Below are 130,282 nucleotides of genomic sequence, written 5' to 3' on the forward strand. Positions count from 1 at the left end.
CAGTGATAAAAACTAAATTTGCAATAATTGTCAAGAAAGTGAAAATTACAAGACGACCCAGATTGCGAAAGATCAGACATGAGACCTATATCAGAAGGGCCTGCACTGAGACCAGAGGACGCCGGCCTTATCCTTGGGGTGGGCCAGGGGTTGTGATCGACAATGGACTCAGAGATTCCTCTGTTCAGACCACCGGGGACTTCACCAAAAAGACAGACACATCCAAGGTCAGTAACGAGACCAGAGATGCATCCACCGAGACAAGAGGACGCCGGCCTTATCCTTGGAGTGGGCCCGTGGTTGTGATGGACAATGACTCAGAGATTCCTCTGTCCAGACCACCGGGCACTTCACCAAAAAGACAGACACATCCAAGGTCAGCATTGAGACCAGAGATGCATCCACCGAGACAAGAGGACGCCGGCCTTTTCCTTGGAGTGGGCCCGTGGTTTTGATCGACAATGGACTCAGAGATTCCTCTGTTCAGACCACCGAGGACTTTACCAAGAAAACAAACTCATCTAAGGTCAGCACTGAGACAAGAGATGCATCCACCGAGACCAGAGGATCCCAGCCTCATCCTTGGAGTGGGCCAGTGGTTGTGGCAGAAGGTCACGGGACAGACCCAGTGGCCATGGATTGACTGACTGAGATGTAATAGTCTCACACATGCACACACGCATGCATATGCAAACTCGCATACACGGAGATTTACACTTTAAATGCTATGTATGCCACCCTCCAGGATCTCTCCATCCATGTTATAATGTTGTTTTCAATCACCATTGTACCGAAATTAAACATTTAAACATATTTCCCGAATTTTTCCTGTCTTGTTTGTAATTGCTCAGAGTTTCGTGTCTTGATTTAATACTTGTTTCGTCTTTCAATCGAGACAAAGAATCTGTGCGATAATCCCACAATGCAGTGCACCCCATTGTATCAGAAAGAGGCGACAGTGAGCGAGAAAAAACATGAATTGTCTCCATGGAATCCATCTTTCCTCAGCAACGTCCAAATCAACCAACACAACATGGCAAGCAGTTAGGTCTAATGCTGCATGTATGTGAATCGTGCATAGAAACTCACAGATTCATTGACACACACACACCCACTGGGGAAATACACCGCGTGAAATATCTCCTCCAAAGTTATTTTACTGACGTCAGGATCCACCTAAAGTCAAGCGATTTCCCAAGGATTTTTATTATTGTAACCTCACTGAAAAAACGTGGTTGTCTCTGATGGTGGCATGCTGACCATGTGTAAAAAAAATTATAATCGGATTCACATTTTCAACCTAATAATTTTGGAGATATTATAAAAGGTAGCATAACAGTTTTAACAAGATTCCGTCAATTTAACCAGTTACGGCCAAGTTTGTCGAAATTCCCACAATTACTACTCAACTTTTTACGTGATAATAATGAACATAAAATGTACACCTGTTATTGTACTACATTATAACATCAAATTATCAGTTTTAATGGTATGCAGTCAATTGTAATTGCATTGAAATAATATGTAAGAGGAGCGCACCAGCACTGTGACATCACATCACGTGACATGACAATGACATCACAGTTACGTCACAGACGTTACTGTGCCATCATTGTGACGTCACATTGACGTCACGCCAGCCCTCAGGCTATAAAAGCCTAAGCACTCTCAAACTGTCAGCAGTGTCGACTCGTCGCAGGAGACAAAGCATCGTGCACCAGGCCAATTTAATATTGGAGCTTGTGTAAAGAATTTGAAAAAATGGCAATGCTTGCTTTGAATTTTTTTATATTTCTCATACTTTTCATCAGTCAATACGAGAATATGCTGCAATTCTCTGGCCATGTAGCGAGTTTTGCGATAATTGCTATGAGCGAGGCCTACATCAAAGATGCAACTGCAGTGTTTGAGTTGATAAAAGAGACTTGGAAAGGTGTTGGGCATGCAATGGCATATCACGGGATCATGAAAACTGCGCATTTATGGTGGACCATTTTCCATAAAATATCCATCTTCATGTCTGCTATTCATGTCATCCTCATCATCTTCCACATGTGGATGATAAAACATCAACAGAAAGCAGTGATAAAAACTAAATATGCAATAATTGTCAAGAAAGTGAAAATGACAAGACGACCCAGATTCCGAAAGGTCAGACATGAGACCTATATCAGAAGGGCCTGCACTGAGACCAGAGGACGCCGGCCTTATCCTTGGGGTGGGCCAGTGGTTGTGATCGACAATGGACTCAGAGATTCCTCTGTTCAGACCACCGGGGACTTCACCAAAAAGACAGACACATCCAAGGTCAGTAATGAGACCAGAGATTCATCCACCGAGACAAGAGGACGCCGGCCTTATCCTTTGAGTGGGCCCGTGGTTGTGATGGACAATGGACTCAGAGATTCCTCTGTCCAGACCACCGGGCACTTCACCAAAAAGACAGACACATCCAAGGTCAGCATTGAGACCAGAGATGCATCCACCGAGACAAGAGGACGCCGGCCTTATCCTTGGAGTGGGCCCGTGGTTGTGATCGACAATGGACTCAGAGATTCCTCTGTTCAGACCACCGAGGACTTTACCAAGAAAACAAACTCATCTAAGGTCAGCACTGAGACAAGAGATGCATCCACCGCGACCAGAGGATCCCAGCCTCATCCTTGGAGTGGGCCAGTGGTTGTGGCAGAAGGTCACGGGACAGACCCAGGGGCCATGGATTGACTGACTGAGATGTAATAGTCTCACACATGCACACAGGCATGCATATGCAAACTCGCATACACGGAGGTTTACATTTTAAATACTATGTATGTGACCCTCCAGGATCTCTCCATCCATGTTATAATGTTGTTTTCAATCACCATTGTACCGATATTCAAGATTAAAACATATTTCCCGAATTTTTCCTGTCTTGTTTGTAATTGCTCAGAGTTTCGTGTCTTGATTGAATACTTATTTCATCTTTCAATCGAGACAAATAATTGGTGCGATAATCTCACAATGCAGTGCACCCCATTGTATCAGAAAGAGGCGACAGTGAGCGAGAAAAAAAATATATTAATTGTCTCCATGGAATCCACCTTTCCTCAGCAACGTCCAAATCAACCAACATGCATGTTTGTGAATCGTGCATAGAAACTGACAGATTCATTGACACACACACACATCCACAGGGAAAATACACCGCGTGAAATATTTCCTCCAAAGATATTTAACTGAACTGCAGGATCCACATCAAGATTAAAGTATGCCTATAGTCAACGTATTATAGATTATTAGCGGTAAGTGCCCGGCGTTGCCTGGGCGAAAAAGACAGACACACACATCGACTTACACACAGACATCGACCCACACACATAGAAGCACATCGACTTACACGCACACACACATATGGACTCACACAGACAGACATCGACTTTAGACACACACACATGGAGTTAGACACACACATCGACTCACACACATACATAGACTTACACACACATATCGACTCACACACAGACATATGTAGAGGAGTAGAGGAGAGTAGTGGCGTCGTGTGCGCTGTCCGGTGCGATGGCGTCACGGGACGTGGGGTCACGCGCGCTGGACAGTGCACATGACGACACAGCTCCTCTAGGTTAAAAGGGGGACCCCTTGACGTAAGCGGGGTCGTAGCTGGAGTCAAGGGCCGAGAGAGGGTGAAACGGGGAGCCAGGGTCAAGAGGGTATGGACAGGGGAGATAGCACAGCGCCAGGGCTGGACGCGGCTGTGCTTCTCGGTCGGCCGTGTTGGATGATCCCACGGCCGGCGCAGAGGAGACAGCACAGGGCAGCCGGCTGTGTTGGGACCCAGTGGGAGCTAGCCCCGGATCCCTTTTTCTTTTACCCTTTCGATTGTCTTGTGTAGCCATTTAATAAACGGCGAAATCCCTTAACCTCACCTCCGTCTCTGAGTGAGTCGTCGCCAGCTCCTCAATAACTGGTGTCAGAAGGAGGTTCGTGAAGGACACTGCTGGGGATTGGAGCCAGTCGCCCTCCAGCAACAACGGAGGGAAGAGAAGCGACGCTGACAACGAGCTTAGAACCGGGTGGCTAAAACGCAGAAAGTCGGCACAGCGAGGAGCACAGTTCGTGCATCTGACAGTCATCTCATTCAACCCAGGGCACCTGAGTCTGTTCCGTGACCTTGGCACTTCATCTAGCCTTTAAGTACACCTAGCATGGCACATGCGCCCTGGTGAGAGTCACCGCCACTTGTGGTGAACGTCGGTTCAATGTTTAGGTGGGGAGTGGTGGCGCAGCGGTTTGTAGCGCACTGCACTACAAACCCGACGACCCGAGTTCGATTCTCGCTCACGACCAATATCAGTAGAAGCGAATATTTGAAGCGTTCCTAGGGTCTCCCTTAGGTCGACTCAGCCTCAATTGAGTACCTAGTGCATTGCCACTAGGGTGACAAAGGTGTCCGGGCGTGGTGTTGGCCACCCCACCTCCTTTGTGCGCCGTGCCGGCCTTCATAGGCGCGTGCTCGCGAACAGCACTTGCCCCAACAGCCTGTCAAGGCTATACAGGGGGAACTTTGCGTCTCTCTGTATATTTTACACATTTCTGGTGAACCCTGCCCACGCTTTTCTCGGTGTGTTTCCTGATCGACCTTGCCTGCCCATAATAGTTTTACGAACACCCTCAACTTGAGCCCTGCAGGTCGTTCAATGTAGCCCAAGTTACGCGAAGCTCCGAGTTGCGCCCATCTGCCGTAAATTCTTAGGTAGCACCATTATCTTGTTCACGCACATTCAACGGGATGTGTGGGAGTGTTGACCGAGTACATGAAGTGTAATAAACGTATTTGTGCGCAGGAGCGGTGGCGCAGTGGTTAGCGCACTGCGCTACGAGCCCGGCGACCCGAGTTTGATTCCCTCTCACGGACAACACCAGTATCGATTATCTGAACTGGTCCTTGGGCCTCCTCTAGGTCGACTCAGCCTCAAATGAGTTATCTGGTGCCGTGTGTAAAATCATCGCTACTGGGGAGGCAAAGGCATCCCCCGTGGTGCTCACCCACCCACCCTCTCGTGTGCCGTGCGGCCTTTATAAATGCTTCTCGCTAACAGCACTTGGCCCAACAGGCTGGGTAAGGCTATACGGGGGATCTTTGTCTTTCCAGTGGCGCGCTGCGCCACGAGCCTGGACACCTGAGTTCGATTCCCGCTCACGGCCAACACCAGTGGAGAAGCGCCATTGAGAAGCGCCATTGCCCAAAACTTTTCTTATTCTGTATATGAATTCCCTTTTAGGGTGAAGTTGATGAACGTGTTTGAGTTTATTCTAATTACATCCAACCGGTAGCTGCTGCCAGGCAGACCTACATTCACTGTTTGTTCACAAGCTTCCGTTCGCCGACGCACCTTTGAAAGCCCTTGAGCGCTGGTGGTGTGATACGTGAGCAGATTCCCCCTCCCCCCCACCACCATGTATAAGTGGTGAGGTCACCATAGCAGCTAAATAACATGGGTGTGTGGTTACAGCAGGTAAACAGTCACACCCCAGAGGTGAGCACACCACATCGCATGCACCTGCAGCCCATAAGGAAACCCCGAGCATCGCACAGGGATGGGTTTCGCTCGGTGATATACAATTTTTTACCGAGTCTTAAGCCACGTTCGCCATAATAAAACCCCGAACGTCACACGAGAGGGTGAATTTGAGTCGGTAAAAATGGACGGCGTCATTGTGGAAAGGTGCAGTCGATGAAAAAGATCTTCATAGATCATCAGACTCTTCCAGTATGAATAAATATTCAGATTCTGTATGAATGTTGAACTTTTTGTCGCACACCGTACATGGCCAACCGCGCTAATCGGAGGTGCGGGGGAAGGACAACAAACTAAACAAAAACACGCAATTATAAAAAAAAATTCGGTTTTTTTACCCTTTCGATTGGAAACATTCGCCAAATGAAAATTAACCGAAAGTTGAAAAGGGCACAACAGAGGCATCGAGAGATGCATGCTGGGAATTACATTTCGGAGAAGAAACATGGATTAAAGAGCAAGTGCAAATTCGAGATGTCATTTTGACAGGTCAGAAGAGTGAGTGTACTTTGGCAAGACACGTCGCTCGAAGGGATGACAGCCTTTAATCGATATTAATGACACTGTCACCCAAAGAAGAGAACACACCCAAGAAGGCATCCACCGTAGAGATGGAATGATGAGATCAGCTCGTGCGCAAGAGCGAGATGGGTTGTTGCATGGCTTGCAGTGGAGGGGGGGTATCATCCAGAAGTTGATCAATCAAGGCTGATGATTTTGATCTGTGGAAAAAAATCACTCAGAAAGTGGTCAAAACTTCTTCTGAATATCCATACGTATACGTGTGTTATGGGTTTACTTGAGAGACACACAAATTCAGGAGGCAACACGTTCATTCTACGACCACAACGGGGTAACTACATAACCAGTAACCACAGCTGGATAACTACATAACCGGTAACCACCACGGGGTCCTATATAAACGGGTCAGGTGAGGAGAAAACGTAGCACGGCGGGTTCCGTTGAAACAGACAGCCCTGATGGGACCCCGGGACCTCCCTTTTATGCCCCCCAGCGTGGTCTGGCTCCGCCCTCGATCACGCCCCCTTCTGGAACTTCCCAGAAGATTCTGGGCCATACACCACGTGTCCCTTCTGTCACCTTTGGCCCACATCCTTACCCTGTCCTATCACGTGCCCTTGCCAGCCAATCGGGCTACTGCATCCTCAAATGCCTCCTACTCTGCCAGCCCCCAGAACCATGCTCCCCTAGAGACCTCTTCCATGACATCGTGTACTTTGCTGGCAAATAAGGCTACTACACACGCAATTCATTTCTCTGTCGGTAAGTGAATAGCGGTAGCGCCGTAATGACCCATTATATGTCACTAAACGTGCATGAAACACCTAAAAGTGGTCTCCTGGGATTGCTACATTTGTCGAATTCAATGCAATTATCCACGGATAGAAAAGAGTTGTCCAGAAGTGTCATCATATTCATCGTATCTGTACGTATGCATGTTGAACTTCTTCGCACCATGCTTAGCCAAACGTGCTCATCGGAGGTGCGAGCGACGCAGTAGGCCAAATGCCCTTAAGAGCCATTGTCCCGAACGTTTCCAGAGCCCGCAGACTACTGTCAACCCTTGAAACACATTTTTACAAACCGCCAAGCAGCAATTACATATGTTTTTTTTTATTACACCTGCCCCAAATCGGAGTGTGTGCGGTGCACGGGTTAGGAACGAACCACGGCTTTATAGGCGGGCCTTCTATAAGCCTATCTCATGGAGGCCCCTTCCGCCAAACAATGGTGCTAGCCAGCCATTGCAGGGCTGAACCTTTATTTTTTTGTAAGATATTATTTGCATGGATGAATGTGAACTCGGTGACAAGATCCACCAATAGAGACCCCCCCAATTTAATTCAAAATAAGTATAGTTTCACCAAATTTACTTTTTGATTGCTAGCTGTGTCCACGATATGCAAACACCTTTTCTCTGATATTGTTCGTCAGGCAAAGATATCTTCCTAGGTAAAACATCAAAATTAATGAAAATAAAATAAAATAAAAACAAAAATCACGACGTTTCGGAGGCAACACAAGTCTCCGTCATCAGGTGGGACCGTCACAGCCAGATTAGCTGCATCAAGTGAGGCAATGATTCAAGATGTAATCCCTTAAAAGCGAGTTGAGGGGGGAGGAGAGGGAGGGGGGAGCTCATCAGAATATGGTAGCCAATGAATGGAACGTATCGGGAGGGAGGGGGTCGGGGCCAAAAGGGTGGGCGACGGCGTGGAAGCGATTGTGCTCAAGCGACAAACTACTGCACACGCCAACACAATGGACAGAGAGGGGGAGGGGAGGTCTGATACACATGATAGACAAAAGAACGAAAATGCCCATGTTTATACCAATGCTGGCTGAACAATGAAGAGAGTACTGTTAAAAAATAACTGGGGATGTTAACACTCAGTAAAGTAAAGTAAAATAGTGCCTGTCAGATAAGATGGTCCAAAAAATTGTAATTAAGTCTTTTTTGCGTGGTTGATAACATCTTCTTAGGTTTTTTCGGTAAAGTCACGTAGAAAGTAAAATAAAATAAAAACAAAAATCACGACGTTTCGGAGGCAACACAAGTCTCCGTCATCAGGTGGGACCGTCACAGCCAGATTAGCTGTATCAAGTGAGGCAATGATTCAAGATGTAATCCCTTAAAAGCGAGTTGAGGGGGGAGGGAGAGGGAGGGGGGAGCTCATCAGACTATGGTAGCCAATGAAAGGAACGTATCGGGAGGGAGGGGGGGCGAGGCCAAAAGGGGTGGGCGATGGACGTGGAAGCGCTTGTGCGCAAGCGGCCAATTACTGCACACGCCAACACAATGGAGCGATTGTGCGCAAGCGGCCAGCCACTGCACCCGCCAACACAATTGATAACATCTTTCAAATGATTACTAAGTTTGTACCCATCATCACGGTTGAAATTATGTCTGTGTTTGTATATTTGTATGGCTTCGTGTACAAACCTTTGATGGTAGCCGGGAGGTTTGCAGAGAACCTTGGTCTCGGAAAAGACAATTTCATGAGAGCCCACCGAGTTGTAGCAATGATCGGCAACGGCAGAAGAATCAGTTCTGCCGTGTTTCAGATCTGACTTGTGCTCGCGGACACGATCAGAAACATGACGTTTCGTTTCTCCAATGTAGCAATCACCACAAATGCAACTCAATTTGTAGACTCCAGGATACTGTAAGTCAGGAACGACATCCTTCACAGATGGAATCAGATCACGGATTTTATGCACTGTACTGAATCGGACTTGGATCTTATGTTTGTTTAGAATTTTGGAGATCTTTTTGGTCACGCCAGCTATGTATGGTAACGTGATGGTTTTGGTCGGAGTTTCATGTGGCTGTTTCTGTGTGGTGGGAGAGACAGCTTGGCGGATAGTACTGTGTGGTGGGAGAGACAGCTTGGCGGATAGTACGGATAGTACGGTTAGAGTATCCGTTCATCCTGGCTACCATCAAAGGTTTGTACACGAAGCCATTCAAATATACAAACACAGACATAATTTCAACCGTGATGATGGGTACAAACTTAGTAATCATTGGAAAGATGTTATCAACCACGCAAAAAAGACTTAATTACAATTTTTTGGACCATCTTATCTGACAGGCACTATTTTACTTTACTTTACCGAGTGTTAACATCCCCAGTTATTTTTAACAGTACTCTCTTCATTGTTCAGCCAGCATTGGTATAAACATGGGCATTTTCGTTCTTTTGTCTATCATGTGTATCAGACCTCCCCTCCCCCTCTCTGTCCATTGTGTTGGCGTGTGCAGTAGTTTGTCGCTTGCGCACAATCGCTTCCACGCCGTCGCCCACCCTTTTGGCCCCGCCCCCCCTCCCTCCCGATACGTTCCATTCATTGGCTACCATATTCTGATGAGCTCCCCCCTCCCTCTCCTCCCCCCTCAACTCGCTTTTAAGGGATTACATTTTGAATCATTGCCTCACTTGATGCAGCTAATCTGGCTGTGACGGTCCCACCTGATGACGGAGACTTGTGTTGCCTCCGAAACGTCGTGATTTTTGTTTTTATTTTATTTTCATTAATTTTGATGTTTTACCTACGTGACTTTACCGAAAAAACCTAAGAATATGATTCCTTGCAGTCACGAAAGCTTCAAATCTAGAATTAATATCTTCCTAGCCTGGTGCGCAGGGTCATGGGTTCGATCCCGATCGTGAAGGTGCCTGTTGTATATTTGTAGTCTGCATGTTCTACACATGGTGGTCGCGTGGGTTTTTCTCCGGGTCCTCCTGTTTTTGCCCTCCACCAGTCAACGTGCCGATGACTGGTACCGGCCTTGTCAAGATCGGCTTCTGTGGAGGAGGCTTGGGAATGGCGCTACTGTGCAGTTGAAGGCAGCCGCACTTCACCAACAACAGAAGGCAGAGAGGAACGACGCTCACAACGAGTTGGCACAGTGAGGAGCACAGGTGGTGCATCTGTCAGTCAACTCAGTTTATTACTCATAGCACCCGGGTCTATTCTGTGATCTCCCGCCAGCGAGCCTTCAACATTTCACGTGGCCTTAAGGTGCACTGAGCTTAACACAAGCGCCGTGCGTTCAAAGTATTTGGCTGCGATACATTTCCACGTGATAAGCCACTTCGTTGAGCTATAATTTGTGGGCTATTCCTGGTAAGATAAAACATAGTTTCAAGAGTTTTAGTTTAAGTTTAGTGTCTTGCTGAAAGCCCACTCATTTGTCTTAGCTGTTAATATAACGACTCTAATCTGTATTCTTTTTTCTCTGATTAACGTGTTTTATTTCTGCATCTCAAATTAATTCCAAGCTTCTTTGCGCACTTTGAAGCCTATGTTCCATATTTACGCAATTATTAATGTGTTCTTCTCTAAACACTCGAGCACTCATGGACTCTATTATCATAATAACACGGCCATCGTTACATCCAAAGCCTTCCCCACACTGTCTATTTAACTATTTAACTTATTTTTGTTTACGAGGTAAGGCCCACTGAGCTATATAGCTTTTTTTCAGAAACAACATGGCCACAAATAATTGCTCAAAGAAGTGGCTTATCATGTGAAAAATTATGGCAGCCAAATATTCTTCACGCATGTTGGTTCTATATGCGCAGGGAAAAAACCTGAAAAACCCGGAGAAAAATCCACGCGACCACAAGGAGAGAGAGACATGCAAACTCCACATCTCCAGGTGTCAGGGTCGTGGTCGAACCCATGGCCTCCTGTATACCAGGCGTGGCAGCTCACCATCCGAACGCCCCCAATAATGGGGGGGGGGGGGTTGTCTGACCATACTTCACCACGCTGGTCATTACAGATTGGTGAACGAGGGAGTGGGGGTGAAAACCTCAGGACCAGTTCAGATATTTCTTGCCAATAATGTTTTGCCATGGCTGGTGATCAACGTTGAGAATCTACGATGCACAGGTCTATAAAACTATGCTGTATCAGCACTGCATACCTGCCGACTCCCACGCGGTTATGTCACTGACAGCCACCAAATCATTCAGCCCACGTCTCTGTGTTTTTTCACCAGGCGAGATTCCACTGCGCTGCACATCTCGTATGATCGCCACCATTGTGTTGGCCAGAAGTCAAATTGCGGCTACGAAATGCCTCATAACAGGGCTACGTTTCGGGCAATGGACCTTCTAGACAGTACATAGACATGCCAGAGAGGTAGAGTGGATAAGAGTTGGAGACAGCGCATGATTGACAGTGTGGGGAGACCTTCACAGAGCGGTGGACTGACAAGGAACTGGATGTATATCATTGGCATGAGCAAGTAATGCTGTTGGGTGTTCAACTATTTTTACAAGCAGCATTCCAACCTTCAAACGCGATTGTCAAATGAGATACACGTGTCACAGCAACCGGTTTCCAAGCACGTTGCTTCACAAAAAAAATCTCCGTATGATCTCATGAGATTGAAGTGATCGGTCCTGTTTCTGTCTCTCGGTCTATTTGTCGGTGTCCCCTCTTTTTTCCTGTTCGCGCAGAACAATGTAAAACCGGCTCTGCACAATGCCGTGTGCCATGAAAAAATTCCACCTCTTTGGTGAACTGTGGGCTCCGCGGTGGTGAGATGTTAACTACCTCGCCTGCTATTCAGGAGGTCATGGGCTCAGTCCCGAACCTGACGCATGTAGTATATTTGGAGTTTGCGTGTCTCTCTCCCCGTGGTCGCGTGGATTTTTCTCCGGGTCCTCCGGTTGGTCCCTCCACATTTATAAACACGCGTTTAGAGTATTAGGCTGCTATAACAATGTCCAAGTGATAAGCCACTTACTTCTTTGGGACATAATTTGTGAACCGACTGCTCATCTCTCTCGTGATGTCAAGGGCCCGTGGTAATGCAGGTGAGACTCAAGTGAATTGGTTGTCAATTGTTGACTAATGGCGTTGAGTTGCATTAAGTGTGTGTGTGATGATCATTGCTAGCATCATAATTATCATCACTTTCATCACCATGGTCATCATCAATGTCATGATTTTTGTACCATCGTTGTCATGATTATCACAATCATCATCGTTAGTATCATACTCAATGTCATCATGGTGCTCTTCATCATCACTGTCTTCATAATAATCATCATGATCATTCTCTTGATCGATTCACTGGGTTTACAATTCTGGCTGCCACTTCTCTCAACCGTCTGTGGTGGTGGCGGCGATACAGGACAGGGGATCTTTGTCTTTGTGTGCACACTGCGCTACGAACCCATATGCCTGGGTTTGATTCCCCATCATGGTTACGATCGGTGGCAAGAGGTATCTGAACCTGTCCTGGGCCTCTCCTAGGTCAACTTAGCCTTAAACGACTATCGAGTGCAATATGTAAAAAAATAACAGCACTCTGGAAAACAAGTGGTGGAACATTCTGCTGGCTATATCACTCCCTCGTGCGCTGTGCCGGCCTTAATAGGTGCTCGCTAACAGGACTTGCGCCAACAATGTGTACGGCGATACCAGCGGGGTCTTTGTGTGTGCACGCGGTGTGCAATGGAATTGCGCGTATATCATTGAAAAAGGTTACTCTAAGCTCAATGGGATTTTACCAGAAATTAAACTGACTGAATATGCGTGCGCGTATTTGTAGACGTATGCGCTATGTATGCATATCCATGAAATGTCAAATAATACTTGAGTGAATTCATGCGCACGTCCTAATTTGCACATCATATCGTGCCTGTTGGTGTGCAGTGTGATTATCCATATCTTCTGAGTTCTTATTATGCAAAATATATATGTGTGTGTGTGTTCGAGTGGGAAGCAGTAGTGGAGCAATTATCGCACTCTGCCCGTTGAATCCGGCCAGACGAGTTCAATTCCCGCTTATGACCAATAACCGTGGGGAAAATTTAAACCGGTATTGGGCCTCCCCTAGGTCGACTTACCCTCAAATGAGTACCTGGTGAGGTGTGTAGAAATTGCTACTGGGGAGACAAAGGCGGTCGGGCGTGGTGCTGGCCCCCCGCTCCCTCGTGTGCCGTTCTGGCCTACATAGGTGCCCGCTAACAGCACTTGCCCCGACAGTCTGTTTCGGCTAAACGGGGGATCTTTGTCTTTGTATCGTAGCAGTGGGCCTTACCATCAGCCCCACATAAACAAAGCACCTGCCTGGGTATTTTATGTCATCAAATGCTCCCTTCCCTCAACTCCCCGTGAGTGATGGGGCAGCTGTGGAGAGAGTGGAGAAGTCTCCGTACTTGGGCAGCGTGTTCATGACCAGCCGAATTCTCACTCCGAATCAGTGGAGCGGCATTATCGTTCCATCGAGCTGCATAACGCTGTGCGGAAGCTTCCCAGCCTGTCGCTTCCATGCAAAGCTCCGGGTCTTCTCGACCACAGTTATAGCTTGCGAAACGTGGAGTCCTCTAAAATAGCATCTGCGTCGGTTTGAAACACTCTAGCCAGCCTGCCGATGATCCATCCTGCCTATGATGCATCCTGGGTTTAACCAGACTGGATTGTGTGAGGAGTAGTACACTAGTCCTTGAAAGATCTGGACACTGTCCCAACAGTGAATTCCTCCGGCAAGCGAGGCTGCGTTGGCTGGGTCAGGTAGCCTACATGCCGAGCTGATGTAGTACAGGAAGATATGGAGCTGATCGGACTTGCCGATGACTGGTACCGGCTTTGTCAAGATCGGCCTCTGTGGAGGAGGCTTGGGAATGACGCTACTTTGGCAGTTGAAGGCAGTCGCACTTGAACAACAGCGGAGAGCAGAGAGGAACGACGCTCACAACGAGTTGGCACAGTGATTGAGCACAGGTGGTGCATCTGTCCGTCAACTCAGTTTACTGCCCATAGCACCCGGGTCTAGTCTGTGATCTCCCGCCAGCGAGCCGTCAACATTTCACGTGGCCTTAATGTGCACTGAGCTTGACACAAGCGCCGTGCGTTCAGAGTATGCGGCTGCTTGAAATGGCCACGTGATTAGCCACTTCGTTGAGCTATCAGCTAGTCGTCAAGGCCGCTTCTAAAAAAGGGCTTTAGCTGGTAACAGGAAAAAATATACTCGAAGTAAAAATGTAGTTTATATTTATATACTACAACTATTAGTTCTGAACAGCAGTTGTTGCATCGCTGTATCACAGTTACAGAACGTAGATGTTGTGAACGTGTGCGTTTGCGTGTCGATGGTGAGCGTTACTTTGTGCGTGAGAATGTGCACATGCTGTGCATGCAGTGTACACTATACTCTTGTAAGCTGTTAATACGTCTTTTTTATTGTGTGCGTGTATTATGAGTATTTAATCATGCTAGTGTTGTCAATGTGTGTTCATGAGATGACACGTGTGGACCGTACCATATTGCAATTATTCGTGTCTTAACACCCTTGTGTGTGTGCTCGCCAACAGCACCTTGCCCCAACAGTCTGTTAAGGCTACACGGGGGATCTTTGTCCTAGTGTGTGTGACCTGGGTTCGATACCCGGTCATGTTCGACTCAGCCTGAGCTGGGCTGCTGGTGTGGCGTCTGTAAATATCAGCACTGGGGAGAGACACGGGCGCCTAGACGAGGGATATGTGACGGGACAGAGTGTGCATTGCACGCGAATAGCCTGATGTGTGCACGCGCGTGCGTGTTACTTTATTCCACCAGGGCTGACTCATGGTTTCATCTGCCAAGTTGTTTGGGCGTTTCCCCAAGCGTGCGTGTGTGCTGGAGGAATCACACACACACAGCCCTCGCTCGCCCCATCTCTTGCTAACACCCCCCCCCCCCCAAAGACACAGGTTCCCCCGCATAACATTAACAGACTGTTGGGTCGAGTGCTGTTAGCGAGTAGCAGCACACGTGAAGGCCGGCACGGGCACACGAGGGAGTGGGTGACCAGCACCACGCCCGAGCGCCTTTGTCTCCCCAGTAGCGATGCTTACTACATCGCAGCAGGTACTCATTTGAGGCTGAGTCGACTTGGGGAGGGGGGAGAGGGGAGGGGGTCCATGACCGGTTCAGATAATAATCGTCACCGGTGTTGGCCGTGAGCGCAAATCGAACTCGGGTCGCCGGGTTCGCAGCGCAGCGTCGCGCTAAACCGCTGAGCCCCCCCAAACCCCCCCCCCCAATCCACCCACCCCCCACCACCACCACTCCCCCCCCCCCAATCTACCCACCCACTACCACTCCCCACCCAATTCCACCCACCCACCACCACTCCCCACCCAAATCCACCCACCCACCACAACATCATCGTCATCCCTTCCAACCACACCCAGGGCAGGCTTGCCCCCCCCCACCACCCCGTGCCCCACCCTAACCCGAACCCTCCCTGGATCCCTCCTCCCCCACGCTCGAATGATCTCCCAGCACCACCCCCCACCACCCCCCCCCCAACACGTTCCCATGTCATCTGGCAGCAGCGGCTCGGCTCTCGCTCAGACGCCCACCGCCCACGACTCGACGAGGAGGGAGGACGACAGCCGTGGCCGTGAGAGAGCAGCTCCGCTGCTTGCTTCGCCGTTCGCGCTCGGCAGGGACAGGCGCGGTGGTAGGTGCGTGACTGTTACTTCAACGTGGTGCCGTGCGCTGGGTGTGTTCTAGATGTCTTGTGACCCCCCCCCCCCCCATTTAATTATCTAAAACTTGATTTTTGTTTCAAGTAAGGTTTATTTAAAACAGGCATGAATATGCAAAGGGGTATGGAGAAATATTTTTAGGGGTTAATTAATTGGGGGGGGGGGGGGTCACAAGACATCTGGACCAAGCCTGTACATTCAGAATGTTGGATTGTTATGAAGCAAAAGTGGGGAGGGCGTCTTCGCAACAACAACAAAACAAGCAGCTTAAACTGTTTAAAATGTTGTTTTTGTTCAACGTTTACAGCTGGTGTATATTCGTTAGTTTTTTTTCTTCAACAAATGTAAAATGTTGTTGTACCTGCGGTTGGGGCTTTGAATGAATGCGACGTGTCATTGTTTGACTTGAGGCGTTCATATTCCTTGCACGCAGAGTCGCGGAGTGGTTCTTTAAAACCATCGCCTGCGTTGCAGCGCAGTGGCTCGTGCGCATTGTCTGCGTGTGTTGGTTGTTTGACAGTCCTCGTTTAGCGTTCATTTTTTTGTTTAAACATCGCTCTTTTATCTTCTTGGTTCTTTCGGTAAAGTCACGTATAAGGGAAATAATAAAATAATAAAAATAAAACATAATAAAATAATTCACGTAGAAGAGAAATAATAAAATATTACAAATAAAACATAATAAAATAATTCTCAATAATTCTGAGAATTATTTTATTATGTTGAATTTGTATTATTCTATTATTTCCCTTCTACCTGACTTTACCGAAAGAACCAAGAAGATGAATCCCTGCAGTCACGAAAGCTTTAAATCGACATCGCTCTTTCACTCACGATGCCCACACATGTGCCCGCGAGATTCCGTCACAGTTGTGACCGGCAACCCACGCAGGTCTCAATGCTTTCACGACGTTCCCAGCGTTGTACTTTTGTGTTCTGCGCATTCAGGGGCGCCGCGGATGGCGAGATGTGAACTACCTCGCCTGGTATACAGCAGGTCGTGGGTTCGATCCCGACCCCGACGCCTGTTGTATATTTGGAGTTTGCATATTCTGCCCGTGGTCGCGTGGATTTGTCTCCGCAGTTAGACTCAACGTCACGCGTTCAGAGTATTTGGCTGCTACTATACATTTCCACACGATAAGTCACTTTGTTGAGCTATCATTTGTGGCCAGCTCGCTTCTGATAAAGAGCTATATATCTCGGTGGGCCTTACCTGGTTCAATAAAACAAAAGAAAACGTTTCGTTTAGTCTATCATGTTTATGTACAAAGGACTACACGCATTGCAGTATGTTAAACGTTTTATTTAATCGTCGTCATATTTCATGAATTATTCATCTACCAGCCGAGTGAACAAAGCTTGGGTCCACGTTAGCATGTGGTAGGAACCGTTGGGCAAACGTTGTTGGTCCAAGGTTCCACGTCTTTACTGGGAGTGCATTGACTGTCTCTCAACGGTCCTGCGATGAAAAGTGGAGAAGATGCGTGCGTGTGCAATGGGATAGCTCTGAATCACGTGCGTACGTACGCTGGGACTTCTGTTCACGCCGTACGTGTAACCAGCCGTGCTAAGGACAACGAACTAAACACACACACACAAAAACTGTTCTATGGTGAGAACTTAGGAGATCGAAGTTGTAATGGATGAGAGTTAACACATGTCTTGCATTGAGCAAGGTTGTTATGTGTGTACGTTGTGTCGAACTTATTTCGCACCGTACGCAAGGAACTAACAAAAAAACGCACGCTCAATGATGCACTGAATAATACTGCGGTTGCAGTAAGACGTTTGCAAAATGGGTGATGGGAAATATCGTGTGCAAACACATCCCTTGAACACTTATTTCAATACAGCGGTTCATAGGCAGTAAAAGATTGCAAGTGAGCCCACGCGTTGTTGAGCAGTTGGTGTTGTTTCATGTGTGCTGGCCATGCCGAGTCAGTGGTGAACATTCCACGTTTCTATGGTGGGATCCAGACCTCCCTGCAGCACAAGAGTTGACAATTTACCACCGAGTGGTTCAGGCGTACCTGGCGGTGTTCCATTTACCAGTCTTCCCCGAGGGACTGATGTGCACAGTCCACCCTGTCTTGGACTAGAACTTGTGTGTTTAATCCAACTTTATCACACAGCGTGCGTCGATCAAGTAATTTGTTTTATTATTAAACGCCAACATAGTTTGCCAGCGCTTTTCTCCATCAAGAGCCCGAAGCCAGCAGTGGTAATTCCACGTTCTCGAGAAGTGGGGCCTAGTTCCAGCCTTAAGTTGATCTTCTTTCGTACGGTAGATTCAGAGCAACAGCTACAATGTCACAGCCTTAAGTGATGACTTTCCACAAAACGAATCTCATTTAACCGAAGCCCCCCCCCCCTCTTCCCCTCCCGTGGGAAACGAAGGAGTGCTTGAAGCTCACCGTGGGATTTAAACTTCACGGCCGAGCGTTCTTACACACAGCGGCAGACATCGCCCGCGCCAAATTCTTCTATTATTAGATAAGTGCACAGAGTCAGGAGTTTCAAAATACGCGTCATGTTTCCGTACACTGTATTTATTTTTAATTTAGTTTTCTCGTAATGGTGTACGGGTGCTCTTATTTTCTCGACGAAATGGATACCGCAGTTGATTTTTGTTTCCATCCACCCCTTTAGACATTTCGGTTGTTTATGCCCTCTTGTGCGTGCGTGTTTTTCTCCAGAAGCGCCTGCAATCCTCCCACGCGCAAATCACTACTCATCGCTAGGATTCGCCAGCGCAGGACAGGGCATTTATTTATGGAGTTATGATCGCACTTTTCCACGTATCTCTGTGGACATGATGGGGTGGGAGAAAGGAGGGGGCCGGGGGCGAGCAGTTGCGTAGGAGTTTGTGCATTGCGCTCAGATCCCCCCAGCGTCCTGAACTTTTTGGTCTGGGCACGGCTTTCATCAGTGGCGAGCGATATCCTTCACCAACTCGCACCGACCAGCGTGGTGAAATGTGGACAAACAGCCAACATGTCCTGCGTGCACTACATGAGGAGGCCTTCATCAAGCAGTGAATTGACACATGGGCCGTTCAATTACCATTTATTGTTATTCTTGACAATAGGTCACGCGGTATTCACATCCACCGAACACACAGTTTCCGAGTAGCCCTTTTGCCCGTACGTCTCGTGAACGTTAAAGACTAATACATTACTTGTGCACGGCACACCGGGCAGACATGCCGATTGGCGCCACGGACGTTGCTATTTCGGCCACGGTCGAGAGGTTTCTCAAAATATTCCCCGTCTACTATTTCTCCCACGACGAATGTGAACCCGCTCACGCCGCTCCAGTGTCGTCTTGCGGCCAACCGCAAACCATAAACAAATGGGTCCTTGCGCGCACGTGCTTGCGAGATCTGGGCGGCGATGACGCAGGTGATCTGCCCCGTTTAAAACAACAACAACAACAAAAGAGCCTCAAGTGAATGAACGTTGCCGGAAAAATGTGGGGAAACGTTCGGCGTCCACTCTTGGACATCGTGCCAACCTGTGTTTTGATTGTTGGTGTCGTCGGTGTTTCATCGCGGTGAACACGGTTGTGATTTGACGTCAAGCAGTGTCGGTTTCAGCCAGAGACGCGGACACGATTTGGTCACGGGTGGCGTCTTCCAAGGCTCTTTCAGCAACACGTTTGTCGCGTGGTGGGCTTTTTTTACACAAACACGTCGTCATTTATAATTATCAGCATACTTTAGGTAGTAATAATAATAGATTATTCTTCTTGGTTCTTTCGGTAAAGTCACGTAGAAGGGAAGTAATAAAATAATACAAATGAAACATTATTATATTATATTATTATATTATATTATTATATTATATTATTTTATTTCATTATGTTTTATTTTTATTATTTTATTACTTCCCTTCTACGTGACTTTACCGAAAGAACCAAGAAGATGAATCCCTGTAGTCACGAAAGCTTTAAATCGAAAAATAATAGATTACATTTTTAAAGTGCCTTTCTGCAACGTACTCACTCATGGCGTCTGAGTACGTTGCATTTGGTCTCATTTTCCAGTACCCGACTAAAGTTTTCCAATTGGTGTAAATGATAATGTATGACTTAAAAAGCAAAACGTTTTTTTTTATGGATGTATGCATGTTGAACTTCTTTCTCGCCGTACGTAGTCAACCGTGCTAATCGGAGGTGCGGGAATGAATGCGCTTAAATATATACGCACTATCGTGTATAATCACATTCAGTTTCAAAAAAAAATTGCAAGATTTTGTGAAAGTACTGTATGAGCTGAATCGTGAATGGCGTACTCAATTGCCTGTAAAAATCCCACGATAATCTTGAGGAGAATGGCCCGTTGTGCATCAAGGGTTAAGTGGCAGTTTGCCACGCACCAAAAATACAAAAAAACCTCATCGGATAAAATTTGCTTTTGCCAATTATTTGGCGTTAGAGTAACTCAGTAGCTGCTACGATGGAAACTGTTGACTGCTGCATACGGGATACCACATAAATATTCATAATAATTGCCAGCATGTGCTGCTACATCAATAAGAATACAACTGTAAACACAAAAGTGTCTTCTTTCATCGTACAAATATATAATTGACTGCAGAATACAACGTTTTGTCCATTAGCCGATGGGTATTCCGATCCAACGTTTTCCGAACAGCACTTGTTTAAAGAGGCAAACTCTGGGTTGGTTTCGGATTTAAGGGTCTCGTCAGCAGTGTGAAAGCGTGTTCCCTGTCGCAAACTACTGAAAGCGGAATGTTGCCAAACGAACCTCAAAAATTTCGATTTAAAGCTTTCGTGACTGCAGGGATTCATATTCTTGGTTCTTTCGGTAAAGTCACGTAGAAGGAAAATAAAATAATAAAAATAAAACATAATAAAATAATTCTCACGACATTTCGGCCACAACGCAAGCAGCCGTCTTCAGGTGGAGAACAGGTCTGTCGAGAAGGCAGACTTTACCGAAAGAACCAAGAAGATGAACCTCAAAAAGTAACTAAATATACTTCCTAAAGTCGTTAAATATGTCACTACGCAGTGCACCAACTATTAAACGTAGGTAGTTGATACACGACCCTAACCGCGAACCTGGCACCGCTTCAAATTGTGCTCCTCGTCCCAGAGAGTGTCTAGGCTTGTCGCGAGCAGCTTTGACGAAAAGCTGTCGCTAAGAAAGCCCGACAAATTCACGAGCACTGACGACAAAAATTACTGAGTTGGCAACCCCGCTCGTGCCTGTTACATAAACATTGGCGTTATCGCCAAGGTGGGGGCCGGGGGTCGTTCAGTGCAGCGACGCATTGGTAGGATGTTGCGGTGTATGATGGGTAACAAAGTCACGAATTAATGAGAAGATTAGAAATCTGTCCCAGCACCGAAAAAAATGGAAATCTTTAAAAACACGTTCCTTCGGAGTGGGCAGGTAGGAACTTGGTTGGACAGCGCATTCGTGCACGACAGACAAATATGCACGACAGACAGACAAATAATCCCTGGTGGGCAGTGTGGAACCTGTTGTCCCTACCTGTATCTATATCCCTACCACACGTGCGTGATCTGCCGATCAACTTACCACGGAGAAAACTATTGCTGGGTGGACAGAGGCGGGAAGGTTTAAGAAACCTGCATCGTCGCTTCGACTTCCCCGCCAGGAGATGGAATGCAAGGAACGGGCACTGACCATTCACACCTCGGTAGCATCCTGCTAAAACTACCGACGGATGCGTTGAGTTGTTTCCGCTAAAACGACAGTAAGTGTATTCCAAGAAAAAAAAAATGTGTTATGCTCGGTAGACTGCCGTCTGCTTATGCAAGAGTGAGTGAGCAAGTATGGAACACGGACAGTGCCCGTCTGAGGAAGACGACTTAACTCTGCAACAGTGCTGTACGTATTTGACTGGACAAAGAGGCCCCTTTGGAAAATGAGCCGTGAGCAGCTTAATGGGCTTGCTGCGTGAGAATACACCTGAAGCACAGAGCCGCCTTTGTGCGCCAAATGCATGCAGGCCAATAGTTCTGTTCCGTACGAATGCTGTATGTTCCAAGAATCATGAAGGGCTAAATATAAGGGATACTTTTGCCGTGTTGCATAGTAATGCGATAACATCTTTCTTTAACTTCCAATGATGGTTGTATGTAGATAACAGAACAGAATCTGACACGTAGAAGCATTCGGAACCTTACGGAACATTTGATTTGGTTCCGCCAGTTTCAGAAGTTCCGATTAGCACGGTTGGCTACGTACGGTGCAAAAGAAGTTCAACGTACACACACACATTCCTTTGCGTTCTCTTTCATGTCGAAGTCTCCATAATGCGCTTTAAATGACAAACAGACTGACTTTAAGTACGGTATGCCCGTGCTATTCGCAGACGAAACTCGGCCCATGTGCGGCTATCTATACATCTACTCACCGCGTGCGAAGGTTGAATCAAATTTTTTTTATTAGTCTTAACAAGTAAACCCGTAAAAACAAAGTTTTTCACTATAAATCCTTTATATGCGTGGCAGCGAACTTAATATAAAGGATTTAAAAATATATTCGCCTGTGGAGGACGCGGGGATCGATCCCGCGACCTTTGGCATGGGAAGCGAAGGCGCTACCAACTGCGCTACTCCGCCACGGCCTGTGGAGGGGTTACGCTCTGGGCTCTTATACTGTGACGTTCAGCCAAAGCGATGAATGAGTTATATTTGAATATATGTAAAATATATTTTTTTTTGCCTAAAAAGTGTAAAATTTTGGAAAATTTTTTCACGAACATGAATTATCTGTCACAACGAGTCTGTGTGGAAAATATCAGCTCGATTGGATCACGGGAAGTGGGTTAAAAAACGAGCGAAAGATTTGCACGGTCCTAAGCAAGCAAGCAAGCACGCAAGCAAGCATGCACGCAAGCAAGCAAGCACGCAAGCAAGCAAGCAAGCGAACTTAATATAAAGGATTTAAAAATAGCCACCGTCACGGGAGAACGTTTTAATTCAATATAAAGCACAACGTCAGTTTTTTTTCCCCCCTCTCGTTTACAATTTCTTTATTTTTCAAAATCCAGATGTGTTTATTTTCTGTTAAACTTTTTTTGTCTAACGAGGGTTACTTGCTTCCCAAGTTTAAATGTAAATATTTAGCACTCTTCATCGTGCCCTAGATGTTAACTTGTGACAGCCTTGTGGCCCATCGCGATACAAATGTTACGACCGCGTGTTTAAATGACGAAAAATAATAACGTGCAGCCCTTTTGCCAATCCACTGCTGGATGAAGGCCTCTCCGTGCCGTCAGCGTGGATTGGTGAAGGAGAGGTTCTAAGATGGGTTTCCTGTATCACTGGACAAAGCTGTAATTTTATCCGTGGGCAGCAATCAAACTCAGTGGTAACATTCATTGATATCTCCAATGCTGCTGATGTCCTTAACTGAAAGTTTTCTACAACCATTCCACGGCATAACGATCGGCCATCGAGCGCTTTCGGATGCGTTTCTGCGGCCGTCTGGAACGCTCCTCCTTCCGATGTTAGGAAGCCACTGGAGCTATGCACTTTGAAATTGTCTATATTGAAAACTCATTTCATTAGAACTGCTTTTTGTGTTTCGTTTGTTGTCCTTCCCCCCGCACCTCCCATTAGCGCGATTGGCTACGTACTGTGCAAAAGAAGTTCAACGTGCATACAACGTCATTGTCACAAGAGGCTGGGGAAGCACTTTAGCAGCAGGGACGTCTGAATATGACGAACTATGACAGCGTAATCAGTCCCATATAATTTAGCAGCGTATAATCATATATCATTTCCAAGCACTCCACGGTCTCGTATTTAACATCTTGTCAAAGTAGAACTGCATCTTTCGTGCAAAAACAGGATAGGTGAGGTTGAATTCCTCTCTGTGGCTACCACCACCACACATCAGGGACAAGCCACACCCAGCACAACCCAGCCACAGGAGCATTTCTCATTGTGATCGTGGCAACCGCCCTTGCTGCGTCATTGCGTACGAATAACCAGCGGAGTGAACTGTTTATTGCCCAGTGTCCACACCGTGTTGGCCGCGCCGTGCCCGTCAGCCCACGCAAGGCCCCGGTGTTGAGCACGCACGCAGGTTGTACTTCACAGCCCTGTGCTGCTCCACTGCTGGATGAAAGTCTCACCCGGCAATGTCAGTCGCGGGGGTTGTTTGACCATAATTTTAGATTTGAAGCTTTCGTGACTGCAAGGATTCAGATTCTTAGGTTTTTTCGGTAAAGTCACGTAGGTAAAAAATTAAAATTAATAAAAGTAAAATAAAATAAAAATCACGACGTTTCGGAGGCAACACAAGCTTCTTTTATGAATTTTATTAATTACAATTTTAATTTTTTACCTACGTGACTTTACCGAAAAAACCTAAGAATATGAATTGTTTGACCATACTTCACCCCACGCTGGTCCAGTGCGGATTGGTGAAGAGACGGGGGGGGGGGGAGGGCTGGTGGTGGCTCGTCCCGATTTAGGAATCTCAAACTCAGGTGGCCGGTTCCTAGCGCAGTGCGCGAACCATTTGGTGCCACCGCTCCACCCCACGTATGTTCACACGTGCTTATTTCTCACTACGTACCTTTTGGAAACGCATATGACGGGCGCAGCCTAGAACGTCCCATTTGGGTGGCAAACTCTCTTTACATTTTTTGGAGGTGGCCTTCCTTTAAGCCTCCTCAGCCGTCAACAACCACTGACCAGCAGCATTCCGTCGCCGGCCCGCTGGGTGTGGTGCTGCCCTCATCAATCTGCGCCGTGCGGGGCGTTAAAAATATATTTTCCCCCAACAAAATAACCAGACTACCATGGGGACCATTGTCTTCACGCACACACGCAGTCGACACGGCGTGCGTTGCAGCACAACGCCCGCACGTATGTACACGTATGCACGTTGAACTTCTTCCGCACCGTACGTAGCCTACTGCACTAATCGGAGGCGTGCATGTCGGAACCATGGCGTATCCGCCCCCTGACCGATTAACCGAGAAAAAAAACCCAACGCGGTATTTGTGCACGGCGGTGTAACTGTCTTTTATTGTTTTAGAAACGTTCGCTGATCAGGCATTTTCGCACGGTGGTAATGTGTTCTCAATCTCGAATGTACATTCGCTTACTTCAGATAAACGGTCCATATTCTTGGTTCTTTCGGTAAAGTGACTTTACCGAAAGAACCATGAATATGAATCCCTGCAGTCACGAAAGGTTTAAATCGAAAAATAAACGGTCCAGTAAAATTTTTTGCCACTGTTGTTGTGTTGTCTTCTGGGTATACTGGCTCTATCATAGGAACGTGGAATATATGCCCCAAGCCCAGGGCCGCCAAGTCAAAATTAGCACTACCCGCATGCTTGTCGCAGCATGAAGACACGTTACATTTCAGATACATTCCCTGTGAGGGTGGGTGTCATCGTTATTGGATAAAGTTCTCGAAAAGGTTCAGCGTCAAATACTGAAAGCATATTTCTCTACTCAAAGAGCTAATAACACAAAACACACGAGGCTTGAGACATCACACAGCTGCGTGGGGCACACCCGAGAGACAAAATATAACAATTCAGCACAAGCGGCGTGGCTTTACATCTGCCGGAATATTCTTGTAAACGATCACAATCCCAGAGCGCCAATTTATTTGGCCACGGCTATGTTTCTATATGCTTGCATAGTCTAAACCAGCGGTTCGTAACCTTTACTGCAGCCTTGCACCCCTTTGGTTTTCAATCGTAAAAAAAAAAATGTATAATGTTAATACATACATCGATTTTATTAAACAAACTGGTTGTACTTATGTGTCCGTACTTAATTTGTGTTTCGATGATTTACCTTCTGAAGAAAATCCGATGTCTCTTGCACTGCCAGAAAGGGCATCTCGCACGCCCAGGGGGGGCCTGCACCCCAGGTTAAGAACCCCAGGTCTCAAATATTAGCACACTGGGCTTGCAATCTCCGAGGTCGCAAGTTTATTAAATTCCCCCCACCCACGGCCCTATCCACCCAGCAGCAGGAGCAGCTGTATAAATGTATACACCAGAGTCAGTCAATCGGCAGGCTGTGTTTGGTCGGGTAAAGTGTGGGTATATGTCTGGCCGGTTGTGGACAAATAGGCCAAATACCCTCTTGAGAACTTCCCCCTCCTCCTTTAGTTGGAGGCCCTTCCGCCAGCGGTAGCGTGAGCCGAGCAATTGCAGGGTCTGCGCCTTTTAGCTTTCATCTCAAGAACAAGAGCGACCGCTGTATGCACAGATACACGTAGCTTGCTGAAGCTCATTCTCCTTGGTGAAGACGCGCGTGCACTTAAACGGAGGGACCTTCACAAGCCGGAGCACATCCCGGCAGATTCCAAAACAACAGGGCTCTGCCTTTATATGGCTGCTGCTGCTCACAAATGCAAAGCAGCCAACATTGTTCAAGCTACGCGGCTTCTAAGAGTCTGAAATCCTTGGCAGTAACATTGGCGTCCTTTTTAATGTTAATTACAAAAGCTCGGAGATCTTTTTTGTTGTTTACTTCATCTCAGATCACAGCTCAAGATGAGATCACGTTCAGTTGGTCGTCACAAGTGGTTCATTATTGGCTTTTGACCAAAAGCACAAGCCTGCAGCATTGTCGTTCGTCAATGTTGTTGGTACTGGATTAAACAGAATCAGAATATGTATTTAAACTGGAGGAATCCAATAAGCTATACGGCTCTTTAATATAGAAGTCCAGCAGGGGCAGGTCAACAAACAATACAAAAACACGATAGCAGTACAAAGTATAGGAATTGTAAGCAAATCAGAAACAAAAATACAAATGAAGCTCAACTATTTTGTATTTTATCAGGTGAAGCCCACTGAGCTGCATCGCTTCTTTTTCAGAAGCAACCTGGCGACAACATGATAACTCAACGAAGCGGCTTCTCATCGCGTTGAAATTCATAGCGGCCAAACAATGACACGTACAAGCACGTATTATGTATGCAAAAATAGCCGGCCAGTGTTTCGGGGCGATTGCCGTCCTTCAGTTGAATTCGACTGGGTAATTGCGACGGAATTTTACGAATTTGTGCCTTCGAACGACCGGTCTGCAGAGGGACGGCATCATCTGGTATTTCACTCCGGCGTTGCGATTCAAGGGGTCACACTTCGATTCCAGAAATAGATTCTCCTTTTTGTTTGCACCGTGTTGAGCGTAGTGGCCTCTCATGACCTACATGTGTCACGTGAACCGATATTGCTTGATAGTATTAATTGCGAATTAACAATTGATATTAGTGCATTCATCGATGCGTCGTTATAACGCTAACAGGCAGGAAAGAGACAATTAGTCCACGCCGTTTTATGTGACGAACGATGTACCGGTTAGCGAACAAATATTTTCAAAGAATAGTGATAAAAAATATTTTTTTGCTCCAAATATTTTTTATTAAGGCACAATGTCATGTTACTGCTGATGATGTTGAATCTCCTAAACACATCTGCCAACTCTTGCGAGTTTCACAAAGCTCCTGTCTTGCCCAATCCTTCCTTGAGTTCGTTCAAACCCACTTCCCAGTCTTCCACTCACTCTTGTCCCTTCTCAAATGCCATTTAACGATAACAAATCCTTCCGATCTCATTGCGTGCCAGAGGAGAGCTGTATTGCTTGTGATCCAGCTTCTGAAGGCTCCACCTCACTGGGCCCACCGTTCTCAGAAAATAGTTGTTTGCGATATTTTTTTTTCTGTCTGTCCATGAGAGCCTCACAATTCTCCCCATCAATCACTTCCCTGTCCTCTTCGGCCGTTATCAAGATTCCATTACTCAGCGTGCACCTCTCCGACACACGTGGCAAGGTGCAGCGCACATAGCAGTTCACTCTTGATACGAACAAAAATATTCAAAAATCTCGATTTAAAGCTTTCCTGACTGCAGGGATTCATATTATTGGTTCTTTCGGTAAAGTCACGTAGAAGGGAAATAATAAAATAATACAAATAAAACAATAAAATTCTCACACTGTGGTTTTCACACCTGATGATGATTGATTGTGTTGCAATCGAAACGTCGTGAGAATTTTATTGTTTTATTTTTATTCTTTTATTATTTCCCTTCTACGTGACTTTACCAAAAGAACCAAGGAAATATTCAAAAATCGTTCAGCCCTCGATCAGTGCCCTGCCGGATGAAGGCCTCCCCCCACGCTGTCAGTCGTGGGGAGTTTAATGGACCCACTTAAGTCAGGATTGGTGGGCACTCTTCCAAAGTCAGGGCCAGTGGTGGGATCTGGGGGGGGTCATGTGACCACCCACTTTTCCATTGCCCTTGCATTTTGAGGTTGCTATTATTAGAGGCAGACCTTGAAAGCCAGGCTTCTGGGTGCCCTACCCTCAAAGGTTTTTCTCCACAGCCACTCTTTTGTTTACCAAAACCGTGGGCTACCCTCATGGAATTCTTCAGCCCCCCACCCCCACCGTGAGCCCTCCCTTGGTTTTGTTAATCCCTGGATACTTTCCTTGCAGCCGCCGATCTGACAAAAAAAAATGCAGGTCCTTTTTTCGCGCAGTTCCCCTCCTCGACAATGTCCGAACAACTCCCCTACACACCAGAACTGTTTCGAGAGCCCGTAACCAACGCTCTCTTCTGTGGCTTCAGATGTTTTCTGGAGGCGGCCGTGTGTTAAATCTGTGGTGAAGTATTTTTTTAGTGCGGTGATTTTACCGCGTGAAGCTTGCTGGATGTTTCATTTTTTTTTACTCTCCGCGTGCCTGCGTTTATACACAAACAGCTCTCATCCCACTTGATCTGCAGCCAATTTCAAGCAAATCTAAAAATGCATCGCTCAAAGCTTAGTGAATCACTAACGCTGCCACGTTTGCTATCATCATAATAATGATTTCAAGCCCTCTCTCAATCCGCTGTTGGATTATGGCCTCCAACACGTCATGCGCGTCAAGGAAGATGTTTGACCATACTTCACCGCACCGGTCATATATAGAGGGTTAGCGAAGGGGTTGGGTGAATTTCCCAGGACCGGTTCAGATGTCACTCACCGATGTGTGTACCGTATGTTGAACTTCTCTCGCACCGTACGTAGCCAACCGTGCTAATCGGACGTACGGAGGTGTGTGTCGCGTGTATTTTTCTCCGGGTCCACCGTTTTTTCCCCCTCCACAAGTTATTTCCAGCACTTCGCGGACGGGCATCATTGCTGCTAGAAATCAAAGCTAATTGAGCAATTTAGCTGCTGATGGGAAGTAATGCCAGTGAGTCTTCCGCGCGGTGCACACACACACACACAGAGACAGCTTCCCAATGGGCTGCCTGCACTTATAGAAATATTCGCCATCTGAGATGGGTACACGAGCAAGGAAATGAAAAATGAAAAATTCTTCGAAAAAAATAATTCTGCTACGAGCGTTCTTTCATTCCCAGGTGGTTTTTGTTTAAGCCAAAATGGAGGCGCAGGGTCTCAAGCAAATTACATTTAACGCACACATTCCATCTTCAGGGCAGGGTATTGTATGTATGGCATGGCCCGATCAGTTGGAATATAAATCCAACGCTAAAGTGTTTCCCCTGCTAAGGTCCGTGTTCAGCAGTGTCCCATTGCTGCTCAGCCCGATTGATGACAATTCTAGAATTCCTATGGCAGAGAACAATGCGCCCCAAACACAACGACCCACTGCTGCTGTCGCATTTCAGTGCACTCACGAAACGGTACCCAACGCACCAACCCAAGGAGACGATCGGATTCGCTTAACCCTTGACCTTGACGCGAACCGACAACGTAACAATACCGAGGCAGCCGCACAACCGACTGTTGGTCTCACATTTGTTTACGCTCAAACTCATCAGCAAAACGCAATGTTAGTTCACAGAGTGACAACCCTCTTAGTCAAATGTCCTGGGTAGCTTAGATCAAGTTCAGTGGCGTTGAGCGTTTGGCATGGGGCTCTTGCGCAAGGAATTAAATTGGGCCGCCTGTCCCGATTCCCCCCCCCCACCTCGTATCTCGGCATCTCGTTGGCCCCTCTGGCCTGTGGGCCCCGGAGCGGTTGCCACACCTGCACGCCACCTGGTAGCGACGCCACAAGGCAAGCTGCGTGAAAAGCAATCGAGGGCACGGGAATAGGAGGTGGAGGGTTGGGGGTGACTAACGGCGATGACAGATCGTAGGCGAGAGAAAGAGGGGGGGGGGGGTGCAAAGGTGGCATCGCACAAAAAAAAAGCGCGGAGGGTGGCAGGCGCTTCGTGACATGTCTCTCTCGGTGCCATTGTGAGAGCCCCGACTGGGGCAATTAAAATAATTGAGGGCTAAAATAACCTGCGTGTACCTACAACGAGCATAATAGACGGGCGGTCATAATCCGCTGAGTCGAGGCAAAGGGGCCAGAGACACAGGGCGTAATGAGACTTTACACTTTGAATGGAAAGAGAGCCATTGTGCCATTGTGTGAGTTGGGATCACGGGGAAGGGGATGTCCTCCTCTGACCCAGTTTGCCTCCTGCAAACTTAAGTAACATCATGGGACCTCTTTTGCCAGTACCAAAATATACTAATAGGGTTTTTCCCCTTTTTTTTCTGGCAACAAAATTGACACCTTTTGCAAGGAATCATGCTTACATTAACCACAATACTTGCAGTTAAATGCAAACAAAAAACTGCATTTGACTGCAAGTATTGTGGTTAATGTAAGCATGATTCCTTGCAAAAGGTGTCAATTTTGTTGCCAGAAAAAAAAGGGGAAAACCCCTATTAGTAAACTTAAGTAAGTTAAAGAAGGGAGAAATGTCTTATTTTAAGAACACTCCGTCCATTAATGTCCCATTTCTATCGGCGGGTGTAGAGACGCGTGGATTTGTCCGGTGAAAGCGATTTTGTTATTTTCCCTCGTTGTTTGCAGCAAAACTTCTCAAATCCTTTCCCTTCCCCATCACTAACTCTGTCCCTCCTGCAAACGTCCCTCCTTATTCATCATTCACCAGCCACTGTCACTTTGCATCATTGTTCATTTCACGCACCGTCATCATGTTCATCGTGCATCACCATCCTTCTCATCAACTCAACTATTCTCATCACACTATTCTGCTGCACAAATAGCTGATTCTTCGTTCAGCTCCCTGTTGGCAAAGGTGCGAAATGAATTAAAATAAGATCCGATGGATTCGTCAGACAAAAGCGATTCTGCTGTTCGTGGTGCACGCGAACAACAACTAACAGCCCACCGACATCCTCTGGACATGACCGTCCATCCCTCCGTCCCTCCAGCCAGCCAGAACAAGTTTTTCGATAATATAGTATGATGTAGTATTATACAATAGTGTGATAGCGTGTCCATAGGGGGCTTGACATCATCACCGTGCATGAACCCGGCTCAACTGTGTGGGATGCGGGTGACATCAACACCACGCACACGCGAATGGCCACTCGCTAGCCAGGAATCCAGACAGGATTCCAGTCAGCAAAACTGTTTTTGTTTCCTCTACTTTAGCATGAGTATGATGAGTCCGTGCAAATTGTTGCGTCAGCTAGAGGCACTAATATCCACCGCAATGTTTGCAATTTTTTTTTAATTAACTGTTTATAAGAATCATGACCCCGAATAAATGTTTGTACGCACAATTCGATGCAAGTATCACGAGGGTGATAACAAATGTGAACCGATGAATCGATACATCGGCACATGCCTGACAACTCTGCGGCACTGCACAACCGACTGAACGATCCTGGCTGTCGGTCGAATGCGGTGTCCATTTATTTCACTCTCAACTGCGATCGCACAGTCACCAAACACAACATCGGGTCACGGAGTGGCAACGCTCTTTAAAATGACCCTGGGTAGATTTGTTTAAGCTCGGCGGTGTTAGTGTGGGTGGGCATGGGTCCTGGCGCACGCAATGGCATGGGGCACTCCCCTGCCCTGTTCCCCACCCCTCTTCCCTCTTCATACTTTGTTGCCTGACCTCCTCTGACCCCTCACGACTTGGCTATGTTCTCATGGTTTAAGGTCACCTGCAGCGTACTCAGATGTGGCCACATTTACATTCTTCATAACATAATAACACCGTCGTTTTTTCTCGGTTTGTTTTGGTTTTATGCATTAATATGTGATCATCCGTAGTGTATATCGCGTGCGTGCGTGTGTGTGGGTGCAATGTGACCCCCGTGTGTGTGTGTGTGTGCACAGATGCTCGTGTGCGCGTGTGAATCGTCATTATATATTTTTTTACAAGTGCTCAATATCAATATTCTCTACGCCGCACTAGAATAGACAGTGTCGTCCTCTATGACAGATCCCATTTCAGTATAACAACAACAATGTTATTCTTACCGTACTTGAATTATCATTATAATTCGCGCGCGGTTAGATCATCGCTTGCTGGCTGTATGCGCGCTTTGGGTTTGGAAAAAGAACTAACACAGAATGGCAATGGGTAGGCGTCTCTTGGCAATTATATCTTGATATACATACCAGCAGATGAATTGCACATACCAGCGCAACTTGGCACACCATGTACTATAATCTGCACTGGGTGGATGGGTGTACCCTCCTCCCAGTTAGAATAAAGTTAAGTTTTAGCAGGTAATGTGTGTCGCATGAGATCACGAGAGATTCGACAACTATGCGCCCTGCATTGATGTGATGCCGCATTCCATGGCATTTCAGTAGAGAATACATGTACGGCGGTGGCATGTGGGCAAGGCAAACAAGATGCAGGTCCAAAATACAGAAACACAGTCAAATGTCATAAGCCATTCATTGACATCTGGGTCAGCAGTGTTCGGGTTTAGAAGGCAGAATTAAGCTAGCAGTGGATAGAGCAGTGCTCAGCTTGTGTACATGCTGGAGTAGCCATCCAGCATGTACGTAACGTCCTCCATCGCATCACCAAGACTTACAGACTCACATGGAGATCCACAGACTTACATGGAGACTCACATACTTACACAGAGACTCACAGACTCACGTGGAGACCCACAGACTTACACAGACTCACAGACTCACATGTAGACCCACATACTCACATAGAGACCCACAGACTTACATGGAGACCCACAGACTTACACAGAGACCCACAGACTCACATGTAGACTCACATACTCACATAGAGACCCACAGACTCACACAGAGACTCACGTAGATACCCACAGACTCACATGGAGGCCCACAGACTCACACGGAGACCCACAGACTCACATGGAGGCCCACAGACTCACATGGAGGCCCACAGACTCACACGGAGACCCACATACTCACATGGAGACCCACAGACTCACATAGAGACCCATAGATATGACCAGCAAGGAAACAGCACCAATCCATCATGTGGGCAGCATCCTCCTCCACCCCAGCACAGTTGCACGATGGGCTGTCCCGGTAATAACAACTCAATGTGTCTCTCCCACCAGAATTGTGCCGGGAGATCGTCAGAGAAGGCTATGGCGTCCGGGAACCCTTGAATTCAGAGTCTTGGAATCCTCTCTGCTGCACGGTCAGTGTGAATGTACGCTGGGGATGCCCCACAAGCTCCACCTCCCCTTTGTGTTGTTCATATCTTGTTATTGAAGAGACGCACAATGTTCGGCAATTCATCCGTTCAACTCGGCCTTCGACCTCTGCCGTGCACTGCTCTTGCACCGATGCCAAACCAATCCCAGCATTTCATCGCAGAATAACTATTGACCCATCGGATTAAAAATGCTGCCCATATAAGCCTTGGTTCACAGAGCTATCTACAACTGCCTCTTGTAGGCACTTCTTTACCCTTGTTCAATAAGCGACCTGGCCACAAATGATAGCTCACTGAAGTGGTTTAAAACATTTACAGCTGCCAAACACTCTGAGCGCACGTTCATTTTAAATGTGGAGGGAAATAACCCGGGGGAGAAAAAAGTCCACGTGACCACGTTGAGAAAGACGCGCAAACTCTAAATTATACAGGCGTCAATGTCGGCATCGAACCCACGAGCTCCTCTATGTACCGGGTGTGGTAGTTAACATCTCTCCAACTTGGCGGGTGGCTTTTGGCGCATAATCTCATCTCACTTCGACCAACGCCACCCCAAACAACTGGGTTACAGCCGCTGGCCACCACCACACCCACAGCGACAGTCAATTGCCATTGTTGTACCCTGTCAGGATATTGTTATCATTATAAACGCCAGCCACCATTATTGATATGCATGGCCAGAAATGTAAGTGGGATGATAACACGTGAAGCCGTCAGTGCCAGTCCCTCATTGCATACATGTGTAATGCGGGCGTAAAGGGCTTGGCGGATGTGACGTCATGTGGGGAGGAGTCAGGGTCACGTGAGAGGGAGATGGTATAGCGGTGAGACAGGAAGAGATCGGGGCAGTCGGGCGAGGGAAGAGTGGAGACCGCGTTGGGTGGTCGCCGTGCCCTCAGCCTGGTGGCTGAGGGGCTCGGTGACAGCGCCAACCAGCGGGATGGAAGAGAGTTGGTTGGAGACTGGACGAGGGTGAGGCCACGGAGGGCAGAAGCTGGGAGCAGCGACAGCAGCCGGAGAGGCTGCGTGTGGGAGACAGCAGCGAGGCTGCTAGGGGCTACAGCAGCCGGGGGCTGCAGATCAAGAGGGCTACGGGAGCGACAGCAGCCGGAGGGGCTGCGTGTGGGAGACAGCAGCGAGGCTGCTAAGGAGCTACGGGAGCGACGGAGACCAACAGCGGGGCTGTTGGCGGTGACGGGAGCGACAGCGAAGTCGGCACCGTGTGGAAGGAGCCAGATAAAGGACAGCCATGTGGGAAACAGAAACGAACCCGAATAAAGGACACCAGACCAGATACTGTGGTCGAGTCCATTTATTACACATGCACGTGCAAAAACAAAAAAAGACAAAGATCTCCCGTATAGCCTCCATAGACTGATAGGAGGCAAGTGCTGTTCAATAGCACATATTTTTACCGGCACGGTACCCGAGGGGGTGGGTGCGGTGTGGCCAGCACCACATCCGAGCCACCTTTGTCTTGCTCAGAGTGCTGGTGTTGACACACACTGCAACAGGCACTCGTTTAAGTCAACTACGGGGAGGCCCAGGACGGGGTTCAGGTATTCACCACTGGTGTGGCGGTGACTAGGAGATTGAACTCGGGTCGCTGGGTGTGCATTGCAGTGCAGTGTACTGCATTGCAACTGGCTATGTGCGCATGAAAATAATAATAACCCATCAGCTACTGGCCAATAGCAATCGTTAAAAATACAAATAGAATCGTGACAAACTGTAAATGAGAACGTCATGTAAGACCTATTAGAGTATTCCCTAATTACTAATTCAACATGTTACAAAGAAATTGCATCGTATCATTTAATTACATTTCTGAAAATGGATTTTCGCAGGAAAATTGGACGAACATTTTTTTGGGCCAAAAACAAAATGGAGTCATTTAATATGCAACTGAAAAACGACGAAACGCAGCAGAAGCCTCATTTTGACAAACGTACGAGGCCACTGTCACCAGCGCTGCCATACAGGTGTAGGGCTGTTACGGGAGGGCTGTAAGTGCATACGATCCAATGGGTAACAAACACAGTGGGCGGAGTTACGGGAGTACACGGGGGGGGTGCCCGCAGCGACGTCCGCATCAGGCAGCCTGGGGGGTTGTGATCCTGTTGGGGGGTATAAAGGGGGAGGACAAAGAGAGCTCGGGGCTCAGTCTGGGAACGAAGGAGGAAGAGTGAAGATCCTCTAGCTAGAGCCCTGGACTCCCCTCGACGCCGCCCTTGTCAGGGCTGCAGAGGAGCGAGCCAGAGGCGTGGTTCCGTGAACCAGGGTTAGACCCTGGGACTCCGGAGACCGTAGCCCGACTCACCAGTGTCGGGCCAGTTAGCCTCCCCTAGCTCGTTAGAGGAGGACTTGGGGATAGGTGAGATTAGCTAGGGGGTATCCCCAGTTATCCGGGTGAGGGGGCCGCTACCCCCTCTAGTGTTGTCCTGTACCGATAAGCTGAAAATAAATATACGTGTGCCTCAACCTGGGTGTCCAGCGTCTTCACCGGTACTTCATCTGGTGTCAGAAGTACTACGGACATGGAAACACGTCAGACAGCTCGAGCCAGAGTACCGGAGGAGGACACTGCTGAAGTCGTTGAGCCCGAGGCGGCTCACCAAGACATGGCGCAGCCGGGGGCCGACGCCTTCCTACCGGGGCATCGGCATGAAGAGGGGCCGCAGCCAGACGCGCTACGGCTGGCTCACGAGAGACTGGCGGAGCTACTGTACGCCGCTGCCGCCACGCTGGAAAACATCACGCGGCTGGGGGCTGGTGGTCCACCACGGGGCGAGGGGAGTCGTCAACCTGAGCGCCTTCCCGCCATTTCTGAAAACTCAAACTTTGAATTTCCCGCCATCGTCACGGCAGCTGCGGAGGGCGTGGCCGGGCTCAACCTTGGGTCCGACACCGCTCTCGCTGGGACAGCTGCGTCATCTCCAGCGGAGGGAGCGTCATCACATCCGCGACAGGCGATTCCATCTGCCATTCGCGCCGACGCACAGCCGAGTCCCGGGGATAGCAGCCTACAGACGTCCAAGGCGAACGCTGCGCTACAACAACGGCTGCCTCCGCTGAAAGAATTTGTTGGTGCAGAGGGCGACTGGGGCGGCTTCCAGCGACGCTTCATCGCCCACCAAGAAATGGCAAGGTGGTCCGACGATGAAGCCCTCTGCGCGCTGCCGGCGCTCCTCGACGCAGACGCGCTCGCCGCCCTCACATCGGCGCCGAAAGAGAAGCGGTCTACTCTGCCGAAAGCACTACAGCTGCTGGCCGGGGTCTATGGACCTTCAGCGGAATGCAGAGAGCGGTTCTACGAGCGCAAGCGGGGTGAGAAGGAGTCGCCCCTGGCATACAGGACGAGCCTCCTAGCGCTGGCTAAGACGGCTTTTCCCCGTATGGACGACGATGGCGTGGACGCGATGGTCACGGAGAAAATACTCCTCCTGGCAGACGACCTGGACATCGCTGTCGTCGCACAGGAGGACGCCGAGATGACCTCTCTTCAGGCGGCGCGCCTCCTTCACGCCAACCTTCTGTCCCTGCGGCGGAAAGCCAGCAGGGCATCGGCAGGGCGTGCGGTGGCTGCAGCCACCCTTCCGACGGAGGAGCTCTTCGCCGTCGACCATCGACGGCAACAGGCGCAAGAAGTACGGTCGGCCCGGGACGGGTCAAGCCGTTTCAACCGCCCGTCGTCTCCACCGGGGCTCCCGCGGTGTTTCAACTGCGGCGTCCGGGGCCACGTCGCCTCGGGGTGCCGCTCTCCTCGACAGCGCGGGACGACGGCTCGACGGGACGCCGGGCCTCCTCCTCCCAAGCTCCAGCAACATGACCCGGCGAGTCGCGGCACCACACATGTTTGGCCAAAGCACCTACCCGTTGCACGCTCTCGCACCACAACAAACGGGGGGCCGATGTCGCGTTGCGTGGGGCCAACGCGGATCACTGCGGGGACTCAAATCGAGCCCAAACAGTGGTCCGTGTTGGCCCATCGCGTGGTAGCCGCGTCGTCAGGGTCGTCGGCCGTAGTCGGACACATTGACGGGGTAGAAGTACGCATCTTGGTCGATACGGGGGCATCGGCGACAATCATTTCGGAATTAATTTACAATATTCTGCCCGTACAAAGCCGGCCTTTACTGCCGGTTAACGTCCCATTCTATGCCGCTAACGGGGGCTCTCTCGGCATCATGGGACAGATTCGAGCGCAAATTTCTATTGGGGACATCAAATTGTCGGGGCCGATTTTCGTTTCCTCCTCGCTGGCGGTTCCGTGCCTGCTGGGGACGGATTTCTTAGGTAAAATGCCCATTCGTATTTTGATCGACCAAGGATGCATTGAGCTTCCATCGGGGCGGCGCATGGCGTTCCTGCCATCCCCTGCGGCGGCTCGGTCGGCGTTCGCGACGGTACCGGCGTTCGTCGTTGAAACTGTTCGTGTGCCGCCGGGAGCTCAAATGCTAGTGCCTCTCAAACTTCGTAAGCCCTTCGCTAAGGGCATAGGGGATCAGGGTGTTTTGCTGGGACCGTCTAGGGCCGGGGTTAATGGGCCTCATTTGATTCCGGCCCAGACCGTCGTAAGAGGGGACGGGGACCCTTTCATCGCGGTCCTAAATGTGGGATCGCAGACGGTGGTGGTTCCTCAAGGGACGGTGCTCGCTCACGCGACGCCAGTGCCCTGCGAGGAACCTGTCGCGAACCACGTTGGCACTGCTTCCCGGATGCTCCCACATTCGGACAGCGATGAAGGGTGGATCGACGCGCTTTGTGCGGGATCGACGGACCTGACAAATTCAGAGCGCCAACAGCTTAGAACGCTACTGAGGGAATTTTCCGACGTTTTCAGTCGTGATAAATATGATTTGGGTTGCACTCACCTGCTGCGTCACCATATTGACACGGGTGACAGCGCGCCAATTCGCCAAAATCCGTTTCGGTTAAGTCCCGCCGAAAAGGACCATGTCAAATCGGCTGTTGATGACATGTTAGCCGCCGACATCATTTCTCCCTCCACCAGCCCGTGGGGAGCGCCGATCGTCCTGGTTAAAAAGCAGGACGGCTCGTTGCGGTTTTGCGTGGATTTTCGGCGCCTTAATAAAATTTCGGTTGCCGACGCATACCCGCTCCCACGGATGGACGAATCGCTGGACGCTTTGGCGGGAGCGCGATTCTTCTCCACACTAGATTTACTTTCGGGATTCTGGCAGCTTCCTCTGGACGATGATTCTAAACCTAAAACTGCTTTCCGTACACCGCACGGCCTGTTCCAATTCAACCGGTTGCCGATGGGCTTACACTCAGCGCCGGCAACTTTCCAGCGATTGATGGAATTGGTTTTGGCTGGATTGCAATGGGAATCGTGCCTGATTTATTTGGATGACGTTATTGTCTTTGGTAAAACTTTTGATGAACATCTCCAGAGGTTGCGGGCGGTTTTCCTAAAGATGCGGGCTGCTAATTTGAAATTTAAGCCCCAAAAATGCCATTTGTTACGCGAGTCGGTGCGTTATTTAGGGCACATCGTAGGGCGCTCGGGTATTGCTACCGATCCCGCCAAAACGCAGTGTGTCAGCTCCTGGCCGACTCCCACCTCGGTGGGAGAGGTCAGGAGTTTTATTGGCTTCGCATCATATTACCGACGCTTCGTCGCTAATTTTGCAACAATTGCCAAACCCCTACACGCGTTAACTTCTAAAGGGGTTCGGTTCCACTGGGGTCAGGATGAGGAAGCTGCTTTCTGCTCCCTTCGGGACGCGCTGGTGAAGGCTCCTCCCTTGATTTACCCAGATTTTTCGAGGCCGTTTTTGCTCGACACCGACGCGAGCAACACGGGTATTGGAGGCGTGCTTTCCCAGGTGGTTGACGGCGTGGAACGGGTGGTCGCGTACGGCAGTCGGGTGTTGTCTCCAACGGAGCAAAGATATTGTGTCACCCGTAGGGAACTGTTGGCAATTGTCTATTTCATCCAACAGTATCGCCCATATCTGTACGGTCGGCATTTCACCGTCCGCACAGATCATGCGGCACTGCAGTACGCCCTGAAGGTTCAACAGCCATCGGGACAATTGTCCCGATGGCTGGAGGTCCTCCAGGATTTCAGTTTTGAAACCACTTATCGTAAGGGCGTTCGCCACACCAACGCTGACGCTCTGTCACGGATGCCAACCGCCTCCGAATGCGCATGTCTCCTGGGGTCGGGGCGTTGCAAGCCAGTGGGGGACGTGATGGTTCCGGTCCTGGCGGCGGCCGCCGACGATGAAACGGTAGTCCCCATTGATATCGCCGAACAGGGGAGAGATTCCCTGCTTGGATTGCCCGTTGATGAATGGGGGCGCCTCCAGTTGGAGGATGCCTCCCTCCTCGCGTTGCGTCGTCGCGCCGGGGAGAGGGGGCGTGTGACGGGTCATGCCGACGCATGGGAAACCCATGCGGGCTTGCTTATGCATTGGGACGGGAAATCCCAGCGTCACCGGCTGGTGGTCCCTTCTGGCCTACGAGGTAAGGTGGTGTGGGCTGCTCATGAGCGCCTCCTCCACCTAGGTACCCAGAAAACACTCGCCTTGCTTCAGCTGAATTTTTTTTGGCCGGGTATGACAAGGGATGTCGCTGATCTGTTGGCGGCATGCCCTCAGTGTGCGCAGCGCAAACCACCGGCACGGGAGTCGAACCCGCCCTTACAATCCATCCAGGTCTCCAGAATAAATGAACTGGTCGCACTGGATATTCTGGGGCCATTCCCCGCCACCTCCAGGGGAAATAAATATTTGCTTACTGGGGTCGAATATTTTACGCGCTGGCCTATGGCCTGGCCCCTGGCGAATCAGTCGGCAGCAGCCATCGTCGACGCCTTTGTCCAAGGTTATGTCATGGACAAAGGTGCCCCGGAGCGGTTGTTGACCGACCAGGGTAGAAATTTTTCGGGGAAACTCCTAAAACAAGTCTGTGATCTCCTGGGAACGAAAAAAATTCGAACCTCCCCCTATCACCCGCAAACGGACGGGATGGTCGAGCGTCTGCATCGCACCATCACGTCTATGTTGTCGCAGCAAGTTTCGGACTCACAGGCTGATTGGGACTTACAAATTCAAGGGGTTCTAGCGGCATACAGATTGGCTCCCCATGCTGCGACGGGGTTTTCACCTTTCTTTCTTATGTATGGCCGCGAACCCGACCCACCTGTTCGGGCACAGTTGCAGATCCCCGTGCCGCTGGGCAAATCTAAATTGGACGATCACGTTAAATTTAACCTTGACAAACTGACTGAGGCGCGGGATGCGGCGAGGCTAAATTCTGACAGGCGTCAGAAGGCGAACGAGCGCCTCAGACTGGCTCGCGCGCACGTGCTGCAGTGGAAGCCGGGGGACAGGGCATGGCTGCACTGTCCCCAGGTACCACTCGCGACCTCCTCTAAACTCGTACGCCCGTGGCGGGGCCCCGTCGAGGTTATTGAGGTTTTGAGGCCTCAGTGCGTTCGAATCCAATGGGGGAGGCGCCGGTGGTTTGTACACCCCTCTAGGCTGAAGCCGTTTGTTGCGGTGCGGGGGCCCACGCCACGCACGCGAGGCCAAGCATGTGGGGGGTCGACCGACTCGGAGGGTCCGTCGCTGCTCTCGCCTGATGTGTTGCCGGCTGTCCCACCCACAGGTGCACCGGGAATGACGGGCTCACGCCCTGGAACCCCCACAGGTGATGCCGACAGTCGCGCGACTTCAATCGCGACCTCACCTCGCATGGGACAGCCGCCACCGGATGGTCCGCCGTCCGGGGTTGCCCCGTGTGACGGGCCTGCGGCAAGGACGCGCGCTAAAATGCGCAGACTCTTATAATATACAGCAGGAAGAAAAAGAAAAAAATTTATTTTCCTTCACGTGTCATGGTTACTGTATGCTGCGTCGGTGGTGTGCTCCTTGCACACTGAGTGTGTTGTGTTGTGTGGGCGCGGTGTGTGTGTTGTGGGTGCGTTGTGTGTCGTGGGTGTGCTGTGTGTGATGGGGGAGTTCCTGGCTAGTTGTACATACGTGCTTACGGATTTCGTATTTATGCGGGGGGGGGGTGCGTCGGACATTCCCTTCGGGGGTATGGTTGTTGTTCTTGTTGTTGTTCTTCTATTTGCATTTTGTTGAAAAAAATGAGGCACACACGGGGTCGAGGGGTAATTGTTCCTTTATTTGGAATTGTTGCAGCCGGGACGGCTGCGAGCTGTAATGGGGGGGGTGATGTAGGGCTGTTACGGGAGGGCTGTAAGTGCATACGATCCAATGGGTAACAAACACAGTGGGCGGAGTTACGGGAGTACACGGGGGGGGTGCCCGCAGCGACGTCCGCATCAGGCAGCCTGGGGGGTTGTGATCCTGTTGGGGGGTATAAAGGGGGAGGACAAAGAGAGCTCGGGGCTCAGTCTGGGAACGAAGGAGGAAGAGTGAAGATCCTCTAGCTAGAGCCCTGGACTCCCCTCGACGCCGCCCTTGTCAGGGCTGCAGAGGAGCGAGCCAGAGGCGTGGTTCCGTGAACCAGGGTTAGACCCTGGGACTCCGGAGACCGTAGCCCGACTCACCAGTGTCGGGCCAGTTAGCCTCCCCTAGCTCGTTAGAGGAGGACTTGGGGATAGGTGAGATTAGCTAGGGGGTATCCCCAGTTATCCGGGTGAGGGGGCCGCTACCCCCTCTAGTGTTGTCCTGTACCGATAAGCTGAAAATAAATATACGTGTGCCTCAACCTGGGTGTCCAGCGTCTTCACCGGTACTTCACAGGCAAGGCGACATCGGCGGACAGATCGAATAAACGCATTAAATCTCGTGCACAATGGAACTTTTTACTTGCTTCGACAATATACATCAAACGCATCCAACGCGTTCTATGGTTTAAAGCGTTGTCGTGTACGTGTGCACATTGAACTTCTTTCGCACCGTACATAGCCAACCGTGCTCATCGGTGGCTCTCAAACCAAACGCACAACTGAGCGCGTCGCTATTTACTTCGCTGAACGACGAAATGGTTCAAATGTGAATCACCGAGATGGATGGGCAAGTTATTATTGCTACACGTCTATTTCCCAACGACGTGAATGTGGACACGCGCTCGGACATCTAATTTGGAACAATGTTGCAAGTTACATGCAAACATTGCTGACAAAAGGCTTTGAATAGCCCACCTTGGCCTAATTTTAGGCTATTCTTTCATTTGAAGCACCCTCTCTATAATCTATATGATTGGCGAATTACGTCCTTGCGTCTGTCCTGTCAGCAGTATCAGTAGTTGAAATGGGCACACCGCAGCTGTATCGGCAGGTCGTGTGTGGTGGGGTAAAATGTGGGTACTCCCACCACTGCCAAGACTTATGACCAGTATGGAAGAGTAGGCCAACGTGCGCTCAAGTGGAGGCTATCGATAACTCCCTCGAGTGGAGGCCCTTACACGAGCAGCGGCGTTGGGAATTGCAAGGCTGTGCATTTACCATTACCATACATTCTGACGTACCTATACACCATGACTGTGATAACTAGTCGGGACAGAATGATTCACGATGAATTTTTAAATCCTTTATATTAAGTTCACTTGCTTGCTTGCTTGCGCACTTACGACCGTGCAAATTTTTCGGTCGTTTTTTAACCCACTTCCCGTGATCCAATCGAGCTGACATTTTGCACACAGACTCGTTGTGCGTGACAATTTATTTTCGTGAAATTTTTTTTCCAAAATTTTACACTTCTTAGGAAAAAATAAATTATATTTAATTACCAATTGCTTAATGGTGGCAGGCAATCATCTGACCCATAGGTGGCAGCCATCTCAAGCCAGAGGACGAGAGGACTCTAGCCGCCACACATATAAAGGATTTATAGTGAAAAACTTTGTTTTTACGGGTTAATTTTTTATTCTCAAGCTCACGGGACAGGTATGAAATCGCGTGTGCAAAGATCGGTGTTGTTCTTTTGATACTGGCGGCCCCTGACGCGCAGCCCCCCACAAAACACAACAACAACACGTGACAACACCTCCCATCATCATCGCGCTGTCAAACCCCCAATCGTTACAAATGTGCTGCGGCCCTCACACTGATGATGCCTTATCGGCGAAAGTGAAGAACTCCGTCATACGTGACGAGTTCGCATGGCCCCTGCAGCCACTAGAGGCCGTTATAGTCACCAGAATGTAAAAAAAGAAAAAGTACTTTATCTGTTTTGGAAAATAATCGCATTCTTGAATTGCATTCATTCCTTGAATTGTGAGGGGTGGTGGGCGGTGATTTGTGACACGTATAGTAGCCCAAACAAGGGGTACATTGGCAGTCCTGCAATTTCTACTTCACGCCACTGTTGACAGGAAGGTTCTCCACTCGACGTAGCAGCTACGGAGACTCCTCGCCCCCCCTAAAGGCTATTTGGCCTACTCTTACACGCTGGCCAGATGTCTTCCATAACAAGTATTCATTTTTCTATTGTGAAACAAACTGGTTTACATTGCTTACATTTTACACTCGTGTATTCCAACCCCGATTGGAACTCTATATTTTTTTCAAATGATCCCTTGGTCGGCTTTTGTCACACGCCCGTTATCGCACACGACCTTACCACGCTGCATCCGTGCTCGTGAAGCCGAAAAAAGGTAAACAATTTAAATAAATAACCAACACAGGCCGCGGCTCATGAATTTGCCATGCAATTGCGTACATCGCTTTTTTTCCAAACATTTAAAATTTAAAACGTTTTCATTTTGCTGCGCGGCCGTGGGATGGGCGGCATCCCATCAGCAAATGCGAACTCCTTTGATGAGGATGTGCGACATCTTGAAGCCGCGGGCATTTTTTCTTTTGTTCGTTTTGTTGTTGTTGCTGCTGCTGCTATTGAGAGAACCTCTCACGTGTGTGTCCCCCCACCTCGCACGTGGGGGTCAGTCGCGAGAAGGCGACGTTGCATTTTTGGGCGGAGACGGAAGGGTTGGGAGATCGGACACATTTGCAGAACTCCCGAAGCCCCAGAGCTGCAACGTAGCCAGACGATGGCAATGAAGCAGAAAAAAAACATTGTATCCATCTGTGAGGGACGCTTGAGTGTTATCCTCACACCAGGGACGTGCGGTCAGGTGGGGGCAGGGGAGGCAGAGCCTCACCTGCCATACTCCAATGAAAATAGCTGTTACGAAAAGTAAAAAAATAATAATCAAATGAAATAAATATTAAGATTTTTCCACTGATCTGTGTTATAAATGTAATTTCTGTACGATTCCAATAATTTTTATAGTCAAAATCGCCAAATTTGCGGAGCTCCGCTGCAAATACAGGAAGAGACGAGAGGTGAGGCAGCGGCGAGCTCAGCCTCCCCTCTGATTGCGCAACCCCTCAGTAACCGGATGGAGCGCGGGCAATAAGCGCGTGCCTGTTACTATCTCAGTATGTCACCAATGTAATGTTTGTAGACCCCATCATTACATGTCCTCGCCTTCCATACTCCAGGTAACTTATCTCACGTATGTGTATAAAGATATTTGGGCTCGCTGGTCTCGTCATGAAACTGCAATGAAAAAGCACCAGGGGAGGCAGCTATCACATCTGCCTCACTGGGGGGGACGTGTCTAACACGCCCCCCTCAGTGAGGACACGCCCCCTCAGTGAGACCACGCTCCCTCAGTGAGGCCACGCCCCCTCAGTGAGGACACGCCACCCTCAGTGTGTGAATCTGGCTCTAACAATAGCCAGTGCCTCCCCAGCCATTGACCTCACCGCACGTCACTGCCTCACATATGTGGACATTTTTGTCGATACACTGGTTTCCTCGCACAAGCCAAAACACTCATTTTATTGCATCCCGGGATATTTTTATAATTATCAGTATTGTTGAACGACGGCCTCCCCACGCTGTCAGCAGCAGTGATTGTTTGAGCATACTTCACCACGTTGGTCAGTGCGAGTTGGCAACGGTATGGGATGATCCAGGTCCAGTACTGTATCACTCAACACTGATGCCAGCTACGACAGGGCATCATCACACTTAGGTCGCCAAACTTCAAAGCACCATTCCACCACCACTCTTCCAAATTTTTCGTCTATTAAAAATTCTACCATTTATATATTCTACTTTTTTTTCAGCACGGTCCTGCTAACTTTCGCAGCAGGGAGCAAATATTGCTTTGTGTGTGCCCAATCACCATGGGTAATTTGCGGGGCCATGTTTCAGATATAGGCAAACTTTGACTGCGCTGCCAGCACGCGTGGCCTCTCCTCTGTTGTCGAATAAATTATCGGGATATTACCACCCAGTGTGAAGCGGATGGTATTGTATTCTTATGGTACTGGTAGGAACATCCTGGTTACACCAGCCCACAGGGGATTATTGTATCCGTCCATCGTGCATCCAAAAATGGGAGGGGTGGGGCTGGGTGGAGAGGGGAGGGTGGGGAGGGGCTGGGTGGGGAGGGGAGGGTGGGGAGGGGCCGAGTGGGAGGGGTGGGGCTGGGTGGGGAGGGGCTGGTCACCCCGTAGTGCCCTTATAAAACTCAACGTTTAACCTACTCACGCCGGCTTGTGCCCGCCCTCACATTCGACCATATTTGCGGAATACACCACGCCGCCGTTGACCCTGGCCATTGACCGAGCAACCCAACGTTCCTACCAACTCCCTCCGCAGGAATGTGTCTAATAGACCTGCATGTCGTTTCAACCCGGGCGACTGCCAGGGTCAAACCGCGAACCTCTGCAATGGGCAGCCAAACGCTCATCTGCTCGACCGCCGGTCACATTTACGTGACGCATACATTTAATGTCACGGTCAGTTTATTGAGACAACACTGAATGCACAGCCGTGAGCCACTTAAGAAATGCTATTTGTGACCAGGGTGGGTTTCTGAGAACATTTTGCGCTGACAGTGTTGGAGTGTTTGGCTTCGGGTGAGAATGTGTATGTGTTTCAATCACACAGTGAGGGCCCGCCTTACAACACAATTACCATTTTACACCTGTGTCTACATGAGCAAGACGTAGGAGGAGTGGTGAAATAGTGGTTAGCACACACACAGCATGAAGTACGAAGGCCTTTCTGTGTTTACATGCAGTACATTTGCTGATAGCATCTCGATCAGGCGCGCTACGTCCACTTGGGCCGTTGGGGTGCCACCCCACCAAGCCGATGGAGATGAGAAAAAACATTTCTAATAAAAAATACTTTTCGATTTAAAGCTTTCGTGACTGCAGGGATTCATCTTCTTGGTTCTTTCGGTAAAGTCACGTAGAAGGGAAATAATAAAATAAAACAAATTAAACAATAAAATACAATTCTCACACGTTTCGGCCACAACGCAAGCAGCCGTCCTTAGGTGAAGAACAAGTCTGTCGGAAAGACAGCGTCTGAATGAACACCACCAAGCTTGGCAGCGTATATTTAAGTTGAGTTAGAGGAGGAAGGGCGCCTTGACAAGCTTGGTGGTGTTCATTCAGACGCTGTCTTTCCGATAGACCTGTTATTCACCTGCGGACGAGAATTGTATTTTATTATGTTTTATTTTTATTATTTTATTATTTCCCTTCTACGTGACTTTACCGAAAGAACCAAGAAGAAAATACTTTTCTATAAAATCTTTGTTGTGTTTAAAAAAAAAGAAATATTCTTTCAAAGTGAATTGCCATATTATGAACCGCTGCAGCACCACAGTCTGACTTGTGCCTCGGGGCAGTCTCAAGGGAGCTGTGAAGGCATCCGAGTGAGAGATGTCCATTTCGTTCCTTGCGACGAGCTTCTCGTGTTGTAGCCACGCCGTTTGAGACCCATTCAGGGCGGTGAAAAGGCGCCCGTGGCTGTGATGAGAGACGACGTCACGACGCGAGGTCGCACTGTACAAATATGGCAGGTGACGGCCTACACGCCCTAGGCTTTTGGCAGTGTCAAAGTGGTTGTGTGGTGTGGACGTGAGGGTCATGGGGACAGCATTTGAGTGCTTTGTTGTTTTGTTTCGTGTTGTTTATGAATGCCCATCGTTGGTAGATAAGACAGTTTTAGCACTTTCATGGGAAGGCCAATAACGTGACGAGGTTTTTCTGAATTAGAACACCATGTTTTCAGCGGTCACTCACAACAGCCCCACCTAGTGGACATGTCACGAGCCGCCACTGATAGAATCATGTGCCGAAGCGACCCCACCGTGGTGGCGAGATGTTAACTACCTCGCCTGGTAGACAGGCGGTCATGGGTTGGAACCCACCCCTGACGCCTGTATATTTGATTATGCGTGTCTCTCTCCCCGTGATGGCGTGGATTTTTCTCCAGGTCCTCCGGTTTTTCCCTCCACATTTAAAAACAGGCGTTTGGAGTATTTGGCTGCTATTTATTTCCACACGATGATAAGCCACTTCATTGTGAGCTATCGTTTGTGGCCAGGTCGCTTCTGAAAAAGAGCTCTATACCTCAGTAGGCCATACCTGGTAAATAAGAAAGTAGTTTTTAGTTGGAGTTTATCGGGTCCACCACATCATCCCGCAATAAGCCGAGTTTTCCTGGAGTTGGGACTAAAAGTCTCCCTCAAGGGACAACCGGGCTCCGTATCAATTATGGGAATTGGAACAGTTTCCTTAATTTACCAGTACATTTGAAAGGGAAGTAAGATTACCTTCAATTCAACAAATAAAACACGCAGAAAACATTATCAACAAAACAATACAAAACTGATCCCTGATAAAAAACCAGTGGCATGACAATATTGAACATTTACTTCCAAAAATATCTATCTCGCTCTTTTCTTTGAAAAGGTACACTTCACACATCTTCACGGTCATTATTTGTTGTTGCTGTTTCCATAAAACGGCGTGGTGCAACGATTAAGCGAGAACCAAAAGGTGACATTTAAAAAATGTACACAAAAAACCTCCACTCGCCCGCTTGCTTACAAGACACTCCATGATGTTTAAAGGCGCAAAATGGCATTGACCCCGACAAAAGGTCCATTGTGCCGGCACATGTCAGATGAGCACGGAGAGGCTTCTGCGCCAGCTAATCTGCAATACGAACCGAAGGTTTGCAGGTGCTAAACTCCGCTAAATAATTAACGTCTGCGACGCTGCCACATGGAAAAACCGCCGCCGCATTTATGAATTAAGTTGTTCGTGTAGCTCCCCGACACGTTTTTGAAGTTTCAATGCACACGCTGGGAGCCTGTTCAGGAAGTTGTCATCAGTGGCGCGTGATATTTGAACCGGTCCTGGGCCTTACCTAGATCGTCTCAGCAGTGAATGAGTACACGGTGCAGTGTGTAAACATCAGCACTGCGGACATGAAGGCGGCTGGGGTGTGCTGTTAGCCACCCACCCCCTCGTGTGCTGATCTGGCACTTAATAGGTGCTCACTCGCAGCACTTGCTCCAACAATCTGTTAAAGGCTATACAATATTGGGGGATCTTTATCTTTTGCTATGTATCCAATTACCCGAGTTCGATTCCCAGTCATGGCTAGCATCAGTGTTGGGGCGATATCTGAACCTGGTTCCCAGGCCTCCCGTAGTTTTGCTCAGCCTGAAGTAAAGGAGCTCCAGATATGTGGAGCGGTACAACCCGCGAAAGCAACCATCGCCGAGCTCTAGAGCACATTAGAAATTCCTCGTGGTTATTATTAATAGTAGTCACACCAAAGTGCCTGTGGCTCATACGGCCACACGATAAAGGGGTTGGGTCGTGACAACTGTAAGATCACCGGATCGTCTCACCCAACTGGATTTTCATGGGGGTTTGCTCATGGGTGTGTGGGTTCATGGCATTATATGAATGGAATCTATGACAAAAAAGCCTTGTGGCCGCGCACACCCCTCGCAAAGGAATTTCTGCAAGAGGGAGCTGGTTTTGCCAGTTGAGATGATTTCAGCTGGTGAAAGATCATGCAGTCATATGTACATTCCACGCAACAACAATGATATTTGTATGTGTACGAATATGCATGGGGATGTAAGCATGTGTTCAAATGTATATCTTTATGGTGGCGGGATGTTATCTACCTCACCTGGTATACATGAGGTTGTGGGTTTGATCCCGGTGCTAATGCCTGCTGTATATTCGGAGTTTGCATGTTCTCCCCGTGGTCGCGTGGATTTTTCTCCGTGTCCTTCGTTGCTTCCCGACATATTTAGAATCAACGTGCGTTTAGAGTATTTGGCTCCTGCTATGAATCTCCACACGATAAGCCACAATTTCTGAATTGTTGCCAGGTCGCTTCTGTAAAAGAGCTAATAGCTCAGTGGGCCTTACATGCCAAAATAAAAATAAAAATTTAGTTTGCGTCGGGGATCCGTTCCTGAAACGCGCGACGACAAATATCTAAACGACATAAATCAGAGCGATTTGCAGCGAAGGTGGTGGAGGCGAAGGCTGAGAGGCGGTGGATAACGAGAAAGGACGGATGGCGATGCTGTCAGCGACGTAAGCGTGGGGTTTAGGCGACGCACATCGGGTAGCGGTGTTAATAATAAAGTGACGACGGGAGACGTAAATCGGGGTATGACTGTATTTAGCTATTTCCGTCACGCTACCGCTGGTTGCAGGCCTTTCCGTGCCGTGCGAGTTCTGGGGTTTTTTTAGACCATACTTCACCCTGGCTCCCCCCCCCCCCCTTAACCAGTATATATATATAAGGTCGGGTCTTTTGGGACTTCTCTCTTTACTTGATACAGCAATTGTGCTGTGAGGGTTCCACCTGAAGACGGAGACTTGTGTTGCCTCCGAAACGTCGTGATTTATTATTTTGTTATATTTCTATTATTACTTTAATTAATTTTTATTTTATTTTTACCTACGTGACTTTACCGAAAAAACCTAACAGTATACTTCACCACGTTGGGTTGGTTGAAGGTAGGGGCGGGGGAGCAAAAACGTGAAAGCATACCAACCAGGACTGTCCAACAATAGCTGGTATGCTGCACTGCCCTCTGCTGCTCCTCCCAGCGTGCAACATATTCATGTAAGCGGTTAAATATTTACGTTTGCATTTTCACCAAAAACACTTTTTTTTTAATTAAAATAAATATCTTGACTACCATAAGTGTGGCGTACAAGTTGACAGAAGTACTCACGCAGTCGGCTGCATCGTCGATAACAGAAGATGTACGGACGGTGAAGCCTTAAGTGCTCAACAGAACGGTGCGTGCGTGTTTTTTAAATGAATTGCACGATAGCCCCCCGCCGTGTGTACAAGTGTAGCGTGTACACGGACCAGTGCACATAGTTAGCCTTTCGTTTTGCAGTTTTTTTATCGAAAACAATGCCGCTTGCTCGCACGGGCGGCTTTTGATGTTTTCAACCGAGAGACCTCTGAAACACTCGGGGTTCTCGGAGTGATCTCTCTTCTATCCTACACCTGAGCCTGCTGTTACTGGCCCAGCTGGTGGGGGGGGGGGGATAAAAGCTGGGGGGGAGCCACGCAGGTGACACACACCTGCATCGAGAAGCACTAGCGAGATGTTTTCTGCCTCGCCTGGTATGCAGGAGGTCGCGGGTTCGATTGCGACCCTTGACGCCTGTTTTATGTTTGGAGTTTGCGTGTCTCTCTCAAACCGTGGTCGTGTGGATTTTTCTCCGGGTCCTCCGGTATTTCCCTCCACATTGAGAAACATGCGCTTTGAGTATTTGACTGCTATAAATTTCCACATCATAAGCCACTTGTATGCGTATGTGTATGTTGAACTTTTTTTGCACCATACGTAGCCAATCCTGATAATTAGAGGTGCGGGGGGAGAGACAACAAACTAAACACAGAAAAGCAGTTCGAAAGAAATGAGTTTTAAATCTAGATTTGATCGTGCATAGCTCCAGTGGCTTCCTAATATGGGAAGGAAGAGAGCGTTGCAGATGGCTGCAGAAACGCATCTGACAGCACTTTATTGAGCTATCATCTGTGATAGCCAGGTTGCTACAGAAAGAGGGCTACATAGCTGAGTGGGCCTTACCAGAGTGAAATAAAAAAAATATTCGATAGTTTAGTAGTAGAGCATGGCTACTATTTTCGAAAAGCACACAATCGTGGTGATGACCGTATACATATATTATATATACAGTGTATGTGAATAAAACAATTGTACCCCATACAATAATCCACGTTTGTTTTTGGGGATTGGCCACTCAGGAGTCGTGAAGCAACTGGCTCCTGAATTTTTGCGAACGCCGCAATTTATTTTCCGCCAACATTTTAAGTTTATTACCGCTGTGCGTCAAAAATTTGAGGATCCGCGAAAAGCAAACCCCACGTGGACGCCAATTATTTTTATAGTTTCACCGTAGAGACAAAATTACACGTCGCTTTAAAATACCTGTACGATAATAAATGCCGTCACCTCCGATTAGCACAGTCGGCTACGTACAGTGCGAAAAAAGTTCAACATACATACAGTGGCTATGTCCATATTTGAAAGCTAGATGTTACAAAATATTACTTGAATGTGTATTTCAGCATTAGGTGCGCACATCTGATTTAATAAATGTCACCCTACTAATCGTTGTCATTGTCTCCTTTTCAAACAGGTAAACTTCAGTCGACCATGAGCTCCGTTTGAATAACGGCGACGTGAGAAAACCAAGCGACAACAGGCCATACTCGAGAGGTGGGCGGGCGTGAAACGTTTGAAGGCACGCAACTGAACATTTCAGAAATACACACGCACACAAGACAAAGAGAGAACTGAGAGAGGCTCACGGCGAGGAGGCGTGAAACGTGTACGCCTGCCGTCAAAAGAAGCCAGCATGGAGGAACACAGCGTGGTCCTGGACAAGAGCCAGGGGCTCACATCCGACGACTTCTCTATCGAGGACCGCGGACAGGATGGCATCTTCATCAAGGATGTGCAGAAGGACTCTCTGCGGCAGCACTTGCAAGTCAACGAAGGTGAGCCGGGAAGGTTCCACGTCCCACCGAGAAGCCAGCTGTTTCCAGAGTGATATTTTTTGCTGGCGCTATGGCAAGGTGGGGTGGAGGGGGTGGCGGGTGGAGGGGGGCGTTTTGTGCTTGGCTTATGGAGAGCGCCATCACCTCTCTCTCTCTCTGTGTCACTTCTCACCAACAAGAGTCATGGAACAGTAAATTGAAGCTCATCATTCGGGCACAATTTTTGTGGCACAGGCTTTGAATGTTTATTTTACTATTTTCAAATCAGATATCTAAGAGTTTCTGCTTTAGAGGCAGGCGCGTTCCTTTGTGCATCAGTGCACATCTGTGTTCTCACAGTGTTTTTCGAGATATAATTGTATTGTTCTCATCTCCTTGGCGCTCTCCATCGACATCAGTCATTTGAACTTGTAATGAAAGTACAAGGACTTATTTATTGATTGACATATATGTTGTTGTTATTATTATGAATAGATGGAAACACATATTACAAACAAGGGTTAAATCTAACCAACTGGGTCAATGCTTATTCCCAGATGGCCCCACCCTCCACATGTCAGTTTTGGCCCCTCCCTCTGATGGCCCTGGCCCCTCCCCCCCAATTTGCCCCGCCCCCTCCAACATCAATTTCAGTCTCGTGGTTGGGCCACAGGCTCCTAGGTCCTGGCAGTCGGAGTGAGCCTTCCCGACTGTCCTACAAAAATAAAACTCAAGCGCCTGCTGAGACTGACGCGAGATTGTCGTAGACCAGGGTCGCGTTCGTTAGGGTGCAGCGCTCAGCGTTTAAATCGTCCACCAGGCAGCAGGCTACTAAGAGCAATTAGCATGATAAAAAATGTGCAGGCAACATTAAATCAACAAAGATATTGCCCTCCCTCTCTCCCTTGTGCATGCAGGAGACCAGATTGTGTCGGCGACCATTTACTTCAAGGACATGAAGAGGGAGGACGCCATGAGGCTCCTGCAGATGTCAGACAAGTACAAGACGGGCCTGCGGCTGCGCCGAGGGTCTGTGGACGGCCTGCTGGCCGACCCCTACGACACCGACATCTACACGCCAACCTTGCGGTCCCCAGACTACAGCTTCCAAGGTCCAAACCTGGGCATGGTAGGAATCACGAACGCAAGTGCGAATGAGCGGGCAGACATTGACCCCCCACCCCCCACAAATCGTGGAAAAGTGACTTACCATGAAAAGATTATGCTGCAAAATTAATACCATTTAAGTAACAGGCCCAAGCCAAAATCTTACCCTTGACACCAGCCCATTATTATTCCCTTCATACAATAATGCAATAATTTAGCTAAAGTCTTCGGAAAGTGCTCACGGCCACAAATTGAGACCACAGAAACTTAGTTACGCTCATGAATGATTCTATATATAGATATATTAGTTGGAAACATTGAAATACCTACCCATTGTTGGCAGAGCTGGCCTTTCCTTCAATCTCTGCCAATGTGCCCTGTGTTATGTGCTGAATGTAGAGTGAAACAACTGACCAGTGCTACAAAAGAATCTTCAACAAGAAGATCAAGCCGCGGCTTTCTGCCTCTGCGGAGACTCTGGATATTACAACAGACCAGTATGAGGTGACTATGTATTCTTATTTAGTCCTCTACAAAATAGCAAGTCTTTGGCTAAAACTCCTTCTAGATTTGAAGCTTTTGTGACTGCAAGGATTCATACTCTTAGTTCTTTTGGTAAAGTCACGTAGGTAAAAAATGAAATTAAAATTAATAAAAATAAAACAATAAAATCACGACGTTTCGGAGGCAACACAAGTCTCCGTCATCAGGTGCATCCACAGTGACTTGCGCACAAACACGTCCACGCCCACGCTCACGAGTACCCCCGTGCCCTCTTTTAGCCCCCCTTCCCGATACGTTCCATTCATTGGCTACCACATTCTGATAAGCTCCTCCTCCTCTCCTCCCCCCTTAACTGGTATTTAAGAGCTTGCATCTTGAATCCATCCCTCACTTGATGCAGCAAATCTGGCTGTGACGGTCCCACCTGATGACGGAGACTTGTGTTGCCTCCGAAATGTCGTGATTTTATTGTTTTATTTTTATTAATTTTAATTTCATTTTTTACCTACGTGACTTTACCGAAAGAACTAAGAGTATAAAACTCCTTCCCCACCTTGTCTGAACGTGAGCTGTCTTCTTCATTTTACTTCATACCATTTATTTGTTTCTGCCTTTTGGCCTCTTTCTCTGATATCCATCGTTTTCAATACTTCCTTCGTCAAACTTTAGCTCCCAGAATGTGTCCAATTCTAATTAGATTTCTGTCCTAATGAAGTTTCTCTAGAAACTTCCACGTTACTCTTCATCTCCGTCCACATGATTTACTGCGTTCCATGCCACAACCCTCATTTCAAGATTGTACAGGCATCTAGTGTCTTTCTTTCCCAGTCCCAGTTTCTGCTGCATGCAACACTACACGCCACATGCTAGCATCATCACTCACTTCTTCAACTCTCTGCTAAGTCGCCGCGGTGGTAACTACCTCGCCTGGTATACAGGGGGTCATGGATGTTATCCCAACCCTGGCGCCTGCTGTATACTTGAAGTTCGCATGTTTTCCCTATGGTCGCATGGATTTTTCTCCAGGTCCCTCCAGTTTTTCCCTCCACATTTTGAAAGATGCGTTAAGAGTATTTGGCTACTATAAATTTCCACATGATAAGCCACTTCGTTCGGCTATCATTTGTGGCCAGGTCGCGTCTGAAAAAGAGCTCTATAGCTCAGTAGGCCTTACCTGGTAAAATAAATATAAAGTGTAATGGTTTCAATTGTCTTGTTAGCAGAATTCTAACACTTGTGAGACAATGTCATAAATAGGGCTGTCCATGGTGTAGGACAATCAGTTTTAAGGACAATGCATACATAATCAGAGTATTTTTGTTTGCATGTTTTGCCACACGTATGTGTGGTTGATGCAGACTTGGTGCCTTGCAATAGGTATCTATTTGGTGTTTAAACATCTTAAGACCTGTTTTAATGCCAGAAAGGAGAAAGCCTATTCCTATGTTTTCATAATTTTGATACTGGCAAAAGGTCCCATAGATATAGTATTCTTCTCTTGCTCAATTCCGCTTTCTCCATGACTATTATGGCTCTAATGTCATTCGAGTATCTGCCATCGTCTGTCAGAATGTTTCCCAGATAAGTACATTGCCCCACTTGTCCTAGCCGCTGTCCGTCCACGCAGCATTAACCCTGTGTTCACCGTTACGCGTTATTTTTCATACATTTTCTTTCTGTACCGTGCAATAAGGTTAATTATTTTAAAGCTGACCGTTGTTACAGCCCCCAGAAATGTGACTACACATGTCATGTAATTAAATTGTGCAGAGTAGTAATAGGTTTTTACCGTTTCAACTGGTACAAAAACTGACACCTTTATACAAGGCATCATGTTTGCAATAACCACAACACAAGCAGTCAAAATGCAAACAAAAAGAAACAACTCTGATAATGATATACACTGTCCTTGAAGTTGATTGGTCCACACCCGAGACAGCTTTTCTTAGAGCCTAGTCTCCATTGGTGTTGGACCAGATGACGCCAAAAGGCATACGATTCAAAAACAGTGCACTATCAGAGTATTGAGAGCTCGGGGTAAGCAACCTATTACTTTATTTTGCCACTGGTAAAAGAGATGTCTCATAGTGTAAATGCTTACTCCGAGCTCTCAATACTCTGATAGTGCGCTGTCTTTGAGTTGTGCGCCTTTTGGCGTCATCTGGTCCAACATCAATGGAGACTAAGCTCTAAGAAAAGCTGTCTCGGGTGTGGACCAATCAACTTCAAGGACAGTGCATATCATTATCAGAGTTGTTTCTTTTTGTTTGCATTTTGACTGCTTGTGTTGTGGTTATTGCAAACATGATGCCTTGTATAAAGGTGTCAGTTTTTGTACCAGTTGAAAGGGTAAAAACCTATTAATATATTTTGCCACTGGTAAAGGAGATGTCTCATTGTGCAGAGTAGTTTTTCAGCAATTCATATTTGCAAGAAAAAAAATGCAATTTGCTTAAAGTGTAAAAAAACTAATTATAAAGTTAACAATCCTTCAAGAGCAATATTTAGTATTTAGTTTTTCCTTTACATTTTTTGGGAAATATATATGGCTGGATATCAAATAATATTCTTACGTGGAGGGGAGACTGAGATTTTGTTGCTTGTATTGTTTAAAACACTATTGTTAAACATTGATAACATTTAATCTGTACATGACCCCATATAAGCAATCATAAACAGAGTGACTTTATACATATATTTGTGCACTCAAAAACACCCACGATTATAGACACTTCGGTATTTACATATGCTTGCTTGTGTATCACTTGTTTTTATTAATTTAACCTATGTTTAAAATGCACTTTATACTCTTGTTAAAGCGTAAACTGTTTTGTTTTTTGTTTCAGATGGAGGCTCCGGAAGGAAATTACTCAACTTCGCTCTATTTCAAAGGTCCACAGGCACCAAGAAAACGTGGAGAATTTGACGCAACACTTCCAAGCTTTGGGAGCGCCAGTGTTTCTGGTGATGCCACAGGAGACCTCAGAGTGAAGCCAAAGGCGACAAGTTATACACTTGGGCCACATGAAATTACATTCGAAGGGTCAGAGGGTAAATTCAGATCACCCAGTGTTGGTTTATCTGGACCAAATGTTAAGGGTCCCAATATTGACATCAATAATCCTCGTATGAAAAATGAAGGAACATACTCAACAATTGGATTACCGAAAATGACATTACCAAAATTTGGGTTGTCAGGGTCACAAAAGGTTCAGATGCCACACATTGATTTCAAAGCACCAAAGGGAAATGTAAATGTTCCTGCACGAAGAATTGAAGGTCCAGACTTTGATATCAAAGGACCAAACGTTGGATTGGACATTGATGCACCGAATATTGATGTTAACGCCCCCGAAGCAAAATTAAAAAAACCCAAACTAACGATGCCTAAATTTAGTTTGTCTGGATCCAAGGTACATGGACCAGATGTTGACGTTGATCTAAAATCACCAAAGGGAAATGTTAATCTGTCTGCTCCGAAGGTAGGGGGAAAGGTTAGTGGGCCTGACTTGGATCTTGATGGCCCTGAAGGAAGTATTAAAGGGACAAAATTGAAAATGCCCAAGTTCAGTTTGTCTGGACCAAAAGTTTCTGGACCAGATCTTGATGTAGACCTCAAAAAGCCAAAGGCAAAAGGAGATATAAATATATCAGCACCTAACATTGCGGGAGGCATCAAAGCACCAAAACTGAATGCTGATTTGGAAGCCCCAGACATTCGAATAAAAGGCCCCAAAGGCAAGATGAATATGCCAGAATTAAATACGCCTTCATTTGGTATGTCAAAGCCAAAACTATCAGGGCCAGAGGGTGATTTTGATGTAAATCTACCAGATGCTAATTTAGATATATCTTCACCAAACTTTGGAGGAAAAATAAAATCACCGAAAGTTGATCTTAAAGCCCCAAAGATGGGATTGGATGTTGATGCACCTGACATTGATATTCACAGTCCTGATGCAAAATTAAAAAAACCGAAATTTTCCATGCCAAAGTTTGGAATGTCCGGTCCGAAGATTCATGGCCCAAACGTAGATGTTGACCTTAAAGCACCGAAGGGAGATCTCGATATTTCTGCCCCAAATATTGGTGGAAATTTTAGTGGACCTAACATTGACCTTGATGGACCAGGAGGGAACATCAAAGGTCCTCACTTAAAAATGCCAAAATTCAATGTGGCTGGGCCAAAATTGTCTGGGCCAGATCTTGATGCAAACCTTAACATGCCAAAGCTGAAAGGAGGCCTAGATATTTCTGCACCACACATTCAAGGAGATCTCAAAGCTCCAAAACTCAATGCCAATTTGGATGCCCCTGACATTGATCTTAAAGGACCAAAAGGCAAGTTTAACATGCCAGATTTAAAAATGCCTTCTTTTGGTATGTCAAAGCCAAAGATATCAGGTCCAGATGGTGATTTTGATGTAAATCTTCCAGATGCAGATTTAAACATTTCAGGACCAAGATTGGGTGGTGGCATTAAAGCTCCAAAATTCAATGCCGATTTGGATGCTCCTGACATTGATCTCAAAGGTCCAAAAGGCAAGTTTAACATGCCAGATATGAAGATGCCTTCTTTTGGTATGTCAAAGCCAAAGATATCAGGTCCAGATGGTGATTTTGATGTGAATCTTCCAGATGCAGATTTGAATATATCTGGGCCCAAATTGGGGGGAGGTATAAAAAAACCAAAGGTTGATCTCAAAGCTCCGAATATTGGATTAGATGTTGATGCACCGGATATCGACTTTCATGGTCCTGATTTAAAGTTGAAAAAGCCAACGTTTTCAATGCCCAAGATGTCTGGTCCAAAACTTAATGCCCCAGATCTGGATGTGGACCTTAAAGCACCAAAGGGAGATTTCGATATTTCTGCTCCAAATATTGGTGGAAATTTAAGTGGACCTAACATTGACCTTGATGGACCAGGAGGGAGCATCAAAGGTCCTCACTTCAAAATGCCTAAATTCAATCTGTCTGGTCCAAAAGTGTCTGGGCCAGATCTTGATGCAAACCTTAAAATGCCAAAGATGAAGGGAGGCCTAGATATATCTGCACCACACATTGAAGGGGATTTCAAAGGTCCAAAACTAAATGCGGATTTAGATGCCCCTGACATTGATCTCAAAGGTCCCAAAGGCAAGTTTAACATGCCAGATTTAAAGATGCCTTCGTTTGGTATGTCAAAGCCAAAGATATCAGGTCCAGATGGTGACTTTGATGTAAATCTTCCAGATGCAGATTTTAATATATCAGGGCCCAAACTTGGGGGAGGTATCAAAAAACCAAAGGTTGATCTGAAGGCTCCGAATATTGGATTTGACATGAATGCACCAGATATCGACCTTCATGGTCCTGATTTAAAGTTGAAGAAGCCAACGTTTTCAATGCCCAAGATGTCTGGTCCAAAACTTAATGCCCCAGATCTGGATGTGGACCTTAAAGCACCACAGGGAGATTTCGATATTTCTGCTCCAAATATTGGTGGAAATGTTAGTGGACCCAACATTGACCTTGATGGACCAGGAGGAAGCATCAAAGGACCTCACTTAAAAATGCCTAAATTCAATCTGTCTGGGCCAAAGTTATCTGGTCCAGACCTTGATGCAAACCTGAAAATGCCAAAAATGAAGGGAGGCCTAGATATATCTGCACCACATTTTGAAGGAGATCTCAAGGCGCCAAAATTCAATGCCGATTTGGATGCTCCTGACATTGATCTCAAAGGTCCAAAAGGCAAGTTTAACATGCCAGATTTGAAGATGCCTTCTTTTGGTATGTCAAAGCCAAAGATATCAGGTCCAGATGGTGACTTTGATGTAAATCTTCCAGATGCAGATTTTAACATTTCAGGACCAAAATTGGGTGGAGGCATTAAAGCTCCAAAATTCAATGCTGATTTAGATGCCCCTGACATTGATCTCAAAGGTCCAAAAGGCAAGTTTAACATGCCAGATTTAAAGATGCCTTCTTTTGGTATGTCAAAGCCAAAAATTTCAGGTCCAGATGGTGATTTTGATGTAAATCTTCCAGATGCAGATTTAAATATTTCAGGACCAAAATTGGGTGGAGGCATTAAAGCTCCAAAATTAAATGCCAATTTGGATGCTCCTGACATTGATCTTAAAGGTCCAAAAGGAAAGTTTAACATGCCAGATATGAAGATGCCTTCTTTTGGTATGTCAAAGCCAAAGATATCAGGTCCAGATGGTGATTTTGATGTGAATCTTCCAGATGCAGATTTGAATATATCTGGGCCCAAACTGGGGGGAGGTATCAAAAAACCAAAGGTTGATCTCAAAGCTCCGAATTTTGGATTAGATGTTGATGCACCGGATATAGACTTTCATGGTCCTGATTTAAAGTTGAAAAAGCCAACGTTTTCAATGCCCAAGATTTCTGGTCCAAAACTTAATGCCCCAGATCTGGATGTGGACCTTAAAGCACCAAAGGGAGATTTCGATATTTCTGCTCCAAATATAGGTGGAAAATTTAGTGCACCTAACATTGACCTTGATGGACCAGGAGGGAGCATCAAAGGTCCTCACTTAAAAATGCCTAAATTCAATGTCTCTGGGCCAAAGTTATCTGGCCCAGACCTTGATGCAAACCTTAAAATGCCAAAGATGAAAGGAGGCCTAGATATATCTGCACCACACTTTGAAGGAGATCTCAAGGCTCCAAAACTAAATGCGGATTTAGATGCCCCTGACATTGATCTCAAAGGTCCCAAAGGAAAGTTTAACATGCCAGATTTAAAGATGCCTTCGTTTGGTATGTCAAAGCCAAATATATCAGGTCCAGATGGTGACTTTGATGTGAATCTTCCAGATGCAGATTTAAACATTTCAGGACCAAAATTGGGTGGAGGCATTAAAGCTCCAAAATTCAATGCTGATTTAGATGCCGCTGACATTGATCTCAAAGGTCCAAAAGGCAAGTTTAACATGCCAGATTTAAAGATGCCTTCGTTTGGTATGTCAAAGCCAAAGATATCAGGTCCAGATGGTGACTTTGATGTGAATCTTCCAGATGCAGATTTAAACATTTCAGGACCAAAATTGGGTGGAGGCATTAAAGCTCCAAAATTCAATGCTGATTTAGATGCCCCTGACATTGATCTCAAAGGTCCAAAAGGCAAGTTTAACATGCCAGGTTTGAAGATGCCTTCTTTTGGTATGTCAAAGCCAAAAATTTCAGGTCCAGATGGTGATTTTGATGTGAATCTTCCAGATGCAGATTTAAACATTTCAGGACCAAAATTGGGTGGAGACATTAAAGCTCCAAAATTCAATGCCGATTTAGATGCCCCTGACATTGATCTCAAAGGTCCAAAAGGCAAGTTTAACATGCCAGATTTGAAGATGCCTTCTTTTGGTATGTCAAAGCCAAAGATATCAGGTCCAGATGGTGACTTTGATGTGAATCTTCCAGACGCAGATTTAAATATATCTGGGCCCAAACTGGGGGGAGGTATCAAAACACCAAAGATTGATCTCAAGGCTCCAAATATTGATCTTGAAGGTCCAGATATAAATTTAAAGAAACCCAAGTTTTCAATGCCCAAGATCTCTGGTCCCAAACTGCATGCTCCAAATCTTGACTTTGACCTCAAAGCACCTAAAGGAGATATTGATTTTTCTGCTCCAAATCTAGGTGGAAAAATTAGTGGACCTAACATTGACCTTGATGCACCAGGAGGGAACATCAAAGGACCTCACTTAAAAATGCCTAAATTCAATCTGTCTGGGCCAAAGTTATCTGGCCCAGACCTTGATGCAAACCTTAAAATGCCAAAAATGAAGGGAGGCCTAGATATATCTGCACCACATTTTGAAGGAGATCTCAAGGCTCCAAAATTCAATGCCGAATTGGATGCTCCTGACATTGATCTCAAAGGTCCAAAAGGCAAGTTTAACATGCCAGATTTAAAGATGCCTTCTTTTGGTATGTCAAAGCCAAAAATTTCAGGTCCAGATGGTGATTTTGATGTAAATCTTCCAGATGCAGATTTAAACATTTCAGGACCAAAATTGGGTGGAGGCATTAAAGCTCCAAAATTCAATGCCGATTTGAATGCTCCTGACATTGATCTCAAAGGTCCAAAAGGCAAGTTTAACATGCCAGATTTGAAGATGCCTTCTTTTGGTATGTCAAAGCCAAAGATTTCAGGTCCAGATGGTGATTTTGATTTGAATCTTCCAGATGCAGATTTGAATATATCTGGGCCCAAACTGGGGGGAGGTATCAAAACACCAAAGGTTGATCTCAAGGCTCCGAAAATTGATCTTGAAGGTCCAGATATAAATTTAAAGAAACCCAAGTTTTCAATGCCCAAGATCTCTGGTCCCAAACTGCATGCCCCAAATCTTGACGTTGACCTCAAAGCGCCTAAAGGAGATATTGACATTTCTGCTCCAAACATAGGTGGAAAAATTAGTGGACCTAATATTGACCTTGATGCACCAGGAGGGAACATCAAAGGACCTCACTTAAAAATGCCTAAATTCAATATGTCAGGACCAAAATTATCTGGCCCAAATCTTGATGTGGATCTTAAAATGCCAAAGATGAAAGGGGGCCTAGATATTTCTGCACCACATATTGAAGGAGATCTCAAAGCACCAAAATTAAATGCTGATCTGGATGCTCCAGATATCGATATAAAAGGTCATAAAGGCAAGTTTCATATGCCTTCTTTTGGTATATCAAAGCCAAAAATTTCAGGTCCAGATGGTGATTTTGATGTAAATCTTCCAGATGCAGATTTAAACATTTCAGGACCAAAATTGGGTGGAGGCATTAAAGCTCCAAAATTCAATGCCAATTTGGATGCTCCTGACATTGATCTCAAAGGTCCAAAAGGCAAGTTTAACATGCCAGATGTGAAGATGCCTTCTTTTGGTATGTCAAAGCCAAAGATTTCAGGTCCAGATGGTGATATTGATGTAAATCTTCCAGATGCAGATTTGAATATATCTGGACCCAAACTGGGGGGAGGTATCAAAACACCAAAGATTGATCTCAAGGCTCCCAATATTGATCTTGAAGGTCCAGATATAAATTTAAAGAAACCAAAGTTTTCAATGCCCAAGATCTCTGGTCCCAAACTGCATGCCCCAAATCTTGACGTTGACCTCAAAGCGCCCAAAGGCGATATTGACATTTCTGCTCCAAACATAGGTGGAAAACTTAGTGGACCTAACATTGACCTTGATGCACCAGGAGGAAACATCAAAGGACCTCACTTAAAAATGCCTAAATTCAATATGTCTGGGCCAAAATTATCTGGGCCAGATATAGATCTTAAAATGCCAAAGATGAAAGGAGGGCTAGATCTTTCTGCACCACATATTGATGCAAACCTCAAAGCACCAAAACTGAATGCTGATTTGGAAGCTCCAGATATTGATGTCAAAGGTCCAAAGGGCAAGTTTCACATGCCTTCTTTTGGTATATCAAAGCCAAAGATATCAGGGCCAGATGGTGATTTTGATGGTAATCTACCAGACGCTGATTTTAACCTATCTGGTCCAAAGATAGGAGGAGGAATTGACATGCCAAAAGTGGACCTTAAAGGACCAAATGTTGGAATTAAACAACCAAGAGTCAACATTGATAGTCCTAATCTGTCATTAGAAGGGCCTGATATTAAAACTAAGTCACCAAAATTCAAATTGCCAAAGTTTGGTACTGCTGGTAAGAAAATATCTGTTCCAGATCTTAATGTTGATCTGAACACACCTAATATTAAAGGAGCAGCAAGTATTCCTGATGTGAACATTGAAGGGGGTTTGAAGACACCTAAAACTCCTGCACTTGATATTAATATGGAGTCTCCAAACATCGATATTACTGGTCATGGCGGAACATTGAAAAAATCCAAATTTAAGTTTCCCAAAGTTGGTTTCTCAGGATCAAGAGCAAAACTTCCCACAGCAGACTTGGACATACCTAATCCTAATTTGGATATGAAAATGCCTAATATGAAAGGAAATATTGACCTGAAGTCTCCGAATGTTGATTTTAAGGCCCCAGACATTGGATTGGATGCCAATGCACCAGACTTTGACATTCAAGGTCCGGATCTAAAATTAAAAAAACCTAAAATGTCCATGCCAAAGTTTGGAATCTCTGGACCAAAGCTTCATGGCCCAGATGTTGATGTGGACCTGAAAGCACCAAAAGGAAATTTCGATGTTTCAACTCCAAAAATTCGTGGAAAACTTAGTGGACCTAACCTTGACTTTGATGGACCAGAAGGAGGTATTAAAGGACCTAACATAAAAATGCCAACATTCAATATGTCTGGGCCAAAATTATCTGGACCAGATCTTGATGCAAATCTGAAAATGCCAAAGGTGAAAGGTGGCCTCGATATATCTGGACCGCACTTTGAAGGAGACCTCAAAGCACCAAAGGTCAATGCCAATTTCGATGCCCCTGATGTTGATCTCAAAGGTCCAAAAGGCAAGTTTCACATGCCTTCTTTCGGTATTTCAAAGCCAAAGTTATCAGGCCCAGATGGTGATTTTGATGTGGATCTTCCCGATGCAGATTTAAACATTTCTGGCCCAAAACTGGGAGGAGGCATGAAAGCACCAAAGGTCAATGCCAATTTGGATGCCCCTGATGTTGATCTCAAAGGACCAAAAGGCAAGTTTCACATGCCTTCTTTCGGTATTTCAAAGCCAAAGATATCAGGCCCAGATGGTGATTTTGATGTGGATCTTCCCGATGCAGATTTAAACATTTCTGGCCCAAAACTGGGAGGAGGCATGAAAGCACCAAAGGTCAATGCCAATTTGGATGCTCCTGATGTTGATCTCAAAGGTCCAAAAGGCAAGTTTCACATGCCTTCTTTCGGTATTTCAAAGCCAAAGATATCAGGCCCAGATGGTGATTTTGATGTGGATCTTCCCGATGCAGATTTAAACATTTCTGGCCCAAAACTGGGAGGAGGCATGAAAGCACCAAAGGTCAATGCCAATTTCGATGCCCCTGATGTTGATCTCAAAGGACCAAAAGGCAAGTTTCACATGCCTTCTTTTGGTATGTCAAAGCCAAAGATATCAGGCCCAGATGGTGATTTTGATGTGGATCTTCCCGATGCAGATTTAAATATATCGGGGCCAAAACTGGGAGGAGGCATGAAAGCTCCAAAAGTCAATGCCAATTTGGATACCCCTGACGTTCATCTTAAAGGTCCAAATATTGGTGGTAATATTAGTGGACCTAATATTGACTTTGATGGACCAGGAGGGAAGATGAAAGTACCTCATTTAAAGATGCCCAAATTTAACGTGTCTTTACCGAAAGCATCTGGACCAGATTTCGATGCTGATTTTGATGCTGAATCCCCAAACGTTAATCTCAAAGGTCCAAAAGTTAAAACTAACATGCCAAACTTAAAGACGCCTTCTTTTGATGCAGATGTGAATGTACCAAATATGGGAGGACGTTTGAATTATTCCGGACCAAATATGGAAGGTGATTTGCATGCACCAGATATTAATTTCAGAGCACCAAAAGGAAGTATTGACCTTGATACTGACCTCGATGTTAAAGGACCAAAGGGTCACTTTAAGGGCCCCGACATGAAAACACCTAACTTTGGTTTTTCTGGACCTAAAATCAGAACTCCTGAAGCAAATATTGATCTAGATGTTTCTTCTCCACGAGTAAAGGGAAATTACTCTTCCCCAGGTGTGAATATTAGTGACTTGTCTTTGAAATCACCAAACGTCCAATCAGGATTTTCATCAAAAGGCTCTTATACCCTTGGGGGACATGGTGCTGAAATTTCTGGTGATCCAAAATTACATGGACGTTCTGGCACTCTTGACTTTCATGTGCAAGATGATGAAGCAGACCTTGCTGGCAAGAAGAGTAAGTCTAAGTTCAAACTCCCAGGGTTTTCTCTGGGTCCCTCAAAGAAGAAAGGGTTCGCAAACATTTCTGGGGATGCTGACGCATCTGGCAATCTCAAACTCAGCTCCCCTGACTTGCGAATGTCCTCTGGCTCACAAGAGGATCTGGACACGGGAACTGGAATTAAGATCGGACTACCAAAAATTGGCTTTTCATAACTTTGAAGGCACAATACTGAATACTGTAAATAAAACCAAATACTTGGATTGGTCATCCTTCTTTGATATCTTTTTCATACACTTTTTTTTATACAGTAGTTTTCACATGGCATTTGAAATTATCATGCCTGACGCACCTGATCTATTAACTTGTTTTGTCACAAGTCAAGGCCCACACCAAATGAATAGTCGATTAATTTATCTGACATGTGTTCAAGAAATAAAGTAAGTTAACATATTTGAAGGTGAAAATATTTAAGATTTCTTGTTTCATAATGCTCGTAACTAATTGTTAACCATTTTTGTATTTTATTTTAACATTAATGAGCTTCCGCATCTTCTGTATTCAAACTTTTGTGAGAATCAAATGTGTCATTTAGCACGTGATGTTAGACCCCCTCAACATTGCCAATCTGTCAGATAACAATAATTGGTGGATTTTATTTCAAAAGCACATCCAATAACTGCAATTAAAAGAAAAAAAAGTAACAAAGCAAAGAAATTTGTAATATATGTAGACCCCAAAATAATGATCAAAACCGTCTCTTGGTGTAAGTGTCCTATGGACCTATCGTACATCTACAGAAACATCCAATGTACTATCCGTAACCATATTTTGTAACGAAGTAAAATACATATAATGACGTATACTTGTGTGACCACCACTGTGGCAGAGTTGTATATATAAATTGCTATTTTATTTTGGTGTACTAATCCATGATTATACACATCACAGTTATAATGTGTATATGACAAAGTTACGTTTGACGCAATACTGTACAGTAACCATCGCATATCTGACTCGCTCGGGCCTAAGGTACAGGTGGATAATGTCAAAAAGTCAGATATGTAAACATCTATAGAAAATTACATCTACACCACCATGCACAAAAGACTGCGACTGAGTGGTTGCAGTTAATATGTAGGGTCGGAAATGTGACAGTCGGACATGGGACGTAATGTACTTGTTTATTTGAACAAACATCCAACCCTCCCCCCTTTGCAGCCCATGTGCTTTGGAAAAACACAACCATCTTTCGACTATCTAAACTGCATTTTTATTTAAAAACAAATTAGCTGCTTAGCACTCAAAGGCTGGTTACAAGTGAAAATGTAATGCATGTTAGAATAGATTCTTTATTTTTGGTACTGTTGATGAGTTTTACCGTTTCATATGTTTGTATATAAAGCTAAGGCAGCAGTTTTCACGTTTATTTTGATCATTAGGCACTGTGTGTGGTCACTGAAACTTGAGATTTTACACTTGTTGAAACACTTGTCAGAAATATATTTTTTAAAACCCAAGCAGAATTTCTCCACTTCCATACTGATCTAGCTGTATCAAAAATGCATTTTTACAAATCTGGTGTACTTTAATGGTTCGATATTCATGTGCAGAAATTGACATGATCATATTGTGTGGATATTGGGAGTATAAATGTTAAAGCAAATGTACTGTATCAGCAATGGTGCACAACATTTGTGCATATTTATACATCAGAAAAGTGCATTTTTAGGCTTGCAAAATCTACCACTTTACCTGCATTTATTAACCTGGAATACACGAGTTACAATTCAATTTATTGAAATGTTCCATTTTCATGAACATACACAAATGCCATACCAATATAGGATAATAGCCATGGAATTAACGCAATATCACTTCAATCGTGGACCTCCCTTCTGGATCTGTCGTCAATAAGGTGCCTTCTTTTTGATTGCACTGCGTGGTGGTGTTTAATGTTTGTACTACGTTCTCTCAAAATAAGCATTTCTGTATTGGTACAACGAGAGTACTGTCCCAATAAACACGAAACACTGGGCCAACGTTGGATTGTGGTTGAAACCGTCGTTCCAATGTTGCTTCAACGTCGCCCCAACGTCTCTCCAACGTTGTTCAAAGTTCCATGTTTATTGGGTACTACTTTATTGCAGAGTATCACTGAAGTGGACGTACAATTAACCATATTTTAGTTGCTTTGCATAGAGCACACGATTATGTTAGAGTTTTGCTGACACATTGTATATTTTATAACATGTTTAATTACGCACTTTTAATATGCATTTAGGCTTATTGGAAAAATGTTTGTGCCTGCTTTTAAAGTATTATTTTCAGTCATTTAATTGTAATTGTGTTTTAACAGAATGTTCACCTGGTTGTTTGCGTACCATACTAGTATGCCATTATGTACTATATTTTGGTGTCTAGCACAGTTAATAGCATATATTTTTATTGCAGCAGAGGGAAGTTAATATCACAAACATAGTTGGGATGAGGCAGAGGAATGGCAGGAATAGTTTTTTGCGTGAGAAAAATAAAATGGGTGCCTTGTAAAATGTGTAAATACAGATAAATGACAATACCTGTCTTTATATGGATTTAAACAATAAATACTTAATTCCTAATGTGTGTGTTATAATGTAATGTTTTGTTTGCGTATGGGGTGAATGAGAAAATGCACCAAGGATGACCACGACAGAGAATGGCATGATGAGATCAGTACATGTGCAAGAATTTGGGATAGAATGTAGCATTTAATATCGAAACAATTATGGGTAAGGGAAAATGTCACCAAGTTGATGCTTCTCTAACCGTAGTGTTTTCATCGCCGGACATTTTAACGGATAATTCCCACTGTTGGAGACAGTGTCCCATTGAGCCATCAGGTCTCTTTTAATAGTTAACCACCTCTACGGGGAGGGTTTCCACACAACTATTAAAGGAGACCTGATGGCTAATTTGGACACTGTCTCTCTACAGGAAAGCCACCCATTTTTTTTTATTTTTTCTATCTACGTGGCTTTACCGAAAAACCCAAAGAATATACATGAGTGTTTTTTATTTATTTTTGTTTGATCATTTTTATTCACTTTGTTTTTATTTTTGCTATCTACGTGACTTTGCCGAAAGAACAAAAGAATATGAATTCCTGCAGTCACGAAAGTTTAAAGTCAAAATGTATACTTTTTACTGTCACTGTATACAGTAATTGTTAAAACATCATGATGCGTAATAATTGTTTCTGGTCTAGGGATGTCATTTATTACACCCTGATGCGAATTTGTTATACAGCGGGGCCTTCTTTCAGACCCATACTTGACACTGGCTGCCGATCATGACAGCAACCACACGCCAACGTTAGGCCAACGTTAGAGTGTTTGCTGGGTGAGTGGTGTGGGGCTTTATGCATCATTGCATATGTCTGCAATGGATGATGATGGTGAGAGTGATTGAAATTATGATAGTCATGATGGTGGTTGATCGTGGTCATTTTTGTGTGTTTAGTTTGTTGTCCTTCCCCCGCACGGTTGGCTACGTACGGTGCCGGTGCTATGCCTGGATGAATCATATATATTTGACATAATATACAATTATATACAATTCCACAGTGCGTGATCCAATCTTGATTCAATCATGGGTGCTTCCCACGTGAGCAAAACATCCATTCGTTTAAATGCCGTTCTAACAGGGACACTGGCAGGGATCATTTTTGTTTAGTGAAATTAATATTTTTTTAAAAATCCTTTATATTAAGTTCACTTGCTTGCTTGCTTGCTTACGACCGTGCAAATCTTTCGGTCGTTTTAACCCACTTCCCGTGATCCAATCGAGCTGACATTTTGCACACAGACTCGTTGTGCGTGACAATGTATTTTCGTGAAAAAATTTTTCCTAAATTTTACACTTTTAGGAAAAAAAAAAATATATTTAATTACCAATTGCTTAATGGTGGCAGCCATTCATCTGACCCATAGGTGGCAGCCATCTCAAGCCAGAGGACGAGAGGACTCTAGCCGCCACGCATATAAAGGATTTATAGTGAAAAACTTTGTTTTTACGGGTTCATTTTTATTCTGTTGGTAATCTAACCAAGCTACGCTTCGGCTATGGCTTAGCTAAGCATCGCTGATTTGTAGCCAGAGAGAGCCAGCGTAGCCACTAAAATACCATTGCAGGTGTCTATGTTGTACAGAGTTAGCCTCATAACTGTAATCTACTTTGTCTTATGGTTGTTATTGTTTGACTTGCATCCCACTGGGATTTTTGCACACAGCGTTGAAATACGGTGTTTTTTTCTGGACGACTTTGCTGTTTTTTTCCAGGATTTTTCTGTTGCGTGTAGTCACTTTAAGATGTTTTTTGTTCGTGTTTTGTTTTGTTGCGATTGCACCCGAGTCAAGAGCCGCAGGGCTCACGGGGTCATACCTAAACAATGAAACTGAAATAATAAATGAAACTGCATGTCTGGCATGACATTCGCCCAATTCCACCCATGGCGTTCAGGCTAGAAGGGACGCTGTCTTTCCGACAGACCTGTTCTTCACCTGAGGACGGCTGCTTGCGTTGTGGCCGAAACGTCGTGAAAATTATTTTATTATGTTTTATTTTTATTATTTTATCATTTCCCTTCTACGTGACTTTACCGAAAGAACCAAGAAGATGAATCCCTGCAGTCACGAAAGCTTTAAATCGAAATTTAAGGGAAGGCTCGTTCAGTGAGAGCTGCCGCGTGGAAAACGTAGAAATGTTTCAAGTGTGCCGTCGTTAATCTCGCCACCACCCAACGCAGTCAACAAAACAATGCCAATTGGCGACGATTTCAGCACATCGGTGTGTTGGAGAGTAAATCCACAACGTATATTTACGCGATCTAACCCCCCAAAAAAGCCTCTTATGGATGATATTGGTCGCGAAAGCCTACGTGTTAAAATCCACAACGGTTACAAATCGAGTATGACGTTTCGCTGGTGATTACAACCAACCGTCTTACCCCAAAAATCGATATTTTTTTTAAATAACAAAAACGAAGCGGTGAAAACTACAACATTTGTTGCTCCGCGCGTGGGCGCAGACAGAAGTCGCCGCGCAGAGGCTGCCGGGACGACGCCAACCGCCGCCATTTTTTAAAACGGTCGGGGCCGTTCCAGCGAAGCGGGAGGTCGCTTTCAGCTTTGCTGACGGTAAAGTAGAAAGTTTAATGTTTAAAGTTTAATGGTTAATTCTTCTTAAACTCGAGTCTTAAACGTTTCGTGAAGGATGTTTTCGCAGCGGCTAGGTCCGCGAGGAATGGGAGCACGAAGCGATGTTGTGAGTGGTGTGTTGTTGTGTGGTGTGTTGTGTTGTGTTGTTGTGTGGTGTGTTGTGTTGTTGTGTGTGGTGTTATGGTGTTGTGTGTGTTGTGTGTGGTTGTTGTTGTGTATGTAGTGTGTTGTGAGTGGTGTGTTGTTGTGTGGTGTGTTGTGTTGTTGTGTGTGGTGTTATGGTGTTGTGTGTGTTGTGTGTGGTTGTTGTTGTGTATGTAGTGTGTTGTGAGTGGTGTGTTGTTGTGTGGTGTGTTGTGTTGTTGTGTGTGGTGTTATGGTGTTGTGTGTGTTGTGTGTGGTTGTTGTGTATGTAGTGTGTTGTGAGTGGTGTGTTGTTGTGTTGTTGTGTGTGGTGTTATGGTGTTGTGTGTGTTGTGTGTGGTTGTTGTTGTGTATGTAGTGTGTTGTGAGTGGTGTGTTGTTGTGTGGTGTGTTGTGTTGTTGTGTGTGGTGTTATGGTGTTGTGTGTGTTGTGTGTGGTTGTTGTTGTGTATGTAGTGTGTTGTGAGTGGTGTGTTGTTGTGTGGTGTGTTGTTGTGTGTGGTGTTATGGTGTTGTGTGTGTTGTGTGTGGTTGTTGTTGTGTATGTAGTGTGTTGTGAGTGGTGTGTTGTTGTGTATGTGGTGTTGTGGACCCCCCTAGTGGAGCATCTTCGCCGGTTGGAAACATTTAGGCTGGCCTGCCTACGATCCATCCTGGGTTTAACCAGGCTGGATTGTGTGAGGAGCTCACAAGTCCTTGAAAGATCTGGGCAAAGTCCCATCGGTGAGCTCCTCCGGCAGGCAAGGCTGCGTTGGCTGGGTCATGTAGCCCGCATGCCCAGCCACCGCATGCCGAAACAGCTTTTGTTCGGCCGGATCGAGGGGGCTAAACGGGCGCGGCACGGGCTAGAAAAGAGATGGAGTGATGTGGTACAGGAGGACGTGGAGCTGAGTGGACTTGCCGATGACTGGTACCAGCGGTGTCAAGATCGGCCTCAGTGGAGGAGGCTCGTGAAGGACGCTACTGGGCAGTTGGAGGCAGTCGCCCTCCAACAACAACGGAGGGCGGAGGAGCGACGCTCGCAACAACGAGCGGAGCGCCGGGTGGCTAAAGCACAGCAAGTTGGTACAGTAGGGGGCACAGGTGGTGCATCAGCCAGTCATCTCGGTCATCTCGGTCAGTCGACCCGTGGCACCTGGTGGGTCTGCCCCGTGACCTCCTGCCAGCGGGCGTTCGACACTTCACGCGGCCTCAAGGTCTGGCACAAGCGTCGTGGTGACGTCACCGCCACTTAGTGGCGAATGGCGGTTGTTGTTGTGTGTTGTGGTGTTATGGTGTTGTGTGTGTGGTGTGTTGTTGTGTATGTGTTGTTGTGTATGTGGTGTGTTGTGTTATGGTGTTGTGTGTGGGGTGGTGTGTTGTGTGTGGTGTTTTGCTGTGTGTGGTGTGTTGCTGTGTGTGGTGTGTTGTGTGTGTGGCTAAACCACAGCGAGTTGGCACTGTAGGTGTTGGTGGTGGTGCATCTTGCCTCGTCAATCTCAGTCGATCGGTCACGTGTCACCTGACCTGGGTCAGTCCTGCGACCTCCTGCCAACGTACGTTCCGACACTTCACGCGTGTCCTTAACGTGCACCTAGCCTGGCACAGGCGCCGTGGTGACGTCGCCGCCAGGCGGTTGTTGTGTGCCTGGGGAGCGGTGGTGTAGTGGTTAGCGCCACTGCGCTACGAAACCCGGCCACCCGAGTTCGATTCCCACTCATGGCCACCAACACCGGTGACGATTAATTATCTGAACCCGGTCCTCGGTGCCCCCCTCCCCCTAGGTCGACTTAGCCTCAAATTAGTTACTTGGTGCGGTGTGTAAACATCGCCACTCACTGGGGAGACAAAGGCGGCCGGGCATGTTCCTGGCCACCCACCCCCTCGTGTGGTGTGCCGTGCCGGCTTTCATAGGTGCAACTTGTTAACATCACTTGCCCCGACAGTCTGTTAAAAGATTGGTGGTGTCTACGGTATAATATCGCGACGTTTCGGGCAATGTCCCCTTCAGAGCACCCGTGCCACCACTTTCCAACGCAGCAGCATCGGCTGATAATGCATTTAAGTTCGGCGATGATCGTGACTTTTGCAACGTATCGCGGTGATCGGTCGTTTAATTGATCTTACAAGTGGTAATTTCCCGACGAAAATGTGAATATAAGTAAAGAGCCACGAGTCTTCATTGAAATGCCAAGAAAACGCGAATACCTCTTGTGTAACGATTGTGAAAAGTTAGGGGTCATTACATTTTCTATCATGCGGTAATGGTGTGTTGTGTCGAGTTATAATACAGCAAGTCTGTTACAATACAATGATTTAGGTACAATTGGCCTGCGATATAATTATACATTTGGATCCAATTACAGTTTAATGAGAGATTATAATGACCGGAATGTACAATATATAGCACAATGCAATTTCAGTAAAATTATTGTGTAATTATTGCAATCATGTAAACCGTGATGACGTGCAGTTGCTCTGTAAACGCTGTTATACGTTTTAGTTTTCATGTCATACTAAATGCAATGTCAGTATTACATTGATACTGTGAACGTGATGAGGTGTAATGCAAAGTTCGTATTTCTCTAATGCGATTGTACATTTGAGACGCAATGTAATTCTAAATACTCACAGTATTAAATGTTATGCGTTGTGCGGCATTAACACCACAAATAATGCAATTGTAAATGTTATGAGTAATAATGCAATACAATTTTCAGTAGTGCAGGTATTGAATACGTCAATCTCAATTGCAGCTTGTTACATTGTTTACCTTATACCCTCCCCTGTAGCATCCCAAGCTTTTCATGGCGTTCCTAGCAACCTGTACTTTGTTTGAGTGCAACGGTTTCTTAAGAGTACAGTGCTGTATTGGCTGCGTGGGGACTGAGCGTTATCTCAACAATCCGCAGCAGCAACGTCCAAATGTGTGTGTGTATAACATTGATAATAGTTTAGAGTCCTTTGTCAATCCACTGCTGGATGAAGGCTTCTCCCCAGCCGTGTCGGTCAAGGAGGTTGTTTGACAATACGTGACCACACTGCTCTTTTGATGGTTGATGAAGCAAGGCACCCAAGCCCGATTAATTTGTCACTTACGACTGATGTTAGCCTTCGGTTGGTAATTTAAATCACGTGGCTGGATTCATAGCGTATATATTCACGCTTCAGCAAAATTCATTGGGTATTTTTGCATGACATCAGTAGGTGACACGGTGAGAGGGGCAATGGAGGAGCTGAGTTTCTCGGAGGAGGATATTCGGAGCCAACTCGCTGCCCTCGGCTACCATAACGTGTCCCAGGGGAGACTGCGCGAGTTCCAGCAAGGTGAGACCGCTTCTTAAATTATCGACCACCATGCCCTACATTTTTGAAGTGGTTTCCGGTTGTAGTCCTAGTCGTTTGGCATGTTGTGTTTGGTGATTTGCTCGATCCTGTGAGAGCTCCCAGCACGTGGGTTGAAACATTGGACATCATGCTGAACAACAGGCAGTACAAGCTGAATTCACATAAATTAATTAACTATTATTATTTGACCAGGTAAGGCCCACTGAGCTATATAGCTATTTGTCAGACGTGACCTGGCCACAAATGATGGCTCAACGAAGTGGTTTATCATGTGGAAATTTATAGCAGACAAACACTCTTAAACACATGTTTCTAAATGTGGACCACAGGGAGAACATGCAAACTCCAAATATATAGGCATCAGGATTGGGATCGAACACACAACCTCCTGTATACCAGGCGAGGCAGTTAACATCTCGTCACTGTTGTTTAGATAAGGCTAACTTCAAAGACCTATCTATCTCGGACTGTCATGCTCAAAAGTCGGTGACAAATAGTAAATCGTGCAAATGTGATTTATATCGGCATAAACTTTGCAAGCCAAAGTTCATAATCATTACAGTGCTTCATGGCTTGGATACATCAGTCAGTTTCTTCCTAATTCACAGGGATAGTTGTGTGTTCTGTGTTGCCAGAGGTGCATAATCACAAATAATTAACTAAACACATCCTTCAATTCCACTGCAAGGGAGTGTTATTGAGGAATTTTATTTTTTGTGCTCTACGGTGAATGAGTGGCATTTAAACTATAGAGAAACTGGAAGTATGACCACTGAAATTTTACCACCCCTCTTTTTTGGCATTAGCTTGGTTGTTTGCATCTCTGGACTGCTTGAAAAAATTAGCAATTACTATTTGTGTACAGCTGGAATCTTAACACAGACAAATGTAAAATCAGCTTGGGAACGTGAGAGCAAGCTTCCTTTGAATGCGTTCTCAGAATAATACCCTTGCAGTGGTCTGTGAGGCATCTTAAAGTTAAGCTCCTGAAGCAATATCATCATTGACCTCGCGTCCTCTGCAGCGTCCGCTGCCCGAATCCCATGCAGTGACTGCAGCAGTAAGACCCAGACACAGTATTACGAGTAATATAAAATAATCGAATACCACATTAATATATTCATCCCAGCCTATGGCCAAATCACCTGGAATGTGGCCGTTTGAATCGGATCTCGGAAGCTACGCTGGTTTTGAGCCTGGATAATACTTGGATGCGTGACCACCATGCACACAGAGGTTGATGTTAAAGGCTGCTTGGCTGCAAGATGGATTGCAGAGGACAGTTTTATAATGCATATGCTACCTCTGTGCTCCCATGCTGTTGTCTCTGCCTTCGTGCTGTAATGACCAGCGTGACGTATGTTTAAATTGTTGTGCCCTCATCCAGCATCATATTGACCAAAAGAGCTTTACTCGTACATTTTCTTTCCAAGAACTTGATGCTGATGAGATCTATCAGCGTGAAATCGCAATGCAACGCTTCTTCATGAACACCCTCTGCCTCTCTTGTTGAACTTCTTTCGCACCATATGTAGCCAACCGTGCTAATCGGAGGTGCAAAATATCTCTTGCCCTCTGTGCAGACTTGCAGCAGTTGATCCAGCATGAGCGGTCACGGTCGGGATCGTCCAGTGCCTCTGTGAACGGGCACAACCCCTCATTGCCATCCCGTGGTGCCATCCTGCCTGCACATGGTACGCACGTTCGCTCGGCCGCCGTGTTACGTCCACTAGGGTGTCACATTATTTTCTGTTGTTGATCCTTAAACCTCTGTGGCTATTAGCTTTGACAGGTGGCGGTTATCCTTTTGTTCACCTGCACACAAGATGATGACGATGATTAAAAATTGAAGAACAGTGGTGTGAAGCAGACAGTTCAGACAAGTTGGAGCTTGATCCAAAGACCTGCCATTTGGCAGAGGATTATAGAAAAGAGAGATCAACACAGTAGTCTGCATCTCGAACAGGTGTTGTGAGATCTTAATCCTCGGAAAAGTATACTTGAATACCCACGTTTTCAACAATGGTTGAAATGCGGTGATCAAATTACCTTGAATCTCATAGGCGCAGCGTAGTTTATTCCTGCTGCTTCCCTTTAAGCATTTATAATCCTCTAGTGCCATTTGGAGGCTATAAATTTTTATTTTTTATTTTACCAAGTAAGGCCCACAGAACTAAACAGCTCTTTTTTCAGAAGCGACCTGGCCACAAATGATAGCTCAACGAGGTGGCTTATCGTGTGGAAATTTATAGCAGCCAAATACTCGAAATGCATGTTGCTAAATGTGGAGGGAAAAACCAGAGGACCTGGAGAAAAATCCACTCGACTACGGGGAAAACATGCAAACTCCAAATACACAAGCATCAGGGTCAGAATTTAACCCACGACCTCCTGTATATCAGGCGAGGTAGTTAACATCTCGCCACCGAAATGGGAAATGTATAAAAAGTTAACATCTCTTCCTCTGGCCGATTGCCAAGATATTTGTTTAAAATGAAATAGTATGTATGTATGTTGTACTTCTTTCGCACCATACAAAGTCAACCATGCTAATCGCAGGTGATTTTGACGTTTAATTTGTATACCTTGTCGGCAAAGTATTTTTTTTTTATCAGACCCACACCCAGCCTATGAAACACAGATGTTTCTGGAAGATGTTGATTCGTATGGCTAATTGACAGATGCACTTAAATATTTCCTTAATATTTGTTTTGCTGCATAAAACAAACATTTGTTCATTTACCTTCAATCTCTGGGAATTCCTTGTTTTGCAGAGAGGGCTTGGCTCGAGCCTGATTCGAGGCGGCCGCGAGTGAGCCGGAGTGAAGTGAGGGACCCGTACATACGTCACACAACGCACGTCCCACGAGGCAGCTCCTCCACCGCGGGGCTCTCGCAGCTCCACGCTCCGAGGAAGCCGCAGCTGCCCGCGTATGAGGGGGACCTGCAGATCCCGGCCACCAATCATAGCTCACCCGAGGAGCCTTCCTTCGTTGACAGCAGGCGCCCCGTCTCCGCCACTGAATTCAGGAAGCCTGCGATCAAGCGCAAAGTGCTCAGGTGTGTTCAACATCGTATACAATACATGTGCTGGTGCTATGTCTGGACAATGAGCGCTCGTAATAATCGGCCTTTAAACGCTGTCATCTCACAAGGTCTTGCGACGCAACAATCCATCTAGTGCCGCCATGTAGCTGCTTTGCTCCTCCGCGGTGGATGTCCTCTCAGGCATGTGTCCTCTTTAGCAGCCACTGTTGTTCGTCTCAACCACCGTCACTTCCACCTAGCGACGGTGTCGGTAAGTTGTGGATGTTCTCTAATCCATGTGTGTACCTCTTCCTGTCTGTCAGTCTTTTGCCAAGCATGGACCTGACTATTTATCTGAAACATTTTAAGCTCTTGTTAGTTTTTCTTTCATATCATTTAATATACCCCAATTTAAAATGCTCTTCTTCAGGCACAGATTTATATGCCTAGCGCAGTTATTGAAGGTGGATGAAAATCGTAAAATAGAGGTAATGAGAGCAGGTTGGAGTACTTTTGGAAAACTGGACTTAACCCTTTTCCATTCCGATGGAAGAAAAACTAAATTAAAATAACTTTATCGGTACCAAGGCTCCCACAAGGCCATGCGAGAGGGAGTGTGGCACAATTTGGCGCCAGCTATCATAGTGTGGTCGTGTCACTACAGTTATCTTTGGGGAGTACAATGTATTTAAAAACAACAGCGCTATGCCTCTCAATACAATTAACGGTGAACCACTTGCACGTTCCCAGATTCAGCGGTGAACTGGACCCACCCTGCAACTTGTAGATGTCTTGAAATGGGAAAGGATTAATAGTGAAAACCAACAGCAATGTGTAGCAGACTTTAAAATGATTGAGCAGTATGTGCACTGCAAACGAGCTCCCAAAATGTGAAGTTTCACTCGCTTTGGCCTTGGATCATTCATTTAATATTTAAAGTTGATATACCCTATTCCTTCTGCTGAGACCTGTAGCTGTATATATGTGTGTGCCCATGTTTTAGGAGGATAAATACGTCACATTTCAAAATAAACGTATTTATTATAAGTTGAAATGTTGTGGCACTTGTTGCATCATTTTGTGAACCGTCCAAGTATGCAGTTTGTTCCCCTATAACGCGTCTTGTTTTCATAACGCGAATTGGATATTTACGCGATGAATGTATGAGGGAACACATTTTTTGTAACGCGGATGCGATATGGATTGAAAGCAATTGAGTGAACAGAACTACGTCACGCGAGTCGGAGTAAGCGGTTGTACGGCTGCCTCGGCGTTGCATCATCACACAAGGCGTTGGGATGCTGCTGGATACTTCTAGATGTTTCCCACGTGCCTCCATCTTTGTTCAGCCTGCTTACGCATCTCACGTGTTATCACGGACTTGCTTTACCCTGTATGATATATTGTTTATTATAACGCGATTTTTCCATAGCGCGGTGTTCTTCAGGAATGCAATTTCCGTGTGATAGAACAGACCGTATACTCGAACGTTATATCTTTTTCACTAAGGCTGTATTGACTGAATGGTTATCGTTTTTGCTCTTGTCATAGGAGGCATAATGGAGAGGTGCAAGTTTTTGACGAGTCCACGGCGACAGAAAGCGATGCAGGTAGTGTTTGTGTACACGGAGTGTGCGAAACGTTTAACCACGAGGTGCTGTCACTAACTCTGTAATGATATATAAATTCACATTTTTTTTAAAAATGTCTTACACTCGTGAATTGTGCATTGTGAGAATCCGTGTCCTGTTTATGCAAATTGCATGGAAAAGATAAACCCATACTAGGCCAATGCATAAACAACGATGGAAATGGGACGGAAATAAATAATATAAAGTTAAATGAGTTAATACAAATGTAACAAAATCTTGGGTCATCGACACTTTTAATTAGAATTTTACCTCCCAATAATATGAACGAGTCAATGGCAGTTGCATGACTTGTGCTGAATTGTCAACATCCCTCGCCGAACATTAGCAAAAAAAAAATCTTCATGGTTTGGGTGAAATCTTTGCGTGAGGGTGAAATCTGTTAAGTAAATGTGTCACGCTAAATTGCCATCCGTTGCTGGTTCACTTGCAGAGACGACAAGCGAGTTTGAGTTCAGGCAACCGCCAATATCCCTGGAGAGTGACTCCGCATCGCAGAGTGAAGAGAGTGAGAGAGCAGGCAGTGCCCGGGGGCGAAGGGAATTCCAGACTCGACCGCCACCCTCACGGGTGAGTGCGCTTTTTGTTTGCAGCTGTCTTTCCACTTGCCAGCTCTTTGTTATTGCACGACTACACGGGTATCGTTAATATATATACGTTATAATAATACTTTCATACTGGTAGTAACATCCTGGTTACACCAGCCCACACGGGATTATTCTGTCTGTCCGTCATGCATCCAAAAATGGGAGGGGTGGGGCTGGGTGGAGAGGGGAGGGTGGGGAGGGGCTGGGTGGGGAGGGATGGGCTGGGTGGGGAGGGGCTGGGTGTGGAGGATGGGGGGGCTGGGTGGGGAGGGGCTGGTCACCCTGTGGTGCCCTTATAAAACTCAACGTTTAACCTACTCACGCCGGCTTGTGCCCGCTCTCACAGTCGGGCATATTTGCGGAATACACCACGCCGCCGTTGACCCTGGCCATTGACCGAGCAACCCAACGTTCCTACCAGCTCCCTCCGCAGGAATGTGTTTTTATATCACGGCATTCATGCTGACAGCATGCCATTACGCTCGACTTGTTCATTTTCACTGAACAGAAGGAAACTGATAAGAGGCACACAACTGGCAAACAATGGAGTGCATGTAAATAGCAATATTAATGTGCATGCATTTTGAACTTCTTTCAGACCGTACGTAGCCAACCATGCTAATCGGAGGTGAGGGGAAGGACAACAAACTAAGGACGAAAGCTGTTTTAAAGAAACGAGTTTTCAATCTAGATTTCAAAGTGCATAGCTCCATTGGCTTCCTAATATTGGAAGCGCATTCCTGATGGCCGCAGAAGTGCATCTGAAAGCGCGTGATCCAGTGACCATCTCTGTTCGATGGCTCGCCAAAAATATGGAGAACACAATCATGATTGTCACCGGTTTAAACTAAGTGACCGAATATTCCAGCTTCCACCATGAGGCTACTTCATTAGCATCATGAGTGTTGACTCTCGAAGCGAAATCAAGCTAAGATACAATACTTTTATACACGTATCACTGGCTGTCCAGCATGAGTGTAAAGTTCTGTTCATGAGAAACACGTTAAATGTTTTTCTTTGGCATCCAACCGATGTCACCTACACATTTTAATAGATCTATGTAATGTCATCACCAGTGTGCTCTTGTGATGTGACCGATCATGATTTATGTCAGTTTACCTATTAACGGAGCTTAAACTCGTAGGACCGCCTGGGAGATACAGCCTAGATTAGAGTAACTGCCAGGTGGGTTTTGGTTTTATTTTGCATCTTCCTGTGTGCAGAAAATATGTTGTTTTGTCATCTTTGATTCCTGTGTTGTCCTTCCCAGTGGACTTGGAGATCGGCGAGTGAGGATAGAGCTTCAGTCCAAGATCATCCACCCTCCTGTAAGTGGCTGGAATTCTTATGCCAGTGTTTAAGAGTATTTGAATGCTGTATTTTTCCACATATGCCACTTAGTTGAGTTACACTGGTCAAAAAAAAAAAAAATTCTGGCCTGGACTTTTGCAGCTGTTTTAGACTAATTTCAGGGCGCTGATTCCAAATCTGATCTCAGATTTGCTCTATCACATCTCATTTTTATGCTATCGGCATACCCCATTTTCATTGATTTTACCCGAAATTAACTCTGTCACTTATGATTGCAAGTTGTTGCGAGTCAGTGACTGCTTTAGTGTTAAAATATGGTGCTGTATTTTTAGGATAGTGTGTTTTATAATATCATTTTATGTAGATATCCACATTTATTTAATATTTTTCTTCTGCAGTTTTTATTGAAAATGCAATATTTGATATCTCAAAAACCTGATGTGATAGACAAAAACTGATGCCAGATTTGGAATCAGCACCTCAGAATTACCTTAAGATCGTTGGAATACGTTATGCCAGAAAAAGTGTGTTGACCAGTGTTATCATTTGTGGCCAGGTCGCTTCAGAAAAATAGCTATATAGTTCAGTGGGCCTTACCTTGTAAAATTAAAATTGTGAATAATAGTTAATTGACACGTGTTAAAATAGTCCCTGTGACTCTTTAGTGTTGATTTGAGCTTTCAAATAAAATTTACAGCACATATACATGCATGTATACTGTAGGTCTGTGTGTGTGTGTACATTGTTGTGGGTTCATTTAGCTATTTATGTTAACAAAAAAATGTTTTGCCCATTTTATGTAACGTCGAGCGGGGCTTATATCCTGAGCCATGCGTTTATTCACCGTGTATTGTAAGAATGTTGTTAACCCCGAAGAGATGAAGGGCCCAGTTGAGCCCAAACTGGGATTTTAACTTTGCTGCTAGCCATGTGCTGTAACCATTGTGCACCACCTTCGTTGGATTTGTTGTGTTTAATACAAAGTGGTTTTTACACGTTACACGCCTGTGTATTTGCAATGAATGCTGTGTGTGTGACAAGTTGTTTTCTTTCTAGTCATCAGACCCCAGATGAATCATCCCCACACAAGAAACTTGAAAAAGACCGACCCCGTTGCAAAGTAAGCAATAATTCTGACGTTAAAGTAACGTATGTGCTATTTTGTAATGTGTCTGTCAATCACAATTTTTAGCCCTTCAATAGCATGGATAGACATTAGTGACATTGTAGTCTGTCACATGAATGCATCTGGAGGGCTATCTGGAAAGGTGTGAAGATAGATGATTGGCAATGTTTCTCTTTTCTTTTAATATTGTTAACTTGTATAACAAAAAATACACATCACCGCTGTTGCAAAAATAGAAGCGCATTGAATGTAAAATCTTTTTGCAGATATTTACAGTACAAGCAAGAATGGGAGAATTTTAAACCGCCTGGTGAATGTAACCGAAAGAATCTCCGTTGGAACATCCGGGTAGGTGGCGCGACGCAATTCCTTTGACGGATATGTTGTTTTACGCTTCATTATCGGCGGTGTTCGTTAAAAAGGTCTTAAAATCATGATTGTAATATCTTGTCACGTTTCAGGAACATATGCTTTACAAAGAAGAACCGCTTCCTGTAAGTATTTACGTTTTTAAAGTGAAATCTGTTGTGAATTTTGTATTTTAAATTACTGCATTTGGATAGGAAGTGCTGTTTTTGTAGTCGAGGCATATTCAGGCCATTGTTAAAAACAATTCTGAAGGTAAATTTGTGTTTGGCAATATCACACGCCGACTTGTTCAAACCAAGAAGTGATGCATATCATTACACTGCTATATAAACTGAATCGCAAAACTCGTGACAATAATAGCAGCCGGGAGCTTAATGTGTCCGAGCTATGCCGTGGGAAGTGATGCATTTAACTGATGGCAACGTATTCATGCAGCAACACTGGGACTAATGATGGATCACAGTACGATGCTTAAATTGGCAATTCAACCGATGAACTTGAATACAGGAATAAATGTCACGCAAGTTACAGTTTGGTGCCGTCATCTATGATGATCCCCGCACTTTTCTCAACACCGATTTCTTTCACCCTGCCCGTCAACACGCAGAGACCCCAGCGTGTCTTCGCGCCAAACACGTACGTGGTACCGACGGAGAAGAAGCGTTCGGCGCTGCGCTGGGAGGTACGGCACGACATGGCGCGAGGAAACGCGCCGCAGTCATTCTACTGCCCCCTCTGATGTGCGACTGTCAACGACGCGCGCGTGTCTCTCTGCGTTGGCGAGGTGTTGACGTGTCTTAACCAAGAATCACCCGTGTGGTTTGCAAGAGATTTTGTCAAGGGTAAGCCTGTAAATAAAATGGTTTCAAAGCAACTATTCACTTGAAAAATTCAGTTGCGCTATTTATTTTATTATTATTTGTTTTGCATTGGAAACGATGGCTTACATTACTCCTGGGTGGATTTTCGACTGTCTTCTGACATTGTGGCATGTTATTTGTGTACTCGTTTTAAGTCCCATCATTTCAAATGTACAACTTGTCCATATGTTGTCAGTTTTTAATCGGTTTGGCATTGACAATGGCTTGTAGTGCAGCAAGAAGGAGAAGTGATATCTGCAAGGGAGCAGGCGTAATTATCAATGTTTCACCTACAAAACCTTTCATTTCTTGAGCGAACAAGGTGGCATTTATATTGTTGGTTCTTTCGGTAAAGTCGCGTAGAAGGGAAATAATATAAATAAAACAACACAAGCAATCATCATCAGGTGTGAAAACCACACCTGATGATGATTGTGTTGCAATCGAAACGTGAGAATTTAATTGTTTTATTATTTTATTATTTCCCTTCTACATGACTTTACTGAAAGAACCAAGAATATGAATCCCTGCAGTCACGAAAGCTTTAAATCAAAATTTAAGGTGGCATTTGTCTGAAACTGTATGGCCAAGGATATGCTGTAATAGTTTTAAATGTTGGCACACGTGGGTTATCTTTAATTCAGAATACAATATTGTTTCTAAATATTGTACATGAGCATCTAATTGTGCTCTGCCTTGTGAAATTTGATTTTTGTGGCGAGGTTTGTGTTTGCACACGTGTATCCATGCAGTCTATTTTATAGAGAATAATATAATGGGGGAATCATGTACATCATGAATTCTGTTTTAAAAAATTTTATACGTTGTGCTTTTTTACGAATCAAAAGAAAAAATTGCCTCGTTTTTCTTGGAGGCCTGGATCCTTGCAGCCTGAGACATTTTGATATGAAGTGAAATAATAATCATTTGTAACTGAAAGCTCTGGATGTGTTTGTGCCAAGCATTTTGTGTGATGTGCCAATAGTGACGGACTTCAAAATTAAATTACACTTCAGACTTAAGACATTTTTCCTGCTCCTGTAACTATGCAACAATATCCCATGGCTTTTAAATAAAAAAAAATCTTTTGAAATGTTCAAGCTGTCTTTGCCTACGCGTTCTGGTTTATCATGGTGTTATTTTACATGCAATTTTTGTCCTTCACAATTATTTTTAACATGTATACATTGTTTGCAATTTACTATTGAATATTCAGGCAAGAGTTTTTGGTTAAGAGAGTGAATGAGAAGATCATCCTGTGCAAACGTCTAAATCCTTCTCTTGAGAAGATGTGTTAGAGACCTGGTTATTAAAACTAAAAAGTACATTTATTACTTTACCAGATAAGGCCCCCACTCAGCTACATCGGTCTCTTTCAGAAGCGACCAGGCCACAAATGATAGCACAACGAAGTGGCTTATCACGTGGAAATTACTCTAAACGCATGTTGCTAAATGTGGAGGAAAAAAACCGGAGAACCTGGAGAAAATCCACACGACCACGGGGAGACCATGCACACTCCTAAAGGTTGGGATCGAACTCATGACCTCCTGCATATTACGCGAGGGAGTTAACATCCCACCATTGTGGCACCCCTATTACCTGGAGAAGTCAAAGTAGAGCCACTTTGTCGTTTTCATTTTGTATGGGGGGGGGGGAGGAGAATGCAGGGGCAAGATGGCCTAAGCCAAGCCAGACATGGAAACTATGTCCATTCTTTCAAGACTCATTCCACCACCAGTGGTTTCCACCTCCTGTACTCTGGTGACATCTGTACAGGGTGATTGATAGTTGTAGAATGGCTGCTTGGGCCTCTCCCAGCGCATTTGTACATGCTGATCACAGGCATCCATCAAGGTGAGATTTGGCCAAGTCATCCTCTGTGGACCAAGATTAATTCTTAAATAGATTTTTGGCCTGCCAATTATCATAAGTCACTGCCTGGTAGCAAGCAATGACTAAGCTTATTATAGTAGCAGAGTGGAACATTTCTGCCCCCTACTCTGTAGGCCACAAGTGACTTGAAGAGATTTCAGGTAGCTCTTATTCTATCCGTTTCCATGGACCATTCTCCAACACGAAGGTTTGTGCTGCCCTGTGAGAGATCAAAATTAAATTCTCAATCGAGATCAAAGTTGTCGGAAAAGAAACTTGTTTTATTACTAAAGTGTTCCCACTTTTCTGTCATCCTTGCACTACACAGCAATTACTGTTTGGTGGTTTATTCTGTTAGCATCACATTTAGGGGTGACATTAACGTTTTCAACAGAGAAAATTACCTTTTTGCCACTAGCCAACGTCCATGCATCCTTTGTCAAGCACCTCCGTGCTGTAAACGATAAGCTCATACTTCACTGGAAATTTGTGGCAATGTAACACGTATGAACAAATTGAACGGTAAATGTGTAAAAGTTTTGCCTCAGACGGGCACAGCATTTCCAATACATCAATACACAAGCCTCGACAACAGCAACTTGAACGGTTTATTTCATATCGAAACATTATTTACAACATGCATGAACGTATGACTTGAAGTCTGACATAAAACTATTCAAAAATGCGAGTAAAAACAAAATTCCTCCTGCAAGCATTGGTACTGTCTTGTACAGTTAAAAAGAAATGTGGCAACTATTCAGCACTATGCATTTGAAAGCTGATGATTGGAAATCTTGATCTGGCTCGCCTGTTAGCGATTTGTCCTGCTTGTGATTCGATCAAGTCAAAATTGTATTAATCATTTCCTTTTCTCAACCCTGACGCCTGTTGTAGATTTGGAATTTGCATGTTCTCCCCCATGGTCGTGTGGATTTATCTCCAGGCCCTCGGGTTTTTTCTCCCCACATTTAGAAACATGCGGTTAGAATATTTAGCTGCGATACATTTCCACGCAAGCCACTTTGTTGTCGAGCTCTCATTCATGGCCAGGTCGCTTATAAAAAAAAAGCTGTATAACTCAGTGGGCCTTACCTGGTTCAAAGCGCGGTGCAATTTAGTGGCCTCGAGTGGTTGCGCAGGTCACATGAACTACCACGCACAAAAGAAAATGTTTTTTTGCACGCACACAATTGGATGCTTGTGTCGTGAGCTTAATAGATTAGTCGACGATCTCATGCTTCATAAACACCCGTACTTCGTGACTGCTGCGTTACGAGTCAAGGCTGCGCTATTCTCTTGTCATTCAATGACGGCTTTGCTCGATTCAAACAAGTCTCTCCGCAACTGCTAATGGTTATGAATATCCTAATCAATGAGGATCAAGCTAAACCAGCAGTTTAGACCAAGAACAGCATGCTTATTTTGTTCCTTAGTACCGTGCGATTAGATAGCCAAAAAAGCAGTCATCTAAGCAATGAACACACCTTTGTAAATGACCAACACGAATTGCAATTGACCAGTTCGCAACGAAATTGCACGCACAAATCTACAGCAGCCTTTCACTTAAAAATACCACGGTAATGTGCGCTTTTTCGTTTTGAATTATATTACAAAAACACCAATGTAAAATATGTAGAACCATGCAGAGGGCAATGTTAATTTGGGTTTATGCCTCTGCCCACATGCCCACCTTGTCATAACCCTTAGACATGACCACAACTGTGACACCATCATGCAATTGCTTTCTGTTCTGATTGTGCCATTGAGGTGTGGTGTGCATGCTATTACGCTCTGATATGAAACTCGGTCCACAACATCCGATCCAACACTTGTGTTTTGCATCTACAGTAAATGTCAACAAAGCCAATGTCTGCTGGATATCCATCAAGAAGTAGAACCCTGTGTATTGAAATCGAAATATGGTGATCCATATGTAGATACACCAAAAGTAATGAGGGAGATGGAGAAAACTTCACATCGCAACAATCTATTGTAATCCTCAGTCTCTCAAACCAATCTCAATACAGCAGAACATGTTTTTATTTCAAGCTTTCGTGACTGCAGGGATTCATATTCTTGGTTCTTTCGGTAAAGTCACGTAGAAGGGAAATAATAAATACAAATATAAAACAAAAAAAATTCTCACGATGTTTTGACTGCAGCACAAGCAATCATCATGAACTCGTCGATCTGGCCAACTGTCAAATCGCTGTCTGTGGTGATGACGTTAGGACAAACCGCCACTTTTTTTCAAATTTTCTTGCTGTGGATTTCACACCTGATGATGATTGCTTGTGCTGCAGTCAAAACATCGTGAGCATTTTTATTGTTTAATATTTATATTACTTTATTATTTCCCTTCTACACCAGAACATCTTCATTGCTTTCACAACATCCAATCACCTTCTGAAAAATGAATGAGTATTGGCCATCAGTGGGCCAACTATAACAGGTCCCTGTGGGGTGGGCTGGTAGGAACGAATAACCAAAGAATATAAACACAATGTATTATTACACTTGTTTAGCCAGGAAAGCCTCACTGAGTGTAAAGGTTTTTGTAGGGTCCTGCCAAGTGTTTGCAGTAGGGGGCGATGTGGCTACACCTAATCGGACAATACGAAGGGAGAGTTTGAGGCCTAGTTCTAGGCTTTAGGCCTAGCTGTAGGCTTTAGGCTGTTGTGAGTTAATTAGTAATTTATATGTTTTAATTATTAATGTAAAAGCTTTAAATGTAAATGTTTCTATTTAAAAACATCAGGGAATGTAACATTGTTAAACATTAACTCCATTTCACACACGCGGGGGTACGATACGAAGGGAGAGTTTGAGGCCTAGTTCTAGGCTTTAGGCCTAGCTGTAGGCTTTAGGCCGCTGTGAGTTAATTTTTAATTTAAATGTTTTAATTAAAAACTATCTCAGGGAATTAAAAAACTATCTCAGGGAATTACAAGGGAATGTTACACTTGTTTAGCCAGGAAAGCGTCACTGAGTCTAAAGGTTTTTGTAGGGTCCTGCCAAGTGTTTGCAGTAGGGGGCGATGTTGCTACACCTAATCGGACATCGGACGGACGGACGATATAATCTATTGTAGGCTGGTTCATTTCGTTCCTACCAGTAAATGGATCACCCTGTATAAAAGCCATACACAAAGAAACAATTTGACAACTGAAATGGAAACCCAAGTGTGTGTGTGCGCAGACATCTTTACTTCATTTCCCTTCAATGTTAAAGCTTCACGAGTGCAAATACTCAAAATGACAATTCCCTTAACAATTAACGACGACATCGATTGAGATTTTACATACAGTATATGGATTTGTGCAATTGAGTTGTAAGGGATACTACACAACTCCACATTCAATCATTCATAAAATAAATCTAGTACCTCTTAGTTAAAAAAATCAAGAAAAGTTTGGGTTTTTTAGGATGTGAAATGTGTAGGACGTTTTAATTACATCACTTATGTTTCGCATGCGATACGAGATAAAAGCAGCACAGTCTTTCATGTTAATGATACCAGAGCGATTTAAACAGGGTTGGACGCTAAGTTATATACAGACTCAATAACCCACACCGAAGTTACTTTTCTGTATTCATGCCAACTTATTTCCAGGGTAACAAAGAGGAAGTTAACTTGTGCACTCATAACCATTCACCTCCAACACAGCTGGCTTAAAAATGTCGCCATACCAGGCCATTATCATCAGCCATGATAAATCCACTATTGGATGAAGGCCTCCCCACCCCCCATCACGGAGTTTAGCGTCGCACCAATAAAGCCACACATCGACACCCTCGCCTGCCATTGACCACGCTGGACCACGCTCGGCAAGTCTCCAGTTGGCGGAGGGGAAATAAAGGGGGGGGGGAGTGGTGTGCGGTGGCGCGGGCGGAGAAGCGTCGGTCACCAGACTCCGCACTTGGCCTGGAGATCGGCGAGCGAAGTTGGGCTGATGGCGTACGGGGAATTCCAGTCGCGCAGGAACACGTCCCGCAGCTGCTCCTGCACGGTGACGCCGCGTCCCACGCTTGCCGTTTGGTTCACGAGCAGCCCAACGCCCGCCGTGTCGCTGAAGTAGTCCTCCGACCAGTTGGAGGTTCCTGCGGCGATGGCGCGCACCAAAGGCAATTTAGGATTACCCCCCTTACATTCAACATCCACACGCATGTACAAGGATCCCACGTATAGCACTGAACAGACTGCTGGGGCAAGTGCTGTTAGCTGCGGAGGCCAGCGTTGCACGAGGGGGATAGTTGGTACACACCACGTCCGGTGGACTGTCTCCCCCAGTGCTAGCTAGTGCTTATACACTGCACCAGGTACTCAATTAAGGCCAAGGCGACCTAGGTGAGGCCCAGGACTGGTTTAAATATTCGACACTCGGTTGAGCAGGAATCCAACTCGTCCCCAGGTTCTTAGAGCAATGCGTCACTGCTCCCGCAACACTCGTTTACATAAAAATATCCCCCGTATAGCCTTCACAGACTCTCAGGGAAAGTAATATTAGCGAGTAGCACCTATGAAGGCTGACACGGCACACGAGGGGGTGGGTGTCCAGCACCACGCATGACCGCCTTTGTCTCCCCAGTGGCGATGTTTACACACCGCACCAGGTACTCATTTGAGGCCGAGTCGACCTAGGGGAGGCCCAGGACTGGTTTACATAATCGTCATTGGTGTTGGCCATGACCAGGAATCGAACTCGGGCGATTGGGTTCATCGCGCAGCGTGCTAACCACTCCACTATCACTCCCCACAAATGTGTGCTGGTACACGCGTGTATGCATGTGTGACGGCCTCCCCCACACCATGTGGATTCGTGGGGGTAATTTGGCCATACGTCACCACGCTGGCTTGAAGATGGGGGAGCATGGGCGTGGGAGGTGTGATAATACAACCGCAGTACAATGGGTACCGCTACACTGCCCTCTAGTGTCTTTCGTACGGCTGATGTCGATGCAGAACAACAACTACAACAATTTCACATTCAGGCGGTCAAGCCAGATAAAACCGCGTCAGGACCAGCGGGGTGTAGCTCTGTGATGTCTCCTTCGTGCCACATCACAGCGGCGCTGCTGCGTCGATAGGATAAGACCAAGGGGTCAGCAACCAAAGTAACGAGTTATTTTTGTTCGAATTTGGTAAAGAAAAACCTATTTCAAGAGCCACAATGCATGTGGATACAAGACAGTGGTCCTTAATCAATAACGTCGTGAAGCAGTCCTTCAGGAACCGTAGGTTACCGCCCCTGGATGAGACCAATACAGCATCAAGAGACAAGGCTATTGATGCCACCACCTCGTCAGTTCCTTCATCCCTGCTAGATCCTACAGCTTAGTGCAGCGCCTGCACCTGGGCTTCAAGAAATTACAGCCGAAGGAATTCCGATTGCAGTGTAAGCACCTGGCGTAGGGCATTTCCTGACAAGAGCCTCACAGAGGCCATTGGCACCCACAACAGGGTAAGGTGGTACACGGAAGCAATCGTCTACCAAAGTCACCTGACCCTCATGAGATGCACAACACCCTGGTAACAGTCTACCGAGCACCACATCTATAACTGACATGTCAACGTCGTGCACATGTACAGCCCTTTTGTCAATCGACTGCGCAGCCATGTGGAGAAGCAGTGGGAGTTATTTGACCGTGCATGACCATGCTAGTGATGGTGGAAAGCATAGGAGCGTGGCAGCACTGAAGTACAGTACAACAGTGGACTTTGCTGCACCGCCACCACCCGATTTAAATGATGCATGACGAGAGTAAGAATTCCACACGTGAGACAGGTGGTGGCGCTGTCCATACCGATGTAGGCGATCTTGTCCGTCACCATGTACTTGTTGTGATTCACACGGGCGTATGGGATCTTCTTCTGAGCCTCCGTCGAAGGCACGACGAAAAATTTCTGCCCCATACAAACGCACACACGCACAAAACCAAATGGCAATGATCCTACATTTTTGGCCACACGAATAAAAAGAATAACTTCAACTTGTAACGCGCGCATCGTTTCGCTCCCTCCCGTAGAGAATGACTCGGGAGGCACGAGGAAGAACCACAGATAAGTGGAAAGGTGATGAGCCGCCACTAATGTTTTTTCCAAGCTCTGCAGTCCTCTCGATATCAATGTGTTTTCGACCAATTAATGAGTGTTAACATGCGGCAGAAAACTAGTGCACCTGGGAGAAAACCCACTTCTACTTCTGTGAGGGGGAAACACTCTAACATATCGAAGGAACAGGTTGACTGCACATTTTATTGCTGTAACGCCTTCTTCTGGCGAGCCAAGGTACGAAACCTCGACGCCCACAGAAGTGGGTTTTTATTTCGATTTAAAGCTTTCGTGACTGCAGGGATTCATCTTCTTGGTTCTTTTGGTAAAGTCACGTAGAAGGGAAGTAATAAAATAATAAAAATAAAACATAATAAAATAATTCTCACGACGTTTCGGCCACAACGCAAACAGCCGTCCTCAGGTGAAGAACAGGTCTACGTGACTTTACCGAAAGAACCAAGAAGTGGGTTTTTCCCAACATTTGTGCGTTCCACCAACCCTCGCTGCCTCCATATTTGCTGCACGACATTGCGGGCACTACCACTGCCCAGCTAATATTAGTGTTGTCTCATACAAACTATTTTACTTTTTATTTTTAACAGATAAGGCCCACAGCGATATTGCTCCTTTTTCAGAAGTGACCTGGCCACAAATAATAGCTCAACAAAGTGGGTTATTGTGTGAAAATTTACCGGAGGCAAATATTCTAAACGCGTGTTTATAAATGTGGAGGGGAAAAACTAGAGAACTCAGAGAAAAATCCATGAGACCACAGGGAGAACATGCAAACTCCAAATATACAGGCTTCAGGGTCGGGATTAAACCCACGACCTCCTGCAATACCATGCAAGGGAGTGAAGATATCCTAAACCTTTCCAAAGCAACAATAACGTGGACATATACAGCCCTGTTGATAATTATTCAAATTATACGCAAAGGAAAAAACAGGACTACAAGAGAGGAAAATAGATTTCAATACCAACGATACTATAAAAGATGAAACAATGAATCAATTTGTTAGTCCAACCCTATTACATACCAATTCCATCAAATCACTGCAGAGAGGTGGGTTCGTTACATGCCTCATCTACCGGATTTTACTGTAAGCCTATACGTGCGTATGCATCGCCACAGCTTCGAGCTTATGATGGACAGTCCAGGACATAATAGGCTTGGTGTGCGTCTACTGGGCAATGAATTACTTTCCCGCCTCGTAAATCAATGATAGTCACACCAAGATGGCACAGCTGAAATCTGGGTCCGACCCAGGCAACCGCCTCTGACTATTCCGGATTCTCAAGTGCAGCGAGTTACCAATAAAAACAAACAACTAACCCATAATTGTGGTCCTTGGCTACATTCCATCTGTGAGAATTTAAATAACGGTTGTACAATCATGCGACAAACATTACTCGAACAAACAATTTCGGCGGTGGCTCAATGATATCTGCTTCTGTGTGCCGTTCTCAAACACCCCGTGTGCTTGCCGAGAGACGCAAACGGATAATTCATCTCTTGACGCGATCGGCATAAGGTTGATGGACAACGACAAAAGTATATTGTAAAAGAAAGCTCAAAAAGAGTGAATGTGGCATTCACAATGCCTCTAGCGGCTGTGGCTCATGTGCTTTGTTAACAGCAGCAGGAGCAGCCACCGCGCGTGCGTGCGAGCGAGCGTCCGTTTGCCGTCGCTCCCCGCGGCGCCAAGCCCCTCACCGTCTCGATCTTGCCGTGTTTCAGGGCGCCGCTGAACGCGCTCAGCGACTGCAGGAAGGAGAACATGGCGAGGTCCGTGTGATTCCAGCAGCTCGCCATCACGCGCACCTGTACGCTGTGCTCAAACGCCGCCTTGCGCAGCGCGTCGTCAATCTTCGGCCAGAACCTTGCCGGGGCGACGACGGAAACGTAGCGGTTAGAACGCTGCGTAGCAGATAAAGCGCTGCACGTTGCGCTACAAACTAAACTCTTTTGTATTTTACCAGGTAAGGCCCACTGAGCTACGTAGCGCTTTTATTCAGAAGCGACCTGGCCACAAATCGTAGCTCAACGAAGTGGCTTATTCACGTGGACATTTATAGCAGCCAAATAAATCTAAGCGCGTGATGTCGATTCTAAATCTGGAGGGAAAAAACCGAAGGACCCGGAGAAATATCCACGTGACCACGGGGAGAACACGCAAACTCCAAATATGCAGGTGTCAGGGTCGGGATCGAACCCACGACCTCCTATATACCAGGCGAGGTAGTTAACATCTCACCACCGTGTAACTCTGCATGGAGGTTGCCAATACAAGTGCTATGCAGGCTCTTAGCCCGCTTAGCTTCTGAGATCTGATGAGATTGGGTGCATTCTGGGCGGTTTTGGTTGCAGGCTTATTGGGTGGCACGCGTACCTGCGGTGTTTCTCATAGCGCGACGTGGGGAAGTAGTCCATGACGGCGACGTACACAAACTTGCTGGCGTGGTTTATCTGGTTCACAATGGCCACCAAGTCATCGGTGCGGCCCGTAGCACACAGTGACATTGGGGAGCTCTGTGTACACACACGCACGCACACAAGCGCACGCACGCACCGTCGGGGTCAATGGTTTACCCATTAAAACACATTCCTGCGGAGGGAGCTGGTAGGAACACGTTGGGTTGCTCGGTCAATGGCCAGGGTTAACGGCGGCGTGGTGTATTCTGCAAATATGCCCGACTGTGAGGGCGGGCACAAGCCGGCGTGAGTAGGTTAAACGTTGAGTTTTATAAGGGCACCACGGGGTGACCAGCCCCTCCCCACCCAGCCCCACCCCTCCCACCCCCCACCCAGCTCCTCCCCAGCCCCTCCCCACCCAGCCCCTCCCCACCCAGCCCCTCCCTCCCCACCCAGGCCCTCCCTGCACAACGGACACAATAATCCCCTGTGGGCTGGTGTAACCAGGAGGTTCCTACCAGTAAAAACATTACTGCACACAACAGAGGCATGTGCATGTCTGGCAGAAGACAGTAATGTTCTGACCCGCCCCTACTGGACATCTGTAAAAAAGAGCTTCATAGCTCATCGGATTCCTCCTCCAGTATAAATATTTAGCATCTCTCTTGCGTTGCCCCTGCACCTGGGTGACAAACTCTTTTATTATACAAGGGAAGGCCCACCGAGCTATTTAGCTCTTTATCAGAAGCGGCCTGGCCATCACAAATGTCACCTCAACTAAGTGGCTCATCGTGACGTGGCAATTCAAAGCGGCCGAACGCACGTCGATTCTAAATGCCACCGAAATTCGGCGATTGCGTCACCACGGCCGCGGCACGAGCGCCGCCGGGAGCTCACCGAGACGTAGACCTCGGCGGGCGTGCCGTCGAGGCGGACGTGCAGCGGCGTGTGCCGGTTGAAGGATGTGCTGAACTGCGAAGGCCACACGGCGGGGATGGTTTTCTGACCGGCCAGGGCGCGGTACTGCAGAAAGATCTTCTGCACGTCGCGCGCCAGGCAGCTGCAGTTGTACACGACGGCGCCCAGCTCCTTGACCTGCCGGCACCGCGCACAAAAGGCACGTGGGGGAGGGGTGGGGGGGTGGCGGGCTCGCGGGCCCGGCAGTTTGTAGACGAGATTTTGACCGATGTACGTACGTACGTGCGTTGAACTTGTGGGGAGCGGTTAACGCGCTGTGCTACGAAAGCGGCGACCCCAGTTCAATTCCGGTTCGCGGCCAATACCAGTGATGATTATCTGAACCGATCCTGGGTCTCCCCTAGGTCGATTCAGCCTCAAATCACTACCTGGTGTAGTATGTAAACATCACCACTAGGGAGACAAAAGGCGGACATGTGCGGTTGCTGGCCACCCACCCCCTCGTGTGCTGCTCCGGCCTTCATAGGTGCTCGCTAACAGCACTTGCCCCTACAGTCTGTTAAGCCGCTACGGGGATCTTTGTCTTTTGTGTTGAACTTCTTTTGTACTGTACGTAGCCAACCGTGCTAATCGGAGGTGCGGGGGAAGGACAACAAGCTAAAGACAAAAAACAGTTATTAATAAAAGAGATTCCAATTTAGGTTTAAAACTCCTTTTACCCACATCGACATGGGAGTCACTGCTCATGGATCCGACTATCCAAGCCCCTATTATAAAATCGACTAATGCAACATGAACCGTTACGTGGGAATTAACACAAACACGATGAATACGAGATTGGCTCACTTGAGATTAGATTATATGCAGGAGCGAGACCGATTGCTGCATCACACAGGACCACGAGACATTGGAGACAGGAGATAGATTACGGCCGACGGCACGGATGATCTTGTTCCTCTTCTTCATATGACGACGACTGATGCCGACGGAGAGCAACAAGTGTGATTTTTAATTGAGGTGGTTGAGCCAGATAATGACGTCAGGAGTAGCAAAGCGCAACCGCGGTGACGATGCCTCCTCCGTATTTGCGAATCGGGCACCGAGTAACATTCTATGCTCCACGGTCTGTTCTGTGCGCTGCCAGAGCTTTTCATTTTCCATTTGTGCACCAAGTATCCGAAGGCGATGATAAACCATTTGACTAAAAGTGTAAACATTTTTTTAGTTTACCAGGTAAGGCCCACTGAGCTCTGTCGCTCTTTTTCAGAAGCGACCTGGCCACTAATGGACAGCTCAACGAAGTGGCTTATCGCGTGGAAATTTATAGCAGCCAAATACTGTCGAGGCACGTCGATTCTAAATGTGGAGGTAAAAACCCCGAGGACCCGGAGAAAAATCCAAGCGAGCACGGGGAGAACATTAGAACTCCAAATATACAACAGGCGTCAAAAGGGTGGGGATCGAACCCGTGACCTCCTGTACACCAGGCGAGGTAGTTAACATCTCGCCACCGTGGCGCCCAACAATGATGACGACGACCGCTCATATCAAGCGGCTGCCGCTACGCGAGGAACAACAAGAGGAGGAAAAAGCGCTGCAGCACGCTGGCGCCCGCACCTGTGTGAGCGACCTCCAGTCCATGTTGGCGCTGCCCACGTACGTGTGCGTGTCGTCCACCACCCACAGCTTGGTGTGCAGCACACCGCCCGTCAGCGTGGAGAAATCCACGTAGCTCAGGTTGGCACCTGCCCACGTGGGAGCCCCGGCACAAACGAGGACAAACAAAGATCCCCCGTGTAGCCTGAACAGACTCGTCGGGGCAAGTGCTGTTAACGAGCACCTATGAAGGTTGACACGGCACACGAGGGGGTTGGGTGGCCAGCACCACGCCCGGCCGCCTTTGTCTCCCTAGTGGCGATGTTTACACACTGCACCAGGTACTCATTTGAGGCCGAGGCGACCTAGGGGAGGCCCAGGACCGGGTTCAGATTACCGTCACTAATGTTGGCCGTGAGCGGGAATCAAACTCGGATCGCCGAGTTCGTGACACTACCACTCGGCACACACGGCACAAGCCCCATCGGCACGCAGCGGAGAAATTCATTTGTCAGTTTAACACGTAGGCTTTCGCGACCAATATTGTTCAACATGCATGCCAACAGGGACACTCAATTGATTTTGACAACGTGGAAGTGTTGTGTAAAACTAGTTACTACTGGCAAAGACTAATTAGAGAATCGATTGAAATTGAGAGAAACAGAAATAACTTTAATCGCTCAGACAGCTACAGGCTTAGTGCGGCCTGGAAGCGTATTATTAAATACGATACATTACAATTCCTTATAAGGGAAACAAACACTAACTGATTACTAATGTAGCATAATCACAATAAAACACATTCCAAATGATTACTAATCTACAACTCGCATCGTAACAACAGCCTGATTACTAATCTAGTATATAATTACAATCACTCCCCCCTTGAATCTTTGCACCTGATGAGTTAATGAGTTAATGATGACGTCACTCTGCTGCTGCTCTATATAAGAACGGGAGACACAGCAGAGCCTCACCATTCTGGCGAATTGCCCGATGATGCTGGATGCAATTACCAGCGAAACGTCGTACTCAAATTGTAAATGTTGTGGTTTCACGCTTCAACACACCGGTGGGCTAAAGCAGTGAACTATTTGTCCTTTGTCAACGTGACACTTTTTTACTGATTGGCCGTGTCGGGTGGTGGAGGGTTACGACACATTTATAAATAACGCGATCTAAACCCAAAAATCGTTGATTATGAAATTCATTTGTATCATCAACGCAACACATGCAATCTTATCAAAGATAAATGGGCCTTGGCAGATCACAATTTATAAAAAAAAAAATGCCATTGGTCAATGAACCAAGTTAACTCATGCGAGAGTACGCTGGTGTGTAATCCAGCACTTTGGAGATAGTGTTATGAAGGGCCATAGCCCAAAACGTCGCCGTATATATATCTTTTCTCTCAAGGCAGTGTCTGTCGTTCACGAGTGTATTAGATGTGCACCACTGCCAACGCGGACGGGCGTGAGGGCACTGTGCGCGCAATACATCGTGTTAAATGCCCACACGCAGAGCCACCACGTTGGCAGTAGATGGCAGTACAGCAGATAAAATCCTCCCGGTGGTTTGAAAAATTGTCAGCGTTCCGTGTCACGATGGATTTAAGAATGGATTCTGTTTTGTCTCGTTTTACCATCTCGTTCGTGGCGTGGGTTTAGCTACTGGCAGATCTTGTTTTCCACATTCATCAGCTGACTTTACTCCAGTTTATGTGCATGCTTGCGAGTGGGAAAATAGGATTAATTTATCACCATGACTGGGTGACTGCACTTGTTTGCACAATAATTTAGCACCAGTTAATATTCATATGAGGTGTAATTAAATACTCTTTCCCCGGTCAATTCTTGGGACCCATTTATTAATGGTGGCCACCCCGACAATCAAAACTCAGCGTGACGCGGCTGATTATGCCAATGACGTAATCAAGCCACACCTATTCATAAAATAAGAATTTAGCACATTTGATATTTATTCCGTTGTTCTAGCACGAGGCTTTCAAGAAGGCACTACGTTTCACAGATGGATAGTTTTGCTGGCAGAGGGCCGATTTTTCATGTTATGTTATATATAAGTCAGGGAATTGCACCAATAATATAATTGATCGAGTGATCGTTTGCTTAACCCCTTTTCCGTTCCAAGACGTCTGCAAGTTTCAGGGTGGGTGGGTCCCGATCACCGCTAAATCTCTGAACATGCAAGCGGTGAGCGTTAATTTTATTTAGAGAGGCGTAGTCCCGCAATTAAAAAATAAAGTGCGCATACCGCAGAGAACTGTAGCGGCACGACCGCACTCTATGACAGCTGACACCAAACTGTGCCACACGCCCTCCCGCATGGCCTTGTGGGAGCCTCGGTACCGATAAAGTTATTTTAGGTTTTTTTACAGTTCCATCCCGATAACGTACACGGAATCAGAGCAAAAACTGACGACATACACGTATGTCATCGGAACGGGGAAGGGTTAGATAACTGGAGAACCAGCTCTGAAGCTCACCCTTGCTGGTGAGGTCGGCGAGGTCAGGCTGCGACTGCTTGCGCGCGTTGGACGAGCCGTCGGTTGCCAGCTGGAGCGACACTCCCCGCGCCGGCAGAGCCAGGAACGCATCCATCACCGCCTTGCCCTGCACCGCACACACACACGTACGCACGTATGTATGTAGAATTAATTTTGCACCGTACGTAGCCAACCGTACTAATCGGAGGTGTGCGCTCAGCACGTGGACATCCGCGCCAGCGGGGAGCTGTGCCCCACAGCTACGACAATCCGGCGCCATCAAGGCGGGGTGGGGTAAATCACACATGTTTCAACATGAGGGTCAGAGTTTACATTTACTGCGTGTTTAAATGTCGCGATGGATGCTGCCGTGGTGTGACGGTGAACACACTGGACTGGCACCAAAGAGGTCGGAAGTTTTACTTCGTTATCCCACCACATCGCGCGTTTATTGATGCACTTCTGCGGCCGTCTGGAACGCTCTTCCTTTCGATATTGGGAAGCCACTGGAGCTAATCACTGTTAAATAATCTAGATTAAAAACTCTGAAATCGGGTTGCTGTTCGCGGGGTTTCTGTTCGCCTCCCCCGTTTTGCGATCAGTGTATTGTCCCCGGGCTCGCGTTGAGTTGCAATAACATTTTTTTTTTTAAATCTCGATTTAAAAGTAATTTCTTTAGAACTGATTTTTGTGTTTAGTTTGTTGTCCTTCCCCCACATCTCAGATTAGCACGGTTGGCTACGTACGGCACAAAATAACTTCAACATACACACAGTTGAAATATTGGTGCAAGTTTTTGTATTTCCTTCCCCCCCCCCATGCCTCTGTCCGCCCAGCCGTCTAAATGGTTTCAACACAGTCGATATCTGGCTAACGTGGAAGAGTAGGCCATATACCCCCTCGAGTGGCTCTAGAGAGCTTCCACCAGCAATGCCATGAGCAGGCAATTGCAGGGCTGCACCTTCATGTGCTGTTAAGACAACTCCAGCTTACTGGGTTGAAAGGTTGTTAGGATCACAGTGCAGTGCCGTGAATTATAGAAATCAACTCTACGTGAAAGTAATTCAGTTGCCATCGTAACACTGCGGAGCAATCCAAGAGAGTTCTAGACAGGTAGAGATGAATAGGGGAGCCACGGTGGCTAGGAGATGTTAACCCCCTCGCCTGGTATACAGGAGGTCGTGGGTTCGATCCTGACCCAGACGCCTGCTGTATATTTGTAGTTTGCATTGTTCTCCCCGTGGTCACATGGATTTTTCTCCGGGTCCTCTCGTTTTTTCCCTCCACATTTATAAACATGCTTTTAGAGTATATGGCTGCCATAAATTTCCACGTTGAGCTATCATTTGTGGCCAGGTCACTTCTGAAAAAGAGCTGTGTAGCTCAGCGGGCTTTACCCGGCAAAGGCAACAAAAAAGGAACAATTTAGTAGAATAAAAAGAACCCTCATCAATGCATTGGTTTCCTTTTTCGTCGTGAAATTGAGGTTAACCACGAGTGGGGGGAAGTATTAGCGTAATCTGTTGTCAGACATCGTTTTCACAAAGCGTCTTTGTAGCCAGCTGATTAAATGCCGACACAGCAATCTTGGGCTCAGTCAACATCGGTGAAACGCTGAGCTGGTGCATAAAAAAGAGGAGCGACGGCCAAGAATGGGGCAAGTTGAAACAACGCTTTGCTTTGTGTTGTCATTCGCTTGTGACAAGATTGGAAGGTCCTTCCCACAAATTCAAGTACATCATATACTTTCATGAACCTTCTATCGGAATTTACTGAGATGTGTCCGACCATACGTCTGTCAATGCTCCAAGATAAAACATACACCTCCCCCCCTTCTCTATCCGTGGCTTGTAAACAGGTGTAAAACATGTTCATCAGCAGCAATATGTGTCTACGTGGGCGTACGTGTGCGTGGCTGGCTCTGTCGCATGACGTCCTGCCAGCGACCATTCGACACTTCACATGGCCTCGAGGTGCACCTAGCCTGGTACAAGCGCCGTGGTGACGTCACCGCCACTTGGCGGTGAACGGCGGTTGTTGTTGTTGGCCGTGCTTTGGGAGACATTGCGCAGCGCGGCGCGGTGACCTCGGTTAAATTCATAGCCATGCTCATGAGTGACACATTTTATATTAACCTGTCTTGGGCCTCAAATTGGTCGATTTAACTGGTAACCAACCATACAGTTGATGAACCATGAGCACTGGGGAGACAAACAGCTGCTGGGGGAATATTACTGACCGCAACATTCCATTGTGTGGTTGCGGCCTTGATAAATGCTCAATGGTGGCACCCGCCGCCTCTAATGTCTAGAAGTCGAAAAGTGGCTGGTTGGATCAGGGAGTGGATAATTGTAACTATTTTGAGTTTACACGGTAAGGCCAAGTGAGCTACATAGCTATTTTGTTTATCACACTCTAACATACCGAAGGAACAGGTGGACCGCACATTGTTTTGCTGTGCCGCCTTCTTCTGGCGATTCTAGATTTGAAGCTTTCGTGACTGCAAGGATTCATACTCTTAGGTTTTTTTCGGTCAAGTCACGTAGGTAAAAAATTAAATTTAAATTAATAAAAGCGAGCCAGGGTACGAAACCTCGACGCCCACACAAGTGAGTTTTATCACAACATTTGTGCGTTCCACCAACCCTCGCTGCCTCCATATTTGCTAGATGACATTGCGGGCACCACCACTGCCCAGCTAATATTACTGTTGTCTCATACATAAACTAACATTTTTTTGGTTATTTTACCAGGTAAGGCCCACAGCGATATAGCTCCTTTTTCAGAAGTGACCAGGCCACAAATGGCAGCTCAACGAAGTGGCTTACCACGTGGAAATTTACAGTAGCGAAATACTCAAAACACATGTTTATAAATGTGGAGGGAAAAACCGGAGGACAAGGAGAAAAATCCACGCGTCCTGGTCGAACCCACACGCTCCTGTATACCAGGCAAGGTAGTTAACATCTCGCCACCGTGGCGCCCTGAGCAAGGGAGTCTTGCGTTTGTTTTTGTGCAACGGTGTGGATGCGTATGTATGTATGTATGCAGAACATCTTTCGCACGGTACGTAGCCAACCGTGCTTATCAAAGGACAACAAACTAAACACAAAAAAAGCAGTTCTAAAGGAATGAATTGTGCGGCAGTCCGCTGCTTACCTGTGCTGCGGAGCTTTCGTTGATTTGCAAGTCGGAGTCGCGCAGTGTCCAGTAGAAGGATGCGACCTGCACGGTCTGCGAGGAAGTGTGGAGGAGGTCGCTCCACCTCTGGAAGATGGACGGGTGCACGGGCGAACCATCGGGGAAGGTCAAACCCTCTGGGATGCTCTCCACCAACACCAGGCTGCGGCCGGGTCGGGCGAGAAAAACCGAGCACACATGCACGGAACACGCGTCAACTCACGCCTCGAGTATTGGGGAGGATGGCAGCATCGTCATCATCACTCAATCAATCCAATACCAGATGAAGGCCTCCCCCCCCCCCCCAAGTCATCGTCACGTCACCTCACAGCCTTGCGTTGTAATAATCTACCCAGCACCTGCATTCGAGCTGCTTTCATTACTGCACATCTGTGGTGGAAGCGTATTCGGGCGCGTCCCTTCCTTTGCCTGCCAATCCGTCATTATTCTCGACCACTGGCCAACGCCCCCTCTAAGGATAAGGCTTCGGCATTTATCTGGCAGTCATGTTTGCATGTGGAACTTCTTTCGCACCGTACGTAGCCAACCGTGATAATTGAGTGCCGACTCACTTAAACCGCCTTGACAACTCCAAGCACCTTACATCTCAACCATTCCAATGCTTTGCTGTAATCTAGCCAACGGAACCCCCAGTGGCAGCTGTCCTTGCGGGAGAAAAAGGTGTACGTAGCGCCGGACTGCAAATGTGCAAAAGTCTGCCAGTTTGAAATGGTGTTGCGGTGTTTTTTTTCAATTAATCAATTAAGCGATGCCTTTGGACCCAATTTCTAATGACATGTCCTGCCCAAGCCCACTTAGCTTGTTTAACAGTCAAAATTACGTCTCTAAGCTGCAGATGTAGGATACATCGTATGGAGGAATCACTCGGCAGGGTGTCACAAGCAGATTTCGTCATATGCTGTGAGATTGTTATGCAATCATACGGGTAACTTTCCTACCACAAACACTGTTTAACGGGAAGTGGCCAATTGTCCGAATGTGAGACCTCAAAAATATGTTCTGGAGACTCAAGAAAGACCTTCCTGAGTGAATATCATTTGGTTGACTATTGATTCATAATCATATGACAGTATTGTTCTGCAGAGAAAAATCCATACAGCACAGGCAAAACGGTCTGTAAATACAGACATTTATTTGCCAGCAAACTGTCTGCCCAAGCAAAATGTATTTGATTCTGTAAACGCATCAATTTACTGGGCAACATAATCAGAAAACCACCTGTGCAATAGCGCGATTCTCAAGGAAGCCTTTAGCATTACACAAGACAGCACTCTACAGCTCCCATCGGGGAAAAACACATTGCTGATTTAACGTACTGCCTCTCACAAGCCTCGTTTCCTCAGGGCATGTCAAGCTTGTTTAACACTACAGCTCAGCATTAAAAAGAGAGAGAGAGAGAGACAAGGGGGCTTTTTGTGGTCAGGTTGTTTCACCAGTCGGGGCAAGTGCTGCTTAGCACAACGTGTCCAATATGTGATCGGGAGAGGTAACGGCCACGCCTGGCTTGCCTTTGTGCACACAGCAAGAGAGGCGACTCTCCTCCTGCTGCAGGACATGCAGGCCCAGGCTTAACTGAACTAAACTATTTTTTTTATTTTACCAGGTAAGGCCCACCGAGCTCTATAGCTCTTCTTCTTGGTTCTTTCGGTAAAGTCACGTAGAAGGGAAATAATAAAGTAATAAAAATAAAACATAATACAATACAATTCTCACGACGTTTCGGCCACAACGCAAGCAGCCGTCCTCAGGTGAAGAACAGGGCTGTCGGAAAGAAAGGATTTCAGACGCTGTCTTTCCGACAGACCTGTTCTTCACCTGAGGACGGCTGCTTGCGTTGTGGCCGAAACGTCATGAGAATTGTATTTTATTATGTTTTATTTTTATTATTTCCCTTCTACGTGACTTTACCGAAAGAACCAAGCAGATGAATCCCTGCAGTCATGAAAGCTTTAAATCGAAATTCTATAGCTCTTTTTCAGAAGCGACCTGTCCACAAATGGTAGCTCAACGAAGTGGCTCATCACGTGGAAATATATTGCAGACAAATACTCTACAAAACGCACATTTTGTAAATGTGGGAGGGAAAAATCAGAGGACCCGGAGAAAAATCCACGCGACCACGGGGAGAACACGCAAACTCCAGATACACAACAGGGGTCGGGGATCGAACCCACGACTTCCTGTATACCAGGCGACGTAGTGAACATCTTGGCAACGCGGTGCCCCAGCTTAAAACTGACAACTCATAGAATCGCACGAAGTGTGGATCATTGCGTGCATGGTATTGATACGGGGATCACGTTACACTTCCAGGTAAAACGTGTTCACCGTTTTGGAATCGCTCCAAAACATGGCAGTCGACTTATCTCTCAGCCTAAAGCACCTATCACATGATTCCCCTAGCAGGGGACAATGAAAACAGGTTGCAGCAGCATTCCTGGACACAACCTACAAGTAAACAACACTCCCTTTTGCAGTGAGCCCACCGTAGTAACATGAGCATGTACACGAGGTGTGGGTTCCTGCTTGCATTGTACATTCACGTGTTGACGATGTGCCAAGCACCAGCGATTCATTTCACTCGCAAGGTCTCCCGTGTCCAAACAAGCAATGATCGGTTGCTCACCTGCGCCTTACAACCCGAGCCGGCGTCGTAAGTGACAACACTATGCGCATGTACAGCCCTTTTGTCAATCCACTGCTGGATGAGGGCCTCCCCCCCCATACCTTGCGGGCTGTGAATTATATCTGACCGTACCATTGGAAGCTCATTTGCCAGAAGAAAAAAAAATATGATAATTATTTTTTTACCCTTTTTATCTGGCAACAAAACTGACACCTTTTTTTTACAAGGAGTCATGTTTGCATAGACCACAATAGCTGTGGTCGTAATGCAAACAAAAAACATAACTCTGATAATGTATGCACTGTCCTTGAAATTGATTGGTCCACACCCGAGACAGCTTTCCTTAGAGCCTAGTCTCACATGGTGTTGGACCAGATGACGCCAAAAGGCGCACAACTCAAAGACAATGCACCATCAGAGTATGAGAGCTCGGGGTAAGCATTTACACCATTGGAACCTCATTTGCCAGAAGAAAAAAACTATATAATTGTTTTTTTACCCCTTTATCTGGCAAAAAAACTGACACCTTTTTTTGACACCTTTTTTGTGGTCTATGCAAACATGACTCCTTGTAAAAAAGGTGTCAGTTTTGTTACCAGATAAAAGGGTCAAAAAACAATTATCATTATTATATCTGACCGTGTTTCACCATGCTGATCAGCGTGGCCCGGTGAAGGTGGGAGTGCAGAATAATGTTTGGCGAGTCCTCGATTAACGCATCTTCATATACAACGTTTTTGCTTTAATGAGGTTCTTCTATTGGGGAACGCTTTACGCGTGACGCGGAACGCGCGCTGTTTAAACGCGGTTTCTGAGCAGTCGATGACGAACCACCTTCGTGAGCTGCGTGGCCGGGCGGTGGGAATTCTGGGTACACGCGGGGAAAGATGCACGGCGGCTTACCCTCAACTCGGTTTCTCTGTTCCGCAAAGGGATGACTGCAGGCTGATTTAATAGTGAAAATGCGATTCAAGTTGGCATTTATTGTTTGCGCCCTGTCATGTTTATACAAGAATTCCTCGCTAAACGAGGCACTTTTCAGGTACGCATCTACCGCGTTAAACGAGGAATTGCTGGACAATGCTGCACTGCTCTCTGTTGCCTATAATACTTATTACACCGGTCTCTTGCAGATGGTGGGTCACCCATCCATGTACTATCCAGGCTCAAAGCCTGCTTAGTTTCTGACAACTAATGATATCGGGTGCACTGCCCAATATCATCCAGCTCAAACATTAACAAACTCGTATGTTTCTCAATTTCATTTCAAATAAAAAAATGCATCGGCATTTTGTCAGAGTTCCAGAGGTGGGCAATGTAACAACTAAAAAAGGCCCTCAGCCTCACCCGATTTGGCAATACTTGAAGGAACTACAAAAAGTTCAGCATTCATAAACTTAAGGTGCTGTAAGGGCCTTCATAAGTAATAAGAAAATTGTAAAATCAATACGGAATTTCACAAGAATCCAGCGCAGTGTCCGAGAACCAGAGTGAATGTGTTGTGATCGACGCGTGAAAATGAGCTCTTCGCTTGCATCATTTTGCACCAGTTGGAGCTTGTTCTGAACAACAGGGTTAAAAAGTTTGAAGAGAAATAAAAAGAAAATGTAAAGAACTGAAAGAATGTGGTCCTCGAGGGCTGACAATACCCCCGATAAGCAATGGGTTCACTTCCTTATTGTACATCGCCAGTCATAATCAAAAAGCAACGATCGTTTGACCATACTTCGCCACGCCGGTCGGCGTGTGTTTGCCGAAGGAAGGGGGAACAGGACCGGTTGAGATGTCATTGGTCACTCGCGTGGTTGGGGCTTGAACTCGGCTCACTGGGTCCAGAGCGCAATGCACGAACCCACCGCAACAACGCTCTCCGATTGCCCAGATGCCTCACGAAACTGCTCAGAAGTCCCTCGACAGCCAAACGTGGAGCAGATATGTAGACGGTGCCTTGTGTGTTGTTATATACACCGTTTGGAGTTTAAGGAAACTCTGGGTGTAAAAAATGTAAATTATATTCTAAGCACCATTTTAAGGGGAGACTTGTTTGTTGATGATAACGTGACAAGTATTAGGACATTTGGCAAATCATCCATTACATCCCTATTTATCACGAGGTCCATCATGTTTATCAGTAATATCGTCACATGAGGAAATCTTGTTCCCGATTTCTCACTATCAGCAGACTTGCCAGTACGATTCATAAGTGGATGACACCAAAGAACTACTTCGATAGCCGGTCCGATAGGCCCCCTCTCACTCAAGCAAGGACAGCCCTCCTTCATGCTCTGTTACGAGTGGTTCGACGCACGACAAATTGGCCAAAAACATCTGATTACACACTTGCTGTCGGAGATGTCACATGCAAAGTTAAGATAAAAAAAAACATTGGGCAACTGGGCTGACAATCACAAATGAGACGTAATTCCAATTTCACTTTGATCATGGGGTGGCACGGCGGTGCGGTGGTTTATTGAACTCTACGACCCGAGGTCAATTCCTGGCTGCAGCTCACACCACCAGTGGGGGGTGATATGTGAACCAGCCCCAGGCAGACCTGCGTCACCAACCTGCACTTACCAGCATTGACGAAGTATGATCAAACAGCCCCCCCCCCCCCATTGAACCAAGAGGCATAGAGGAGCCCGTCATCCAACAGCAGAGCGATAAAAGTGCTGCAATTATTTATTTATCAATAAAATCCCCAATGAGTCTCAACAGTATTTGTCAGTAGAATCCTCGTTTTATTTGAGGCTACATTTGCAATCTTGGTTTAAATCAGGGGTGGCTGTACAGTTTCAAGCTCGCGTTCTCAGCGGTTGTCAGCCGAGTTCTCCGATACAAGCATTACAAGCCCCGTAACAAATTTGCCCACCTCTTGTTATACGGTAGAAGGCTGGAGATGGAGCATCATGGTTCCACCAATTATGACCCACCCCTCCTGGATATCTGTGCAAAAGAGCTTCATAGCTCATCAGATTTCTCCAGGATAAATAAAGATTCGGATTGTGTACCTGCACGAGTCATTGTAATGAACTTGTTATGGCATTTAAGTACTTAAGGGCCTATGTTGTTTGACTATGCATGAGAAACAGATTCATAATAGCAAAATTAGTAATGCCATTCACCGGGAAAGCCTCATCGAGTCTCAAGACATTTTTTTCCAGGAGGACCCTACATCAGTATGTTTGGCCAATATTTTTTAAACAAGTGGTATTCGTGCGTGGGGGAAAAAAAACGTCTGGAGCTCCACCTGCAGGGTTCGTCGCAAACTCCCGGATTGGTGGCCGAGTCGAGGTGGCTGGCCGTGCGCACCACATCCCACACGAGCGGCAGATGGAGGGACACGGCCACGAAGAGCATGAGGACCCCGCCGCCCAGCAGTGCCACGAACACCGCCAGTCGCTAAGAACACGTGGTGGGGTCAGGGGGGGACAGGGCGGACAGGGGGCAGCAAACGTACATACGAGCACAAAGACAAAAGCTCCCAGCTCAACCAGTCTACATAATTACTGCAGCTACATACTATTAACATTCCTTCCCTTTATTAATGTTACCCCTATCCCCTCCCTTTGATGCTGCTAATCCTGCATAATGCACGGGCATAATGACTTTAAACCCCCTGCCAAACCTCCTACGCATTTCACAAGTAGTACTAATCGCATATCTGCATTTCCCATAAATATGCTAAATTCCTATTGATATGCAAATTATTTTGTCAAGGCGCCCTTCCCCCCTCCATCCCAGCTTAAATAGTCGCTCCAAGCCTGGAGTGTATCATTCAGACTCTGTCTTCTCGACAGACCTGTTCTTCACCTGAGGACGGCTGCTTGCGTTGTGGCCGAAACGTCGTGAGTATTATTTTATTATGTTTTATTTTTATTATTTTATTATTTCCATTCTACGTGACTTTACCGAAAGAACCAAGAAGAAAAAGGCTCAGTCCTAGCAGCAGCCTCAGCCACAGCAGCCTCAGCTGCACCAACCTTACCATAATAATAAAAAACTCCGATCCAGGGGCCTACCCTGGCTCCTCCCCCCCTTAACCAGTATATATACAAAGGTCGGGTCTCTTGGGATTTCTCTTTACTTGATACAGCAATCGTGCTGTGACGGTTCCACCTGAAGACGGATGCATGTGTTGCCTCCGAAACGTCGTGATTTTTTATTTTACTTTTATTAATTTTAATTTTATTTTTTACCTACGTGACTTTACCGCAAAAACCTAAGAGTACAAAAGCTCCTTCATGTAACCTTTATGCAGACTGTGGGGTAAGTGCTGTTAGCAAACACCTATTAATTAGCCGGGCCTAGAATCTGTGACTTAAGTCTAATTCATCGCTCCGATGTGTTCTGGGGATGTACTGGGTGTTGCTAAGCACGACAAGAGACATTCCGCTTCGCGTACCGGGGGCGAAACTTCTGCAGGAATGGAATAGAAGCTCCAAGCTCGTGAAGCGAAACGTCATTGTTTGTTCCATGACAGTAAATCAGATGTGTTTAATTCTCAAGAGCTGGGGTTACACCTTATGGCAAGTCATAACCGTAATTAATTTATTTATTTTTGGCGACTCCATCCCACCGCGCACATAAACTCCACGACCCACCTGGCGCGGATCATTCTGTTGTCATGTCGTCCAAGCGCAACGAGGACGAATACGCAGAAGAAACACAACTTTGAAACTTTGATTAGCGCATCGTGTAGAGCTCGTCGAGAGGAATACATTGCCGTATCGTTCGCCTTCAACAGACATAACATGACGTCGCAACGCAGTTTATGCGAGAGCCGGGGGCTTATGGGACCCCGGGGTCCCGCCATAAGGTCCACGTGACAAACCAAATTAATTCCATTATTTTTTTGTACGTTCATTGGTGACGCGGGCTATTTAATCAGAGGAAGCTTTCTGGCTTCCAACCCACAATTTCAGCGGTGCCAGCTCAGTCCTTTGACCTGGAGCCAACCGGCTACTCATATTCCGTCCTTGTGTGTATTTTTTTTCTGCCGTGTGCCACAACAGCTGCTCGCCAACTGTGCTTCCCACAGCAATCCATTCCAGCCAGGGGGGAATATCGATGTTTAGGAGCATACCCTGTTGTGATGTTCATGTCTTTTGTGTTTATGGGTGCCGTGCGCTGCGCTCATAACATTGCGCTACCAACCCCAGTGACCTGAATTCTATTCTTGCCCTTGGCTGATATCAGTGGCGAGTTACATCAGTACCCTGGTGTATGCATATTGAACTTGGTTCGCTCGCACCGTACGTAGCCAACCGTGATCGTCGGAGGTGTGGAACTTCACCACTCATTTTGGCAAAAGGCGAGCCTGGCACGGATGCTTGCCACACCACCCCATCGTGCACCGTGCATGCCTTAATAGGTGCTCGCTTATGGCACTAGCCCCAACAACCTGTTTACGGGGTAGCGGCTCTGGCCGCACCAAATCCCTCGTATGCTGTGCAGCCCGTAAACCGTTCCCGTTCCAATTACGTACGTTTAACGTCATCGGACCGGAATCGAATCGATTCAGAACGGAATTGGAAGTAAATGGCCATGCGGGAGGAGGACGTGTGGCTCAGTTTGGTGGCAGCGATCATAGAGTGCGGTCGTGTTACTACAATTGTCTGTGGCGAGTACAGTACAATGTCATTGAGGACAGCGGCAATACGCCTCTCTAAATAAAATTAATGCAAACTGCCTAAGCGTTCCGAGATTCAGCGGTGAACGGGACCCCACCCTGCAACTTGAAGACGTCTCGGAATCGGGAATGGGTAAAATGCACGACCAAACTTAGTCTCCAACCGTTTCACTTGCAACTCACGCATGCACGCACAAACGCAAACAAACATACACACACACTCTTAGGTTTTTTTGGTAAAGTCACGAAGGGGAAAAATAAAAAAAAATATTCTAATAAATGAAAATAACTAGCAACACAAGCCTCCGTCATCAGGTGTAACTCCTGGAGCAGTTACACCGGATGACGGAGGCTTGTGTTGCTTCCGAAACGTCGTGATTTAATTTAGTTATTGTCATTCATTATTATTTATTTTATTATTATTATTATTATTATTTTCACCTACGTAACTTTACCGAAAAAACCTAAGAGTATGAATCCTTGCAGTCACGAAAGCTTCAAATCTAGAAATATACACGCAGTTGAAATAAAAACGGCGAGCTTTCATTTTTCGCAAAAAAAACAAACCTTGTGAAAATAACTGTGCTGCGCCAGCGATATGCTCTAATTTTATTTGTGCTGATTCTGCACCGGTCAGTGATGCGGTAAAACACACACATTCACGATGTGTTGCTGTGGAGCAATATGGGTAAAAGCAATAGAAGCAAAACTCCATTTGTTCTCCACAGAAGACACTGAACTAGTTTACGGCGATCTACGATTTTGCTCGTAATTTACGACGGCAGTCCATTTGCGTTGAATGGGGTACCATAGTTTCTTTTTGAGTGGTATTGCAAATAACATATAATAATCCAGCAGCATCTTTAACTCCTGATGAGACCCACAAGGCCAAAACCGGTCCACAATTTACATACTTGAACAAATGCTACTTGATTATATTGGTCTGGAAAGCCAATCAGCTGGTTGACTAAAATCTATTTTTATTCACGTATGAAAACATAGAACAGAGTTCTGCTTTGTACAAGACAAAGATCATCCTTATAGCCTTCACAGATGATTGGGGCGAGTGCTGTTGGCGCACCTATGAAGGCCGGCAAGACACACGAGGGGGTGGGTGGCCAGCACCAAAAACAAAGATCCCTCTTATAGCCTCAACAGACTTGAGCATCTTTCACAGTGCTCGCCAACATCACGTGCCAGCACCACACCCGGCCGCCTTTGTCTTCCTAGTGGCGATGTTTGCACACCGAACCAGGTACTTATTTGAGGCCGAGTTGACCTAAGGGAGGCCCAGGACCGGTTTAGATAATCGTCACCAGTGTTGGCCGTGAGCGGGAATCGAACCTGGGTCGCCGGGTTCGTAGCGCGGCGTGGCGCTAACCGCAGCACCGCACGCACAACTATTGCCAGTCACGGGAGCAATGAGATTATGAGACTTGCAACGTCTCTTGCATGAACAGGGACAGCGGGCTTCTTGTGAGCTCAATGGTCACATGTAGCACACGCTCGTAATATACGTGTACACGACGGGGGGGGGGGGACGAAAAAAAAATCCCCATTCGTGACAAATTGCACAGACTTGAAGCAGCCTCGTTGGCAAAACAACGATTTGAAACGCAAGTCAACAAATTACACAGTCATGCCATGGTTGCGTAATAGTGTGTACTGTATATCAGTCTGCGGTGTAGAAATTTTTATAGCAAGCCTTAAAAGACGTTGCCAGTACACGCTGTACATTTTTTTTTAACCACGCTACGCAACATTTGAGAGTTTAAATTAAATTATATACAGAGTATCAATTATTTTAGATGTTCATATTAAGAAACTTTTTACCCCAAGACAGCCTCAACAAAGTCCAAAGAATCATTTTTGGGATCCTGATTAGGATTTCAGGCCAATATCACGAGTGATGTTATTGTAAATGAAACGAGTTCCCAGAGAAAATGCACATACAAGAGTATGCGTATTTGTGTACATGAGTGTTTGTGCACATGTGGGGCACATTTTACACCTGGCAACATTAAAAAAATAGCTTGGTTTCAGATTTTTAGTTTCGGACAACATCCCCATCATTAGAGAGTAATTGTAAAGTGAACGTAACTCGGCTGACATGACCCAAGTTAAAACCGACCCAGAATTTTTTACGGAACAAATGTTGCTGTCTTCTTGGTTCTTTCGGTAAAGTCACGTAGAAGGGAAGTAATAAAATAATAAAAATAAAACATAATAAAACAATTCTTACGACGTTTCGGCCACAACGCAAGCAGCCATCCTCAGGCGAAGAATGAAACACCCCAAGCTTGGAGCGTATATTTAAGCTGGGTTAGAGGGGGGGAGGTGGGAAGAAGAGCGCCTAAACAAAATAATTTGCATATCAAGAGGAATTCAGCATATGGAAAATGCGTAGGAGGTGGGCGGGGGGGGTTCCAAATCAATACTATGCCCGTGCATTATGCAGGATTAGCAGCATCAAAGGGGGGGGGGGAAGGGGGGGAGCATTAACAAAGGAAAGGAATGTTAATAGTATGTAGCTGTAGTTACTAAACAACCACGTAAAAAACTACAGTATAAACTGCATGACAAACTAAAGTATAAACTACATAGCATCATCAGTAAACTTACTATACTCTACAATAAGCTGAGTTACTAACAGTAAGTAATACATGAAAAATTCTACGTTGTAAAAAATTATATAATATGCTTCCATCTAAACTTTATTCTCTTACATCACACGCGTCTATACCGTACTATATACTTCCATAGGCAAAACCAACATTAAATTACATACTGTATTGCTATAAACCACCCTATACCTTATACATTTTTAATATAACACTATGTATTATTCTACCCACCCTAATGTGTATCAAAATGGTTTATTACGTCCTTCCAGTGATTGCTAAGCCAGAATCCATCTTCTCGGTTAAAATTGTCTCTGTGTTTGTAAATGTTGATTTGGAACCCCCCCCGCCCACCTCCTACGCATTTTCCATATGCTGAATTCCTCTTGATATGCAAATTATTTTGTTTAGGCGCTCTTCTTCCCACCTCCCCCCCTCTAACCCAGCTTAAATATACGCTCCAAGCTTGGGGTGTTTCATTCTTCGCCTGAGGATGGCTGCTTGCGTTGTGGCCGAAACGTCGTGAGAATTGTTTTATTATGTTTTATTTTTATTATTTTATTACTTCCCTTCTACGTGACTTTACCGAAAGAACCAAGAAGATGAATCCCTGCAGTCACGAAAGCTTTAAATCGAAATGTTGCTGGTTAATAATAATAAGCCAATGGGCGAGTAGACTTAAACGTTTAGTATTGCTCTGTGGAGAAACAGCACACCTCCAATCGAGTGCATAATGAGTTGTTAATGCTATAGGACGATGCAGCCACGTGACAGAGAACGAGATGACATCACCCTTAGCCTATAAAATCAGCTGGTTTGTTTCAAACAGTTGCCGACTGGTCATGACGTAGACTAGGGCTGAACGATTAATCGATTTCAAATCGAAATCGCAATTAGCAAATCGCAAAGGCTGCGATTTTTTGCGATTTTAAAAGTCCTATTACTTTATGGGAATTGTTTAAATTTTAAATATTATTATAACTTTATTTATTTAACTTAACAATTGTTTTGATTTAAAGCTTTCGTGACTGCAGGGATACATATTCTTGGTTCTTTCGGTAAAGTCACGTAGAAGGGAAATAATAAATGTTTATTATTGTTTTATATTTATATTATTTTATTATTTCCCTTCTACGTGACTTTACCGAAAGAACCAAGAATATTAACAATTGTTGTATGTTTGATTGTTCTATTTCAATTTTTTTTTTTATAAATTCACGTTGGAAGCAATTCATATCTTTTAAGTTCTCATCCTTGCATTAGAATATATAGAGACGTTAATATTGATGGCATCATGTGGCAATGCTCCATCACATGTGCAGTGGTTCGCACGAGGGAGGCAGAGACTTTCTTGGAGGCAACACGTTTATTGACGATAAGCCCTAAAACACGAAGGGGTCTAACTGCCCCTTCACCAGCTACCCCAGGGAGGCATCTCCTCCAGGCATGCTCACCCTCGCTCACCCTAGCTCACCCTAGCCCACACAGACCAGCTCACCCTAGCTCACCCTAGCTCACACAGGCCAGCTCACCCTAGCTCACCCTAGCTCACCCTAGCTAACCCTAGCTCACCCTAGCTCACCCTAGCTCACCCTAGCTCACCCTAGCTAACCCTAGCTCACCCTAGCTAACCCTAGCTCACCCTAGCTCACCCTAGCTCACCATAGCTCACCCTAGCCCCCACAGGCCAGCTAACCCTAGATCACCCTAGCCCACACAGCCCAGCCCACCCTAGCTCACCCTAGCCCACCCTAGCCCACCCTAATCCACCCTAGCCCACACAGGCCAACTCACCCAAGCTCACCCTAGCTCACCCTCGCTCACACAGGCTAGCTAACCCTAGCTCAACCTAGCTAACCTTAGCTCACCCTAGCTAACCCTAGCTAACCCTAGCTCACCCTAGCTCACACGGGGTGGCTATCCCGGACCGGACCCTGGCTCGGGTCTGGGTCCTCTAGTCGGGCAGGACTTCTCCGGGTGACGGCTTCTGCCTTCAGACTTGCAACAGCTGCCGGACCCGTCCAGGGGTCCGGCTCATATTGCCAGTCCCGGGGCTTCCTCCGCCCCTGGCCACGCCTCCCTTCGAGCCTTCAAGAGGAACCTGGTCCCGTGGTCCCCCCAGCCCCCTCCTTGGGGCCCTTTGCCCGGAACCTCCAGGCCACCAGGCCTCCTCCGGGTTCACCTGGAGTGGCATGGCTCCAGGTTCACCTGGAGTGCCATGGCTCCAGGTTCACCTGGAGAGCCATGACACTCCAGGTGAACCTGGAGAGCCATGGCCCCTGGTCAACCCCTGCGCCGTCCCTGGTGCGCTCACCCCCTAACCGCCAGAGGCTGGCACTCCATGTGGCCTCCACCGATGACACGACACATCTTTTAAATCGATTACACAGTGAATATTGAACTGAAGCTTGATTTAAAAAAATACAATCGCAATTAGATATTTTCCACCAAATCGTTCAGACCTAACGTAGACCCTATGTGTTTACTTCATCTGATCTTCTCATACATTTATATAGCGCCTTAAACAAGTCGATGGACAGTGAGCGAACTGTGGTACAAGATGGTTTGGCGAGATGAAACGAGATGAGTGGATGGGATGTGGGTGTGTGTAGAATGAGGTGGTGGTGGTGGTGGTGATGCGTGGAATAAACGAAGATGGGAATGAGATGAGTGGATTGATGATGGGTGAACCATGGGGAAGTTGTACCATTGTTTAAACAGAAACGGTACTAAATTTTGTTTATTGTTATATTAAAAACAACTCATATTTAGTTTGATTTATTTGTACTGTCCCAAGGAAAACAAGAGGGAACTGAAGCATCGGACTTAATCTAACCCTGCACGTGATGCAAATCTGTATCTTTGTTATAAACAAAAAATTGTAATCGCAATATCTTTGTTATAAACAAAGATAGATTCCCCGTGTAGCCCTAACAGACTGTTGGGGCAAGTGCTGTTAGCGAGCACCTATGAAGGCCGGCACGGCACACGAGGTGGTGCTGGCAAACACCACACCCGGCCACCTTTGTCTCCCCAGTGGCGATGTTTACTCCACACCGCACCAGGTACTCATTTGAGGCCGAGTCGACCTAGGGGAGGCCCAGGACCGGTTCAAATAATCGCCACTGCTGTTATTGCTAGCGGGAATCGAACCCGGGCCTCCCATGTTCGTCGCGCAGCGCGCTAACCGCTGCACCACCGCTCCCCACACACACCAGTTGAAGACGAAACCCATCCAAGGTCCCATCATCCTCTTACCTTTGAGCATGCGGTTATCTCCGGAGGGCTCAACGGCACAACGCTGATGTGAGTCATTGTGAATAGCCTGTCAGGACGACAACAACAGTAGCAGTGTGTGAATAATTGTATGTGCTGATGATGAATAACACGTGGGGCAATCTCTTCCTCCGACCCAGTGCGTGGCATTAACCTTCACGCGTTTTTTTAATCAATATCATAAAAAAAAATGTATACTGGTGGAATCCGATGAGCTAATTCAGCTCTTTTACACAGATGTCCAGTTGGGGCGGGTCAGAACGTGAAAACAAACGAGAGTGATGTCACGCAGCATTGCCACAGCATCAACAGCAGTCGGCTTGTGTAATTATGTCAATAGCACTCGTTAAACAGGAATATACTAATGCCAATCAGGCATTTTTATTTATTCATAAACAACTTTGAATAAATCACATCTCAGGACTTGCGGGTGTAACGATTCACACCATAACCGTGGTATATCTTAGTCATCAATGATGAATCAATGAACTGATGCATTGCTAAACATGTAAAATTATAAACAAGCGTGTCAGTTGTCTGTTGGCGGTCGCGAGCGATGCTGGCCATGGCCACGAATCGAACTTAGATCAAATGGTTCATCAATTGATCCTTATGGCGGTACCCCGAGGTACCAAATAACACAACATGGGCCGAGACAATTCAATATTTTATTTCTGGGACACTATTTTGTCCAGGGGTTGTACTTAACTCCGCGACTGGGGCACCAATCGATCCGACATCAGTGCCACACTCCGCGATGTCGAAACGCAGCAAGGACGATTGTGCTGAAACCCTGAACGCACCGTGGTGGTGCATCGTGTACAGCTCGTCGAGATGAGTCGATTGCCACATCGCCGACCATCAATAGACTCAAAATGACTGCATCACGGACATTATACTGGGGTACCGCCATAAGGTTCAGATGTGCAGTGTGCTAACCACTGTGCTCCCACCCCCATGTGTCGTTTTGCAGTACAATATATATTGACAAGTTCCCATTTGTTTCGTGCACTCGTTGAGCGCACATCTGTCAACCCATACGGTTTACACGCATTCTTGTACAGGGAAGTTGAGTTTTCAGGTCCATACGGGCAACATGTTTTTGTCGATTTTAGATTTGAAGCTTTCGTGACTGCAAGGATTCATACGATAAAGACCCATCACAAGCGAGACACACAAACAAATCGACAAAAAACTCTTAGGTTTTTTCGGTAAAGTCACGTAGGTAAAAAAATAAAATTAATAAAAGTAATAATAGAAATAAAATAAAATACAGCTAGATTTAATGTATCAAGTGATACATTAACTCTAGCTGTGACGGTCCCACCTGATGAAGGAGACTTGTGTTGCCTCCGAAACGTCGTGATTTATTATTTTATTTATATTATTACCTTTATTAATCTTAATTTTATTTTTTTACCTACGTGACTTTACCGAAAAAACCTAAGAGTTTTTTGTCGATTTGTTTGTGTGTCTCGCTTGTGATGGGTCTTTATCGGATGAGCGTTGAAATGTATAAGGGGCACCACGGGGTGACCAGTAAGGTCTGAAAGGGGTTGACAGGTATGTGAGGGTTACTTATGTCTCACTCATGTGAGCCCAACTTTGCAGCCTTCTTTAATACGTCCTTCAGTCTAAAACAACATCGTAAGCTGCTTGCTTTCTGATGATAGACTAACATTTATGCAAATTGCATTTACAATGTAGGTGGCAGTGTTTAATATGTAAATAGAGAAAACCCGAGCTATGACAACACTGACATAAGTCCAACTTTCTCAGCTTGCATCCTTTTTGTCACTATGATATCTCCACTGTAGTATATTTAGAATTATATCCAACCAAATATGAAGCCTTCCATGCAACTGATAAACAAGTACTATTAATAACCATACGTTTAAAAAATAAACCACACCAGGTCTATTATAATACCGCATGTACCGTATAACTCTGCTGTAAATGTACTGCCACGTGCACTATGACACCACGTGGGGTGCGGTAGTGTAGTGGGTAGCGTAGCGCCACGAACCTGGCCACCCGGGTTCGATTCCCGCTCACGGCCAACTACAACAGCGTTGAACACCTGAACCGGTCCTGGGCCTCCCCTAGGTCGACTCGGCCTCAAATGAGTACCTGCTGCGGTGTGTAGCAAGCATCGCCCCTGGGGAGACAAAGGCGGCCGGGCGTGGTTGCTGGCCACCCACCCCTCATCGGTGCTCGCTAACAGCACTTGCCCCTACAGTCTGTTGAGGCTACATGGGGGATCTTTGTCTCCCACGAGTATCGTATACGACTTTGTACCCCAGACGTGTACATTGTAGTGTACACTCATTGTGTCATCCTATTGGGCCGGTATATGTTAACCGCATGCCACGCACACATATTTGTAGCTGCAGTAATGTTGTATACTGTGCAGTACTATATATACACATAGTACGTACGTGTACCCATCTGTGCCGTGTAAGACCACGTGTGTGTAAACGACGCGATTATTACCACGCTAACACACAAAGACGTAGCAATGCGTTGTATACGGCAGGGACAACAGAGCGGTGGCGCTAGTGGTTAGCGCTGTTATGGGGCCCCCAGTTCAATTCCCAGCGACTAACATCAGTGGCGACGGTGATGTCTGAACCCCCCCCCCTCCAGTCCAACCCTCCTTCACCAACACCCCCCCCCCACACCAATTGACCAGAGTGGTGAAGTATGGTCAAGCAACCAACAACCAAGAAGGGGGAGCAGGACGGGGCGGCCTTCCTGAACAGAGCGTTTACAAAAAACCCAAACACCGAGTGGCCATTTGAAACGCGACGCTTCCTCCTCTTTGGCATTCGGCAAGGCGATAAGAGAGTCCGTGCTCTGTCCACTGCTGGATGACGACCGCTTCCATAAAGCCACAGGCTCCTACAGTAGTGCAGTAGTGTCGACTGCATGGTCCTGGCAAATCCGCGTGTCATTCTTGTACACGGAATTTGAGTTTTCAGGTTCCAAAAAAAGAAACAAAAACAATTGTGTTTCTCCCTTGTGATGATGGGACTTTGTAGACCAATCTGTAATAAGGTAGGGCACTGATAAGGGGTTGACACGTATGCTATACACTACACTATACACCACACTACTATACCAACACCTGTCAACCCATACGGTTCAACTCCGTAATCTTGTACAGGCAAATTAAGTTTTCAGGTTCCAAATAAACAAAGAAAAAATTGTGTTTCTCTCTTGTGATGATGGGACTTTGTAGGATGAACTTTGGGATTTATAAGGGCACGGGGTGACCAATAAGGTCTGACTTGGTCTGTAATAAGGTAGGGCACTGATAAGTGGTTGACAGGTTTGCTATACACTACACTATACACTACCCTACTATACACTACCCTACTATACACTACACTATACACTACCCTACTATACACTACACTATACACTACCCCACTATACACTACACTATACCAACACCTGTCAACCCATACGGTTCAACTACGTAATCTTGTACAGGGAAACGGAGTTTTTAGTTTTAGTTCCATACAGTCGTTTCAATCACAGGCAACAACCAACCCAGTCGTATTTGTTTGTGTTTCTTCCTTGTGATGATGGGACTTTGTTTGTAGGAGGCGCAGTATAAGGGGCACGGGGTGAGCAATAAGCTCTGAGTTTGTCTGTAATAATGTCGGGGCACTGATAAGGGGTAGACAGGTTTGATGTTGCGTGTAACTGTAGCCTAAAAATATAACACTGTACCAACTCGAGTGGAGTGACATTGCCATGTCCAGGCTGCGCTCACCGCCTGGAAACTCCACAGTCGTATGGAGGGGACGAGTCCATCCATGGGGCAAATACACCGTCGACCGATCGCCAATCAATGCACGAGCAATGATCGATCCACTGCTGGATGAATGCCTTCCCCAAAACCGTGGCGATCCCTCCTCTGCCCCCCCCCAAACAAAGACGTTGAAATAAATCGACGGCCCCTAAACACACAGAAGGGAATCTAAATAAAGTCAATAACGCTACCTTCAATGGGGGGAGGGGGGGTATAGTAGGCGACGTTTCGGGGAATGACCCTTATAACACAGCAGCCTTAACAGAGTAGTCGGCACTGCCACCACGCCGCTAGAAGCGATGTTTACACAATGAGACACATATTCACCCCCGGTGTGGCCTTAACAGACTGTCGGGGAAAAGTGCCGTCAGCGAGCACCTATTAAGGTCGGCACGGCAGGCACACACACGAGGTCTGTGTGGGTGGGGGGGGGGGGCCAAACCCCCCCCCGGCCGCCTTTGTCTCCCCGAAGATCGCGAGTGGGCCCCGCCGATCGTTGTTGGGGCCGAGCCCGCCAGCAGCAGCGCCACCGCAGCGCCACCGCTCCCCACTACAACGCACCCAAAGCACACTCAGCAGTAGCAGCAGTAATAGCAACAGCAGCAGTAGCAGCAGTAAGCAGTCGCCACGGCACCCTTCGCTTGAGTCGAGCTCGTTCGACTATCATGGGGCTTTAAACGCGCGCGCGTACGGAGAGAAGCCCTGGACGAACATCTCGGTACAGCAGCAGTAGCAGCAGTGGTACTCAACAAGCAAGTCAACCCGTTAGTATCAAATGAACCGGTGTCTAGGCACGCGCGTGTGTGTGTGTGTGTGGCTTACCCTACACGGGCAGTGCGCGGCTCCGAACGTGGAGAATGAAGAAAATGAAGAGCAGGGAAGAGACGTTTACGAAACGCTACAGACACAAACACACAGAGAGAGAGAGCGAGGCCGAGCCGTGTGCCCTCCGCTGTTGCTGCAGCTGCTGATGCAGCCCTGTTTTGTTCTCGCGTCTGGGCCAATGGAACGATGTTGTCTGAGCCGCGTCATCGGTGACGCCGCGGCTATAATTCACTGCGGTGAAATCGGTGGGTCAGAGCGGGGATTTGGTTGGTCAGTATTAGTCCATGGGTCAGAGCATTAATTTGATTGGTCAGCATTAGTCAATGGTTCAGAGCATTAATTTGATTGGTCAGCATTAGTCTATGGGTCAGAGCATGAATTTGGTTGGTCAGCATTAGCCTATGGGTCAGAGCATGAATTTGGTTGGTCAGTATTAGTCCATGGGTCAGAGCATGAATTTGGTTGGCCAGCATTAGTCCATGGGTCAGAGCATGAATTTGGTTGACCAGCATTAGTCCATGGGTCAGAGCATGAATTTGGTTGACCAGCATTAGTCCATGGGCCAGAGCATGCATTTGGTTGGCCAGCATTAGTCCATGGGTCAGAGCATGAATTTGGTTGGTCAGCATTAGTCCATGGGTCAGAACATGAATTTGGTTGGTCAGCATTAGTCCATGGGTCAGAGCATGAATTTGGTTGGCCAGCATTAGTCCATGGGTCAGAGCATGAATTTGGTTGACCAGCATTAGTCCATGGGTCAGAGCATGCATTTGGTTGGTCAGCATTAGTCCATGGGTCAGAACATGAATTTGGTTGGCCAGCATTAGCCTATGGGTCAGAGCATGAATTTGGTTGGCCAGCATTAGTCCATGGGTCAGAGCATGCATTTGGTTGGTCAGCATTAGTCCATGGGTCAGAACATGAATTTGGTTGGCCAGCATTAGCCTATGGGTCAGAGCATGAATTTGGTGGGTCAGCATTCGCCCATGGGTCAGAGGAGGAATTTACTACCACCTAAATGTAGCATGTACCATCTTTCACTTGTTAGTACCACTAGAAGTGGCATCACTTTAGTGGTTTCCGATTTCAATCTGTGTTGCCCATAAACAGTGAATTACGTGATAACCATACTCTGTGGTTCTTTCGGTAAAGTCACGTAGTTAGAAAAAAAATAAGACAAATCACGACGTGGGCATTTTCGTTCTCTTCTAGCATGTGCACCAACAGGTCCAACAATTCCACATTCACTCTCTTTTAGCCCCCCCTCCCAATACGTTCCTTTCATTGACCACCACATTCATGATAAGCCCCTCCCTCCCTCCTCCCCCCTTAACTTGTATTTAAGAACGTGTATCTTTGAATCTCTGCCTTACTTTATACAGCAAATCTAGCTGTGACGGTCCCACCTGATGACGGAGACTTGTGTTGCCTCCGAAACGTCGTGATTTATTATTTTATTTATATTATTACTTTTAGTAATTTTTAATTTTATGTTTTACCTACTTGACTTTTCCGAAAAAACCTAAGAGTATGAATCCTTGCGGTCACGAAAGCTTTAAATCTAGAAGTTTATAAAGAGTTGTGGTGGGCCCAACCCAATGGTAAGTAGGCGGAGCTAGAGAAGGAAGAAGGGGGGGGGCTGAAAGGGGGAGAGGGTGAGTGGGGGGGCGCAGGTGATTGGTGGAAGGCAGCGATAATCTGTGCCTGTGGGAGGCAGATACATTATTTGGTGACGCTGCTGTTGCATTGGCAGTGGTGCACATGCACAATAAAAAAAACTCGACACATTCGTCAATGACACTGTGGCCTTAAAAGGAAAAATAGTTACGGTTAATAGGATTGCATTGCATGTGCCATGTCCCTTCTCGAAAATGTCGGTAGTCGTGGCTTTGCTTCCATTTAGCACGTTTGGCTACGTACATTGTGAAAGAAGTTCAACATACATACATTTTGCTCTGTCCATATTTATTCAAGAGATTTCCATTAGATGCTCCCAGCTGCAGCCAATTATTAAAATGACTTGATAACCCACTTTTCTTCACTCAACACATTCGCCAATAACACTGTGGCCTTACGTGGCATTTTGGGGCAATGGCCCTTCTTTTCATAGCACTTAATATATCTGCTATGAAGGAACCAAGATGGCACAACGAATAGCCATGTTTATGGCAGACATGGCGAAGGAGGTGGTGCTATAAACTGACGAAAAAAACTTTTTTATTTTAACAGGTAAGGGGCCGTCCATAAACGACGTCACGCACCTAGGGGGGGCTCAGACATTTGTGACGATGTGTGACGAGAGAGGGAGGGGGGTTTGAGAAATGTGACGTCACATCAAAATGCGCAACTTTAAATACATTTCGACAACACGTTCTACTTAATTAAATAAACTTTTTAATAATAGTTTTCTCCTACGACATCAGAGTATAGCGCCACATTAAATACGCACTACAATGTTTAAAGCGATTTTTTTTTTGGGGGGGGAGAGCTTTGTAACGTCATATTTGAGGGGGGTCTGACTTTTTGTGACGTCGTGTGACGAAGTGGGCGGGGGGGTCAAAAATCGTCCAAAATCGCGTGACGTCATTTATGGACGGCCCCTAAGGCCAACTGAGCGGTCGACGACTAACTATCCTGAGCTGTGCCCCATGTTACTGTGTGTACATACAGGGTATCTCGCCAAACTCTCGTTATATAATTTATTGGAGACAAGTTTTCGCTTCACTTGGTTTTTTTTACCTTCTATCTGGCAACAAAACTGACACCTTTTTACAAGGAGTCATGTTTGCATAGACCACAATACCTGCAGTCATAATACGCGCCTTTTGTGCGCCTTTTGGCGTCATCTGGTCCAACCCATGTGAGACTAGGCTCTAAGGAAAGCTGTCTCAGGTGTGGACCAATCAACTTCAAGGACAGTGCACATTATCAGAGTTATGTTCTTTTGTTTGTATTATGACTGCAGGTATTGTGGTCTATGCAAACATGACTCCTTGTAAAAAGGTGTCAGTTTTGCTGCCAGATAGAAGGGTAAAAAAACAATTATCATATGTTTACTGGCAAATGAGGTTCCCATAGTGTAGATGCTTGCCCCGAGCTCTCATACTCTGATGGTGCATTGTCTTTGAGTTGTGCGCCTTTTGGCGTCATCTGGTCCAACCCATGTGAGACTAGGCTCTAAGGAAAGCTGTCTCGGGTGTGGACCAATCAACTTCAAGGACAGTGCACATTATCAGAGTTATGTTCTTTTGTTTGTATTATGACTGCAGGTATTGTGGTCTATGCAAACATGACTCCTTGTAAAAAGGTGTCAGTTTTGTTGCCAGATAGAAGGGTAAAAAACCAATTATCATCATACGATAGCTTCAACGAAATGGCTCATAATGTGGAAAACTGTAGCAGCCAAACAACATTCCTGCGGAGGGAGCTGGTAGGAACGTTGGGTTGCTCGGTCAATGGCCAGGGTCAACGGCGGCGTGGTGTATTCCGCAAATATGCCCGACTGTGAGGGCGGGCACAAGCCGGCGTGAGTAGGTTAAACGTTGAGTTTTATAAGGGCACCACGGGGTGACCAGCCCCTCTCCACCCAGCCCCACCCCTCCCATTTTTTTGATGCACGACAGACGGACGGACACAATAATCCCCTGTGGGCTGGTGTAACCAGGAGGTTCCTACCAGTATGAAGTTGTCCTACGAATGGACAAGTCAACGCAAAACACAAAACCCTGGCAACATTGCAACTGCTGCGACACTTCTGCGCGAGAATCCACGTGAGGGCACAGTGACGTCAGAAACATCAACCAGAGCATGCGACAGGTTCGAGAAGCCCCACGTCCGAACCCTTCACATCACGGCCGTTGTGGAGTCTGGCGACAGCCACTTCTGGTGCGAATCCCCAGTCTTGAAAGGAGCTTGTGTTGCCTCCGAAACGTCGTGATTTTTATTTTATTTTTTTATTTTACTTTTATTAATTGTAATTTTTTACCTACGTGACTTTACCGAAAAAAAACAAAGAATATGAATCCTTGCAGTCACGAAATCTTCAAATCTAGAATTAAATACCTTCTACGGGGAGGAATTCCACCTATCTGCTAGAGTTTTTAACAGACAACGAGACAAGAAGTCACAGCTTCTCGAGACGCTGGCCTTCCTCAAGAGATGCCGAGATAACAAGGTAATTAATACCCATCGCTTTACAAGGACTGTTTTCTTGGAATTTATCTTACTTGATACAGTTATCGTGCTGTGACGGTTCCACCTGAAGACTGAAGCTTGTGTTGCCTCCGAAACGTCGTGATTTTTATTTTACTTTTATTAATTTTTTTACCTACGTGACTTTACCGAAAAAAAACTAAGAATTTGAAAGGAGCTGTGTTCCCAGTCAGTTGGCCCGCAACGATCCAGTGCAACCGGATTGACGGGCTTTAGGAGTGGCATCAGGCACTCCCTAAGCCGCCGCCATAATACTATATAGTACCCAGTACACATATCAACGCTGGGTTAACGTTGGCATGCGGTTGGAACCGTCGGCCCAACGTTTCATCTTTTACTGGGTATTTACGATGTAGTATATTTCAGCCCAATAACGACCCTGCCACGTAATGGCGTGAGACGTGGGAGAAACGTCGATTTGCCAAACCAAACGCTGACGATTTGACGAAAGAAGAGCCCCGTGGCTTCTCTCTGCTGCTGCTGCCGCTACGATGACGATGGGGACGGCACTCAACCGCATCCCAACAACAACGCACGGGAGACGGTGTGAGGATATTCCCTCCATAAATTGTAACTGCTCTAGAGGAGTTGTACACCCATAGCTGCCACTGCAATTCAGTGGCCTAAAATAAAATGTTTCGCTCCGGATGATCGCTGCAAAGTATGATCTGTGTTTTGATTTAGTGTGCTGATCTTAAAGGTGCATTGAAAAATATTGATACTGCGACTGATGCTCCTACTGTTGTGGAGTGACTCATGCAGCCAGCTATGGCTGCAGAGTTTGGTAGTACATGTTGTTTATGTCGTTTATTGTGAAATTTCCGTCACAGTTCCTATGATCACTGTTTCATTGCTTTTATGGCTTTATTTTAGTGATTTTCGAAAAGTTTTTTGGTTTGGCCATGTTTGTTTGTTGTAGTACAGAGTTAGACTGATGGCCTTAATCTAAGTTGTCTTGTGGTTGTTGTTGTTTGACTTGCATCCCACTGGGATTTTTGCACACTGTTGGTGTACGGTGCTTTTTCTGCAATATTTTGCTGTCTTTCCTTGGATTTTCTGTTTGCACATAGTCACTATAAGATGTTTTCTTGTTCATGTTTTTTTTTTGCAGTTGCACCCGATTCAAGAGCCGAATGGCTCGCAGGGCTATACCTAATAAATGAACTTGAACTTTCTAGATCAAGGAATCGCCCAAAACTGCGAATGCGATTCGGTGAAAACCATCGGGCATAAGGGGCCGTCCATAAATGACGTCACAATAAATTGTTTCTCCTACAACATCAGAGTGCAGCGCCACATTAAATACGCACTACAATGACAATAGTTAAAAGCGATTCAAAGGATGTTTTATTTTTTTTGGTGGGGGGGGGGGGTCTGCCTTTTTGTGACGCCGTGTGACGAAGGGGGGGGGTCAAAAATCGTCCAAAATCGCGTGACGTCATTTATGGACGGCCCCTAAAGTCACCGATGATCGTCAAATGCAACACACGTATTATGGCGGGGCAAGCCGAACTCCACTCAGGCTACCCCAGATGCCGTAGAATGTCTTTCCAACATTATGGGATTCTCTAATGCGCGCATTGATTTCCTTGGTTTTGGCGAGAGGAGGGTCCTTCCCGCATCGGATGGAGGCGATAAATGATCGATGTCGCCAGGATTTGACCACCATTCAAGCGAGTAACCTGTCTGTAGTAGGGGAGGGGTCATGAAATGGTACTCTGTCTTACAACATCAAAATATTTTTCGTTTTAAAGCTTTCATGACTGCAGGATTCATCTTCTTGGTTCTTTCGGTAAAGTCGCGTAGAATGGAAATAATAAAGTAATAAAAATAAACCATATAATAAAATAATAATATAATATTTTATTATTTCCAGAACATCAAAATACATTTGCAACCTGCTGTTGCTGACTTTTTTCCCCCAAACACCATACTAAAGAAAAACGTAAGTGCATTGTGCAGCAGTTAAGTGTGTCAGTGGGCGGATTCCAAACCTAGGCCTGCCTTGTTCTTGCCAGACGTTGTGGTCAACAGATACGTAAAACCCCAAGTTTATCACGTGAAAGCACGCGTGTGAAAATGTCGGTGTTTACCCTCGGCTGTTTTGCTATTTACCACATCTCGAACTGGGCTTCCGTGTGTTGTACAACAGCTGACTCTTGCAGTGCATTCCTGAGTACAATATAAACACCACGTGAATGTGTGTGTGTGTGCCCCAAGCAACAAGCTTTAGTTGCCACAGGCTGCTACGGTGTTTAGATTTTACACATACAGCCCTTTATCAATCCACTGCTCGGTGAGGGCTGCCCCATACACCGTGGGTCATGGCCGTCTGGAACGCTCTTCCTTCCGATATTAGGAAGCCACTGGAGCTACGCAACTTTTACATCTGGATTTAAAACTCATGTCTTTAGAACTGCTTCTTGTGTTTAGTTTGTTGTCCTTCCCCCGCACCTCCGATGAGCACGGTTGGCTACGTACGGTGCGAAGGAAGTTCATGGGGGGTTACTTGACCATACCTCACCACACTGGGTAATGCGGGCTGGTGAAAGCAGGGAGCATAGGCGTGGGGCATAGAAGGTGAAGTACAAAACAAATGTTGCCGTCCTGATCTCTGCTGCCCACAACATAGCCCCGGAGCCTATAACACCTGATAAACAGGGTAGTGGCCCAACTAAGACTGCTCAGCTTCCCAATCTTTACGACATTGGACACATTCTGGGTGATTTAATCATTGGTGGCCCAGTTTTATTATATTCTGTTTTTAATATGCAAGCTTAAAGCATAGAACCAGGCGCTTATACATGGGTGCCCCGGTGGCTAGATGTTAACTACATCGCCTCGTATACAGGAGGTCGTGGGTTCAACCCCGACCTTGACGCCTATAAACTTTGAATTTGCATATTCTCCCTCTTGTCGCATGGATTTTCTCCGGGTCCTCCGGGTTTTCCCTCCACATTTAGAATCAAAACGCGTTTTAAAGTATTTGGCTGTTATCAATTTCCACATGATGAGCCACTTCGTTGAGCCGTCATTTGTGGCCAGGTCGCTTTTGAGTTATATAGCTAAGTGGCCTTTACGGGCAAAAAAAATAGTTATTTATTAACTGGAATGGGTCTTAATGGCAATAACAAAGGAATAGACATTAGCTGCAGTCAAAACCTACATATCAGGCTTTTGTTCACCTTTTCCACAGACCAAACGCAGGTTTATTTCTCAGTCAGCCTGAGTCTATACAAACTGTGCACTGTACGGCAATGAAGTTCAACAAAATATCGCTCCCAGATCTCAATACAAATAAATCCCTGCCACCCGAACACAGATGCCAAATTTCCCCGGTCTGGGTAACAACACGCCGGAAAAAGTGGAAACCATGCCTACCTACCACCTCGCACCTCTCTTATTGTATCTGCCTTGTAAGCGATGTGTCTCAAGAGGTCCTCACAAGGTGAAGTTATGGTTACTGTTCTTGGTTCTTTCGGTAAAGTCACGTAGAAGGGAAATAATAAAAAAAAATACAAAAAAATAAAATACAATTCTCAAGACATTTCGGCCACAACGCAAGCAGCTGTGCGTTGTGGCCGAAACGTCGTGAGAATTGTATTTTATTATGTTTTATTTATATTATTTTATTATTTCCCTTCTACGTGACTTTACCGAAAGAACCAAGAAGATGTCACGTGCAGTTAGGTAAAGTGTGGATACTCCCACCTATTTTGATTTGAAGCTTTTGTGACTGCAGGAATCTATTCTCTTTGGTTCTAAAGTCACGTAGCAGTTTTTTTTCTTGCTGTGGTTGTCCCACCTGATGACGATTTCTTGTGTTGCGATCGAAACGTCGTGATCTATTATTTTTCTACCGACGTGACTTTACCGAAACTCCCACATATTCTTCTTGGTTCTCAGGTGAATTCTTCACCTTCACCTGAGGACGGCTGCTTGCGTTGTGGCCGAAACGTCGTGAGAATTATTTTATTATGTTTTATTTTTATTATTTTATTACTTCCCTTCTACGTGACTTTACCGAAAGAACCAAGTAGATGAATCCCTTCAGTCACGAAAGCTTTAAATTGAAATCTCCCACATTCTTCTAAGATGCCTTGCCAGCATGGAAGAGTAGGCCAAACACCCCCCCCCTCTCCTCCTAGAGTGAACATTTCGAGGTCTACGTTGAGGGCCACCTGCCAGCAGTAGCGTGAGTGAGCAATTGCAGGGCTGCGCCTTCACCGCTGTATGCTCTCATCAATGAAGGCCACTGAGATTTAGAAAAAAAATGTGACCAGAGAGAGTGCGGTGACCCTGAATCACGTGAGTAGTTCAACAACACGTCCAGCATGTTTTGAATTTGCTTTAAAATGTGTAATGCGAGCGTAAACGGCCTCGCGGATATGACGTAACAGGTGGGAGGAGTTGGATCACGTGGGGAGAGAGGAGAGCTTTTAAGGGCAGGAACCGGAAGGGCTGGAGGAGAGTGTGGGAGTAAAGACAGGAGGAGGCCACGCAGGGCAGGAGCTGGAAAGTGTCGCGATCGCCACAAGTCGAGACTCGGCACCGTTGGCCAGCGGTGTCCGGGCACGGAGGAGACGGAGAGCCAGCAGCGGGGCTGCACAGAGAGCAGCCGTGGGGCTGCAGGTCGGAGGCAGAGAGGCTGAGTGAAGAGCCAGCAGCAAGTCTGCAGGAGCGACGGCAGCAGTGGGGCTGCCGAGCGGGAGACGGAGGAGACTCTGAGCGAGACGCCGTGCGGGCAAAGTTGTACGAACCACAATAAAGGACAACGGAGACAGACCCAGTGCAATAGTCCTTTATTACAAATGTACGGTGGGAGTTTCTACATCTGGAAATCTGTAGGATTCTTGTGGCCTGATATATCTCGGTGAATGAGTAACCATAAAATTTTGATTTCAAGCTTTCGTGACTGCAGGGATTCATTTTCTTGGTTCTTTCCACATGATGAGCCACTTCGTTGAGCCGTCATTTGTGGCCAGGTCGCTTTTGAGTTATATAGCTAAGTGGCCTTTACGGGCAAAAAAAATAGTTATTTATTAACTGGAATGGGTCTTAATGGCAATAACAAAGGAATAGACATTAGCTGCAGTCAAAACCTACATATCAGGCTTTTGTTCACCTTTTCCACAGACCAAACGCAGGTTTATTTCTCAGTCAGCCTGAGTCTATACAAACTGTGCACTGTACGGCAATGAAGTTCAACAAAATATCGCTCCCAGATCTCAATACAAATAAATCCCTGCCACCCGAACACAGATGCCAAATTTCCCCGGTCTGGGTAACAACACGCCGGAAAAAGTGGAAACCATGCCTACCTACCACCTCGCACCTCTCTTATTGTATCTGCCTTGTAAGCGATGTGTCTCAAGAGGTCCTCACAAGGTGAAGTTATGGTTACTGTTCTTGGTTCTTTCGGTAAAGTCACGTAGAAGGGAAATAATTAAAAAAAATACAAAAAAATAAAATACAATTCTCAAGACATTTCGGCCACAACGCAAGCAGCTGTGCGTTGTGGCCGAAACGTCGTGAGAATTGTATTTTATTATGTTTTTTATAATTATTATTATTATTATATTATTTCCCTTCTACGTGACTTTAGCGAAAGAACCAAGAAAATGAATCCCTGCAGTCACGAAAGCTTGAAATCAAAATTTTATGGTTACTCATTCACTGAGATATATCAGGCCACAAGAATCCTACAGATTTCCAGATGTAG

At 46.2% G+C, this 130,282-nt stretch overlaps 2 protein-coding genes, 1 long non-coding RNA gene and 1 other non-coding gene across 6 annotated transcripts; 2 read left to right on the forward strand and 2 right to left on the reverse strand.

Moving 5' to 3' along the window:
• The first annotated feature begins 15,432 nt into the window (after positions 1-15,432).
• On the forward strand, positions 15,433-68,008 carry LOC144937211 (uncharacterized). Its single transcript, XR_013637595.1, has 6 exons — positions 15,433-15,580; positions 32,981-33,063; positions 51,563-51,923; positions 52,820-53,031; positions 53,409-53,513; positions 56,360-68,008. It is a non-coding gene; the product is annotated as an uncharacterized LOC144937211 (long non-coding RNA).
• On the reverse strand, positions 22,153-22,225 carry TRNAG-CCC (transfer RNA glycine (anticodon CCC)). The gene has a single exon. It is a non-coding gene; the product is annotated as a tRNA-Gly (tRNA).
• Positions 68,009-69,499: 1,491 nt separating the features above from the next.
• HYLS1 (HYLS1 centriolar and ciliogenesis associated) lies at positions 69,500-84,085 on the forward strand. Of its 3 annotated transcripts, none has more exons than XM_078864568.1 (11): positions 69,500-70,564; positions 73,916-74,035; positions 75,640-75,750; positions 76,831-77,116; positions 78,635-78,693; positions 79,166-79,302; positions 80,590-80,647; positions 81,687-81,750; positions 82,023-82,104; positions 82,218-82,250; positions 82,733-84,085. In XM_078864568.1, exons 2-11 carry the CDS (start codon positions 73,936-73,938, stop codon positions 82,862-82,864), a joined length of 1,062 nt encoding a protein of 353 aa, XP_078720694.1. In that variant the 5' UTR covers positions 69,500-70,564; positions 73,916-73,935; the 3' UTR covers positions 82,865-84,085. The 3 variants fall into 3 exon arrangements, with proteins under 3 accessions (XP_078720694.1, XP_078720693.1, XP_078720692.1); XM_078864567.1 differs by having other exon boundaries at positions 69,501-70,564; positions 73,913-74,035; XM_078864566.1 differs by lacking the exon at positions 69,500-70,564 and adding an exon at positions 71,979-72,264 and having other exon boundaries at positions 73,913-74,035.
• A 1,369-nt stretch (positions 84,086-85,454) lies between these two features.
• Positions 85,455-120,532, reverse strand: LOC144937214 (5'-3' exonuclease PLD3-like). Its single transcript, XM_078864569.1, has 11 exons — positions 120,346-120,532; positions 115,686-115,752; positions 107,425-107,576; positions 101,507-101,690; positions 98,348-98,474; positions 95,866-95,993; positions 94,228-94,425; positions 93,308-93,447; positions 92,632-92,797; positions 90,666-90,765; positions 85,455-88,961 (listed from the first exon to the last, which is right to left on the reverse strand). Exons 2-11 carry the CDS (start codon positions 115,740-115,742, stop codon positions 88,765-88,767), a joined length of 1,449 nt encoding a protein of 482 aa, XP_078720695.1. The 5' UTR covers positions 115,743-115,752; positions 120,346-120,532; the 3' UTR covers positions 85,455-88,764.
• Between the last annotated feature and the right edge of the window lie 9,750 nt (positions 120,533-130,282).

Source organism: Lampetra fluviatilis, chromosome 18 (assembly GCF_964198595.1).
Source record: "Lampetra fluviatilis chromosome 18, kcLamFluv1.1, whole genome shotgun sequence".
In the NCBI taxonomy this organism is placed as follows: Eukaryota; Metazoa; Chordata; class Hyperoartia; order Petromyzontiformes; family Petromyzontidae; genus Lampetra; species Lampetra fluviatilis.

Bases quoted from the DNA above. Each gene is read 5' to 3' on its own strand.
- HYLS1 (XM_078864566.1), top strand. From the start codon at position 72,063: ATGGTGTTGTGTGTGGGGTGGTGTGTTGTGTGTGGTGTTTTGCTGTGT. The intron at 81,751-82,022 runs GTAAGCAATAAT...ATCTTTTTGCAG, and splicing joins AAGACCGACCCCGTTGCAAA to ATATTTACAGTACAAGCAAG. The intron at 82,251-82,732 runs GTAAGTATTTAC...GTCAACACGCAG, and splicing joins ACAAAGAAGAACCGCTTCCT to AGACCCCAGCGTGTCTTCGC.
- LOC144937214 (XM_078864569.1), bottom strand. From the start codon at position 115,742: ATGACTCACATCAGCGTTGTGCCGTTGAGCCCTCCGGAGATAACCGCA. The intron at 101,691-107,424 runs GTGGAGCTCCAG...ACCCGGCCGCAG, and splicing joins GTTTGCGACGAACCCTGCAG to CCTGGTGTTGGTGGAGAGCA. The intron at 98,475-101,506 runs GTAAGCAGCGGA...TGTGCGGTGCAG, and splicing joins ACGAAAGCTCCGCAGCACAG to GGCAAGGCGGTGATGGATGC.